The sequence below is a fragment of the Onychostoma macrolepis genome, chromosome 15 (genome assembly GCF_012432095.1).
Source record: "Onychostoma macrolepis isolate SWU-2019 chromosome 15, ASM1243209v1, whole genome shotgun sequence".
Taxonomy (NCBI): domain Eukaryota; kingdom Metazoa; phylum Chordata; class Actinopteri; order Cypriniformes; family Cyprinidae; genus Onychostoma; species Onychostoma macrolepis.
The window spans coordinates 6,968,937-7,070,925 of NC_081169.1; the positions used below are offsets into that span (position 1 = coordinate 6,968,937).

General features: G+C 39.7%; 1 protein-coding gene across 1 annotated transcript; it reads right to left on the bottom strand.

Annotated features, from left to right (window-relative positions):
• Positions 1–12,254: 12,254 nt before the first annotated feature.
• On the bottom strand, positions 12,255–83,071 carry LOC131520877 (E3 ubiquitin-protein ligase RNF14-like). Its single transcript, XM_058745391.1, has 5 exons — positions 82,999–83,071; positions 78,952–79,104; positions 78,031–78,161; positions 12,755–13,258; positions 12,255–12,641 (listed from the first exon to the last, which is right to left on the bottom strand). The coding sequence occupies exons 2-5, from the start codon at positions 79,100–79,102 to the stop codon at positions 12,255–12,257; spliced, it is 1,173 nt and encodes a 390-aa protein (XP_058601374.1). The 5' UTR covers positions 79,103–79,104; positions 82,999–83,071.
• Between the last annotated feature and the right edge of the window lie 18,918 nt (positions 83,072–101,989).

The window sequence follows — 101,989 nt, forward strand, 5'->3', positions numbered from 1 at the left end:
ACTCTAGATGCGGTTGCTCCTTTACGCTTAAGGAAGATTAAGGATAAGAGTCCAACACCGTGGTATAATGAGCACACCCGCGCCCTAAAGAGAGCAGCCTGGAAAATGGAGCGCAGCTGAAGGAAAACTAAATTAGAGGTATTTCGTTTAGCTTGGCGGGAAAGTACCCTATCCTACAGAAAAGCATTAAAAACTGCTAGATCTGATTACTTTTCGTCTCTTCTAGAAGAAAACAAACATAACCCTCGGTATTTATTCAATACAGTAACTAAATTAACGAAAAATCAAGCATCAACAGGTGTTGGCATTTCCCAAGAGCATAGCAGTAATGACTTTATGAACTACTTCACTTCCAAGATCAATACTATCAGAGATAAAATTGTATCCTTGCAGCCGTCAGCTACAGTATCGCATCAGATAGCGCACTATAGATCCCCTGAGGAACAATTTCATTCATTCTCTACTGTGGAGAGGAAGAATTGTATAAACTTGTTAAATCATCTAAACCAACAACATGTATGTTAGACCCGATTCCATCTAAACTACTAAAAGAGCTGCTTCGAGAAGTCATAGATCCTCTTTGGCTATTATTAATTCATCATTGTCATTAGGATATGTCCCCAAAACCTTCAAATTGGCTGTTATTAAGCCTCTCATTAAAAACCACAACTTGACCCCAAAGATCTAGTTAATTACAGACCGATCTCAAATCTCCCTTTTCTGTCAAAGATACTAGAAAAGGTAGTATCCTCACAATTATATTCCTTCCTAGAGAAAATGATACCTGTGAGGAATTCCAGTCAGGATTTAGATCGTATCATAGTACTGAGACTGCTCTCATTAGAGATACAAATGACCTGCTTCTATCATCTGATCGTGGTTGTATCTCTTTATTAGTTCTACTGGATCTTAGCGCTGCGTTCGACACTATCGACCACAACATTCTTTTGAATAGACTAGAAAACTTTGTTGGCATTAGTGGAAGTGCCTTAGCATGGTTCAAATCGTACTTATCTGACCGCCATCAGTTCGTAGCAGTGAATGAAGAGGTATCATATCGATCACAAGTGCAGTATGGAGTACCTCAAGGCTCAGTACTAGGGCCGTTACTTTTCACGCTTTATATGTTACCCTTGGTAGATATTATCAGGAGACATGGTGTTAGCTTTCACTGTTATGCTGATGATACTCAGCTCTATATTTCTTTGCGGCCCAGTGAAACACACCAAATTGAGAAACTAACGGAATGCATAGTCGATATAAAAAACTGGATGACGAGTAATTTTTTACTGCTAAATTCCGAAAAAAACCCACATGTAATAACCTAGAACATTATCTAACACTTGACGGCTGCTCTGTCAATTCTTCTTCATCAGTCAGGAACCTAGGTGTGCTGTTCGATAGCAATCTGTCATTTGAAAGCCATGTTTCTAGCATCTGTAAAACTGCATTTTTTCATCTCAAAAGCATATCTAAATTGCGACCAATGCTCTCAACGTCAAATGCAGAAATGTTAATTCATGCGTTTATGACCTCAAGGTTAGACTATTGTAATGCTTTATTAAGTGGTTGTTCTGCACGCTTGATCAACAAACTACAGTTGGTCCAAAATGCAGCAGCTAGAGTCCTTACTAGAACCAGGAAATATGACCATATTAGCCCGGTTCTGTCAACACTGCACTGGCTCCGTATCAAGCATCGGATAGATTTTAAAATCTTGTTAATTACTTATAAAGCCCTGAATGGTTTAGCTCCTCAGTACTTGAGCGAGCTCTTATCGCATTATAGTCCTCCACGTCCGCTGCGTTCTCAAAACTCTGGCCATTTGATAATACCTAGAATATCAAAATCGACTGCGGGCGGCAGATCAAATTCCTATTTAGCCCCCAAACTCTGGAACAGTCTACCTAACACTGTTCGGGAGGCAGACACACTCTGTCAGTTTAAATCTAGATTAAAGACCCATCTCTTTAGCCTGGCTTACACATAACACATTAATACGCTTCTATTATTCAAATCCGTTAAAGGATTGTTAGGCTGCATTAATTAGATCAACCGGAACCGGGAACACTCCCCATAACACACGATGTACTCGTGTTGAATGGCATCTACGCTAATATTTGTCTGTTTCTTTCCTAGTCTGTTTCTCAGTCCGTATCCGATCAGATGGTGGATCAGCACCAAGAGATGATGTCTACAGCCCTGATAGTCAGCGGAGACCAGGACACCCAGATGGCCCCCAGAGATATATCCCCAGATATATCAACCAAAAATAACAAAATAACTAAAATATAATAAAATACCTAACTACATAATACTACTATTGTTAGAAATTGTAACAAAATTAAAATAGAAATATAAACTTTTGAACTGCGGGTTTCGTCTGGTCAGAGGAGAACTGGCCCCCCGACTGAGCCTGGTTTCTCCCAAGGTTTTTTTTTTCTCCATTCTGTCACAGAGGGAGTTTTGGTTCCTTGCCGCTGTCTCCTCTGGCTTGCTCAGTTGGGGACACTTAATTTCTAGCGATTATCACTGATTTGATTGCACAGATACTATTTAAACTAAACTGAGCTAGACAATGACATCTCTGAATTCAATAATGAAATGCCTTTAACTGAAAATTGAAAATTGAGTGTTTAATCTTATCATTATACATTACTGACACACTATCCTCCAATTTGATACTGTTAAGTGCTTTGACACAATCTGTATTGTAAAAGCGCTATATAAATAAAGGTGACTTGACTTGACTAATACGAATAACGAGTGGTAACTTGACTAATATGATAAGGAAACATACAAACAACACATGCATATACCAGATACATTTGTAACTGATTAATTATGGTCTAAATAAGGAAAATGCCTCTATGTGTGTGTTATGTATCTTGTAATCGTGGGGGTAGTCCACAGGCCTGGTACCGAGGGTCATTTAGTTCTCTTGGAATGTGTTTGAAGTCCGATGGAGAGACAAGATAGTCGATCTGTTTAGCATCTTTTTGACAGTGGGGGGGACAACCCTTGGCAATTAGCACCCATATAACGGTAGAATGTGGGGCCAGGCTGTGAATTATATGCAAATGTCAAAAGGCTAAAAGGGTCTCTTAAGACATAAAGTCCCAACGACCGTCAAGGATCATAAGCAGATGTTACAGAATCCCCCCTTTTGGCTGAAAATGTTCACCTGGAGACATCTTCAGACAACAGTGGATCTTGATGGTCAGATGGCAGGTGGATCATGAAGGTCAGATGGCAGGTGGATCACAAATGACTGATGACAGGTGGTTTCTACTTTTCCTCAGCTTGGGTGTTAACCTTGGTCAGATTCAGCAGTGTCTCCGCATGGGGTCCCTCTTCTCCAGTGGTTCCGTTTGAAGGTCTGAGGCCGTGCAGCTGTGCACCTGCTCATGCACCAGGTTGACTCTCAGGACTGGATGTGGGTCTGAGGAGGTGTAACCTGTCTCTGTCAGTCGCGTGAGCTTCCACTTCTGGATATCTTGGCCTTCTGTAGTGTTTGGTCAAACTGGGTGACGTTTTAGCCAGTTTGTCAAGGTCTTTGGGAGTCGTCTCGTGCAGTTTCGGGCTCTTCATGGAGAGGCTTTCTTCTTTTGCTAGAAGGGAAGAGTTCTGTGGTGAGGGCTGGCGATGCTTTGGTTTGCGGCCATTCGCGGGGACTCCGTTCTGCTCAGCGGTGGTGATGCTGATGAGGGCTCCGCTTTTCTTGGCTCTAATTCCTTTTCAGGTGGTCTTCCACAGCATTTATTTTAGAGTCTTTGTTTTTTTTAAGGTCAGTTTTGGCTTCCTCTAGTAGCTGTTCTGCAGACTGTAGATGTCTTCTCATGTCTTTCTGGGAAGTCTTTAGTTCTTGTCGGTCACGTTCAGCAACCGCAAGGGCTTCTTGGAGCTGTTCAACTTTTTCCTTTGTTTCCTGTTTCACTCCACCTGGTACCTTGAGTTTATCCTGAGTCTTCACTTCGAGCTTGTCTGTGAAGCGTGAGATGTGCAACTGCTCTCTCAGGAACTCAGTGGTCTGATGCCTGAAACCATCCTGGACTTTCACTGCCAGTTTGTCTATGCGGTTTTTGGCCATGTGTCAGTTCTTTTTGCAGATGGGTGCTGTGCTTGTCGCGTAGTGTAAGCTGGGCTTTGAGGGCGTAGCTTAAGGAACTGATGGCCTTGTTTAGCTCCCCGTGGTGGTGATTCTGGCTTGAGTCGTGTGTCAGGAGTCTCTTCCGGATCGTGACTCAGAATATTAAAAGTTCAATGGTCTTTAGGGTGAGGCTATCTGTAATGCTTCTTAGTCAGGTGTTCACATCTCCTCCTTGGGCAGTGGGGTTTGCAGTCTGTGACATGCTGGCAGACTGGAAAGTGAGGACTGACACAGATCTGTATGGTGTTATCGGCCCATATGTGGTGAAACAGCTAAGTGTCATTTCAGTGATTGCAAACCCAAAGTGGAGTGCGTTGTAGTGGGGCTTTGTGGTTCAGGCTTGCTGTTTCGGAATTGACAGCAACCTGACATGCTCTGATATATTCCGCCACATCTTGCTTTATGCCAGCCCCGTATGCCACTTGTTTTAGTGTCTTATAAGTGTCTCTGGTACTGTGGTGTCCAGCACATGGGGCGTTGTGGGTATACATTAACCTGACCCCCCTTTGTCACTGTGTCTCCACAAGCTTTGGCGCAGAGTGGGCATCAGGGACATATTATGGAATGTTGCTCCGCGCATGTAGCATGTGTGTGACGTCATGCCGCAGTTTGAGGGCTGGAGCAGCAGCAAGTTGAGTAGATGTGATAGGGTGGTTGGAGGGGTCTTGGTTGAGGCCATAGCTCACCATGCAATGCACTTGTGATTGTTGTTGCATGCCTGGGACAGGTGTTGGTGCTTGACTGGCTTCTTGTTCATTGTGGCAAATTCATCTTTTTCCTAGCCAAGGAGTTGGCGTATGAAGAAGAGTTGATGTTATAAGGCTCGTTCAGTGAATCGCTGCCGACTCAGTGATCAGCCGCAGAACAGTGATTCTGTTCAAATTACCTATAAAATCATAAATGATTCCCTTTGAGCTAAATTCAAATTATATTTATGTATCAAACCCTACATCTCCCTCATACCCCTCCAGACCTCTTTCGCCTTATTCCTCTTCAATTTATCCTCAAGTTCCTGCCTATAGGAGTCTTTGCCCTTCCTCAGCTTCCTCTTTAATTCCCTTGTTGTACACGCTTCACCTCTTCCTTATCCCCTCCTCTGAAAGCTCTCTTCTTTTTATTTAACAAAGCCTTCAGGTCTCTGGTAATCCAGGGCATATTATTAGGGAAGCATCGTACCTCAGTAGTGGGAATGGTTGTGTCAACACAAAAGTTAATGTATTCAGTAACACAGTCCACCATACTGTCAATATCGTCCCCATGTTCACACAGTACATCCCAGTCAGTAATTTCCAGTGCACTGCACAGATCATCAGCTCCCTTCCGGGTCCATTTCCTTACCATCCTAGTTGTAATAGGTTGCCGCTGAACAACAGACTTGTAGAGTGGAGTAAGTAAAAAAAGGTTGTGATCTGATCGTCCTAGTGGGGGGAGGGCAGTAGACTTGTAAGCTTCCTTGACATTGGCATACAGTAGGTCCAGTGTTTTATTCTCTCTTGTTGAACATTCTATAAACTGATAGAAAGTAGGTAAAGTTAAGGCAAGAGTTACATGGTTAAAATCTCCCGATATGGCAATGAAGGCATTAGTTTGCTGTGTTTGTAGCTTCGCTATAACCATATGAATAATGTCACTCGCTATCTCTGCACTTGCCGTAGGTGGAACATAAACAACAACAAAAATAGCGGAAGTAAACTCCAGAGGCAAATATAACAGCCTCAGACCAATGGCAATCAGTTCAATATCAGGATTACAGATGTGCTCTTTAACATAAATGTTCTTTGAATTGCACCATCTGTTATTAATCAACACAGCGAGTCCCCCTCCTTTCTTCTTCCCGCTCGCTGTGCAGTCTCTATCCATATATAATAGGATATATATCTATCTATATATAACAGATCGACTATCTTGTCTCTCCATCGGACTTCAAACACATTCCAAGAGAACTAAATGACCCTCGGTACCAGACCTGTGGACTACCCCACACACATAGATACATAACACACACATAGAGGCATTTTCTTTATTTAGACCATAATTAATCAGTTACAAATGTATCTGGTATATGCATGTGTTGTTTGTATGTTTCCTTATCATATTAGCCTAGTTACCACTCGTTATTCGTATTAGTAAGCTCTAAACACTCATATTCAGGTGTATGAATGTATCTCTGGTTTAATACCTTTTAGATGTCTCTTTCTTGATATCAAAATGATCTGCTCTTTATTCCTCACACAATGATGTACACTATGTGATCGTGAAATGCATCACACTATTTTTACTGTACTGTGGGGAAAATTACACCAGTCTCCAGATCAGTCGTAAAACATGCAAATGAGGTGTCAAGTGGGACAAAGAAACACTTTCCCGCTGAAACTATGAGCCTTGTTATTGGTCAAACTAACCAAAATGGGTGTTACAGGGAAAACATATAAAACTTCTCCCACACCGAAAAGGCAGGGCTTCTCTTTACTTTCGGTGCCCTGGAGACACACTTATCACCTTGGAAACCTCACGACTCCCCTTCCGGGGGGAGTCCGATCTTCTGGCAGTTTTAAGTTCAGTAACTTTGTCGATTCACTTCGGACTAATCAACCCATGGCTGGAATGACAAAGCTTTCACTCCTAAAGGAATTCACCAGGAATCTATGCATTATACATGCACCAGGATGCTTTACTCAGCACCCACAAAACCCACGCAAGTAACTGCTTGTTAACTATCTAGATGCGCTTCTAGGCTTCGACCCCTTTTAATTAAGGTGATGTGATTATCTGATGGTTCTTAACAGGTTGTAGTTAGCTGATGTGTAAATCCTGCCATACTCTCTCTTGCGCGCGAGCGCTCCCTCTCTCTCTCCATGCCTTCCTTGCGTTGGCATCTATGTTTAATGTGTGTATGTCTGTGTCTAGTTCGATGTTGCATGTTCCCCTGTAGTGTAGTTTAATAAACATCCATATGTATTCACACTTGGTTGTCTGTGTCTGCTGCTTTCAGAACGAGGTCACTTTAACGTCCGGTCTTGTTACATGCTCGGGGAGCAATGTTTCAGTAAGGAAATTATTTGTCGTGGCCAGAGAAATAATTTTCCTTAGAGTCAATAGAAGGGTCCGTACTGCGGACGAACTAATCATTTTATTGTACTATTAATGCTACAGCTAATTCCTGAAGATGGATATAATTGATAACAACCCGTTATGATTCATTATGTTCATCTCACTTAGAACAATTTGCTACAGTTGGTGGAGAATTTAGAGCAACGTTTTAAACCTAGTTCTGTGAGCAGACTCAGTAACAATTGTGTGTTTCTTATGTGTGTTTATTCAAACTATCCAACTGCGTCTTTTTGTGAATGAATGTAGGCTACACGCCCACTTTCCGTGCCTTAACAGTTCTCGGGTTTCTCGCTGAGAAACCAGCCGCTGTTAATGGCTTAAGTTAACTGTAGTTTATAAATTTGACCCTATAAAACGATGAAACCTTTTATAGTGTGTCTTAATGCTATTTTCAACCGCCCTAAATTGAGCGAAGAAACCCTCTTTTAGCGCGAAGAAGATGGCTTAAGATACCTGGCCAGAGGAGAACTGGCCCCCCGACTGAGCCTGTTTTCTCCCAAGGTTTTTTTCTCCATTTTGTCACAGAGGGAGTTTTGGTTCCTTGCCGCTGTCGCCTCTGGCTTGCTCAGTTGGGGACTCTTAATTTCTAGCGATTATCGCCGATTTGATTGCACAGATACTATTTAAACTAAACTGAGCTAGATAATGACATCTCTGAATTCAATAATGAAATGCCTTTAACTGAAAATTGAGTGTTTAATCTTATCATTATACATTACTGACACTCTGTCCTTCAGTTTGATACTGTTAAGTGCTTTAACACAATCTGTTTTGTTAAAAGCGCTATATAAATAAAGGTGACTTGACTTGACCTGTTAGTCAAATTATTCACAGCTCCTGTGGTTTGGACGCAAATGAATAAAACAACCATACTACGACAGGCTTCTAAACCAAAATTTTCACTTCTTCGCAAACAGCCACACTCTGTCGGGCCTTACACTTCACTACACTAAACCATTAAAAATGCAATACTGTCACAGTATGTCGGACAAAACCACACTACTTTGTTTTTTATGTTATATTTTTAAAACAGTTTACTTAGCCACAGAACGTCGGGCAAATTAACAAGGCTCGAATTTGCGACCATTTTGGTCATATAGTGCATGTAGTGCGACCTGTTTTCTCTAAAAACGTTCACAGTTATGTGCCTTCTGTGTGCTGATACGGTGACTGGTCTGCCGTTCTATCAAACGTTACATAACTTCATCTTTACGTTCTTAAATTTAATGCAGATTTCAGATTGGTTAATATTAGCTGTCAATCACTCAGTCACTGCTTTCCGCTGTAAGGTGACAGGGAGCTATAACTACCGCGGGAAATGCAAAGGGCTGAAGAAGAGAGAAAATGAAAGGAAACACTGACAGATGTCTTTTGTAAACCACCTAAAGTTACAAATAATGGTGCTGGTGATAGCAATCATGTGGTGACTGTTGACCCACCAGCCGAAAAGAAGGCGTACAGAGAGAATGGTTGAAAGACTTCGAGTGGCTCCGCTATGAAAATGCACTGTGCTCTATGCACTGCATTCACTTTAAAGCCTGTGGGACAGAGTTTGCAGGGAACACTAACAGCATTCACCACCGAATCTACACATTTTAAGCTCAAGAGCTTGGTTAAATACAGAGAGAGTGCCAAACACAAGAAACGCAGGGACAAGTGTGTGGCAAAATGTTAAGGCCTTTAATTGTCAGGATGCTTACTTAAGCGGCTGCGATAATATCGTAATTGTTGTTTTAATGATGTGCGATTTGACATTATCGAGTATATTGCAAAAACCAAACACCTACAGAGTGTGCACGCATACATGACGTGATGAAGACTAGTGCGCGTGCACGTTTACAGTGCATTTCACTGCATGATTCAGTCTATTAAAATGCATAACAAAATTCAAGATATGGGGGTTTTATATCATTTCATATAGTTAATATCACACGAACAGTGCCGTTTTTTTCCTCCAAAAATCAGCATGATTACAAATGTGATATTGATTTTATACAACAGCTCAATAAACAAGAAGTTAATATTAAGAGACTTACGTTGTAGACACCATATTTCCTGTTTTTGCTCTATTTCGACAACAACAATAATTCCAAACAAAGCCACAGCACTGTTTCGCATCTCTGAGCAACATGACGGTGATTCGTTTCATTCCTGAATGAATCAGCCCTTTAAATGATTCAGTTCAATCGCAGTGACTCACTTATTAACAGTGATTTGATGCCACCTACTGGCGATTGTAATTTCACATTTAAAGTGTCTTTTAATTTTTTTAAATAATTTCAAATATCAGTATTCAACGTTTTATGTTTACAGTATTAAAACATTATATATGCATGTGTAACTGCAGGTTAAATGCAGTCATGTCCTGCATTAAGCAGGGTGTAAGTGCATCTAAATGCCACTTCAGAAATTCAAAATTCAAATTCAAAGATGAATTGTGTTGATACTGATTTAATTTGCTTGATAACAGCCCAAATGTCTTATTATCCTAATTGACATTTGACTCAAATAATGATGCACACTTTTAGAAAAAATGGCTTAATTGTGAAAATGACTATAAAAGGTAAAAATCAATTTAAACTTATTGGAAAAGATGAATTTCTATCACTGCTGTGAACTGACCACCACACAGAATATGAAGAATATCAAAATCAGCTGTCCACGGTAGTCCTTAAGACTACCAGCACAATAACACAAGATCAGCACAATAACACAAGCAAAATATCGTATAATTCTCATTATCGATAAAATCATAGAAAATAGGATATCATTTTTTTGTCAATATTGCACACGCCTAGCTGCCAGCCGTTCTGCGCAACTGGCAGAGCTGAATGTAAAACTTAACATGGCATACACCATCCTAAACCTCACCAAAGAGGAGTTCTCTGTTTAACCAAACTCAGATTAACTTTAGGTGGTTTACGAAAGAAATCTGTCAGTGTTTCTTTTCATTTTCTCTCTTCTTCAGCCCTTTGCATTTCCCGCAGTAGTTATAGCTCCCTGGCACCTGACAGCGGAAAGCAGTGACTAAGTGATTGACAGCTAATATATTAACCAATCTGCATTAAAGTTAAGAATGTTAAGATGAAATCTGTTATAATTTGTAGTTGTGGTGCTCATTAATTTTTGGTGGGTGCTCCTAAATTTTTGCTGGTGCTCCTAACTTTTTAAAGTTGGGAGCACCAGTGCTACCAAGTAAAAAAGTTAATTTCGAGCCCTGAATTAACACTGCTTTTGGGCTTTAAACTTCACCGAGTCACGGTGCGTTGGACTCACTACACAATGACACACAACAGTTATGAAATAATTATGTGACCACACTGTGTCGGGTCAATTCATTTACTTTAGAATTTCATCAGAATTATCACAACTTTACAGTCAATTTCAATTATGTAAGAAACGTACAACTTTAGACACAATAGATCTAATACAACTCTGCCACCACACTGCATTGGGTTGATTCAATTACTTTAGAATCTTAACAGAATTATAAGAGACCAACAACAAGTTTCAGTTACTTTAGAAACTTTGACTTAAGCACTTTGCTTCAGTTACTTTAGAAACAACAATTCCAATACAACTCTGCCACCACAGTGCGTCGGGCTGATTCAGTTCCGTTTGAATCTTAAACAGAATTTGTGCAGAATAGGCTTAAGAACTCCTCCTGCTAATACTGACTAAACCAAATTCTCTTCTGTCCTTAATTTTCTTTTCTAGATTTTTTTAAACGAGGGGGTTCCCTGACAATACCAGCAAAAAGAAAGAGACCACTTTTCTTACATTTTCCCGCTTTTTGGAAAACCCTCCTAGCTGGCTCGCCAATGTAAGAAAAAGTGATGAGGACGTTGAAGATCTTGATGAAGATGTTTATTGCAGCATAGCAGTGACAAAGCACATGTAGTACCTTGGGTTCAGCAGAGTCGGAATGAACCCAGAACATCCTAAGTTCAAACCTTTTATACATTTTTCGTTTATTATCCTTCATGTAAATTAAGTTTCTCCTGTTGTAACAGCTGTAGTCTGTACGTTAAATATGTTCTGACACCCCTTTGTCTGAGGTGGTTCTCAGTGTCCCACACCTGTCCCATTCTACAATTGGTCACCATTTGCTCAGGATGTGATCATCCCAAATGGTCTACAAACAACATAACTGTTGACTTTCTTCTTCTCTATAATAATTAATATTGTGATGGTGATGTTCTCTGCTTTCATGGCATGTTTGTGGCTGCCAAGTTTCACCTACAGAAGCACACAACACACAACTCGTGATAGCGATTAGAGCGAGCAAGCGTCACCTGCTTGCTCGCTCTAATCGCTATCACGAGTATCACGTCAGAGGCAGCCCGATCAAGAGTCGTAAATATCAAACATGTTTGATATTTATGATTTAAGTTCGGCGACGCTCCGTCTCGATCGGGAGCAGTTAAATAATCGTAATGACACCACACAATGGAGGATTTTTGGACAAAAAAAATTGCTTGCGACAAGCCGCGAATTGTACGGGGGTGCAAATCGGGCTTAAAATCCTCTAGTGTGCAGCCAGCCTAAGGTTGTGACTGGAAGTCAGTTGTATTGTTGTGTTTCTCTGGTAACACTTTATTTTAGGGTATCTTAACTAGTTGCTTATTAGCATGCATATTACTAGACTATTTGCCATTTATTAGTAGTAATTAAGCATATATTAATGCCTTATCCTACATTACCTTATTCTACATCCATAATCCTACCCAATACCTAAACTTAACAACTACCTTACTAACTATTAATAAGCAGAAATTAGGAATTTATTGAGGGAAAAGTCGTAGTTAATAGTGAATAAGTGTTCCCTATTCTAAAGTGTTACCGTTTCTCTTTGTTCTGTTCTTGTTGTTTCTCTTCAGTGATTGTGCTTGTTAACAGCTGGTGTTCATCACTAATGCTCAATCATCACTTAATTAATAACTTAATCATCTCATTCACTTCAACACTGCTTCAGTGTTACTTTTGACACTCTCTAGTGTGGACACATATAGACACCCAGCAGTGTTAATGTGACACCAGGGATTTTGCTATGTAGAGGCGTCTGATAAATGCATAAATGTAAATTCCCACACAAATGAAATTGACTTGATTCAACTGTACTTGTGTGTATAAAAGGATACTCCACTGTGATCTTACCTTCTTTGCAGACAGAGAGGCCATGGTATGTTCGCTTGCAGAGGGTGCAGAACACATATTGGCATGAGGGGCAGATGCCCATGGTAGTGTCAGGCTCAATAATCACAGCCATGCAGCAGCTCATGCGTGGACAATAAACAACATCTGCCATTAGATTCAGACTCCACTGCAGAAGGAGGCGGTCATAGCGGGCAAATTCATCTTGACTCACAAGAAGTTTCACCTATAGAAGTATAGTGGTAGTTCTTAAACTTCTGTTCAAACAGCTAAAATGCTTAAAAATCAAAACCTATTTATAGCTCATAGTATGGTACAAACACACAAGATAAAAAATACCTGTGCAGGAGTGGCCATGGACATACACTCTGTCTCAGGGCAGGTAAGGCACTGGACTTTACCATCTCTAATTTGGAACTGAAAGTATTCCTTCATGCAGGCCTTGCAGTAGACATGCTGACACTCTTTGAAAAGCAAAGACTTGGAACCCAAATTCTCAGAGATGCAGATTCCACAGCTAAAAATCTTTCCATCAAACACCTTCTGCTTCTGAGCTTCATTAAAGTCCAACAGTTGGGTTAGTATATCTGTGTTAGGGTCAACTTCTTGAACTGCTCGTTTGTCCAACTCTTGCACTTCACTTTTTTCAACAGCAGTCTCTACTGCTGGGTTATGACCAAATTTACATTGAGGCTGGCCACCAATATTTTGGATCTCAAGCGGAGACTGGATGTTCAAAAATTCCAGAGTTTCTTCCTTCAGGAACTGGATCCAGATGAAAAGAACCACGTTGCCCCTGTTCTCTTCCCAAAGTTCGTCCAGTCTCTTGCAAAGAGCAGTGATCTAGAAATAAAATTTTTAAGGGTTATCACACCAATTTGTGAATGATTTAATATGAAAGGACCAATAATACAATTTAAAGTCAGGCAGTGCCAGACCACCAGACAATTTCATCTGCTGAAGAGTACTGAGACGGATACAGGGATTTTTACCATCCCAAATAAAATTAGAGATCCGAGATTACAGCTCCTCAAAATAATTTACAGGTAGAGGTAAAGGAATCATAGAAAAAAGAAAATTCAACAAACCAAGAACATTTTTATTATTAAAATTGTACCTTACAGTGACATTTTGAGATTAGACCATCTCTGCATATGTGCAAAGATTTAAAGTTTAAGTTTGTCATAAGTTATACGTGATATATTAGAATGTTTTTTTTTATTTTTAAACCTAAATATGTAAATGCTGTGTCATGCCATTGAATATGTGGTAATGTAAGACATTTTGCAGAGGCATTCAAAGGAACAAGAAGGGATTTGTCCCAGTTTATTTTATAGCCAGTTTATTTTATAGCTAGATTAAACTGGGTGAATACTTTTATTATTTGGGGTAAGGAGACATGTATATTAGTAAAATGTAGTAGTAGTATGTCGTCTGCATAAAGAGAAATTTTATGCTGTGTTCTTTGTATAACTATGGGTGATATAAAATAATCTAATCTAATCTAATCGACTGCGCTAATGGTTCTACTGTCAGTGCAAAAAGTAAGGGGGAAAGTGGGCAGCCCTGACGGGTACCACGGTGCAGAGGAAATGACTTTGACAGAATGTTACCTGTTAACACAACTGCATAAGGAAAGTGTTTTGACCATAGATATAAATGTTTTTCTGAAGCCAAATTCCTCCAGAACTATCCAAAGATACTCCCAACTTACCGATCAAAGGCCTTTTGTGCATCTAAAGTAAAGACAGCTGCAGGTAGAGTATCAATTTCAGATGCATGGATGATGTGCAAAAGATGTCTAACATTATCAGATGCAAGTCTCCCTCTTAAAAATCCAGATTGATCTAAATGAATTAGTTTACTTGCAGTTAATTCAAACCTTTTAACTAAAAGCTTTGAATTAGTTTACTTGCAGTTAATTCAAACCTTTTAACTAAAAGCTTAGCAAAAAGCTTTAACTCTGTTGTAATTAAGATATTGGCCTGTAACTACCGCAATTCAGAGGAGACTTGCCTTTCTTAAGCAACACAAAAATAAGTGATGTATTTTGTTCACAATGAAAAGAATGTGGAATATTCACTATGGAATAGTTCCAGGAATAGCTCCGGAGGAAAACCATCTAGTCCTGGAGATTTGCCTCTTTTCATTGAGGACAGTTCAACTTTTAACTCTGTAAAAGTGGGAGGTGTATCAAGAAATTCTGCTTCTTCTCTGGACAGGGAGAGTAAATTAAGCTTTGACCCGACTGTCCTTAAATCATATCTTTCAAAGAACGATTCGGCTTCATAAAGATTAGTATTGAAAAGTCTAAAAGTATCATTCATTTCTTCTGTATCGTAGGCAACAGATCCTAATGGGGTTTCAATTGCATTATTAATGGAAAATGATTCATTTTGCTTTATTTTTGCAGCTAGAAGTCTGCTTGAGCTTTCGCTTTGACTATAATTAGTCACTCTTGTGCGGTGGATTGAGAATTCTGCTTTAGATTTCAATAGGTTATTTCATTAAAATTTTTAATTTTTAAGTTTTTGGTCAGAGAACTGGCGCTTTTGATCTGATTCAGTACCTGAATTTCCTTTTCTAATTGTGCAATTCTGTAATTTCTGGACGTATTTTCTGTAATCCAGTTCTCAAAAGTCTTGTGAACAAATGTTCTGTATGTGTTTTATGGCCTTATTTCAGTTACTTAAAAATTTTAGTTTTTTTTCTAATCACGCATAAACGTTGTTTTCTGCTCACATATTATTGTAGCCCAGTTTGTGCTGAATACAGTGTTTTTAGACTTTAGCCATTAAAATGTTTATAAGCAACTGAAAAAAGCACAAATGTCAGGGCATGTCAAAACTTCTCCGGGCCCCAAAACACCCTCAGACCCCAGAGGGTTAAGGGCTATATTCACACATGGGTTTTTAACATCAGGTGTTTAGGATATAGATGGGCCTCCACAAAATTAAAACATGAACACAAAAACAGTAAAATGATGAACAGTGCACATAACTTAAAAACAAAAACTGCAAGGCTTTGGCGATAAACCACTTAACAAAAGAAAATAGAACATTACCATCCGCAAGAGACAAGACCTAAAATTCTCTCTCTTTGAATGGAGAAAAATAAACAAAACGTACTTGGTTACTTACGTAACCTCGGTTCCCTGAGATATGGGAATGAGTACTGCGTCACTAAACGCTTATGGGGAATAAAAAGTTTGTGCAGTGAATAAAAAACGAACCAATGGCTCGGCAGTGGTGCTGCACGAGCCTATGGCTGAGTCATGCAGCGTCTTGGTACGGAAAGGAACGCAGTACTCGTTTCCGCATCTCAGGGAACCGAGGTTACGTAAGTAACCGAGTATGTTCCATTTTGATATTTCACTCATACTGAATTGCTAGACGCTTATGGGGAACAAATACAATCCTGCCGTGCCATGAAGAGAAACGACTGATATGAACTGGCCTTGAGCAATAAAGGCTCAGAGGGACCAATTATGCGCAGGATGAGCCCTGCAGGAGGCAAGAGGGCTGAAGGCCACACCTTGAGTGGAATGGGCTCTCACTCCAATGGGGCTCTGAAGCCCCAGGGAGGAGTATGCTAGTGCGATAGCGTAAACTAACCATCGAGATATCCTCTGCTTTGTGGCCAGGGACCTAATCCCATAGTCACACCCTGCTCGAACCACTGTAGGTCCTTCCAGTGGGCCAGGGCTGTCATGCAGGCCTTGTCCACCCTGATAAGGATGCATCCATGGCGCCACACATGGGGCAGAATTAGAGGTTTCACCCAGTACTTCTTCTCACTAGAAATATGGCACATAGTCTTAGTGTTCGTACTTGACTAACTGGAGCCCAGATCAGGAAGCAGACAGACTGGCTAAACCGACCGTCTGCTAGCCGCCTCACATCACAGAAGTCAGTTCATTTTCAGCACATAGAGACTCTTTCACCTTGATATCACACTATAGAGACTGTGTCTGTTCCCCGAACTAGAAAATACAAAAAACGTCCAAACCAATTTAAGAGTAACAATTTAATTGACGTTCAACAAATAAAAAAATTGGGTAACACTTTATTTTAAGGTCTCTTAACTAGTTGCTAATTAACATGCATATTAATAGAATATTAGCCATTAATATTAGTAATTAAGCACATATTAATGCCTTATTCTAAATGACCTTATTCTACATCCCTAATCCTACCCAATACCTAAACATAACAACTACCTTACAAACTTGTAACCTCTGATCAGACTCCCATCCTTCAGAGGGAGCCCTCACCTGAATATTGAACTCTGTCCACTTCCTGTTCCTGAAACATCATTTCCTGTCTTGTCATTTAAGCCATGTGTTTCCACTACCATTTTGCGAAGTATTGCCAGTTCCACTGCCTTACTAAGCATTCTTTCATGCAATTACTGTCGTTTATTGTTATGACCATTGCTTTGTTCTCCTGACTTCCGCTCCTGGATTACTGTTTTGGATTTGTCTGCCTGGATTGTTTTCTCTGTATTTCGACTCAAGCCTGTGACCTGACTAAGAGCTGTGATTATTGTTTGACCTTGGATTGCAGATCATTGAATAAAGACCCGCATATGGAATCCACTAGGCCTACCTCTTCCTTACAGAATACTTCGCCTGGCACGGATCCAGCAGAGGTCTCTCAACTCCTGTCAACCATTGAGTATCAAAATGATTTGCTCAAGGGTTTTCAAACCCAGTTGTTCACACTGCAAGCTGCCAACGAACACTTGACACAGTACATTCGTTCCCTTCCAGTCCCACAACCTGCTCCGGTAAGATTTGCTCTACCTGAAAAATTTGATGGTTCTCCTCACAACTGTACTGTTTTTTTGCGATAGTGCTCTATCTATTTTTCAAATCAACCTCAAGTTTTTAGTCAAGACCACACAAAATGTTCTTTTATTATGACTTTGCTGACCGGGAAGGCACTAGAGTGGGCTACAGCAGTTTGGGATCATGACACACGGGTTCAACAGTCATACAATTATTTCACTCAACTGATTCGCGATGTCTTTCAATATCCTGCTGGCGGTATGGATGCAGCAACTCAGTTAACTCAGTTACGCCAAGGCAACAGACCAGCTTCTGATTATGCTATCCAGTTTCGCACTCTTGCTGCACAAAGTGGGTTTAATGATGTTGCTTTGAAGCACATTTTTCGTTCTAGTCTGTGTGATAAGTTACAAGCAGAATTAGTATGCAAATATGACTCTCTTGACTTCTCGCAGTTTGTTACCCTTGCGATCACAGCCTGGTCCCAAGACTAACCTAGCCTACTACTGCGGCTCAAGTACCAAGTCAGCCTGGTCCTACGGAAGCCATGCAAATAGGACAAACTCATATACCACCTGATGAACGAAGGAGACGACTGCTCAATCAGCTTTGCTTCTACTGTGGTGAATCAGGTCATCGCTGTTCCCACTGTCCTGCTAAACCTGCTGCCAACTCCTCTCCAAGTTATCGAGTAAGCCACTTTCTTAATACTTTACAAATTGGTCTATGCATATCACTTCCCATTATTTTGTCTGTCACTAACCAAGACCACCAATTTTCAGCGTTAATAGATTCTGGAGCTGCTGCTAATGTGATTCATCACGATTTAGTGAAAAAGCTGAACATTCCCACGACCAAATGTGAACCACCAATTACTGTTACCGCCGTAGATGATGCTCCCATTGGAAAAGGTTGTATCACCCATCAAACTCTTCCCATACAACTCAGAGTTGGTCTTTTTCACATTGAAGAAGTCACTTTCTATGTCATCTCATCACCTCAAAACCCAGTTATCCTAGGATATCCTTGGTTGTCTACTCACAATCCACAGTTTTCATGGAAGTAGAAGGAATTGATCCGTTGGTCTCCTCATTGTCATACCCACTGCCTGGACCTGCCGACTAAAGTTAAAGTCTGCACTACCCAACTCATCAAGAATCTCTTTCCTTTGCCAGATAACATCCCCAATGAGTATGCAGACCTAGCCGAGGTATTTAGTAAAGAGAAGGCCACCAAATTGCCACCACATCGCCCCTGGGACTGTGTCATTGATCTTCTACCTAACACTTTTACCCCTAAAGGCCGTGTTTATCCCCTTTCAATTCCTGAAACCAAGGCCATGGAAAAATATATTGAAGAAGCATTGTCATATGTATTTATTAGACCATCCACCTCTCCTGCAGCATCTGGGTTTTTCTTTGTTGAAAAGAAAGATGGAGGCCTACGACCCTGTATTGACTATCGATCACTCAACGCAATCACTGTTAAGAAATGCTATCCTTTGCCTCTTATCCCATCTTCTCTTGAACAGTTGCGGGAGGCCCAGTATTTCACCAAGTTGGACCTACAATCTCATAAGAATCCGGGAAGGTGATGAATGGAAGACAGCTTTTTTCACCACCAGGGGGCACTACGAGTACTTGGTTATGCCATATGGGCTGGCCAATGCACCTTCAGTTTTCCAGTCCTTTGTTAATGAAGTTTTCAAAGACCTCCTGAATCAGTATGTGATTGTCTACATAGATGACATCCTTGTCTACTCACACTCCATTGAAGAACATATCATTCATGTCAGAACTGTCTTGACCCGCCTTCACCAGAATAACCTTTTTGTTAAGGCCGAAAAATGTAAATTTCATGTTACTTCTACCAAATTCCTGGGTTACAATATTAGCCATACAGGAGTTCAGATGGATAATGCTAAGGTGAACTCTGTCCTTGATTGGCCCACACCCAAAACAGTGAAGGAGTTACAACGGTTTCTAAGCTCTGCTAACTTCTACCGAAGGTTCATCCGTGACTTCAGTACCGTAGCTGCACCCATTACCGCACTTCGTAAAGGAAAGCCAAAGAAATTAGTATGGACCGAGGCAGCTACATCAGCGTTCAATTGGCTCAAGTCCAGGTTCACCTCAGCTCCAATTCTTAAGCATCCTGACCCTAAGCTTCCTTTTATTGTGGAGGTTGATGCCTCTGACTGTGGAATTGGTGCTGTCCTCTCTCAATGCCATGGAACGCCAGGCAAGTTACACCCTTGTGCATTCTTTTCACAAAAAGCTATCCTCAGCTGAAAGCAATTACGATATTGGGAACAAGGAATTACTATCTATCAAGGCTGCTCTCGAAGAATGGAGACATTGGTTAGAAGGTGCACTCAATCCATTTCAAGTTATTACAGACCACAAGAACCTAGAATATATCAAGGATGCCAAGCGGTTGAATCCTCGCCAGGCAAGATGGGCACTCTTTTTCACTCATTTCAATTTCACAGTCACCTACCGTCCAGGAAGTAAAAACAGTAAGACAAATGCACTATCACGTATCCATGACTCAACTGATTCACAGACAAAACCAGAAACTATTTTACCATCCTCCATCATCATTGCCCCCATCCGTTGGGATATTATGGAAGAAATTCAGCAAGCCCAACAAGAGGAGCCATCCCCTCCAGAATGCCCGACTGGCAAAGTCTATGTTCCATCCAGTCTTCGACCCAGAATCATTCAATGGGTCCACACATCTCTCGCTTCTGGACATCCTGGAATTAATCGTACCACAGCTTTGGTCAGAAATTCATTCTGGTGGCCCACATTGTCTGTTGACGTCAACAATTATGTGACTACATGTCATATCTGTGCTCAGTCACGAACACCGTGGCAACTACCTGCAGGAATTTTGGAACCACTACCTATTCCCCAACGACCCTGGTCACACCTGTCCGTTGACTTTATCACTGATCTGCCTGGCTCTCAAGGATTCCTCACTATCGTGGTCACCATCGACCGCTTCTCTAAGTCTTGCCGTCTAATTCCATTGAAAGGTCTGCCCACGGCAATGGAAACTGCTCAAGTTCTGTTCAACCAAGTGTTCAGAATTTATGGAATACCTGATGATATTGTTACTGATCGAGGATCACAGCTTACATCACGGGTTTGGAGAGCCTTTTGCAAACAGTTAAACATCAATGTCAGTCTCACATCAGGCTATCACCCTCAAGCTAATGGACAAGTTGAGCGTCTCAATCAAGAAATTGGTAGATATTTAAGATCATACTGTAGCCAAGAACAGGAGAAGTGGAGTATATTCCTTCCCTGGGCAGAGTATGCCCAAAATTCCCTCACACACTCTTCTACTGGTTTGACCCCCTTTCAGTGTGTTCTAGGATACCAACCTCCTTTATTCCCATGGTCGGGGGAGCCATCTGAGGTGCCTGCTGTGGATGATTGGATTAGAAGAAGTGAACAGGTATGGGACAATGCTCATGTCCGCCTTCAGCGAGCTATTCGATCTCAAAAGATCCAAGCTGATCGACACAGATGTCATCATCCTGAGTATCAGCCAGGTCAAATGGTGTGGCTTTCTACTCGTGACCTACGCCTGAAACTCCCGAGTAAGAAGTTAAGTCCAAAGTATGTTGGTCCTTTTAAAATTTTACGACAAATTAATCCTGTCACATACCGTTTAGAATTGCCGGCTAATTACCGCATCTCTCCTTCCTTTCATGTGTCCCTCCTGAAACCGGCCCACTTGGCACCGAGCTCTGAAGCTCTTGACACTGATCCTCCTCCACCACTTGAGATCGATGGAGCTCCTGCCTGCCTAGTTCGGGATATCTTGGATTCTCGTAGGAGGGGGGGTCAACTGCAATACCTTGTAGATTGGGAGGGATATGGCCCGGAGGAGAGATCGTGGGTAGCAACTAAGGACATCTTGGACCCATCACTTATTAGAGACTTTCACCTAGTTCACCCCAGATCGTCCGGCACCCAGACCCAGGGGTCGTCCTAGGAGAAGAACACCTGGAGGTGTTCCTGGAGGGGGGGAAACTGTAACATCTGATCAGGCTCCCATCCTTCAGAGGGAGCCCTCACCTGAATATTGAACTCTGTCCACTTCCTGTTCCTGCCACAACTGTTCCTGTCTTGTAATTTCCTGTCACCATGTATTTAAGCCATGTGTTTCCACTACCATTTTGCAAAGTATTGCCAGTTCCACTGCCTTACTAAGCGTTCTTTCATGCAATTACTGTCGTTTATTGTTATGACCATTGCTTTGTTCTCCTGACTTCCGCTCCTGGATTATTGTTTTGGATTTGTCTGCCTGGATTGTTTTCTCTGTATTTCGACTCAAGCCTGTGACCTGACTAAGAGCTGTGATTATTGTTTGACCTTGGATTGCAGATCATTGAATAAAGACATGGAATCCATATATGATATGGAATCCACTAGGCCTACCTCTTCCTTACAAAACTATTAATAAGCAGCAAATTAGGAATTTATTGAGGGAAAAGTCGTAGTTAATAGTTAATAAGTGTTCCCTATTCTAAAGTGTTACCAAAATTTGGTTACACTTTATTTCGATAGTCCACTTTAGACATTCTACTAACTATAAACAACTTTTTTTAATACATGTCAACTAATTCTCATTAATTAGCAACTACATGTCTACTAACTCTCAGAGTAGACTGTTAGGGTAGGTTTAGAGTTAGTAGAATAAGTTGACATATACTGACTATGCTAAACGTTATGGACCCATCAAAATAAAGTGTTAGAAGATATTAAACAGACAGTCTACTAATACTCTAATGACTGCTAGTTGACATGTAGTTACAAAGTTACTTACAGTTAGCAGAATGTCTAAAGTGGACTATCGAAATAAAGTGTTACCAAAAATGTATATAATACAGAGAAACAAATGATAAAGCTTGGCTTACTGAATATCAGGTCCCTTTCTACGAAGGCGCTATGATCTTGGTTATGATATGATCACTGATCATAACCTAGATGTGCTTTGTTTGACAGAAACCTGGCTAAAACCAGAAGAATATATTATTTTAAACGAGTCTACCCCCCAAGATTACTGTTATAAAAATGAACTGCGTCCAAGAGGCAAAGGGGGAGGTGTTGCTACAATTTATAGCAATATTCTCAGTATTTCTCAGAGGGCAGGCTTTAAGTATAACTCCTTTGAAGTAATGGTGCTTCATATAACATTATCTACAGAAACAAGTGTTAATGATAAATCCCCTGTGATATTTGTACTGGCTACTGTATACAGGCCACCAGGGCACCATACAGACTTTATTAAAGAATTTGCTGATTTTCTATCAGAGTTAGTGCTGGCTGCAGATAAAGTCTTAATCGTTGGTGATTTTAATATCCACGTTGATAATGAAAAAGATGCATTAGGATCAGCATTCATAGACATTCTGAACTCTATTGGGGTTAGACAACATGTCTCAGGACCTACTCATTGTCGAAATCATACTCTAGATTTAATATTGTCACATGGAATTGATGTTAATGGTATTGAAATTCTGCAGCAAAGTGATGATATCTCAGATCATTATCTAGTCTTGTGTAAACTCCATATAGCTAAAACTGTAAATTCTACCCTTTGCTACAAGTATGGTAGAACCATCACTTCTACCACAAAATACTGTTTTGTAAATAATCTTCCTGATTTATCTCAATTCCTCAGCATATCCAACAGCACAGAAAAACTTGATGATGTAACAGAAACTATGGACTCTCTCTTTTCTAGCACTTTAGATACGGTTGCTCCTTTACGCTTAACCCTCTGGGGTCTGAGGTCATTTTGGGGCCCTTGAGATGTTTTGACATGCCCTGATATTTGTGCTTATTTCAGCTACTTAAAACATACTATTGACCAACATGTAATTTTTTTTGTATTCAGCACAAACTGTGCTACAATAATATGTGACCAAGATGGATGTACATGTTTGCATTTTTTAGAAAAAAAATATTATGCGTGGTTAGTAAGTTTTGGGAAAAAAAATGTAGCTGAAATAAGGCCTTAAAACCCATACTAAATAGTCCTGACCAAGACTTTTGAGTAATCAGTCTTGTAGCCTAGACTATTTACTTCAAAATTATGTGAAAATCATTCTGCTTACTCATTCACAGAAAACAATATATTGATTTAAAATTTTCAAGACATGTTTTGTGATCGAGGGTCTATATGCGAGGGAGTGGCAATGGCCATGAATATTAAGTGATTTTCACCTGAGAGACAAAGGGCCCTCCCCTATGGGCCCCTAATGGCCCATCAGTGTGACTGTGACTTTGAGGCAGGTAAGAGAGAATGTGAGGAGATTGAAAAAAAGTTTTTTTTTTAATTATTTGTATTTTATTTACAACACAGTATAATCAAAACATACATAATGAAGGTCAAAGACACATTATTGTGCACACTGATCTAACCACAGAGATGTGAACAGACTTTGAGTCATTCCTGCAACAGATTCTGTTCAACAAGTGAAACAAGGAAATCATACCTGATATTTACGTGTGTTATTTAAGTGTTTCTACTTCTTTCCATGGATTCAAGAAGAAAAAAACATAATCAGTAGAGAAGGAGCTTGTTTTGACATAGAATATCAGTGTAGTTGAACATCTGATGTTGGTACAGCGCTCTCAGAGGAAAACAGTTTGAAGAGACATCAGGATTCATCTGGTGCTGGTATCTGATTCAATAAAATACAAACAAAAAACATTTGTGAGCATGTTAATATCAGGAACATCTGTATATATATCATAAATATCATATATATCACTATCATAAAAAGAAAGAAATCTTATATCTGAGAAACTAATTATTATTGTTTAGCACGTTATTAAAATCTATTTCTGAACAGAGTAGGCTATTAATAATAAACATGTACTAAACATACTTAGACTCGTAGCATTCATCATGTTACAGTGTACACTCATATTACTTTTATTGTTTTATATAGAGCATGAAAACATCATAGCGCTGTAAGAAATTTAAATACAATGAATTGCCTATCATATTCAAAATGTTTTACACGATTTCAAACATTGTAGTCAGGAATTATAGTTTGGGAAAAACCCAACTATGATTTTGTAGTCATATAGTCTAGTATGTATGATTTTATAGTAGCCTATGATATGATTCTGTAGCCACAGACTCAAGCATGCTTTGTACAATAAAAGGATGTACTTTGTACTATAAAAAATGATATTTTATATCTGAGAAACTAATTATTATTGTTTAGCACGCTATTAAAATATATTTGTGAACAGAGTATTAATAATAAACATGGTCTAAACATTCTTAGACGCGTAGCATTCATCATGTTGTCGTTTGGGGGAAAACCCAGCTAACTGTTAGTAAATCTGTTCAGGTTTATGTCACAATAAAACGTTAACTAATGTAAAAAAGAAACATTACTTACTCATCTCCTCTGCTGGATGAAATCGTGTTCTTCTTTCGAGGGAAATCCTGCTTTTACTCAGCGCATCTTCCAGAAACGAACAGTAGCGCGATGAAGGACCTCCTCTTTGTTTGTGTTGGGCGTTTGCACGCCAAGACTTACCACGTGGCTATTTACATATGAACAGCGCGAGCTGGGCGGGTCACATTAGCGATAATGAGTCAGACGGGAAAGATTGAATATCGTGTTGGTTTCATACGGATTACTTCATCACAGAATGTTTGTTTTTATAAGACTTGCTTCATTTCAAAGTAGACACTCCAAGCTTTCTATAGATATAACTCCCATGTCTCTGTGTTGAGTATTTGCTGAGTTACAGTTCATTTTAGTGATGCGTTTCTAAAACAGTTCATGGAGACAGAGAGCACACCCTGTTTGTTTTCTTTATTCTTCAAAAGCACAAAGTTTAGTTGTTATTATGAGTGTATACAAATAAAAGTAGACCCCTTGCAGATTCGAATGGTGTATTGCTCTTATCTGTACGATCAAAAATGGCAGAGTAATTCAAGCTCATTTCGGCCTTATCAGGAAAATCTGCCTCAAAACGCATATATGCGTTTGTCGACCCCAGAGGGTTAAGGAAGATTAAGGAAAAGAGTCCAACACCGTGGTATAATGAGTACACTCGTGCCCTAAAGAGAGCACCTTGGAAAATGGAGCGCAGCTGGAGGAAAACAAAACTACAGGTATTTTACATTGCTTGGCGGGAAAGTACCCTATCCTACAGAAAAGCATTAAAAACTACCAAATCTGATTACTTTTCGTCTCTTTTAGAAGAAAACAAACATAACCCCAGGTATTTATTCAATACAGTGGATAAATTAACAAAAAATAAAGTATCAGCAGGTGTTGACATTTCCCAACAGCCCAGCAGTAATGACTTTATGAACTATTTTACTTCCAAGATCGATACTATCAGAGATAAAATTGTAACTATGCAGCCTTCAGCTACAGTATCGCATCAGATAGCACACTACAGATCCCCTGAGGAACATTTCCACACATTCTCTACTATAGGAGAGAAAGAATTGTATAAACTTGTTAAATCATCTAAACCAACAACATGCATGTTAGACCCTATTCCATCTAAACTACTAAAAGAGGTGCTTCCAGAAGTCATAGATCCTCTTTTTGCTATTATTAATTCATCATTGTCATTGTCATTAGGATATGTTCCCAAAACCTTCAAATTGGCTGTCATTAAGCCTCTCATTAAAAAACCACAACTTGACCCCAAAGATCTAGTTAATTACAGACCGATCTCGAATCTCCCTTTTCTGTCAAAGATACTAGAAAAGGTAGTATCCTCACAATTATATTCCTTCTTAGAGAAAAATGGTATCTGTGAGGATTTCCAGTCAGGATTTAGACCATTTCATAGTACTGAGACTGCTCTCATTAGAGTTACAAATTAGAGGCTGACATTTTTTCGGGAATCCCACGGGTCATGGGAAACAAACCGCTACGAATCACGTGATTGGGACGGGACAGAAAAAATGTCATCGGGAGTGGGCGGGACCTGGAATAGTAATGATACCCAACTTTATACACAAATATACCTTTTATATAAATAAACTATAAACTGTATATTTTAATTCTGAACTCAATTCTAGTTACCCTGTCTCGCTCTCCTCTTGTTTGCTTTGGTGTGGCTGGTTAAGTGAATGACGCAGTCCGTGACAGACAGATCGTTAACGGCTGGTCTATGTGGTAACACACACTATCATTCATCGACCTCAAATATGGCTTTTCATCTGAAAGATGTATGTAGTAGCAACTTTACATGGCCGCTCAATATGATGTTAACCTAGAGAAATGTGCGCTATTGAAGTGTTTGTGTGGAAAGTGGAAGCTGAATAGCGCACTTGTTGCAGGACAGGCGCCGGTATGCTCACTTGCTCTTAAAATCTCCGTAATACACCTTTCGAATCTGTAAAGACTCTACGTTTATTTGTGTACACTCAGAATAACAACGAAATGTTGTTCTTTAAAGCGAACAGGGTGCGCTTTAGGTCTCTGAGCGAGAAACTTTGAAACTCCATCTTTTAAAAATATATCTATAAAGAGTGAAATGTCTACTTTCAAATGAACACTTTATTTCGATAGTCACTTTCGTAACACTTTATTTCGATAGTCCACTTTAGACATTCTACTAACAGTAAGTAACTTTGCAACTACCTGTCAACTAGCAGTCATTAGAGTATTAGTAAACTATTTGCTTAATATCTTCTAACACTTTATTTTGATGGGTCCACAACATACAACATACTGACTATCAGAAACTTTGCAAGTATATGTCAACTTATTCTACTAACCCTAACCCTACCCTACTGAGAGTTAGTAGATGTGTAGTTGCAAATTAATGAGAATTAGTTGACATGTAGTTGACATGTAATTACAAAGTTACTTATAGTTAGTAGAATGTCTAAAGTGGACTATTGAAATAAAGTGTAACCCAAAATTCAAATAGAAAATGTGTGTTAGCATGGATGATTTACATAAAATTTAATGTGTGCAATGTAGCCTACACTGTGCATATAATATAATAACAAAAAAACTACATTTTGGGTTTTTATTCAACTAAAGTGGGCACGCTGTGATCTGTACTATATTTTTACTGTGACTGACAGATTTCGGCCAAAAAAAAAAATTAATAAAAAAAAAAAAAAAATGCGAGTGGGAGGGAATGGGAGTAATTCTTCCGGGAGTGGAACGGGACGGGATTTTCCCCCAGTTTTTTAGTGGGATTGGGACAGGACGAGTTTTTGTTTTTGTGGGAGTGGGACGGGAGAGGTTTGAAAATGCACTCCCGTGTCACCCTCTATTACAAATGACCTGCTCTTATCATCTGATCGTGGTTGTATCTCTCTATTAGTACTACTGGATCTTAGCGCTGCGTTCAACACTATCAACCATAACATTCTTTTGAATAGACTAGAAAACTTTGTTGGCATTAGTGGAAGTGCATTATCATGGTTCAAATCATACTTATTTGACCGCCATCAATTTGTAGCAGTGAATGAAGAGGTATCATATCGATCACAAGTGCAGTATGGAGTACCTCAAGGCTCAGTACTAGGGCCGTTACTTTTCACGCTTTACTTGTTACCCTTAGGAAACATCATCAGGAAACACGGTGTTAGCTTTCACTGTTATGCTGATGATACTCAGATCTATATTTCTTCGCAGCCCAGCGAAACACACCAAATTGAGAAACTAACGGAATGCAGAGTCGATATAAAAAAACTGGATGACGAGTAATTTCTTACCGCTAAATTCTGAAAAAACAGAGGTGTTAATTATCGGACCTAAAACCCCCACATGTAATAACTTAGACACTGTCTAACACTTGATGGCTGTCGATTCTTCGTCATCAGTTAGGAACCTAGGCGTGCTATTTGATAGCAATCTTTCCTTTGACAGCCACGTTTCTAGCATTTGTAAAACTGCATTTTTTCATCTTAAAAATACATCTAAATTGAGACCTATGCTCTCAAAGTCAAATGCAGAAATGTTAATTCATGCATTTATGACCTCAAGGTTAGATTATTGGGTAACACTTTAGAATAGGGAACACTTATTCACTATTAACTACAACTTTTCCCTCAATAAATTCCTAATTTGCTGCTTATTAATAGTTAGTAAGGTAGTTGTTAAGTTTAGGTATTGGGTAGGATTAGGGATGTAGAATATGGTCATGTAGAATAAGGCATTAATATGTGCTTGATTACTACTAATAAATGGCTAATATTCTAGTAATATGAATGCTAATAAGCAACTAGTTAAGAGACCCTAAAATAAAGTGTTACCTATTATTGTAATGCTTTATTGGGTGGTTGTTCTGCATGCTTAATAAACAAACTCCAGTTGGTCCAAAATGCAGCAGCTAGAGTTCTTTACTAGAACCAGGAAGTATGACCACATTAGCCTGGTTCTGTAAACACTGTACTGGCTCCCTATTAAACATAGGCTATTAATAATAAACATGTACTAAACATACTTAGATTCATAGCATTCATCATGTTGCAGTGTACACTCATATTATTTTATTGTTTTATGTAGAGCATGAAAACATCATTGCGCCGTAAGAAATTTAAATACAATGAATTGCCTATCATATTCAAAATGTTTTACAAGATTTCAAACATTGTAGTCAGGAATTATAGTTTGGGAAAAACCCAACTATGATTTTATAGTCATATAGTGTAGTATGTATGATTTTATTGTAGCCTATGATATGATTCTGTAGCCACATTTACATTTACATTTAGTCATTTTGCAGACACTTTTATCCAAAGCGACTTACAATTGGGGAATACATAAAGCCATTCATCTTGAAGAGGCAATCCGACAAACGAAGTGCTTGTAACACCAAGTCTCAGGCATTGTTTAAATCAGTACAAGCTAGCAAGGGAAGGAATAAATAAAGAGAAAGAGATTTTTTTTTTTTTAAGTGTAGGGTGAAGTCAAGTAGTGTCGAAAGAGATGAGTTTTCAGCTGTTGCTTGAAGATTGACAGGGATTCAGCACTCCGAATAGGGGTGGGAAGATCATTCCACCAGCCAGGAATGGTGAACGAGAATGTTCTGGAGAGTGATTTTGAGCCTCTTTGTGATGGTACCACGAGGCGTCGCTCACTAGCAGATCTCAGACTTCTGGAGGGGATGTAGATTCTTAATAGTGAGTGCAGGTAGGCGGGTGCTGAGCCTGTGGTTGTTCTATAAGCAAGCATCAGTGTCTTGAACTTGATGCGAGCTGCGACTGGTAGCCAATGCAATGAGATAAAGAGAGGTGTAACATGGGCTCTTTTGGGTTCGTTGAAGACCAGTCGTGCAGCCACATTCTGAATCATTTGTAGAGGCTTGACTGTGTTTGATGGAAGTCCAGCCAGAAGAGCATTGCCGTAGTCCAGCCTAGAAATGACAAGGGCCTGGACAAGAAGTTGTGCAGCATGCTCCGTCAGAAAGGGCCTGATCTTTCTGATGTTGTGTGGTGCAAACCTGCAAGATCGAGCAGTCTTTGCAATGTGGTCTTTGAAGGTCGGCTGGTCATCAAAGATTACACCAAGATTTCTGACCGAAGTTGATGGGGTAATTGTTGATGAACCTAACTGGATCGTGAAGTCATGCTGTAGAGTCTTTGCCACACTGGTAAAACTGATGTGTTAGATTTACTTAAAATATATATGCACCATTTTTGCATCACACTTTTTAAGTAAACCCAACTTGGAACAATTTTACTTAAAATAAACAAGATAATCTTTGTTATATGAACTTAAATATTTGAGTTCACTCAACATTCTTTACTTTAAAACATGCAATATGATATAATCTACTAAGTAATTTCAAGTTGTGTTAACTTAACATTTAAACTCATTTATATTAAAAATTTAATTAATTGAGTTGAATCTAAATAACATTTTAACTTATTTTAGATCTTCAACTGTTGGTCTGCTTACTGCACTGTTACATTTCACTCAGTCACGGTTTATAACTTAAACTTATCTACTTAAACAATGTAGCACTGGGGGGAAAAAAACATGCTATGAAATCATGTGGTTCACTTTCAAACGTGTAAGTAAACAAGTAGATAGCTATCCTTTTAAACTATGTCACCCAAAACAATTACTACTGAAATTAACAGAGACCTCAATACCTGGTACACCATACACAATGACGGTAACAATTAGTGAATAGTGTATGAGTATGAATGGGTCATTTTTGAGTAGAAAATTAACTCCAGATGTCACAAAACAGTAAGTTACTAAACCTAACAATAAAAGCAACCATAAAGTAGTGTAAATACAACTCAAAAACATTGAAAAATGTTACCTTTTTAATTATTCATGCCCTAGTGCATGATGGGAAAAACGGGATCATAACTTAAAGAATCCTTGTAAACATAACAAACAATTTTAAGTAAAATAGACTTATAAGTTCAAACGTTAATTTCTACAAGCTTAAATTAAGTAATAATATAGAATTTACTTAATTTTTTTAATTATTGCCTGAACTACATTATTTAATGTAGAAATTATATATGTTTTTATGTAGTATTTACTTCACCACAAAATCATTTTTCTAAAAAGTGATCCACTATATTTACTCAAACAAAGTGAGTGCAAATTGTTAGCTCAATTTTATTGAGTAAATATAGTGGATTACTCAATTTTATTGAGTAGATTCTATCCTATATATTGAGTAAAGAGTACCTACATTTTACAGCTATGACAAACTAAAAGAAATTAGGTAATGTCTACCTAATATTTTTCATTAAATTACATAACTAATTACTTATAAAAATTGAGTAACATTAACTCTATTGTTAGTAGGCAACAGTTCATCACTGTAAAACCCAACAAGTTAGGGTAACAAACCGTTTGAGTAAACCGATTGCCTTAAAACATTTAAGTTTTTAAAACTAACAATTATGAGTGCTCTGAACTTATTTCAGTCAGACATCTACAAAAGATCTTATTGAGAATTAACTAAGGTTTAGATGTTGATTTATTGTTTCAATTGAAGTAACCATGTTAGAGATCAGTGTCTGCTTTAGTTGGGCTCTTGACTCCTCTGCGTTAGAGGAGTTTTTTTTTTCTCTGGTTGTTGTAACCATGTGTTCTTCGAACATATTTGTTGAGGTTCACAAGCTGATTCTTGATGTCTGTGTGAGTCCAATTGCTGCCATAGATTAAAACTTTTTGTGGACAAACTGTTTAGAAACTCCTTTGTTAACCGCCTGTCACAGAAACACTTTTACTATAATCAATGCAACATTCACTTAACCAGAGATTAGACACACAACGAGTCTGCGCTCACTCTCAATGAGATCAGTTCACTTACAGATGATTGTCATTATAAATACATGACAACCAACTACCGATCACTTTCTCTGGGCTTTGCGCTATAACAAATATGTTCGAGGAACACATGGTTACAACAACCAAAGGGGAAAAAACCCCCCATCTAACACAGAAGTCAAGGGTCAAGAGCCCAACTAAAGCAGACACTGATCTCTAACATGGTTACTTCAATTGAAACAATAAATCAACATCTAAACCTTAGTTAATTCTCAATAAGATCTTCTATAGATGACTGACTGAAATAAGTTCAGAGCACTCATAATTGTTAGTTTTAAAAACTTAAATGTTTTAAGGCAATCGGTTTACTCAAACGGTTTGTTACCCTAACTTGTTGGGTTTTACAGTGATGAACTGTTACCTACTAACAATAGAGTTAATGTTACTCAATTTTTATAAGTAATTAGTTATGTAATTTAATGAAAAATATTAGGTAGACATTACCTAATTTCTTTTAGTTTGTCATAGCTGTAAAATGTAGGTACTCTTTACTCAATATATAGGATAGAATCTACTCAAACAAAGTGAGTGCAAATTGTTAGCTCAATTTTATTGAGTAAATATAGTGGATCACTTTTTAGAAAAATGATTTTGTGGTGAAGTAAATACTACATAAAAACATATGTAATTTCTACATTAAATAATTTAGTTCAGGCAATAATTAAAAAAAAAAGTAAATTCTATATTATTACTTAATTTAAGCTTGTAGAAATTAACGTTTGAACTTGTAAGTCTATATTACTTAGAATTGTTTGTTATGTTTACAAGGATTCTTTAAGTTATGATCCCGTTTTTCCCATCATGCACTGGGGCATGAATAATTAAAAAGGTAACATTTTTCACTGTTTTTGAGTTGTATTTACACTACTTTATGGTTGCTTTTGTTGTTAGGTTTAGTAACTTACTGTTTTGTGACATCTGGAGTTCATTTTCTACTCAAAAATGACCCATTCATACTCATACACTATTCACTAACTGTTACCGTCATTGTGTATGGTGTACCAGGTATTGAGGTCTCTGTTACTTTCAAGAGCAATTGTTTCGGGTGGACATAGTTTAAAAGGATAACAAGCGGTCTACTTGTTTACTTACATGTTTGTAAATAAACCACATGATTTCATTGCATGTTTTTTCCCCCCAGTGCTACATTAAGTAAATTTTATAAACTGTGACTGAGTGAAATGTAACAGTGCAGTAAGCAGACCAATAGTTGAAGATCTAAAATAAGTTAAAATGTTATTTAGATTCAACTCAATTAATTAAATTTTTAATATAAATGAGTTTAAATGTTAAGTTAACACAACTTGAAATTACTTAGTAGATTATATCATATTGCATGTTTTAAAGTAAAGAATGTTGAGTGAACTCAAATATTTAAGTTCATATAACAAAGATTATCTTGTTTATTTTAAGTAAAATTGTTCCAAGTTGGGTTACTTCACAGAATGTTTGTTTTCGATAAGATTTGCTTCAAAGTAGACACTTCAAGCTTTCCATAGATATAACTCCCATGTCTGTGTGCCGAGTATTTGCTGAGTTACAGTTCATTTTAGTGACGCGTTTCTAAAAGCAGTTCGCGGAGATGGAGAAGACAGAGAGCGCACCCTGTTTGTTTTCTTATTTTTCCAAAAGCGCAAAGTTGTGTTGTTATTGTGAGTGTACACAAATAAAAGTAGACACTTAACAGTTTCGATTGATGTATAACACTTATTTGTGTGACCAAAATCAACGGAGTATTTTTAGTGTCTTTCGCACTGATAAGAAAAAAAATGAGCTTGTCTCGCCGGCGAGACAGCCGACCCCAGAGAGTTAACCTGGCTTACACATAATACAGTAACATAATATTCAAATTTGTTAAAGGATTTTAATTAGGTCTGCATTAATTAGGTCAACCAGAACCGGGAACACTTCCCATAACACCCGATGTACTTGTTACATCGTAAGAAGAATGGCATCTATGCTAATATTAGTCTGTTTTTTTCTTATTCCGAGATCACCGTAGCCACCCGATCCAGTCTGTATCCAGATCAGATGATCACTGCAGTCACCCGGATCCAGTCCGTATCCAGATCAGATGGTGGATCAGTTCCTAGAGATGACCTCTACAGCCCTGAACGTCAGCAGAGATCAGGACACCTAGATGAGCCCCAGAGACAGATCCCCAGTGAGGACCTCGTCACCTAGACAGCCATCGAGACAAGACCATGGGAACCAAATGAGTCCTTTACACAATCTGACTTTGCTGCAGTTGGAATTGAACTGCTGGTTCGTCTGGCCAGAGGAGAACTGGCCCCCCGACTGAGCCTGGTTTCTCCCAAGGTTTTTTTCTCCATTCTGTCACCGATGGAGTTTTGGTTCCTTGCCGCTATCGCCTCTGGATTGCTTAGTTGGGGACACTTAATTTCCAGCGATATCGTCGACTTCATTGCACAGATACTATTTAAACTGAACTGAGCTGGACGATGACATCATTGAATTCAATAATGAAATGCCTCTGAAAATTGAGTGTTTAATCTTGTAATTTTACATTATTGACACTATTTTCCTATTTTGATACTGGAAAGTTGCTTTGACACAATCTGTATTGTTAAAAGCGTTATATAAATAAAGGTGACTTGACTTGACTACTGAAGGGGTCTCATTCGGAGGAGGTTTTAAGAGGGTAAGAGGCTCCAATTCCGAAGGAAGCCGCGAGCTGCTGTATAGCCAGTGCACAATCTGGCGCGACTACAGCCCTCATGTGGACTGAGTCGAAAACTGCTCCCAAGAAGTTTGTTGGGTGGGGGACAGAGAGCTCTTGGCAAAATTGACCCTCAGGCATTCCAAGTGGCTGAGGAGGAAGGATCTGTAAGATAGTATCTCGTCCTCCGATGCGTTTTCCCATCTGTTTCAGCGGGGAAAGAGCACTTCATAAAGTGTGAAAAGCTAGGGACAGTCCAAAGGAAAGGACCGTATATTGATAAGCCACTCCATCGAAGGCAGATCTCAAGATTCGCCTGTGGTGGAGGGCTATCTGGATATGAAAGTAGATCCAGCGAAATGTAGTCATCCTGAACAGCCGTTTCATGAGGGCGCGATTCAGTTGTCTGAAATCAAGGGTGGGACTCAGGCCAACAACCTTTTTGGAGACGAGAAAGTTTTGGCTGTATAAGCCTGATTCGCTCTGGGCCAGTGGAACCGTTTATACAGCTCCTTTCACCAGCAAATTGATGACAGACCAAAGAGCTGCATGGAGAGTGAAACGTGGGGGCTGTACTGGTGTAAATTCACTCAGACTTGAATGCTCAAACCCGCGAGTCCGCTGTTTCTTCTCCGAGGTAACTGGGAGAGGATAAATGCGAGAGTAAGGGAGGTGTGGCCAGCTCTGAGGAAGCCAGCTGCACCGGAGCCCTCTGCCCCCTCCGGCAACCCCACCAGTCGCACGTCACCTCTCCTGCTATCATCCTCAATGTCCGTAAGTTGCTCCAGCTGATTTCTTAAGTTTATGACTGTCCTCCTATCCTCATGTGCAGCTGCTTAAACGGAATTGACCCGGTCACGTGTCTGTTTCGCCACGATGGCTAGCTTTTCAACTTTTGCTTTTAGCTCTTTTACAGAATCGTTGGTAGTTTGTATATCCAAATGTAGATCACGGAGTGCTGGGGTCAGTACAGGGTCTATCGCTTCTCTTACAGTCAAAGCCACTACCGAATTGAGAGTACTTTGTTGCTCTTTAAGCGCTAGCTTGATACCGTTAGCTATAGCAGCGTCGAGATCCTCTCTGGAGATGGTGGAATCTTTGAATTTTTTCTTTACTGGCGATTTTTCACTCTCTCTTTTCCAGCTGTCCTTGACAGCTGGGCTACTCATAGTGAGCTAAATAAAGAGTGGTTCAAAATTTACTGACAGGATATATACAGTTTCTGACAAAGTGAGCAGAGAGAAGGACTATGCGTGCATTGCCGCCGAAGGGTCACGTCATCCTCTCACAGTTTTATTTTTAAATAAAAGATTTGATGATGCATATTATATACCAGCAAGCAGATGCGATCAGAATATGAACCCAATAAGCTATTAAAAGTATTTTCCCATAAAGAAAATACACACAGATAAGGAGTGCCCAGCTGCCACTAGCCAATACTGTATATACGCACACACGCGCATGCACACACAAACATTTTTTTTATGTATTTAATGTAACATTTTAGTTATTAACTAGTTACTTGCATATTACTACATTAACTGTTTATTAGTACTCATAAAGCACATACTAATGTTTTATTATGCGTGATCATATTCTACATCTTACCCTATCTGAACAGTAATTAGGAGTTTATTGAGGCAAAAGTCAATAGTTAGTTAATAGTGAACTGTATACAGTGAACTGTTGGATCCTGAAGGATGAAAAATTCTTACTCAAATATGGCGACAGTTGCCCACTTGTTTTTATCCACAAGTTCTGTGCAGAACATCTCACAGTCCTATCTTCTCACAAACAGGAAAGAAGTGAACATTTCCGCTGGAGAATTTTCTGCCCACACAGCTTTGTGTAGGGATTTAATTTGGCGCTCATCTGCTTGTTGGTATGTAGTATGCATCATCAATTTTTTTATAAAAATAAAAATCCATTTCAATTTCTGTTACCACACCAGTCAGCTGCAGTCTTGGTGTCTCTAAAAAAAAAATTTCCTGCTGTGAAAGAATAATTGGAGTATAATAATGTTACAATTAATGCCTCAAACTTGTAGGCCTAGAGCATTTACAGTACATGACATAAATTATCTTTTCTAACAATGAATACTTTCTATAAATATTATAAATATATTACTACTGTTTTTCAATATAAAATAACAGTAAAAATTGTTTTCAACAAAACTTATAAAAATTACAAATGGTTTTGCAACAAATAAAAAAAAGGTTATTACAGATAAAACATTTTACTACACTCACCATAGTTTAAGCATGTTATTTGTAGTAAAACCATGGCTATACAAATTGTAATAAAAAACAAAAACATTTCATTTCACGGTGATCCCACATTTGCCCATTTTCATTTTTGTAGCTATTACAAAAATTCTATACTTAATTGAACTGCCCAATTTCCATTCATCACTTGCCAAAATTTACATAACCTCAAAGCCGCAAGGATCATAATTGAAGATTACTGAATTTCTGATGTTTGTGTGTTGTACGGCTTCTGCCATCAGTCAAGGCAAGGGAGGCAGTCTTTTTAGAGGAAAAAAAAAAAAAAACTGTATGAGAAAATTTTTGATATTACAAAAATAAATCAACGCAAGTGTTCCAAAATGCGACATTATAAAAACTAGTGACTTTTACACTTTTTAAAGTAATTCTGTCCTACAGAGACACCCACTGGTAAAGTTGAAAAGAACAGCTGAATATCAGTTGATAAATAAAATATGTTTGTATTGTTACTGCCTTTTGTTATTATTTTGGAATAAATATAAAAATATGTAAAAACACTAACTTGATGAGATTTATTGGTTTTGATAAATAGAATATTACATATTACAGCATAATATATATATATATATACTCAAACATGAAGCCGGAGGGCGCAGAAAGTGCAAGACAGACTCATATAGAATCAATAACTTACAACTTACCAGGAAATCCCTAATATGGACAAAAACTAATATGAACCAGCTATCACTGTGTTATCTGAATAAAAGGCAGAAACCTTTGTAAACTTGAAGACATTAAACACTCGATTGCGTCAATATATGGTAAACCATTGTGCTTTTTTCAATCATCTCCAGGTAATAAATAAAGTATATGAACAATTCAGTGCTACTTGACATAGCATTTATTCCAGTACAGAAACTATTCTGCCTTATGTGATAAAAATGAAGTACATTAAGTTTGTAATACATTAACAAATCATGTATTGGTTATTGTCCCACAGGGTATCTGATTTCTAAGGCAATTAAAAGAAAGAAATAAGAGAAAAAAATTAAGTTTCCTATATTCTTGTTACGTGTCTGGTGTGTAAAACACAATGCACGACAAAGGAGTATAATCAAAGAATTCTTTTAATAATCCACAGAAGAAGACGGGCACGTCCAAACACAAATCCAAAACGATAGCAGACAAAGTAAGAATGATGAACACAGACTATAAATACTGAACACAATAAGGAATAATTGAAAACAGGTGTGGAACTAATTAATCAAAAACCATGGAAACAAACTAGGCAGGAAGACGGAGACAGAAACTAAACTAAAACAGATAATGACCCTGACAATTCTCATATACAGTATGTACAGTGTATATACTGTATATATATATATATATATATATATATATATATACGAAGTGGTATGAATACCTTAGCAAGGCACTGTGTGTATGCATATACAGGTGCATCTCAATAAATTAGAATGTTGTGGAAAAGTTCATTTATTCCAGTAATTCAACTCAAATTGTGAAACTCGTGTATTAAATAAATTCAGTGCACACAGACTGAAGTAGTTTAAGTCTTTGGTTCTTTTAATTGTGATGATTTTGGCTCACATTTCACAAAAACCCACCAATTCACTATCTCAACAAATTAGAATATGGTGATATACCAATCAGCTAATCAACTCAAAACACCTGCAAAGGTTTCCTGAGCCTTCAAAATGGTCTCTCAGTTTGGTTCACTAGGCTACACAATCGTGGGGAAGACTGCTGATCTGACAGTTGTCCAGAAGACAATCATTGACACCCTTCACAAGGAGGGTAAGCCACAAACATTCATTGCCAAAGAAGCTGGCTGTTCACAGAGTGCTGTATCCAAGCATGTTAACAGAAAGTTGAGTGGAAGGAAAAAGTGTGGAAGAAAAAGATGCACAACCAACCGAGAGAACCACAGCCTTATGAGGATTGTCAAGCAAAATCGACTCAAGAATTTGGGTGAACTTCACAAGGAATGGACTGAGGCTGGGGTCAAGGCATCAAGAGCCACCACACACAGACGTGTCAAGGAATTTGGCTACAGTTGTCGTATTCCTCTTGTTAAGCCAACGTCAGAGGTGTCTTACCTGGGCTAAGGAGAAGAAGAAACTAGACTGTTGCCCAGTGGTTCAAAGTCCTCTTTTCAGATGAGAGCAAGTTTTGTATTTCATTTGGAAACCAAGGTCCTAGAGTCTGGAGGAAGGGTGGAGAAGCTCATAGCCCAAGTTGCTTGAAGTCCAGTGTTAAGTTTCCACAGTCTGTGATGATTTGGGGTGCAATGTCATCTGCTGGTGTTGGTCCATTGTGTTTTTTGAAAACCAAAGTCACTGCACCCGTTTACCAAGAAATTTTGGAGCACTTCATGCTTCCTTCTGCTGACCAGCTTTTTAAAGATGCTGATTTCATTTTCCAGCAGGATTTGGCACCTGCCCACACTGCCAAAAGCACCAAAAGTTGGTTAAATGATCATGGTATTGGTGTGCTTGACTGGCCAGCAAACTCACCAGACCTTATATGGGGTATTGTCAAGAGGAAAATGAGAAACAAGAGACCAAAAAATGCAGATGAGCTGAAGGCCACTGTCAAAGAAACCTGGGCTTCCATACCACTTCAGCAGTGCCACAAACTGATCACCTCCATGCCACGCCAAATTGAGGCAGTAATTAAAGCAAAAGGAGCCCCTACCAAGTATTGAGTACATATACAGTAAATGAACATACTTTCCAGAAGGTCAACAATTCACTAAAAATGTTTTTTTTTTATTGGTCTTATGAAGTATTCTAATTTGTTGAGATAGTGAATTGGTGGCTTTTTGTTAAATGTGAGCCAAAATCATCACAATTAAAAGAGCCAAAGACTTAAACTACTTCAGTCTGTGTGCATTGAATTTATTTAATACACGAGTTTCACAATTTGAGTTGAATTACTGAAATAAATTAACTTTTCCACGACATTCTAATTTATTGAGATGCACCTGTATACACTTTGGGTGGCCGCGGTACTTTATAAAAGGAGCCCAAAAAACCGCAACCCACAGCTCTGTAATTTTTTCCCGCGACTGTATTTTCAAAATAGCCCACTTGTGCTGTTACCCTGGCAACACTGGCTCGCTGTACCCTCATCACACAATGATAGATAACCTTCCGCGCTGCGATGACGGGAAGAAGTTGGGGTCAAACCTTATCCAATGATTAATTTGCGTAAAAAAAATATTAATGCGTTAAAAATTTTTATTAATCGCACGCGTTAACGTTGACACCCCTAATATATATATACTGTATATACAGTGTCCTCCAAAAGTATTGGAACAGTAAAAACAAAATTGCTCTGTTGGCTGTGGATTCAAGACATTTACAAATATGATTAAAAGATTAATATGAGACAAAACTACAGAATGTCACATTTTATTATTGGGTGATTCAACACATAGATGTTTTGCCAGGTAAGAAGTTCAGCACTTTTAGAGTTTCATCCCCCTACCTGATGTGAGCATAGGTATTGGAACAGTTGCCTCACAGGTCTTTCTAAGTGATCAGCTGTGTCCTGTTGCATTAATTCTTCAGATATTAAAACAGGGAATGTGTTGTATCAGTTATATCCATTACCTCTGCATTCTGAATCTTGCATTCGATGATGACACACACAAACCAGGATGAAGATGAGGGAGCTGACTTTGAGAGAAAAGCAAGCAATTTGGATGCTAAAAGAAAAGAGGAAGTCAATTAGAGCTATAGCAAAAATAAAGGGCATGGAGAAATCAAGAGTTTGGAAACCACCAGTGATACCAGCAACCAACAACTACCTGATCGGCTGAGAAAACAACAGTAGTTGATGACAGACAAATAATAAAAGCTGTGAAAATGAACCCTAAAAGATCTGCCTGTAAAATCGCCAACAACTTCCAGAAAGCTGGGGTGATGCTCTGACAATCTACTGTCCTCAGGAGACTTTGACATAGAATAACAGAGGCTACACAGCAAGATACAAACATCTGATCAGCTCCAAAAATAAAAAGGCAAGATTAGAGTTTGCAAAAAAGCACAAAGGTGAGCCAGAAGAGTTTTGGAACTGTGTTTATGGACCGATGAGACAAAGATTGACCTTTATCTAGGTGATGGGAAAGCAAAAATGTGGAGAATAAAACGGAACTGCAAATGATCCTAAACATACAGCCTCATCTGTAAAGCATTGTGGAAGTGGTGTCATGGCATGGGCATGCATGGCTGCCTCTGGAACAGGCCCTCTCAACTTTACTGATGACTTAATGTACAATGACAGTAGCAGAATGAATTTGGAAGAGTACAAAACCATCTTGCCTACCAATATTCAAGAAAATGCCACCAGATTCATTGGGAAGTGCTTCATATTTGTAGCATTTGGACCAATCAGACACACAATTTTGCATTTGATTTAACAAATCAATTAGTTATTAGATTAACAAATAGTCACAGACCCCTCACCCAATACATATACTCGTTGCCAGTAGGTCTGTCAATGACTTCAGGCCCCCGGTTCCATGGCAACCCATCAGATAACACTAGTTTTATTGAACATGGGTATGCAAACAGAGCAACTCTTACTACCTTTTTCCTATAGTAAAGACATTATGCCATAAAAATGGACTCTTCTCTAATTAATTCATAGAAAAACCTTTCTTTGAACGAACACACATATCATTCAGGTCATTGTATATATTATTACTGCTCTTGTATATGTTTTTGTGTATTGTACTGTATACTGTTTTATGCATGCTTATGATAGATCACTTGTTAATATCACTTTAACTCATACCATGTCTGCTCTCTATCAAGTCTTCGGATGATCTAACTGAGAGTGAAGATTACATGTTGATACCTATGCAACATATTAGTTAAGTTAAGTTAAGTTAAGTCGTGACGTATTGTCAAGTATGGTGACCCATACTTGAAATGGTGCTCTGCATTTAACCCATCCAAGTACACACACACAGCAGTGAGTAGTGAACAAGTGCACACACACACACACACACAGTGAACACACACCCGGAGCAGTGGGCAGCCTTGCTCCAGCGCCCGGGGAGCAATTAGGGGTTTGGTGCCTTGCTCAAGGGCAACTTAGTCATGGTATCGAAGGTGGAGAGAGTGCTGTTCATCACAATTCCCACCTTCAATTCCTGCCGGTGCGAAAATCGAACCAGCAACCTTCAGGTTACAAGCCCGACTCCCTAACCATTAGGCCACGACTACCCCTAGTGTCCTAAGAATCTTTAATAGTTTGTATATCAGCTTCCAATCCAACCCCTTTGCAAATTACCATGCTCTCAGACAAAGGGTCATAAACCCCCCCCAGTATTTCCAAACTCCCGCTTGGAAATTCAGCCTTTCTCATTGGTCAAGCCCATCCTGAGAGGCGTCACTCTTCGCAGACCTTAAAGGGCTCACGCACAGTTCCGCCTAATCTCTTCTACAAAAGCTCTTCTAAATCTCCGGATTGCTGCCCGTGTGGAGAGCCTGAGCCGGTACCGACGTGCCCGTTGGGCTCCAACATATCTCAGTCTGCAGTTCTGTTAGATCCTAGAAGGATGTGAGCTAGAATTCTTCTGCACCCTTAAGTTTTGCGCCAGGCCTTGCAGCCTTGACTTTCCATTCAACCAAAGCTCCTCGGACCTCAGCAGATCTGTTTCTTAGCTATTTTTTTTCACTTTCTACCTGGAAAGAACATCTTTTGGAATTCATCACTCTTCAACCTGGAAGAACGTGTTCGCGAGTCCAAAACCTTGAAACCATCAAGACTTTTCATCCGAGACTGCATTCCGGACACTCACCAACAGCCAAGGATGTGCAAGTATGGTACATCTAACTAAACAGAGGTTTAGTATAAGTTATAGACCCCGTTATAAACGGTGCTGATGGTTTTACTCAGGTGGTTAACTGACTCTTTCCATAACTGCATTCTGTTTTCTCTAATGGCTTCATTCATCCACTTTAGCTCCCCTTTTGTACTGTATATATGCGTGACTGTATGTATGTTTGTTTGTTTGTTTAGATTAGCTATGTGTGTTAGTGTTTAGTTAATAAAAGTTGTGTGCACAAATTACATGAGTTTCTGGTTCTGCCTTGCAAATTAATGTCCCTTTATGATTTTCGATCCTTACTACATGCTCTAATGCATTAATACTTAGGAAAGTATTTTCTGTGGCCACGAAAATATCCTTTCTTAGAGTTGATATGAACTTACACTGAATGGTCACTAGATGAACAGATCAGTTTATGGCAATTTAATTCTGCTACAGTTATTACTGTCAGCCGATATAAATAATTGTAATTAATCATAATTAATTGTAATTATTTATATACAATTCCCTTTTAAGCTAATTTGCTACATATTGCATCAGGACAATGACCCAAAACACCCTGCCAGTTCAGTCAAGGAATTTATAAGGGCAAAGAAATGGAAAGTCTTAGATTGCCCAAGTCAATCTCCAGATTTAAATCCGATTGAACTCCCCAAACAAGCAAAAATTGGAATTGGCTGCATTAAAGGCTGGGAAAAGTATTTCAAAGGATGAGACCAAGAGTCTGGTGATGTCTATGTGTCACAGACTGGCTGCTGTGCTTGTGCGCAAGGGATCTGCAACTAAATAATAGCTTTTAATCTTTTATATCTGCCTTATGTTCAACTGTCCCAATACTTATGCTCACATCAATGAGTGGGATGAACTCTAAAAGTGCTGTTCTTTTTATTTGGTAAAACATGTATGTGTTGGAAGTTGAAACGACTAATAATAAAATGTGACATTCTGTAGTTTTGTCTCATATTCATCTTTTCATCATATTTACAAATGTCTTGACTCCACAGCCAACAGAAAAATTTTGTCTTCATTGTTCCAATACTTTTGGAGGGCACTGTATATATATATATATATATATATATATATATATATATATATATATATATACATCGTGGTCAGAATTGTTGGTATTGGTAAATATGATCAAAGTAAATAAACTCTGAAAATAAACCTGCATTATTAATCCTTTTGATCTTTTATTTAAAAACAAAATCACAAAAATCTAACCTTTCATTGAACTTAAACAATTGAAAATGGAAATTTCATTATGAAATAAATGTTTTCTCAAATACATGTTGGACACAATTATTGGTACCCCAAGAACTTCTTATAAGTAAAATATCTCTGAAGTATATTCCCATTCATATTTACAATTTTGAGCACTCCAGGGGGATTATGAACATGAAATTATCCAGCCATGGCTTCCTGTTTCACAGAAATATAAATAGGAGGAAAACAAAGTCCAAATTCCTTAATCATCCATCACAATGAGAAAACCAAAGAATATATTTCTGACGTGCAGCAAAGATAATTGAGCTTCACAAATTAGTGAAGTGGCTTTAAGAAAAGAGCTAGAGCAGTAAAAATTCCCATTTCAGTGTTTCCCATACATTGATTTATTTGTGGCGCCCCGCCACAATATCAGAACTGACCGCCACAAATAGATTTTCCAAAAGGCTTTGACTTCGTTGAATAAACATGAGCACTGCACGTTTCAAAATCGAAACCCGGTGTGGGTGTTTATTTATCACTGTATTTCCGAACGAATCCGACTGTCTTCAGAAAATTTTGGATATCATTTTCATTTCATCTTGCATGTAATGCCTGATAAAGCAGCGTTTGTGAGCGGAGCACTGCTTTGTATACAGCCGTTACCGGGGAAACTGCTATCTCTCCCGCGTTACAAGCGCCTCCTACTGGCAGAGAATGAATTTGCATATATGCCGCCACAAATAGAGTCTAAGTCTGTGGGAAACACTGCATTTCCATCATCAGCGCAATAATTAAGAATTTCCAATCAACAGAAAATGTTATGAATCTGCCTGGAAGATGACGTGTGTCTTTATCGTCCTAATGCATGGTGAGAAGGAGATTTTGAGTGGCTAAAGACTTTCCAAGGACCACAGATGGAGAATTGCAGAAAATAGTTGACTCTCGGGGTCAGAAAACCTTAAAAAAAAAAATTGTCAAACAGCCCCTACATCACCACGTTTTTCGGGAGGGTTTCAAGAAAAAATATCCTAGCTCATCCAAAAACAAACTCCAGCATATTCAGTTATCAGACATGACTGGAACTTCAAATGGGACTGGCTTCTATGGTCAGATGAAACTAAAAAATGAGCTTTTTAGCAGCAAATACTCAAGATGGGTTTGGTGCACACAGGGATAAAAAAGTACCCCATGTGTACAATGAAATATACTGCTGTATTTTTAATGTTGTGGTCCTATATTTCTGCTGGAGGTCCTGGACATCTTATTTAGACACATGGGTCACTGAGCACAAAACCAAGCTTCTGCTATGGCCATTCCAGTCTTCTGTCCTGAACCCTATAGAAAATGAGTGGTGTGAACTGAAGAGAAGAAGCACCAAAATGGAGCTGGGAATCTAATAGGGCTGGGTTTTGACACAAATTTCACGATTAAATTTGAATCTCATTCACAAGCTTGCGATTCAATTTGATTCGATTACCGATTCGATTCGATATAGATTATTTTGGATATATATCAGGTACAGTACTGTCACAGAGTCACAACCATCACAGACTAATTGCCACCCATCGTCACCAGATCGACACACTCCATCCACTCGGTCACTTTCCCCAGAGTTCTGATTCAAGGCACCTGCACCTCATCAGCACAGTCACTATAAAGAACCACCTCTCCTGCAAACCCTTGTCTGGTCTCGTCTATACGTAATCAACAGACTCCTTACCTGATACCTACCATTGCCTTGGAATTCTTCCCATCTTCTGTCATCTACCCTTCATCTGCATCGTGTCCACTCCTCTACAAAGGAGAGACTTTCCCACTACCATCAGCTAAGTCAGCCTGGGATCCTCTAGTCATTTCCTACTCCATTCTGTGCCTCTGCTCAATGAACTCTGTTTCTTATACTCACCTGTCTGCCTCCTTCTGTTGTGTGACAGAAGACCAGACCATAAGATGCAGAGCTCCACGGAGACTCCCGCTGATCGACCATCCGATCCTTTCGCTGAACTGGTTAACGCCGTTCGTCTGTCTCTCCAGCCCTCCACGTCTGCTACACGATCAGACATTCCTGCCGGCCTCGTTCATGCAGCACGTCAATCCCTCCTGCTTACTGCACCCGCGACCTCCCCTGCTGCCTCTGCCAGTCCCATGGCTCGACCCACGACATTTGAGGGTGAGGATTGCAGCGGGTTCATCTTGCAGGTATCACTCTATTTTGAAATGCAGTCTCACCAGTTCACCAACGATCGCGCCCGAGTGGCGTTTATCATCTCTCTACTGTCGGGTCGCGCTCTGCAGTGGGCTCAATCCCTATGGAAAGCTAACGCTTCCATAACCACATCACTCTCAGCCTTCATCGTTTACTTTAAGGAGGTTTTTGGCCAAACCGCCTCAGAGCTTTCAGTGCACGATCAGCTGTTCAATCTACGCCAAGGCAGTAGTTCTGTCAGTGTCTACGCTCTCCAGTTTCGCACCCTGGTGGCCGCTAGTGGCTGGAATGAGACTGCATTACTCACCGCATTCCGGCAAGGCCTAAACGCCGATGTAAGACAGCTAATGGTGATCTATGTTGATGCTGTGGAACTAGAGAACTTAATTCAAAAAACCATCAGAATGTCTCAACGTCTCACAGCATGCACCCTCTTTAAACCCGCATTGCACCCGCCTTATCATCAGTCGCCCTTCCAGCACCTGAACCCATGCAGGTAGACTCCTACCATCTGACACAGGTGGAGCGTCAAAGGAGAATTCTTCATCGCCTATGCCTGTACTGTGGAGGAGAGGGTCATGTCATCACAACCTGCCCAGTTCGACCACCTCGCCCAGTGGTGAGTTCTGTTCAACTTCCACCTCAAATAGCTCCTTTAGTTCGGACAACTGTACAGCTCATAACTCCATGAATTTGTGTTTCAGCGCAAGGTTCAGCTGGGAACTTCATTTTCCCCCCAAATTCTCCAGAAACTAAATGTCCACAAGAAACGCTGCTCCCAGGACTTGAGAATTCACACCATCCAAGGAAAGCCGCTGGGCCGTGGTCACATCAGACACCTATCTTCCACACTGAAGCTCCGCATAGGATGCCTAAACACTGAGGAGATCGTGTTCATGGTGCTGGAGGGGTCCACTGCGGATATCATCCTGGGACGCCCGTGGATGTCACAACACAATCCTAGTATCAACTGGAACACCGGTGAAATACTGCAATGGAGTGAGTCTTGCTTTCACCAATGCCTGTCATCTGTCCAAAGATCACCCCTGTGTCGTTCTCGACCCTCCAAATTGAAACCTCCCACTCTCTCGATCAATTCAACCACCGTCGAAAGCCCTGAAGTGGAGCACCAGGGTGAGATTCCTCTGGAGTACCGGGTGTTCCAGGAGGTTTTCAGCAAGCGGTTGGCAACCCAACTTCCTCCTCATCGGCCATGGGACTGTGCAATCGACCTGCTACCTGGGGCTATTCTGCCAAAAGGCAGAGTTTACCCATTGTCCATCCCGGAGCAGAAGGCCATGGAGGAGTACATTCAGGAGGCACTCCAACAGCACTTCATTCAACCATCTACCTCCCCTGCCGTTTCTTCTTCGTGGCCAAGAAGGACGGAGGCTTGCAGCCGTGCATTGACTACCATCATCTCAACTCTCAAACGGTGAAGTATCGGTACCCACTTCCTCTGGTCCCGGCAGCTCTGGAACAGCTACGGGGAGCTCGCATCTTCTCCAAGCTGGACCTGCGAAGCACATACAACCTTATTCGTATACGCCAAGGAGATGAGTGGAAGACCGTCTTCGTTACACCATCTGGACACTATGAATATCAGGTTATGCCGTATGGCCTATCCAACTCTCCCTCTGTCTTCCAAGGCTATATGAATGAGGTGTTCCGGGAATTCCTTCAACGATTCGTCATCGTCTACATCGACGATATCCTCATCTACTCCCGGAACCGGGCCAAACATCGCCTCCACGTTAAGCAGGTCCTCGAGAAGCTCCGCCATCACCATCTCTATCTCAAGCTAGAGAAGTGCGAGTTCCACACCACCTCCGTGCACTTTCTGGGTTATGTCATTGACCAACATGGAATCCAGATGGATCAGAGGAAGATGGAAGCGATCCGGAACTGGCCTCAACCAGCTACCGTCAAGGAACTACAACGATTCCTAGGATTTGCCAATTTCTACCGGAGGTTTATCCACAACTACAGCCTGCTCAGTTCACCTCTCACATCCCCACTCAAGGGCTGGCCCAAGTCTCTGTCCTGGAGCACACCTGCCCTCGAAGCCTTCCATCAACTCCAAGAAGCCTTCCAGACCGCTCTGATCTTGGTTCATCCCAACCCGGATCTCCCGTTCATCGTCGAGGTGGACGCCTCTTCCACCGGGGTCGGAGCGGTCCTTTTGCAGCGGCAGGGTGATCCTATACGACTCCATCCATGTGCCTTCTATTCTAAGAAACTGTCCCCGGCGGAGCAGAACTACCATATTGGGAATCGTGAGCTCCTAGCTATCAAGCTTGCTCTAGAGGAATGGAGACACTGGCTGGAGGGGGCCAAACACTGTTTTGAAGTCATCACCGATCACCAAAATCTTGAATATCTGCGAGATGCGAAGAGGCTGAATCCACGCCAAGCCCGGTGGGCGTTATTCTTCACCAGATTTGATTTCACGGTCTCGTATCGACCTGGAGACAAGAATTGCAGGGCCGATGCCCTGTCATGCCTCCATCAACCTGAGCCTGATAACAATTCTCCCGAACCTATCCTCCCTCCAGCCATGATTGTCAGTCCGATTCTATGGTCCATCGATGAGCTACTTACCCAAGTTAACCTTTCCGAACCTTCTCCGCCGGGAGGTCCAGAGGGGCTTCTCTATATACCACCAACCTATCGTCTACCCCTCATGGAGTCTGTGCATACGTCTCCGGGCTCTGGACACCCAGGTAGCCTCCGTACCCTCTCGCTCTTACGTCAGCGCTACTGGTGGCCCACCATGGCTCAGGATATCTCTCGATACATCAAGGGCTGCTCGGTCTGTGCCATCACAAACACTCCCCGGAGACTTCCGGAAGGAAAACTGGTTCCTCTGCCCATTCCCAACCGTCCGTGGTCCCATCTGGGCATTGACTTCATGACCGACCTCCCATGCTCTGACAACCATACCTGTGTGTTTGTCATCGTAGATCAGTTTTCAAAGGCATGCAAACTCATACCCCTCAAGGGATTACCTACTGCATTCGAACCTCCATTATTCCCCTGGTCGGGTGAGCCTTCGGAAGTTCCAGCTGTCAACCACTGGTTCCAACAGAGCGAGAGAGTATGGGGCTCGGCTCATGTGCATCTCCAACAGGCAGTGCGGAGACACAAGAGGCAAGCTAACACCCGAAGAACACCAACCCCTCGCTACCAACCTGGTCAGAAGGTATGGCTCTCAACACGGGACATCCGTCTCCGCCTGCCTTGCCGTAAGCTGAGTCCTAGGTACATAGGTCCATTCACGGTTCAGAGGCAGCTCAACGAGGTCACCTACAGGCTAAACCTTCCACCTCACTATCGTATCTCACCATCTTTCCATGTGTCTCTCCTCAAACCTCACTCTGAACCTTTGTTGTCTTCCCCCACAGAATCTGGTGGCGATGAGGTACCTCCTCCTCCTGAGATCGCAGATGAGGAGACCATCTATCGGGTCCAGGCCATCCTCGACTCGTGGTGACGGGGTCCCAGACTAGAATACCTCATAGATTGGGAGGACTATGGTCCTGAAGAACGTTCCTGGGTCGCTCGTCATGACATCCTCGACCCCGCGCTCCTCACACAATACCACGCTGAACATCCAGATCGCCCAGCTCCAAGGGGTCGAGGTAGACCCCATCGTCAGCGCACCATCCGGTCGTCAGGAGCCGACCATGGAGGGGGGGGGGGTACTGTCACAGAGTCACAACCATCACAGACTAATTGCCACCCATCGTCACCAGATCGACACGCTCCACCAACTCACTTTCCGCAGAGTTCTGATTCAAGGCACCTGCACCTCATCAGCACAGTCACTATAAAGAACCACCTTTAGAGAGTTTAAAAATATATATATAAACATAATGGTGGCTGTCATAAAAACTTTTTAACTTTTTAATTTATTCAAGCATAAATTAAACATTGCAGAACAGTAACATTTATAATGAACGTGTTATATGGTGCATATATTTAGCAAAATGCCCCTCTCTACAGTTTATGATCACCGAATATGTTTTTCTGAGGTAAATGTGTCATTACATGACATTGTTTACAAGCTGTTATATTGACGTCTTTGCGCGGCTGAAACACTGATTAAGCGATTACATGAGACAGGATGCGGATTGTAAAGTTGTACTATTTCTTTTAACTTAACTTCGGAAGTTTAGTCATGTTTATTTTGTGCTGAAACTGGTATGAGGAGGAGGAGATGATCAGTTCATGCGCCTCGCACTGCCACGTCTGTTGAACTGAGGCGCTCCAACGATCTGTCACTCCACATTAAACAGCGCCAAAACAGTATTTATTTTTTTAATACTGCAATATAATGGACATAATTTGAACTCTGAGACTTTGTTTCATATTACAGTTTTTTACAATTGCTATGACAATTTTTTCAATACTTTTAACAATTTTCCTAAACTCTTAACACAGTTAGCGCAACATCTGTATGTGTAGGCTATACAATTAACACATTTCTTGTTGCTTTGACACAAAATGCTTACAGTTAACACAAATTTAAAATGCTTGAACTTCTTTTGCACACAAGCTCAACCAAGACCAAAACAATGTAATTTTACTGTCAAATTTTCAAATGCTTTCACACTGTATGTCAGAACAGATAACATTATGTTCTAATACTAACTTGTAGGATAAAGTCAAAGTGAACAGCTGTATATATATAGTGAACTGAAACACAAATATGTCCCCTGTATTTTATTCCATTGCTAATGAGAAACAGCTGGTTGAAGTTATGCAAATATATAAATTACAAGTAATAATAATAATAATAAATTAAGCTCTTGTTCTGTCCAGACTGGACTATTGCAATGCTCTCTTGGCAGGTATTCCAGCCAGTTCCATCAAACCTCTACAATTAATCCAGAACGCAGCAGCAAGATTAATTTTTAATGAGCCAAAAAGAATGCACGTCACACCTCTGTTTATCAATTTGCACTCTCTACCAATAGCTGCTCGCATAAAATTCAAGGCATTACTGTAATGTTTGCCTACAAAACCACCACTGGCTCTCTGCACCCCTTTACCTAAATTCATTTGGCAAGTGAACGTCTCTTTATTGTTCATCCCAAAGAGGCACAAAATCACTTTCACTGACTTTTACATTAACTGTTCCCTCCTGGTGGAATGACTGACCAACTCAATCCCAGCAGCTGAATCCTTAGCCATATTCAAGAAACGGCTAAAAACACATCTCTTCCATCTTTATTTGACCTCTCTATTCAGATTTTTTTTCTGTCTGTCTTCTTTGTATCTATTCTTTGTATCACAAAGTTTTCTTTTTTTTTCTATTCTACTTGTTTTCTTTCATTAAAAATACAGTTTTTTACAATCGTTAGGACACATTTCTCAATACTAAAGTCACTTTTTCAAAACTCTTCACACACTTCTCCTAACCAACTTTCAGCTTGGCACAGCAGTTCATTCCACATTCAAAATGCACAACAACTATCAAAACACTTCATACATGTCTCAGACCAGCTCATTCTTTCATAACACTAGCAAGGGTTGTCAGTTAACAAACACACTCGGTCATCTATAAAAGTAAGACCTAAAAAACACTAACAACAGGTGACATTAAACAATGTTTTCTTCTGTTAAAGAAGGACACCTATAGGATTACTGTTTACAGCAACATATATGTTACAGGAATGAATTAGACATGATGCTATATGTTTCAATATATATATTTTTTTACTTTTCAAAGTTATTCCAAAATGCAAGAATTTGTATATACATTTGTATATATTGTATTGTAAGAATCCTAATCAACTCTACGTACTGCATTTGGCCACAAATTCTCATCCACATCACATCGTATGTAATCTAGGGCATAGGAAAGAATCTTTTGGCATGCCTGATCCATCCCTGGCAATCTTCTGCTGATACACTATATTACCAAAAGTATTGGGTCACCCCCTTCTAATGAACAGGTTTGACTACTTTAGTAATTTCCATGAGTACAAATCATAATGTTTAAGCATATAATGATATTCTAGGGAATTGTGTGCTTCTAATTTTAAAGCAACAGTTTGGACAGGACCCTTTTCTATTCTAACATGACAATGTCTCTGTGTATAAGGCAAGGTTCAAAAAGAAATGATTGATTGAGTCAGTGTGGAAGAACTTGACTAGTCTGCAGAAAGCCAAGTCCTAATCCAAGCTGAACACCTCTGGTGTGACTTTAAATGCAGTTCCCCTATCAAAAGCTACTCTCGATGCTGCGCTGAAAGCGCTATGGGAACATTCTTTGTTCGACCGGTTGTTGAATCACGTGTGTCAAACACGCCAAGAATTGGCTTAAATAACCTCGGTTAGGTGACGTCACTCGATTACGAACACCTGGAGGTTATAAATAGATGTGACGCGGAAACATCCTCAGGTCTTTTGTCTTCAAGGACCGCATTGTTGTGTGTGTGTGTGAAAGAGAAAGCACGATTAAAAAAAAAAAAAAAAGGCAAAGCAGGAAGCGAGCAGTTAGATATAGATATATATAGATATATATATAAAGATAGCTGCTCAGTATGGCAGATCAGCAGAGGAGATGTTTACCTCCTTGTCAGAGGCGATGCTGACGATGATCTCCATGCTTTCTGCTTTGAGTGTTTGGGGGAAGAGCACGCGATCCTCGGGCTCGAGGGCGAGTGCGAGCACTGCAATCTCCTCTCGATCAAAGTGCTTCGCGCGCGGCTCGCCTTCTTTAAAAGCTCGTGGGGATCGCGTGCCGATCTGGCCGAGGCGCGTGAGACGGACTTGCCCCTTTCTCTCGGCGCTCGCCAGATCATGAAGCTCGCGTCCGTTTCTCAAGCGGCGCTTGGCGCTTCTTCTGAACGGGCCGAGGAGACTTCATCTCTTGCTTCTGGGGAGGTGGAGAGTGCCACCTCAGAGCACTCCTCTCGTGATGAGAAAGCATATGAGGAGTTACTCGAGGTGGTTACTCGGGCAGTCGATCGGTTACACCTAGACTGGCCGCAGGAGCAAGAGTTCCCCAAGCGCTCAAAGTTAGACGACAGATATCTGTCGGGTGGTCGGGGGGAGGGGCCTCAGCGACGGTCTCTCCCCTTTTTCGGTGACCTCCATGACGAGTTAACTCGTTCATGGAACAAGCCATATTTGTCCCGTGTTTTTGTGCCTTCGACGTCGATCTACTCAACTATCGTTGATGCAAAGGCACGGGGCTATATGATGATGCCCCAGATTGAAGAGACGCTCGCGGGCTATCTCTCTCCTGGGACCTCATCATCACTGAAGAAAGCAACTCTCCCCACCAAGCCATGCAGAGTAACATCTTCATTGGTGGGGAAAGCCTTTCAGGCAGCGGGTCAGGCTGGTACTGCTTTGCACACTATGGCAGTTTTGCAGGCATACCAGGCTGACCTGCTGAAAGACTTGAGCACTGGCGGGTCAATTGAAGAGAAGGCGTTTTTAGAACTTCGCCGGGCCACAGATTTGTCTCTTCGTGCGACCAAGCAGACGGCCCGTGCTATCGGCCGTTCTATGGCTGCAATGGTTTCCACGGAGAGACATCTGTGGCTCAACCTCACGGGCATCAAGGACAAAGACCGCGCTTTCCTTCTTGATACCCCCGTCTTGCCTTCCGGCCTATTTGGCGACGCCGTCAACACCGTCGTCACTAGGTTTCAGGAGGCGAAGCGCTATGAGGAAGCGTTTGTGAGGTTTCTTCCCCGCCGTGCTCAAGAGTCGACCAGGTCCGGTTCCTTTGAGGCGTGAAGCGCAGAAAGAGAGTGTGGCGAGCCGAGCACCCCCTCGTAGAGACTGGGGTGCGGCTCGCCGCGCATCACAGCCCGCCTCAAGGAGACCGGACCTGCGGAGCATCATCTCCGCCAAAAAGAAGTCCTGAGGCTGGTGCGCCCAGGACCGTGGGGGTGTGTCCCCCCAGGGAGGGGCGCGTACAATTCCAACAGAGAATAGAGGCTCCTTCCTGGCACCCTCAGGGGGCCGCTGTACAATCTCCGCCGCCACTGGCGTTTCGTGGACCAGCGGTCTCCAGCGAAATGTTAGGTGTTCGGTTTCCTCCTGCCACGATTCAGGATGCCAGACATCTAACATCCCCCCCATCAAAGCGAAGTGTCAAAACTAGTGCCCCTTTCAGAGAAGCTGGCAGCGTGGAAGCTACTGCCAAATATCTCTCCGTGGGTAGAAAGGACTGTAGAGAGAGGCTACAGGGTTCAGTTTACATATCGTCCTCCGGCGTTTCAACGGCGTGGTCTCCACTTCCGTGAAACCGAACGAGCGCATTGTTGACACAGGAGTTGCAAACTCTGCTGGACAAAGGGGCCATAGAACGTGTTCCCCTGCCAGACAGACAGTCAGGCTATTGCAGCCGGTATTTTCTTGTTCCCAAGAAAGATGGGGGGTTGCGTCCGATTTTAGATCTTCGCGGGTTGAACCGCTACCTCAGAACATACAAGTTCAAAATGCTGACAATCAAGATGATTGTTTCTCACATCCAATCAGAGGATTAGTTTGTGACTATCGATCTAAAGGACGCTTATTTTCATATAGAAATATTGCCACAACACAGGAAGTTCCTGAGGTTCGCTTTCGGGGGCGAGGCCTAGCCTTGTCACCCCGCACTTACACCAAATGCATGGATGCAGCTCTGGCTCCTCTACGACTCCAGGGCATCCGCATTTTAAACTACATAGACGACTGGCTGATTCTGGCTCAGTCTCAGGAGCTAGCGCTTCGACATCGGGATGTCGTCCTAGCTCATCTCGAATCTCTGGGGTTGAGACTCAACGCCAGGAAAAGCGTTCTCTCTCCTGCTCAGAGGACAACGTATTTGGGGGTCGTATGGGATTCGATCACGATGCGGGCACAGCTGTCTCCTGCACGCGTCGAATCCATTCTAAACGCCCTAAAGAACATCAAGCTAGGCCAAAAGATTACTGTTCATTACCTTCAGAGGGTTCTAGGTCTCATGGCAGCTGCATCCACGGTGATACCCTTGGGTCTCCTGCACATGAGATCGTTTCAGTTGTGGCTCAGAGCCAGGGGATTTCATCCAAGGGCCAATCCCCAGAGGCAAATAAGGGTTACGCGCCAGGGCTTCGTACCCTTTCTATGTGGTTCATACCCGGTTTCTGACTTTGGGTCCCACTCTAGGTCCGTGCTGTCGTCGCAAGATGCTAACGACAGACGCATCCCTCACGGGCTGGGGAGCGGTCTTAGATGGCCGTCCAGCCCAAGGGATCTGGAGAGGTCATCTTCTCGAATGGCACATCAATTGCCTCGAAATGAAGGCTGTATTTCTGGCCCTGAAATACTTCCTCCAGCAGTTAAGAGGCTACCATGTCCTAGTGCGGGTGGACAACACGGCGGCAGTCTCTTACATAAATCGTCAGGGTGGACTGCGGTCGCGCCGCTTGAACGAGCTAGCGCACCAGGTTCTGCTTTGGGCACAGGACAAGTTCCTGTCCCTCAGGGCGATTTACATCCCCGGACATATGAATGTGGGAGCAGACTTGCTGTCCAGACAAGCTGTGATACACGGGAATGGAAACTCCACCCAGTAGTCAGTCAAATCTGGGAAAGATTTTACGAAGCAGAGGTGGACCTCTTTGCTTCACAGGAGACAGCACAATGTCCCCTCTACTTCTCTCTGACTCATCCAGCTCCCCTGGGTCTGGACGCGATGGCCCATGTGTGGCCCAGACTGCGTCTTCGCATTTCCTGGTCGCTCTGCTCCCAGGAGTCCTGGCCAAGGTCCGTCAAGAGGGTCTCGCCTCTTACTGATAGCGCCCCGTTGGCCGACCAGGATATGGTTCTCAGATCTAATATCTCTCCTCGACGGCTCGCCGTTGGCGATTCCGGTGAGGAGGGACCTTCTCTCTCAGGCACAGGGGACAATATTTCATCCCCGGCCCGAGCTCTGGAACCTTCATGTCTGGCCCCTGAGGGGGACCAACTGAGACATGCTAGCCTTCCAGCCGATGTAATAGAGACTATTCTGAGCGCTAGGGCTCCCTCCACTAGAAGAACTTATGCCAGTAAATGGCGCGTTTTCGAAAGTTGGTGTACGACACACCATGCAGACCCAGCTCACTGCCAGATTGTTTCAGTACTGGAGTTTCTGCAAGAGAAACTGTCCTCAGGAACATGTCCTAATACTCTCAGAACTTATGTGGCCGCCATCTCGGCTTGCCATGCTCTGATTGATGGGGTTTCGGTGGGGAAACACCCTCTAGTTGCCCGCTTCATTCGATGAGCTAAGCGGTCGAGGCCGCCCGCTAGAGCGACAGTTCCTTCATGGGACCTAGCTATAGTGCTTGAGGGCTTAGTGACACCCCTTTCGAACCACTAGAGTCAGCGCCTGTCAGGCTTCTGACCCTAAAGATGGTTTTTCTGACAGCTATTACTTCTCTGAAGAGAATTGGGGATTTGCAGGCTCTGTCAGTCTCGTCATCCTGCCTAGATTTTGGCCCGGGGCTGGTCAAAGCTATTTTGCATCCTCACCCTAGTTATCTTCCGAAGGTTCCATTCTCGACCATAAATCCGGTCGTTCTCGAAGCCTTCTGCCCTCCGCCGTTCACGACACCGGAGCAGGAGAAACTTCACTTACTGTGCCCAGTACGTGCTCTCCAGATTTACGTCCACCGCACTAGCCAGTGGCGTAAGTCGGAGCAGCTTTTCGTATGTTTTGGAGGCCGCAACCGGGGGGGCGGCTGCCACTCGACAGACTATGTCACATTGGGTGAGGGATGCTATTACCCTAGCCTATGAGGCACGTGGTCAAGCTTCGCCTCTAGGTGTTAGGGCCCATTCAACCAGGGGGATTGCGTCTTCCATGGCTTTGGCAAGAGGTGTCCCCTTGCAGCAAGTTTGTGATGCGGCAGGTTGGTCCTCTCCGCACACATTTGTTAGATTCTATAGTTTGGATGTTCATGTTACTCCGGGCTCGCATGTCCTTGAGTCGACATCCCAGAGTCATGTCTGAGACCTCTTTCATGTTTGTGCGCACACACTACACAACATTGGGGGTCCAGAGACTTCCAGTCTTGGCGGCGTTGGTATTCTCGTTCCCATAGCGCTTTCAGCGCAGCATCGAGAGTAGCTTTTGATAGGGGAACGTCCGGGTTACTTGACTGTAACCCTGTTCCCAGCGGAACGAGATGCTGCGCCTCAATGCCGCACTGTAAGCGTGACTGGACGTCCTTTCAGACAAAATTTTGACCTGAGGATGTTTCCGCGTCACATCTATTTATAACCTCCAGGTGTTCGTAATCGAGTGACGTCACCTAACCGAGGTTATTTAAGCCAATTCTTGGCGTGTTTGACACACGTGCTTCAACAACCGGTCGAACAAAGAATGTTCCCATAGCGCTTTCAGCGCAGCATCTCGTTCCCGCTTTTTCGGGGAACAGGGTTACAGTCAAGTAACCCGGGACGATCTTGTGCCAAAAACTCATCACTAAACACCAATGACTTGTACATACCAGTGTTAATTTTGGCAGGCATTTTTGATTTAGTCTTAGTCTTAGTCTATGCTTAATAGTCTTAGTCACATTTTAGTCATTTGAGTATTTCATAGTTTTAGTCTAGTTTTAGTCGACGAAAAGTCATTGTATTTTTGTCAACTTTTAGTCTTTACTTTTAGTCAAAGTGCAGTTAACAACATTTATTTTGGTAGCTATTTTATATGTAGTATTCAAACAAAAATAGGCATCAATTCTTCTCTCTTTAGACCAAATCAATTAAGCTTATGAGAAATTTGAATCAAGGATTGAATTTGGAAAAACTGGAATACATTTTCATTTTTTGGTAGAGATACAAATTAAACTAATTTTTCAGATACAGTAGCTTTACTTAAGTATACATTTATTTGACATCTTTTGTTGGTTAACATTTATGACACGGATAATTAGGAATGCTGTCCCTTTAAGACGGAAGGCATGCATGTAATACTGACACACATTCAGTTTTCATCCACCTGTTTACGCTCACTTAAGCCATAACTGACTGTATTTATGTGAGATACTCTGACTCTACTACACGATAGACACGGGACTGCTGTGTGTGTATTTGAGCGCTGAGAACTGAGAACTGATCGCGCTGTATGAGACTGAAGAAGTGGAGCTTGCGCGAGAGAGCGCTTCTATCAGCGCGACTCCGCCTATCCCGCCGTCACTAACTTTAAATTAATCGACAACGAATTGTGACTCCGGGAAAAACTGGACGTCTGGTCACCCTATCCCTAACCCTTCGGTGCTGAGGCTATTGTTTCAGATCGTTAGTTTGCGTTTTGATAGCCTATCCGTCCGCTGCGGCTGCCATACTGAGACTAGATACGCCTCATCTGATTGTAATCCAATGACAGAGACGCACATTTTGAAAGACAAGACACTTCATTTAGCATACAGGATGTATTTTGAATGTCCGGTAGTCCTCAAATAACATTTTAGTCCCGTCTCGTCTTGTTAATGAAGACGCGGCATAAATTTCGTCATAGTTTTTATCATCAGACATTAATTTTAGCTCGTCAACGTCTAGTCTTAGGTCACAGAAAAAAGGTTCGTTGACGAATATTTTTCGTCTTCGTCTTCGTCGACGAAATTAACACTGGTACATACACTATATGGACAAAAATATTGGGACACCCCCTTCTTTAGAACAGAAAAAGGCACTTCCAAAACTGTGGCAACGAAGATGGAAACATAATTCATTTATTTATAAATTGTATTTCCATCTCTGTTGCAACAGTTTTGGAAGTGTCTAAAATGATTGTACCCATATGTACAAGTCATTGGTGTTTAGTGATGAATTGGCTGCACTCGCAGACCTGCCTCTCTCATTGAAAGACCATGATTTATTACACGATCAATTATAGTTTCCCTGATCTCATCTGAGACTACAGCTCTTGATCTTCCTCTTATTCTTCTTCCACCACGCATACGTCTCCCTCTTGCTCTTTCAGCCACTTCTCTATGTCCGGCTTGGTCCATGTTTACATCACAATGCAAATTATTCAATGCAAATACTTTTTATAGATGATAATGAAATTATGTAAAGGGGTAACACATGTAGGTCTTCAGCTACAAAAGGAAGGTCCAACGGTTTTGATAGCATTTCATTTTCTTTTTCTAAATATATTTTACTGTAATAAAATATTATTGTAGAAATGCAGAAAATTGCTGTTTTATTCGGTTTTGTATTATGTTATTGTTTTGAACTCAAGTTTAACAATTTTGAAAAGAGTATGTAAACATGTGAAACCTGGGCTGTATGTACACAGAGTTTTGACAGTTGTTGTGTTGAAATGAGAAAAGAATTCATGGAATTTGAAAGAAGTAGTCAATGAATGCATGTTGTGCCACAGCAATGAAAAATTATCCACAGTTTAGCTCACAAAGACTGCTGTTGTGCTCACTGTGTGAAGAGTTTTGAAAAAGTGACTTTAGTATTGAGAGATGTGTCCTAACGATTGTAAAAAACTGTAAATAAACAAATAAATAAATAAACCTTGCTATGTGTACTGCGTTAGAGAGACTTGTCATAGCGCTTGCATCTTGTTGTTCTTTTGTTGGTTTTGATTGCTTCTATTGTCCTAATTTGTAAGTCGCTTTGGATAAAAGCGTCTGCTAAATATAAATGTAATGTAAATGTAAATTACAGCTGATTCCCATCTAGGAAACACACTCAGGTGTTGGGGTTCTTTCAATTGCATGACCATATGATATACTGTAAAAGAATATACTGTGGAAAAGTGCACTCCTGCATAAATGTGAGATTTAAGAAGATCTGCACCAAAGACTGGTGCCAGAGAAAAGGGACGGGTAGGAGACAACTTGCCAATATATGCGATCACATGGAACAATGTTACATTCCACCATTCCCAGTGCAGTCAGAGCCTGGTTTGACACCCATTCGAGAATGATGTCTCCTGTCCTTGCCCCTTACTCCCCTTTCCTCAACCCCATTGAGGAGTTTTTCTGAGCCTGGAGATGGAAGGTTTTTGACCATCATCTACAGGACCAAATGTCCCTCCAGGATGCAATGGATGCTGCATACCAAGACATTACAGCTGAACACTGCAGGGGTGGATAAGGCATACCAAAAGATTCTTCCCAAGATGCCTTGCCAGAGAAGATATCAGGTGTGATGTGGATGAGAACATGTGGCCAAACACAGAAGGCCGGGCAGATGAGATTACATTTATTTATAATTCTTCTGTGGATTTGTATATTTTGTACTTTCACATAATAAATGACAGAATATTGCATATCTTTTGTTTTCATGCATTCTTGTTTTCTTTCTTGTTTTTCTAATGTCCTGTTGCAAATAAAGCCTTTACTGCAGCAATTCTGTCTCAGTCTCGTTTTCTCCCATAAACCGTTCATTCTATAAAGCTACTCTGAGATGGGTCATTCAAATTTTGTATTGAATTTCTGCTGCAATAAGACAAAATACATGCATTTACTAAACCCAAAAAGAAAAGGACACTGTAGTGTAAAACACAATCTATGATCAATGCAATATACTGTCTATTAAGGTCAGACCTGACACCTAAAATAATGCAGTTTCTGTAATTCCATTTGATGTTAGTGTTTTTATGATATTGTGCTATGATCGACTAAATGTTCCTGTTGGAAGAGAACATGTGTTAGAGTTTTGGAATAATAATTTGATTTTGAGACATGTTTCCAGTGTTTAGGTAGATGTAGTGTATTGTGTTAATATATTATTGTAATTTGAAAATTCGTGTTACAGTTTAGTTTGCAATGTGTGATTTTGAACATGAAATTAACTGTTTTGTTCATTGTGTGTTGTAGGTGTGTTGGTGCGTTAAGAGTTTAGGAAAATTGTTAGAAGTATTGGAAAAAATGTCATAGCGATTGTAAAAAACTGTAAAAGTAGCCTACCAAAGCTCAATGCTTATTGCGGTAAATTGGATGGGAGGCGCTCTTCAATGTTCAGTCCATTAACTGTAAACAGGCTAGATTTTAGAATCGATACCATTCCGTAAAATTAATATGGAGATATCAGTATTTTTTACCTAGCCCTAGAATCTAAAGGGTCTGGAGTGATTCTAGATGAAAAAAACTGGTCTCTGATCTCTTGTCAGGTGTTCTCTAACCTCATCAGGCATTATAGGAGAAAACTTGTTGTTAAATTGGCAAATGGAGGTTTCAAAAAATATTGAATAAAAGGGTACCGTTAATTGTGGCCAATATGTATTAGAGAAAAACATTTATTTCATAATGATATTTCCCCCCCATTTTAAATTTTTATTCTCCAATGAAAGGTTAGATTTTTATGATTTATTTTATTTATTTATTTTTTAAATAAAAGATCAAAGGATTAACAATGCAGATTCGTTTTCACAGCCTTTGATCATATTTACCAAGGGTACCAACAATTCTGACCACGCGTGTGTCAGACTTTGTCTCTGTGTCTTGTGTTTCCCCTCCTCTCGTGCCCTTATTTGGTCTTCCTGTTCCTGTCCTTGGTTAATGACATCATTAGTTGATTAGTCCCCAGCCGTTTGCCATTAGTTATCTAGTTCTCCCCAGTGTTTATAAGCCCTGCGTTTCCCTGCCTCAGTGGCCAGTCTTATAAGTCATAATTGTCAGTAAATGTCAGAATTGTCATTCAACGTCTTAACGTCAGTCTGATTGTCTACCCCTGAGTTCCATGTTCCTGGTGTTGTTGTCATCAATAAAAGGATTGTTGAATATTCTCATCGTCTCCTTGCCCAAGCCGAAGTGTGACAGTGTGTGTATATATACAGGTGCTGGTCATATAATTAGAATATCATCAAAAAGTTGATTTATTTCACTAATTCCATTCAAAAAGTGAAACTTGTATATTATATTCATTCATTACACACAGACTGATATATTTCAAATGTTTATTTCTTTTAATTTTGATGATTAGAGCTTACAGCTCATAAAAGTCAAAAAATCAATATCTCAAAATATTAGAATATTTACATTTGAGTTTGAATAAATGACCATCCCTACAGTATAAATTCTGGGTATCTCTTGTTCTTTGAAACCACAATAATGGGGAAGACTGCTGACTTGGCAATGATGCAGAAGACGAACATTGACACCCTCCACAAAGAGGGTAAGTCACAGAAGGTCATTACTGAAAGGTGTGGCTGTTTACAGAGTGCTGTATCAAAGCATATTAAATGCAAAGTTGACTGGAAGGAAGAATTTGGGTAGGAAAAGGTGCACAAGCAACAGGGATGACCGCAAGCTTGAGAATACAGTCAAGCAAAGCCGATTCAAACACTTGGGAGAGCTTCACAAGGAGAGAACTGAAGTTGGAGTCGGTGCATCAAGAGTCACCACGCTCAGACGTCTTCAGGAAAAGGGCTACCAAGCCACTTCTGAACCAGAGACAACGTCAGAAGCATCTTAACTGGGCTGTGGAGAAAAAGAACTGGACTGTTGCTCAGTGGTCCAAAGTCCTCTTTTCAGATGAAAGTAAATTTTACATTTCATTTGGAAATCAAGGTCCCAGAGTCTGGAGGAAGAGTGGAGAGGCACAGAATCCATGTTGCTTGAAGTCCAGTGTGAAGTTTCCACAGTCTGTGATGATTTGGGCTGCCACGTCATCTGCTGGTGTTGGTCCACTGTGTTTTCTGATGTCCACAGTCAACGCAGCCATCTACCAGGAAGTTTTAGAGCACTTCATGCTTCCTTCTGTTGACAAGCTTTATGGAGATGCTGATTTCATTTTCCAGCAGGACTTGGCACCTGCCCACACTGCCAAAGGTACCAAAAGCTGGTTCAATGACCATAGTGTTACTGTGCTTGATTGGCCAGCAAACTCGCCTGTCCTGAACCCCATAGAGAATCTATGGGGTATTGTCAAGAGGAAGATGAGAGACACCAGACCCAATAATGCAGAAGAGCTGAAGGCCACTATCAGAGCAACCTGGGCTCTCATAACACCTGAGCAGTGCCACAGACTGATCGACTCCATGCCACGCCACATTGCTGCAGTAATTCAGGCAAAAGGAGCCCCAACTAAGTATTGAGTGCTGTACATGCTCATACTTTTCATTTTCATACTTTTCAGTTGGCCAAGATTTCTAAAAATCCTTTCTTTGTATTGGTCTTAAGTAATATTCTAATATTTTGAGATACTGATTTTTGACTTTCATGAGCTGTAAGCTCTAATCATCAAAATTAAAAGAAATAAACATTTGAAATATATCAGTCTGTGTGTAATGAATGAATATAATATATAAGTTTCACTTTTTGAATGGAATTAGTGAAATAAATCAACTTTTTGATGATATTCTAATTATATGACCAGCACCTGTATATATTCTGTCCCCCTCACTTCTGAAATGATGGCTACGCACCTGTATATAGTATACACGTGCGTATATATTGTCTATACAGCTAAGCACTCCTTATGTGTATGTTCTTTATGGGAAAATGCTTATGCAATTTAGCTTATTGGGTTAATATTCTGATTGCATCTGCTTGCTGGTATATAATATGCATCATCAAATATTTTATTTAAAAATAAAACTGTGTAGTTTACGGCAGAAACGGAAACAAACGATCGTGACTCCTGGCACGAACTCTGGCAGCTGATACATAAAAATGTATTATAATAATAATAACAACAATAATAATAATAAATAACACACCTGTGGGAACTTTGCCTTAATATTTTAAAACACCATGGCTCGCTACTGAGAACAGTGTAGTTTTTACAGAGCGAACAGCAGAAATGGCGAGAAAAACCGTGGCAGCTGCCAGAAATGACCGGGGGGGTACCACAGGAGCCAGGGAGCCTGTGGAATGGTACACAGATGTCATGGTTCGGTACTTACCTCGGTTCAGGGGTCACGGTTCGATACAATTACGGTACAACAGGAAAAAAACTAAACAAATCTACTATGCTCAGTTTCTTTTCATTTATTTTGAACAGACAGTAGTGCAAATTACAATTTTTTCCATCTAGATGTGAAAGTACTAAATATTATTACATTATGTTTTGTTTTGTTTTCATTGTGAGTGTACAGAAATAAAAGCAGACCTTTATACAGTGATGCATTATTAATAAAACAATAAGTGTTTAAAGTTGATTCTGCTGGTATAAGGAAACAGTTGAAGTGATCGCGTGCACACACGCACACACAAAACACATCAGTTCCAGCATTGCTAACTTGACAGCACAGTTGGTACTTTATCAAAATAAAATGCAGTGAACTAAACATCAGCAGCGTGCCTCTGTGTCACCGTTGGAATGTGACTGAAGTACAAAGCCTATAATTTACATAATAAATAATAGTTTAGCATTCAGATACGTTACATTGCAAATATGGAAATATTATGGAATATTTGGATTTGTGCCCGGATGAGAGAGGTAGGATACACGAGCACAAAGCTCCATTTCGCAAAGAGTTGAGTGCGCAAGCCTTTAAAATATACTCCTTTGTCTGTCTATGTGAGAGACGCGTTCAGAATCAGCACATGGTCACTGTCAAGTGGGCTTTGTTTTCAAGTGCGCACTCGTGGCATATATATATAAATATACACACACACACACATATATATATATACCCCTAGTGTTTCTTTAGTTCTTTGTGAGTTGTTGAATGTAATGGTTGTCTGTTTGCCTGCCATTCTGTTCTTTGTTCCCTTTGGTTTTTGGCTTATTGTTTGTTCTAGTTTTTCCATGAAATGTCTGCATATAGGTCCTTGCCTCTGCCTGTTTTCCCCAGCTTTTCCACAACGTTACAGTTTTTGACTGGCATGTCTTTTTGACTAGTGCATCTTTGAGCCTATATTTAGTATAAGTAAAATACTTAAAATCAGATACAGATAAGACTTTTACTCTAGTTGTTTTGGAATTGGTGACTTGTAACTTGTAGTGGAGTAATGTTCACTGTAAGGTATCTGTACTTTTACTCAAGTATGGTTTTCTGGTACTCTTTACACCCCTGCTTAGATGAACCATGAATTATTTCGGACTGGGGTGCTCTGGCTCCATTAAGAATTCTCTCCCTCTGAGGAGCCGAAAGATGAGTGTTCGAGGAAGGTTTGTCTTGTCACGACTGCCATAAATACGGTGAGCCCGCTGGATTTCTATATTTTCACCGCCTTGGAGGGAAGGGATCCACTTCGGTAGATGCTCCTGTAGAAACTGAACGGCATTCTCACCCTCCGCTAACTCAAGTAGGCCCATGAGTCTAACATTACATCTTCACAATCGATCCTTCATTTCAACCATTTTGTCATGGAGATTCATTATCTCTTTCTGATACGTATTAACCTCCTATTTAACTACACGCATATTTGCATTCATAGAATCCGTCCGCCCTTATTATGATTCATCAAGTTCAGCTTGGCGGGTGATATCCTGTCGCAGTTTGTTAACTGCTGAGTTTGAAATCATGTTCTTTAAAGTTTGGATTTCTCCAGAGAGTACCTCCTCCATACCTCTCTTACTGCCAATTTGACCTTTTTTTGGCAAACCTCTCCTCTTGATCTTGCAAAGCCATTAAAATGGCAGAGTTCGGTGAGTCTTTATTCGGCCCGTCTTTGCCTTTCTTTTTTGTTGCTGTCTCATCTTGAGACGGCTTATTCTTAGTGGATTTTGGTCCAGACATTTTCGGGGATACTTCAGAGTAAACTAATCTAGATTAATTTATGAATGTAAAGATATCTTGAAATTTCAGACTTTTGAGACGTAGCTCAGTTCTAGGCGTGCATCCCTCGTGCCCAGCCACTGGAAGTCCCCCACCCCCCCAGCACAGTCGGTGGAGAGCAACTGCACAGCCACCTCGTCGTCGCAAGAGTTTTTTGGCCCATGTCAGCATGACATCGGAGCAAGATGGACGTAACTCCATCTTTTCTAACTGGCATACATCTCGCGGTGATCGGTTCTGCGCAGAATTTGCTCATCTCAAACAAGCCTAAAAACAAACAGCACACCAACTGGGCAAAGTTACTTCCAAAGGACGTCTTTTAGATGTCTTTGTACACATTGAAAAGACGTCCACTGAGGAGCCCGAATGAAAGTTATGACGTCTTTTTTTGACGTGTTCTGGGCGTCTGATATAGATGTTCATGGACAACACATTTTCATATATATATATATATATATATTAGGGGTGGCACGGTACACAGATGTCACGGTTCGGTATGTACCTCGGTTCGGGAGTCACGGTTCGGTACGATTTCGGTACAACGGGGGGGGGTATACTTTATACAGTGATTAATAATCACTGTATAAAGCAGACCTTTATACAGTGATTATTAATAAGACAATATGTGTTTAAAGTTGATTCTGCTGGTATAAGGAAACAGTTGAAGTGATCGCGCCGGAGCGCGGGCACGCACGCACGCACGCACGCACACACACACACACACACACACACAAACACACACAAACACAAACACACCAGTTCCAGCATTGCTAACTTCACAACGCAGTTGGTGCTTTATCAAAATAAAATTCATTGAGCCAAACATCAGCGCGCGCGCCTCTGTGTCACCGTTGGAACGCGACTGAAGTACAAAGCCTATCATTTGCATAATAAATTATAGTTTCGCATTCAGATACGTTACATCGCAAATATGGAAATATTATGCAATATTTGGATTTGTGCCGAATGAGAGAGGTAACGTTAGGATACTCGAGCACAAAGCTCCATTTCGCAAACAGTTTAAAGTTTTCACAAGCCTTTAAAGTATACTCCCTTGTCAGTCAACGTGAGAGACGCGTTCAGAATCAGCACATGGTCACTGTCTAGTGGGCTTTGTTTTCAAGTGCGCAGCTCATGGCATTCGCTGTTCTTCTGCTGGCGGTTATCAAACAGCGCTGCATTACTGCGGGCGCCCCCTTCTGGATTGGGGGTGAATTGCCTGTATTCGTCGTAAGACCTCATGCACCGAACCGAGACGCCCGTACCGTGACGGAACAGGTCCAATTCTTCTTCATAATGCATTTTGTCATAATACTTCACGTAAGGTCGCAAGAAAATGTTTTGTTGTATTTATTATTTAGAAATACTTTTGATAATAGTTGGGAAAATGTATATTGGGATTGAAGCGATGTGGCTTGGTAAACGTTTTATTGCCCGTTTAAAGGCTGATAATGGCTGAATAAAAACAAAAGAATAATAAGGATTATGTCTCATACCTGGCAGAAGTGTGAAAGGTTCTGTTTCCTTCAACTAGTTTGTCATGCATTTCTTTTTCAAAATATTTACAGGTAAATCCTAGAATTTTAAATTTGCGATTAATCATGATTAATCACAGTCCATGATTGTGATTAACGCGATTAAATATTTTAATTGATTGACAGCCCTAGTATATGTGTATATATATATATATATATATATATATATATATATATATATATTAGTGCTGTCAATCGATTAAAAAATTTAATCGCAATAAATTGCATGATTGTCATGAGTTAACTTGTGATTAATTGCAACTTAATCGCACATTATTATCTATTCTAAGTGTGCCTTGAATGCTTTTCAGGTTTTTAATATTCTAATCAACATTGGCAGGGACAAATATGGATGTGTTATGCAAATGTATGTTTATTATTATTGAAACCATAGTCAACATAGAGCATGAAGACTAGACATGTTTCAAAGGTCATAGATGTTTTTCAAAGAACTTGCTCATGTCTATTAGACACATGAAAAAATAACAGAAATACCAGGTTCTCATTACTTCTCTTTATTTGCACTGAGCAAATTACTAACACAAGCCTGTTTACATTTTCGCAGGACAGGGCAGCTCACTTCTTCTGAACATGCAAAAGGTACATTTATTATTTATTAGTACATTTGTTTGCCTCTCTGTGCCCACATACTGTATTTTGATGCAGCTAAATGCAAAAACTGTTTTCATTTATATATTTTACTGTTTCTGTTGTCAGACAACGGAATGAATATGAAATAGAGACTGAAACATGACCCATTAAGACTACATAACCAGCTCTCCCTTCCAAGATGTTAATCTGCACAAAAATCCTGATAATCGAGCTGTCATCTGATGACATCAAATACACATATGATAAAGACAATAGCTGTGCTGTGACTTCGGCTATACTTGCATGTAAAATTAGAGAAGCAACATAATATCTGTTTTAACTGAAAGTGCTGCTCCTCTCCGCCGCTCCCTGAACAATGCAGACACAGAGAGAGAGACAGAGAGGTGTGTGTGTGTTGGGCAGTGATGGGAATAACGGCGCTATAAATAAACGGCGTTACTAACGGTGTTATTTTTTTCAGTAACGAGTAATCAAACGAATTACTGTTTCCCCCGTTACAACGACGTTACCGTTACCGACAATAAAATGTGGCGTTACTATATTATATTATTAGAATAATTTTTCAGTTCATCTGAATGGATGCGCAGTGTAGCTGTATTTGATGTACCATAAACTCTAAGTGTGAAGGCGCACGACTCCGTCGCTTTCTCTCACATACACGCACGCAAAGAAAGATACAGAGCAAGAGAGTCTTTCATAACATGTAGAATTGACGCACTACATGTAAACGATATTCTTTGTTGTATTTTCCTGTCAAAATAACGGAGGTCCTCTGGAATTCTTCAGCTTTTAAGAACTGCCGGTTTCTCTGGTAGTGGGCGGAGCTAATACGCAAACGACAATCTCATTGGCTGGTGCTCACCTATTATCATCCCTGTTTTGATTTCAGCAAATCAATTCGTGCAAACGCAGACAACGTGATTTAATATTCATGAACCCAGCAGCTCATTAATCCTTAGTGCGTTTCATATTGATGACAAATATGCATTCATACTTGGTTATTCTAATTACTACATTTACATTTACATTTAGTCATTTTGCAGACGCTTTTATCCAAAGCGACTTACAATTGGGGAATACATAAAGCAATTCATCTTGAAGAGGCAATCCGACAAATGAAGTGCCTGTAACACCAAGTCTCAGGCATTGCTTAAATAAGTACAAGCTAGCAAGGGAAGGAATAAATAAGGAGAAAGAGTTTTTTTATTTTTTTATGTGTAGGGTGAAGTCAAGTAGTGTCGAAAGAGATGAGTTTTCAGCTGTTGCTTGAAGATTGACAGGGATCCAGCACTCCGAATATGGGTGGGAAGATCATTCCACCAGCCAGGAATGGTGAACGAGAATGTTCTGGAGAGTGATTTTGAGCCTCTTTGTGATGGTACCACGAGGCGTCGCTCACTAGCAGATCTCAGACTTCTGGAGGGGATGTAGATTCTTAATAGTGAGTGCATGTAGGCAGGTGCTGAGCCTGTGGTTGTTCTATAAGCAAGCATCAGTGTCTTGAACTTGATGCGAGCTGCGATTGGTAGCCAATGCAATGAGATAAAGAGAGGTGTGACATGGGCTCTTTTGGGTTCCTTGAAGACCAGTCGTGCCGCATTCTGAATCATTTGTAGAGGTTTGACTGTGTTTGATGGAAGTCCAGCCAGAAGAGCATTGCAGTAGTCCAGCCTAGAAATGACAAGGGCCTGGACAAGAAGTTGTGCAGCATGCTCCGTCAGAAAGGGCCTGATCTTTCTGATGTTGTGTAGTGCAAACCTGCAAGATCGAGCAGTCTTTGCAATGTGGTCTTTGAAGGTCAGCTGGTCATCAAAGATTACACCAAGATTTCTGACCGAAGTTGATGGGGTAATTGTTGATGAACCTAACTGGATCGTGATGTCATGCTGTGAAGTCGGAGCGGCGGGAAAGACAAGAAGCTCAGTCTTTGCCAGGTTGAGCTGAAGGTGATGTTCTTTCATCCATGCCGAGATGTCCGCCAGGCAACCTGAGATCCTTGCAGCTACCGTTGGATCATCTGGTTGAAAGGAGAGATAGAGCAGTGTGTCATCAGCATAGCAGTGGTAGGAGAATCCATGTGCCCCAGTGATGTAGTGTATGTGGAGAAGAAGAGGGGTCCAAGAACCGATCCCTGAGGAACCCCAGTGACCAGTGTATGTGCTTTGGATACCTCCCCTCCCCAGGCCACCCTGAAAGACCTACCAGTGAGATAGGATTCAAACCAGCGAAGTGGAATTCCAGCGATGCCCTAAATTACTAAAGTTCTATCATCATATAATATTAAATTATCATAATATTATATTATAATGCTTGACTGACTGATACTAAGTGTCAGTAGATAAATAGTGTAGATTAATGTACAATGTTTTATAATAATAATTTATTATTTTTAGTGTCCATTTTATCAATTTAACATATTTAATATTGGGGGCATCCAAAGTTATTTGACATTTGAACATTTTTTAAAAAGTAACGCAATAGTTACTTTCCCTGGTAATTAGTTACTTTTATAATGATGTAACTATTTGTGAGAAGTAACTAGTAACTATAACTAATTACTTTTTTAAAGTAACGTGCCCAACACTGGTGTTGGGAAAGAAAGACCTTGCGCAACAGTACCAACGAGTCTCAGAAACTAAATAAGGTTTGGGCAAACCCTAAAGATTCGTCGCTGGGTACTTTTTTGAAGGAGAAAAAAAAGTCGCTAAAGGGGTCTGCAAAGTCGCTAAGTAGGACACAATGTGCATCTCCATTTCTCCAACTACGGGCTAGGCCACGGGTCAAATAGAAAATGCGCGCTGTGTTAATCGTGCGTTAATAAAATCAGTGCCGTTAAAATGAATTTGCGTTAATGCGTTATTAACACGTTAATTTTGACAGCCCTAATATATACATATCTATGATTCTCACTCCCAAATCATCACATATTGACACTTGGTCAGGATCCTTTGGCATCAGTTTTTGACGGACAGGGTACCCCTTTAGCATCATTTTTTGACGTGCAGGATCCTCCATTTCTTTAAATAAGAAATCGTTGGCATCAATATGCCGACGTGAAAGGCACTGGGAATTTATTGTCATGATTAAGTTATACATTGGGTAATAATATTGCCATTATTGCATATATGTTGGGGTGTGATTTTTCAATGTAAACAGTCACAACATTTTTATTTATATTACACTATTTACACAATTATGAGCACATAACCCAACCCCTGCCCCTAAACCTATCATTTGATAAAGACAGTGTTGTAATGCTTTTGTACTGTTTTTTACAGTCAGTTTTTGCAATAAATACCTGTGACTGTATTCATATTTACCTGCTACGTGTTTTATATTACAAAGTTAACAATAGTTAAGCTGTGTTAACAAGTGTACCCTCTGTTGATCAGAGAAGTTTTAGTGTTTTTGATTGTGTGGTAACAAAGAAACTCACAAGATGGTTAGAAGGAATGCTAGGCTGATTCAAACAACAGAAAAGGATGGTCTTGCGACTCCATTGTGGTCAGATAGTGAATTCAAAACACTGTTAGGGGAACAAATGAACCTAATAATCACTGAGAAAGTTAGACAAGAACTAACGCAGAAATATGAGATCCATCCAGACAAGACTTGGTCTGTAGATGAGTGTAAAAAGGTGTTAGGAGCATGTATTCGCAAGAACAATGTTAAAGGCATTATCTGCTGCCACAGAGAATTTGGTTTAGCGCTAGCTACACAACAATCTCAGCGTAACTCAGAGCTAGAGAAACAGAACAAAGAGCTCCATGCTAGAGTATCCTATTTTACTAAGAAATTGAACCACAACAAAGCTTCAGCAAAAACTGATGTGGAAGAAGTTAGTCAACCGAATGACAATTATCCTGACTTACAAGCTTTCTTTGAAAGAGATGTAATCATCCAATCAGTAATTGATGTGCCTGTAGATTCAGTGAAGGTATGTGGCGCTAAGAGACGATCTCAAGGAATTGAGGGAATTGAAAGTGTTGCTCCCAACTCTTCTGTTGTGCAAGTACAAACTGTTGCCAAAACACTAGGACCTAAAGATATAGAGAGACTGTCCCAGAGCTTACCCTCAGCACGCACAGATTTTTCTGAATTTAGAAGAGCATCGATCAACAAAATGCGTCTCTACGACATGTCGTTAGCAGAAGTCACACAGCTGATGTCACAAATTCTAACTGAATCTGAATTCAACAGTTTTGAGTCTGCTGTTAATTCTGAACTACAACATGCCAGTAGAGACGATTTGAGAGAAGGTGTTTTGAAAATTCTAAAGAATATCATAGGACCCAAGATAGACTGGTCCAGAATCACTAACTGTGTGCAAAGGAAAGAAGAAACTGTGAGTGAATACACTGAAAGGTTTTGTCAGTCAGCTGTAACTTACAGTGGAATAGTGGATGATCCTGAAAGTGTGCTTGATGACAAAGGACCACTAGTTCGAACATGGTTTGATGGCCTTTTATCAGAGTACAGATCAGCTTTGCCGTTCTTAGACCTAACATGGTCCACTGGAAGCTTGCAAAACAGCTTGGACAGCTTAGCTACTTGGGAAAGAGACTCTGATGTTAAAGCCAGAGTAAAGATTGCAGCAGCGTCCTTTAAGGTCAACACAGAGAACCGACAGAAACGTAAGTGTCCTAAGAAGGAGGGCAGTTGTTATTACTGTGGTAAACCTGGACACTGGATGAAAGAGTGTAGGAAAAGCAAAAGACATTAGGAGAAATTAACTGCTTTACTCAGCTTCTACTCAGTCTACTTGGTACTCTGAAGCAGCCCCTCCCGCTTCACCGAACTGTTGGAGCAGTTTGCTCAGGTGTTAACTGTTAGGGCTGTGAGTGCTTAATTCCCCAGTAATGTACAACAAAGCTGAAAGATTCTTTGTAAATAAAACTACAGGAAGGTTACTGTTACTTCCTTCCACTGAGAGAATGCTAGTTAAGTACACTCACAGCCTTCAAAGCTATACTACAGCACACCACAGTCACTCACCTATCCTCTTTGGGTTATGATGTTTGTTATGACTGATGTTCCATTAGAGGATGGAGATGTCACACACTAAAGTTTGCACACCACCTACAGGGATAGGATAGGACACATGGACCAGTGAGGAACCCAGGGAAGAACCGGATGCAACAGGCTTCGGGGGCCAACCCTGTGGTGAACACACCCTCATAGGCCTTTCCCCATCCACTAGTCCACCCTCACCTCACTGTTCTTTAGGTGTCTCGTGAATTAAGAAATAGGGAAAGAAGGAACAACAATAGCAGACTCAGATTGAACAGAGGATACAACCCTAATGTTTGCAGTCTTTAGAACAAATACTGCTCTGTCTTTTGTTTTCTTTCTTCCTCTGTGCAGATACCACTTGATGGCTGTTCCAAGACCCATGCGCACCGAACTCCTCACCTGCGTATGAAGCCACAACCTCTAAAAGACAACGAGACCCACTGCCGAGCCAACTGTCACGAAAGACAGAACAAAGAAAAAAAAATACACAACGCAGAGAATCACATACGGAACTTCAGTCATCATCAACATGAACAAGATTGTCGTATTATTAACCATCATGGACATCACGCTAAGTGTAGACCCCAGAAACAACATATTCTTAGAGCTGATGAATATGTCAAGAAATGCCTTGTTTGCTGGAAAGAACGTTTGCATGCCACACACACCTTCAGTAGGAGCAGGAATCCCATGGGTGGCACACCCTATCTCCAAATGTGATACGTGTACCTTATTCGATCATCATACCAGTGGATTATACAACAAGGATACATGTCACAACGTAACAATTCCTCCACCTTCTACGTGTTGCATTCCTGGACTACCATCCTGCAACCTAACTTCAGCTACTCCCATCATGACAGATCTACTCATGCCAATGATGTTCTATTGGTGCATGGAAAATTATGCTCCAGCATCGACTACACTGGGTGAAATTCCTCGTGAACGTTGCAGCTTTGTGATTAAAGAGGAACCAAATTCAATGTATGCGTTACTACATCAGTTACGAAGAGGAGAATGACTTAAAAGAGTGTCTCTACGGGAACCCATCCCTACCGAAATTTTTGCTATAAATCAGTTGTGTATGATTCCTCCACCGACTGGCACTTTGTGGTTATGTGGAACTTCTGTCTACAGCATCCTACCCAGCCAATTCAACGGCAGGTGCACCCTGGTTTATGTTCTACCAGCTATCAGAGAAAACACACACTCCACCTCAAATTCTCCACATCTACAAAATTCAGCTTCTACCAACAAAGAGGGCTGCATTCCAGGACTCACTTGTGTACAAACGTGGTGGTCAAGAACTCTTGGAGCATTAATCCCATCGTATGGCGTCATGCAGGCTCGATCAAGTCAGAAGCCTGTCGGATTCTGTACAGAAATTGGCCAATGATACGGTTTTGGCCCTGGGCAATATCACGGACACTCTCGCTTCACACAAGATGATGATTTTACAGAACAGAGTGGCCTTGGATTACATTCTTGCAACACAAGGGGAGCCTGTACCATTAGCGGCCCTGAATGCTGCACGGTTTAATGGATCCAACCAAGAACTTGAACAATATCCAACAAGACATCCTTGATCTTTCAGTAAAATTACACCAGATGACTGAAGATAATTCTTCATGGTTCGGAAACTTGTTAGGTAAACCCTGGCTGTGGATCAAGGACATAGCAATTCTGCTGTTGTTTCTCATACTGGTGTACTATCTATGCATCCACAGTATCAAGTGTTTCGTTCAGCAATGACTTCCGCCTCTCACGAGGAAATGACAGTTCCAACCAGAAAAGATTATTACCCGTAAGAACTTCACGGACCATAACTGTATGTTTTGTTTCTGTGTCAGCATGCAGTTCGTCCCTACAGACAATCAACACAGAACAAGTGCTATGTGCCTGTAACGATCACAAGTTACAAGAATAAACTTTTAAGTGTCTAAATTTGTATTTTGTGAGAGTTATTAGAACTCTCAAAGGGGGAATTGTGGGATTACAAATTTATTTAAATGTTTAATTTAGATCCCTATGTAATAGTGTACAAACTGAAGAAGTTATATACATTGTATTTAGCATTTATGGTGAAGATGATGACATCAGATGAACGATTCAAGAGGTCCCTGCCAGTTCCTGTTCTCTTATTGTAAGTGAAATGAGCCAGACGACGGAGACTCTTGCCTTTTGTTTGTAATTGCTCTTGCTGCCCCTGCCCCCGTCTTTGGGCAGTTAGGCTGATTAGATTAGGAGTCGTTAAATGGGGCAGTATGCTATACCTGAATACTTCATTTGCATGTCTTAAGGTTGTCACCCAGGTGCTTGGGTTCCATTCCTAAGCACTGCCCCCTAAATGTATATAAACTACAATGTATCACTGCTTTAAGTTTAGATTTTCGATGACTACAGCTACCGACAGCTTGTGTTCTCAATAAAAGAATCCTGCTGAAGATACAACCCGAAGTCTCCTGGTCTTCACTTCTGAGTTGCCTAAACTTTAGAAGATATAGGTTTACAACACACTAAACTTTAAAAAAAGACATAAGCCCGGAACACACCAAGCCGACGATCGGCCGTCGGGCAGTTTTTGTTCGTCGGCCGACTAAATTTTCTCAGTGTGTTCCACACCTTCTGCTGAAGTTGGTCCTCATCTGCTTCTTTTCGGGCGATTCAACATGTTGAATCGGCATCGGAGCTCGTCAGTCAGTTGGGCCGTCTGATCATTCTGATTGGCTGTTCAGATGGCGAACCAGTGCACGAGAAAGGTGCTACTTGGCCGTCGGGTGTCGAGCGTCTTGATGTGTCAGGGAAACTTTGGACCCAGACGCTGCCGACGTGAGCCGACCCCGCAGTCTGCTTTCGTCACCACTAGTTCGTCAGCATCAGTGTGTTCCGGGCTATAGATATAGTAGATGTTTGTGAAAGATGTTTTCTCTGTTTTGGAGGGATGAACACTTGTAAAATTATACCATTGGCTATTTATTGCATCAAAATTTGTTAATACTTTAGGCCTACTTAGGGTAGAATAATTTTATCAGTTGTTTATTATTCAAGAAACAATAGGCTACATATTACTGTTATAGTTTTCATTAATAACCATTACTAGATGATAACTTTGTCTAGTGCTCTTATGAATGTTTTAGCATGACTTTTAGAAAATGTAATGATTATACTGAATGAAATGGCATAGATTTATTCTATGTTTGCATATTTAATTTCATTCTGTACCGTTTTTGATTGTGTTGATAAAGTTTCTAATAGATAATATCATGATGTTTTTTTGTGTCGTACCGAATGTGCTATCCTGTCAGCAATAGCCTCTCCGTGGGCTCTTTTGATTATTGTCAGTTTAAGTGCCGGCAATACAGTGTTGCCAGATATTGCTATAAGAAAACCGACAAATACATAAAAAAAAAATATATAGAAATTATTTCAAATATTTTGCAAATAAGGATATCTCTAGTAAGCCTAAACTGCAACTTCCCACTGTATTAACTTTCTAAAGTGTCAAATTAAAGGTGCATTTTTTGTTATGCTGGTTAAAAGTCTGTTCACATCCTGATTAAGTTAAGTGGTCTAAATCTATTTATCTGTAGTGTATTTATATATTCTGTGGGAAGGCGTAGGACCAAGAAATGTTCGTCCAATCAAAATGCTCGTTCCGAGCATTTTGATTGGCTTTCCTACCTGCCTGTCAGCATATGTATTTGCATACCTCTGCGCACCCAGGTCGTGCAGATAAGATACGTAATCAGCGCGTTCACGTACGCTGTGCAGACAGCGCGAGAATGGCAGACAAATATCAACAACCTGGTATTGTAGTACTGTTACTAACTGTACTATAAAGTTCTCTCACCGGTGAATGACACATGATGTATTGTAGTAATGTTGTCTCTGGTTGTCTGGTCTGTGCGCGTTCATGCATTCAGGGGGCGTGGCTTTGGACAGCGATTTGCAGGGAGGGTGGGATGTTCGCTTTCAGTGCTATCAGGCTAAAGTTAGCAAGATCTCCTACTGCACCTTTAAGTGGAAAAGACAAGTCCAAAAACGTATATCTGGATCTGGCAACATGGCGGAGGCTGCGGCCACGCACTCAAGCCTCATTCACTCTGAGTGAATAGTCTTGCAGCAACCATTTTCATACCAAAATTTACAGAGGTTCAGACCTCTGTGATCTCATCGGTGGCTCTGGGCATGCTCACAGGATGCATTAAATTTAAACTCACATTTATTTCAATGTAATTTCCATTTGTTAATGCAAAGCAACTCACAGACACTGTGTTTGTCCAAAAATTTTCAAAATAAAATAATTTTCAATGAAACAGCATTGAAGTTTATGGGATAATTAAACGATCAAATAACTGATGATTGAGCATTTGGTAAAATCAACTGCAAATCAAATACATTAAATCTCTCAAGATCTCAGCAGAGGAGGATCAAAAAACTCCACAAACAGCATCACCAGCTTCACTCATTACTAACCAGACTGTCTTTATCTATGTCAGATATCTATAGCTTTTGTTGATAATTGCCAGAGGTTTAGATGTTGATATTTGTTTCATTTGAAGTCACCATTGTGGTGGACAGTGTTTGCTTTATTTGGGATCTTGGTCCTCGTACTTCTTGTGTTAGTTTTTTTTTTGTTTGCTGTAACTATGTGTTTGTAAAAGACCAAACAATATTATGCAAGTGCTATAAAGGTTTTACCACAAACTCAACTTTATACTGATATCGCGACACTGCTTTTCACCTCAAGGACAATCATTGTCACGTTTAATGTCATACCTTGGTCACTAGAATGGGAGGGGCAGAGACAAAAAAAAAAAAAAAAACTCACACTCTTACAGATTCTCTCTCTCTCTCACACACACACACACACACACACACACACACACACACACACAGACACACGCACACATACACATACGTACATAAACACACATACTAATAGCAGGCCCAGACAATAGAAGGACAGAGTGAAGGTACACAGGATCTAAAATTTCCACACTTTTATTACCCCCGGGTCCAGTGGACCCGAACATGCTGTATGTAATATAAGTGAGTAGGGCCGGGGGGTTGTACAGGGAGTGGTCATTGAAAATTTGTTCTGATATAAGTTCTTCACAGAAAATGAGCCAAGGCCAATGAGTTTGACTTTGAAAAAATAATTAATAGTATCATTTTTCTTTTTACAAAAAAGTGAAAACGGGTCCCACAGACCCAAACACCATACAAGAGTTAAAGGTGAGTGGGGAGCAGCTGTTCATTTGCATTTAAATAGATACACATGAAAACAGCATGCTTTTGATTCCACCTAAAAGGGGAATTTACAGTGTGGGATAATAAATTATCTGTGGTATATTTTAGCTGAAACTTCACACACATTCTGGGGATACCTGGGACTTATATTACATGTTGTAAAAAGAGGCATAATAGGTCCCCTTTAATTAAAAAAGCTCAGATAATAAAAAAAAAAAAGACAAACCTGGACTCTTGAAAGCCATTTGGAGCTTAGAGTAAAACCTGGAGCCGATGATGAAGGGTAGTCTGTAGGTAGTTCAAAACTCAGAACCAAGGGGGGTAGAAAGGATATACCACACTCTATGCATGCCTGTCCTGTGAAAAATATGCATAAAACACAATTACAGGATAAAGATTATGGGAGTGCATGAAATAGAGCTCTAAAGTTTACTTAATTAAAATCAAATCTGTGCTATGGCTTATTATTTGCAATTATTAATTCAAGAAGTCTGTGATTTAATCAAATAAATATACTGAAAGTGTACTTTAAAGTGTAGGGGTACCACTTTGTTCTGTCTGATGTCTATGGAAGATTTTTTCCGCCATTCAATAAAAAGAAATAAAAAAGTGATTTGCAACTGTTTAGCTCACAATTCAGGCTTTTTTCGCTCAGTTCTAAGTTAATATCTTACAATTCAGAGAAACATGTCTGAATTGTGAGATATAAAATGTCAGAAAAGAGGTCAGAATTGTGAGATAAAAGTCAAAATTACGTTTTTATAATTTAAGCTTTCATAGTATTACAATATGCATAACTCAAGTGCAAAGGACTCATGATACTTTGTATTCATACTTGATTTGTTTTAGTGCCTTCATGGTTCACAGAATACCCATGCTGCAAATAAACTCATGGAAAGTAAGTCTGATTCATTTTCTGGGCCCAAAAAATTAGATCAGAGTCCACTTATAAGTTCAGATACAGTTCCTCAACCTGAACCTTTTTACTTTCTTGACTTTTAAAAAAAAAAGAAAAAAAATTTTTTGGTAAAAGGTATTGGTATTATATAATTTATCATAGATTTTGTACCACAGTTTACAGTACAATATTCATAGTTTCTAATTCAAATATACAATATAATGACAAAAGCAATCTTTAAAATCTCACCCTTGAGTAGCAGTCTGAAGTTAGGTGGAAGCTCAAGGCACAGACGGATTTCACCTTTCTGCATTGATTCTCTCTTGCGAAACTCCTCTTCATCATATATACTTGCTAGAGCCAGCAGTTCATCTAATTGTGCTTCCTGATTGGCTGACATTCCTGAAGATCAGTACAAAACCAAGTATTGTAAAATTTCCAGGCCGATCTCACAACAATTCTTACATATTTTACGAGGTGGCTAATTCGTACAAATTCGTACGACCTCACTCATACAAATTCATATGATTTTTGCTAAATCGTACGTATTTTACAAGTTGCCAATTCGTATGAATTTGTACGAATTACCTACACCTAACCCCACTCATAAACCTACCCGTCACTGGGGTTTAGACTAATCATATAAAATCGTACGATTTCACACTTAACTCATGTAAGTTAAACAATATTCAATAAGAAAACATGTAGCGCAGGATTTTATTTTATCTATTGAAAACAGACTGAATGACAAGTGGTTTTCTACATGATAGGTAATAGAAAAAAAGAAGAAAAGAAAATATTTTCTTTCTTTTGAATAATGTTCTCTGATGATTTGTTAACAAATTAGACCAGGAACATGGACATTTTTTTTTTTTTTTTGGATAAATTACAATCGTGCCATTGAAATGTTTCCTCACTTAATGTATTTATGTTTTAACAATTTATTAGTTGTTGATTTTGTTAAGAAAATACTTACAGAAATTTGAAAGCCTACAACTGGCGCTAATTTTGCTTTGCAATATACCTTACACACAACACAAGTAATTTTGATTTCAAACTCTAAATTGAATAGATTCTAACTAAAAGACAAGTAAAAAGTCAGTAATACAATAAGAACAAATAAAAAAAATTACAAGCAAAAGCACAAATACATGCAGTTGAATAAAGGTACAAAATAAATGAACAGTTTTTCAGGTAGGTCTAACAGTCGTATTCAGGTACTGAAATAGTACAGGCACTGAATGAAGTAATCAAATGTAAAATAGCAGTATTTACTGTATAAATAAATACAGGAAAACCCTTACAATTAAAGTTACAAAAGTTATTCAATCAAGAACAGTAAGTGATTTTCTCTGTCTTTTGTTGTTTGATTACATTAATGACACAGACAGCAGGTTTGCCGTCTTTTACCTCATGCACGGATCAAAGATATAAACTGTTTTCATGTGAATACTCGCCAAGATGAGTTTTGACATGATTTTGAGTGTATCAGAATATTTGCACACAATAAGCCGCAAAAAAGAACTTAATCTAGTATACATGCTGTCTAAAAAGCAGCTTTATGTGTACTCACAGAACAACTGTCTCTCAGAGAGCGCCTGAGTACTGAACTGAGTACTCTTTATTTACACATTTTGCACATTTAATACTTCGCACTTTACAGTAAACTTATACATTTCTGTTCAGTCCCAATGTATGTCACATTTTTATTAAGGTGATAAAAGCAGCTGCAAACATTTTACAAAATACATACTCACCTCTGAACCAATACAGTATGTGCAACACTTTACATTTTACACACATTGTTACATCTAATTAAATTAACTTGCACTACAAAGTTTTCTTTGACATATTGAGGATTTAGGCATTTTTCAGATCTTGGAAAGTCTTACACACTTTATAGCGCATACATGTGTCCAAGTCTGCAAGTGTGGGTATTGGGACATGCCCAATTATTTTAGGGGGAACAAAATAATACTTTCCAGTTGCTGAAGGTTCTAGTGACCAAGCTTTCTTACTACAGGTGAGATTGGAAATACCACTCTTTATATACGTATACTTTACTCAGTTATTTCTAAAAACAAATCACTGTAATTCACTCACACTGACATTTTGACAATATGCGTACAGTGCTCAATAATTTTAGATTTAGAATTATTTTAGTGCCTTTTATTTTCACATTCTAATATTGTAGTGAGTTTCTTGTGCCAATATTTCATATAAAGAGTGTCTACTAGAAACCTACTACAACAATTGCAATGTTAAAACATTTATGTCATTTATAGAGAATTTTATTTTTTAAAACAGAGTAAATATATGGAAAACATTTTCCCCCATAGAGATCGTGACTGGAAAAAGTGTCCCAATTTATTTGTATTTACTCTAAAGAGTAAAAACAAAGTTAAAGATCACATTGTGCCCCTTCTACAACCTGTGAAAATGTTTTAATGATATGTGTATGTTAACACTGACAGCTCATTGATATATAGTTTAAAATAAAACGTGCCGACGTTTTAATGTGGAATTTTCAGATGACCCCTTATATATCTCTTGTTTTATAGCGCATCCGAACATTCAGCCACCGGTAAATATGCAGCTATTTAGGTGGAAATTAATGGATAGTTCAGAAGAGCATACATCTAGGCAAATATACAAAAAAACAACATGTTGTCCAACAAGATGTAGGTTACTTACCTAAACGGTTGGTCAGGTGCTACATACTGTAACATCAGTCTAAAGTAGACATAGCCTACAGTAACTATAGACAAATTAAAAAAGCCTAAAAGCCTAACCTTATAACTACACATTTTTGATTGTCAAAAACTGTTTTACTGCTGGACTGATTGGTCAGTTCACTCTTTTTATTATTCTAAATGGTCGCGCAAGAAAATTAAAAGATTCTTAAGTGCTTAGTAGGCTATGTTTAGCTTATTCTTACCTTTAGCTTATCCGTAGCTTATTGTAACCTTATAACTACACTTCTGATTACATCAACAACTGTTTTAACACCGGACTGATTGGTCTCTTCCCTCTTTTTATTATTCTGAACGATATCAACTAAGAAAATTTATATCTGTGCTAACTATAAGTGCTTAATCTCTTCTTCTTCTTCTAAGGGTGTCAGAGAAGCTCGTGGTGCATTTCCGCCACAACTAAATCAATGACGTAAGGGAAAACTAATAAAAGAAAAACATTATCATGATCCTATTATCATAAATCCTATCATAAAACTTAGATAAGTAAAAAAGTTGTGAAAGCTTTGTGTTGATACATTAGGCTATTTATTATGGTTGTGGTATATGTAACTAGCAAACCATTAGGCTTACCACTCCTTCACTATAGGCCTACTGAATACATAAAATAAACTTAAATTAAAAACTAAATAAACTAAACTGTTAAAAATAAATAAAATTACATTTAAATGTTTTTTTTTCTTCTTCAAAATATGTATTGTAATTTTGGAATTGTGATAAAACAACAACAACAACAACTAAATATTTTAAAAATACAAGTTCTTTGTCAGTGGTAAAATTAACACAGACCAAATACAATACACAACTGTTCATTGTTACCTATGAAAAGTTCACCAAGATCTTTTTGTTTGTACTTCCCCAAGCATCACACAAGTCAGGCATCTTTTCTGCAGTCCAGGGACCAGTTGTTTAAGTGAATTATATTAAATTTGTTTCTAAAATAAATGAGTAGTGTATTCCTATAAAGAGGGGTGTTGACAAACATTTCATCTGTAGTTTGTCTGTGTGGCCACATGAAATCTACTACAACATTTGGAATGTGAAAATTGGATTTATGTAATTTATAGTAGCCTAAACTTTTATTCTAAAATGGTGTAATTATGCATAAATTGGGGAAAGTTTTTTGTCTTTGAGATGAATGGGAAAGTGTCCAGTATTTGTATTCATTTGAAATGAGCTGCTATACCGCATGTGGAAAAACGTACAGGCTATTAGCAAAATATAAACTGAATAGGTCACGTAATCACAATGGGCTCTATCTGCAAACTTTATAGATGTTTATTTTATTTTATTTTATTATTATTTCTGTATGTTAACAGTTTATTTAAATAAAGCTTTCACCGTGTCGGCGTTTTAACGCAGTGGGCAGAATTCCTATCATGAGCTTCCGCATCCGAACATTTGATGAGCAGATCTACAAAGGCTTCATCCAAGTTCGTCAACAACTGTTTAAACTATGGGCTGATGGATCAGTTAAATGTTTTTATTATTCTGAATGATCGGCCAAGAAAATTAAAGCTTCTGAACTAGTTAGTACGCTTACCTTATTCTTTTCTAGCCTACTTCTGCCTCTTCTTTTTGTTTTATGGCAAACCAGCAGGTGGTGCATTTCCGCCACTACTGGGTGTGCGAAGCAATGACGTAATGGCAAACAAGAAAAAAAAAAAAAAACCCATCAAGAACACGTTGTACAGAGGAATTGTTTTGCAAATTATGAATTTTCATACATTTATTACCTTAAAAAAGTAATAATCTATCATAAAATAAATATTTTTCTTTTCACAAACTGATCCAAACTTGATAGTCTCCCAAATGGTGGGTAAAACATGCGTCTGAACTTTTTTTTTAATTGCAGTTTTTAGAACAAAGAACATACACGGGCAATAACATATAAATTACATAAAAACAAATATAAAAAGCAATAAGAAAATCACATGTCCAAAATCACAAGTACAAATAATTAAATTTTATTCAAAGAGTAGATTTGAGGCTTTAAAATAATTTACAGGTTTTTTTTCCACTTTGTTATTTTTTTGTTTCTTTTACCATATAGCATATTACATATAACCTATTTCTATTTTAAAATGAATAAAATTATTTTTGAAGTTTAATCTTCCATATGATGTTTTTGGGTTATTGATTAATTTATTAATTAAACAATAAATAAAAAAATAAGATATGATTTTATAATACATCCATGTGTGGCATTGCAACCTCAAAACACCTCAAACAATGACAAATACTGATTTTAATGACTTTTATGATGTTGAAATATCGCCTGTATATTTAGAAATTTAACACAAAAGTTGTAATAGAAGGTGAAGATAAAGGTGGTCATTATTCACACATGAATTCATATTAGTCATGTCTTAGTTATGATTTGTTCTGGATTAGCACATGCCTTAACTCATCATTAGTTCATATTAAAGTATTTAATTTTGGTATTAGTACATGATTATCCATGTACTATTATTTTAAGTATTACCTTCGGGACAAATGATCGTTTGTCCTGCTATTTCACCACTAGATGGCAGTATATAACATGCAAACACTTGAATCAGTTTGGGAAAATTTGAAAAAAGGATGTGTAGTTCTCAAATCCAAAGAACAAAGTCTATGCCTGCGTCTCAATGTGCATAGGCCTACTATCCACCCTATCTGCCCTAAATAGTATTGACCATTACTACTTTCACATAGAATTTAGAATGGATAGTATGCACATTGGGATGCAGGGTAAGTTTAAGTGTAAGAATTTCACTTCACTAGCGCCTTTAAACAATAATTAGCTTCTTGTACATTTCTCTTATTATGCAATTTAGAGAAAATTGTAGGGAGGTCAGCAGGGCACAGATAAAACACACTGTATCAACTGTACCCACAATGGAATCCTATTGTCTCGGATGCAGTTTAGGCAACATTATGGAGGCAACAATTGCATTTGGCAGCACAATTAGTTACTGAATAAGCTGATTCCCAATTTTTAAATACAATCCATGTGCTAAGATAAGAATTACAAAAGTGCTCATGTAGTATACTATTTGTAAGATATTTCTAGTTTGTAGATACTTTTAGTGCATAATATAAGTATGAAAATTTTAATCACACAGCAATGTTTTGTTGCCTATATTAATATGTTCATCATTTCCTATTAAATTCAAAGGACAGACTGCTTGTCAAATGTCGCAAGTACATGGCTGACTCACAGAACTGAAAGGAACCATAAAAATTAGCAAGCATTATTATGCATTATTATATCTTAGGTTTCAGGATTTCAATAATTCAACATCTGACCTACTCTTATCTACACACTATTACATGTGAATAAGTGAGCTATTCACTTATTTACTGACTTGCACAGTTGTACATGTGAGCTGTTTTTTATTTGGTCAGTATTTTTGTAATTTAAAATTGTTCAAGTTCAAAGATAATCTATTCCTAATTTGAACTCAATATTAATTGTCTGTAATTTACTGATGAACTGTAGGTTATTTTAATGTTTACTTGTTTGTCTTCTGAATAGCAAGTTATCAGTTATTAGTTGTAAAAAAAAAAAAAAAAAAAGGAACAGGAACAGGAACAGGAATAAAATGAAGAGCTGAAATAATTAATTTTTGTAGAATGGTATCTTTGAAGACAATATAGTTTTAAATTAGTTAGGGTACTTTAGAGCCTTAGAGATTAATGTTTGAACTGTACCTGACATGGGTACAACTGGACCAAAGGTACTTCTTGTCTTTATGAACTAACTGTGAGAAAAACATCTCCAAGACTTTCTGTAAATCTGTATGACCTCACAATAAAAAATGCATTTGAATTAGACTAAAATACTTACTTTCAAAACAACAAGAACAAGGGGGTTTATAAAGCTCCAGATTTATAGTTTTACATCGAATTGTGTTGTATTTTAAGTGTGGGTAGACCTATATTTACCATGACCAAATCTGTAGGTGTCTGGAAACCTTGACATTGTCTTATCTGTTTAATCGCTTGGTTTTCCTGTTTGTCAAGCTTTGTCCTTTTAACTAGCACGCCGTGTTTTCCCCATTCATGTATTGTGTGCCAAAAATGTACCATCCTATATTTGAAATAATGAAAGTTATCATTTCTTCACAGGAAGTGGTCTCCAAAAAGATATTAGATATTTGTACACTGCCTTAACAACTAGAATTAGCCCAAAGATTTACTGTAAGCTAACACAGTCCAATCCTGTCTTTTAAATTGTTCATGTACCAGTTCTTAGTTTGGTTCCCACTATAATTGTTAGGAACTGAAGAAGGGGAGAGAGTGGGGCACAACATAACATTTTTTGACTTTCTCAGTTTGTTGAAATTCACTTTTGTGGATCGAGCGGTCGAGCCGGTTCACAAATCAAACTGAATCGAACTTTAATTCCGGTTTGATGACGCAGGGCGCACAGCCAAAGTAGCACATCCAACTCAAAAGAACCGAACAAGCCGGTTCAACCAAATGTCGAAGTTTGCCGAGGATTACTGAGGACTCAACAGGAACCGAATGTGCCGTGGCGAAGTTTGCCGAGGATTACCGAAGATTCTGATGAGTGAGTTGCTGATACTGTGCAAGCCTGAGGCGTGTACTGGAAATATGCTTATGACTGTTATTAATTTACATTTTATTAAAACCTGCAAAATCCTTTCTGTCGAGTGATGTAAATAAATTTTACTATAATTTATTCTGCATGCATATTATATTTAAAGTTGTTTAAGCGAAATCAAAGAGTTTATAAGACTGGTTTAGTATTTCTTTATACTGTAGACATGTAGAACATATCCCCGTTTGTGCATCAATGTCTGTAATGAGTGCTGTAGGTATGAAACTTTTAGGAATCTTATCCAAGTTGTAGGCTAGCTATATTGGTCAGTCAGTCGTATCTGACATAAAAGATCCTCTAATATGGCAATAATCAGCAATATGCTTTCACACAAATAACTTTATTTTTTAAATATTTCAGTGTTGACACAAATGACCTATTTGAAAATAAGAACAAACACAGGCAATTAATCATGAACAAACAAGGTAGGAAACACAGGCAACAGGGGGTAATCCAAGAAATTGGTTTAAAAACCAATGTACATGATAACGCTCAGAGATGCAGAGTAACACTTACAAAAGCTCACAATGAACAACAGCGTGAACCAGGCTTTTATACACAGAGCTAACTAGACTAATGAGTAACACCTGTGGACAATCAGTGATGACACATGGCAGATGATTATGGGTGTAGGCCTTGATGGAACGGCAAAAGTCTGGGGTGGAGTGCCCTTTGGTAGCCTTCAAGAGAAGGCTATACTCTATACATACATACATACATATACAGGTGCTGGTCATATAATTAGAATATCATCAAAAAGTTGATTTATTTCACTAATTCCATTCAAAAAGTGAAACTTGTATATTATATTCATTCATTACACACAGACTGATATATTTCAAATGTTTATTTCTTTTAATTTTGATGATTAGAGCTTACAACTCATGAAAGTCAAAAATCAATATCTCAAAATATTAGAATATTACTTAAGACCAATACAAAGAAAGGATTTTTAGAAATCTTGGCCAACTGAAAAGTATGAAAATGAAAAGTATGAGCATGTACAGCACTCAATACTTAGTTGGGACTCCTTTTGCCTGAATTACTGCAGCAATGCGGCGTGGCATGGAGTCGATCAGTCTGTGGCACTGCTCAGGTGTTATGAGAGCCCAGGTTGCTCTGATAGTGGCCTTCAGCTCATCTGCATTGTTGGGTCTGGTGTCTCTCATCTTCCTCTTGACACCTGGTTCAGGTCAGGCGAGTTTGCTGGCCAATCAAGCACAGTAACACTATGGTCATTGAACCAGCTTTTGGTACCTTTGGCAGTGTGGGCAGGTGCCAAGTCCTGCTGGAAAATGAAATCAGCATCTCCATAAAGCTTGTCAACAGAAGGAAGCATGAAGTGCTCTAAAATTTCCTGGTAGATGGCTGCGTTGACTGTGGACATCAGAAAACACAGTGGACCAACACCAGCAGATGACATGGCAGCCCAAATCATCACTGACTGTGGAAACTTCACACTGGACTTCAAGCAACATGGATTCTGTACCTCTCCACTCTTCCTTCAGACTCTGGGACCTTGATTTCCAAATGAAATGTAAAATGTACTTTCATCTGAAAAGAGGACTTTAGACCACTGAGCAACAGTCCAGTTCTTTTTCTCCACAGCCCAGTTAAGATGCTTCTGACGTTGTCTCTGGTTCAGAAGTAGCTTGGTAGCCCTTTTCCTGAAGACGTCTGAGCGTGGTGACTCTTGATGCACTGACTCCAGCTTCAGTTCTCTCCTTGTGAAGCTCTCCCAAGTGTTTGAATCGGCTTTGCTTGACTGTATTCTCAAGCTTGTGGTCATCCCTGTTGCTTGTGCACCTTTTCCTACCCAAATTCTTCCTTCCAGTCAACTTTGCATTTAATATGCTTTGATACAGCACTCTGTAAACAGCCACACCTTTCAGTAATGACCCTCTGTGACTTACCCTCTTTGTGGAGGGCGTCAATGTTCGTCTTCTGGATCACTGCTAAGTCAGCAGTCTTCCCCATTATTGTGGTTTCAAAGAACAAGAGATACCCAGAATTTATACTGTAGGGATGGTCATTTATTCAACCTCAAATATAAATATTCTAATATTTTGAGATACTGATTTTTGACTTTCATGAGCTGTAAGCTCTAATCATCAAAATTAAAAGAAATAAACATTTGAAATATATCAGTCTGTGTGTAATGAATGAATATAATATACAAGTTTCACTTTTTGAATGGAATTAGTGAAATAAATCAACTTTTTGATGATATTCTAATTATATGACCAGCACCTGTATATATACACACATACACACACACACACACACACACATATATATATATATATATACTAGAGATGCACCGATACTAAATTTCTCTGCCGATAGCTGATTATTCAGAATGATATTGGCCAATGCCGATACCGATAGTTATGTGGCAGTTAAAATTTGATGTGGTAACATTTGTGCCAGTGCATTGTCTGCGCTGCTCCAAAACGTCTGCTCTGCTCCAAAACGTCTGCTCTGCTCCATGCATAAAGAGGCGCAAAGGCACCGCACAGTGCAGCAGGAGTAAGATTTCTGAACAGGTGAAGAGAGTGAGAGAGGCGCTTTCAATGCGAGCTCTTTGGGAGCAGAGCCTGGTTTATACTCGCCGCGTCAGCACGAGAGGCAAAAATGACACGAATACTGAGGAAACAACGGCGGACGGGACAGAGGATTTGGTTTTAATGCGAAAGTAAAATAAAAGACTGCTTCTTAAACCAGAGAAGGTGAACATGTTGGTTTGTCTTTGCTGTTTATCTCACGTTACGCTATGGAGACTTTCTTTAAATGTTCTTTAAATCATTATCTAGTCTCCTGTATATTCCATATAGCTAAAGCTGTAAAGCCAACTTCTTGTTACAAATATGGTAGAACCATTACCTCTACCACAAAAGACTGCTTTATAAATAATCTTCCTGACTTATCTCAGTTCCTCAGCATATCCAATAGCTCAGAACAACTTGATGATGTAACAGGAACTATGGACTCTCTCTTTTCTAGCACTTTAGATGCGGTTGCTCCTTTACGCTTAAGGAAGATTAAGGATAAGAGTCCAACACCGTGGTATAATGAGCACACTCGCGCCCTAAAGAGAGCAGCCCGGAAAATGGAGCGCAGCTGGAGGAAAACTAAATTAGAGGTATTTCGCTTAGCTTGGCGGAAAGTACCCTATCCTACAGAAAAGCATTAAAACTGCTAGATCTGATTACTTTTCGTCTCTTCTAGAAGAAAACAAACATAACCCCCGATATTTATTCAATACAGTAACTAAATTAACGAAAAATCAAGCATCAACAGGTGTTGGCATTTCCCAAGAGCATAGCAGTAATGACCTTATGAACTTCTTCACTTCCAAGATCGATACTATCAGAGATAAAATTGTATCCCTGCAGCCGTCAGCTACAGTATCGCATCAGATAGCGCACTATAGACCCCCTGAGTAACAATTCCACTCATTCTCTACTGTGGGAGAGGAAGAATTGTATAAACTTGTTAAATCATCTAAACCAACAACATGTATGTTAGACCCGATTCCATCTAAACTACTAAAAGAGCTGCTTCCAGAAGTCATAGATCCTCTTTTGGCTATTATTAATTCATCATTGTCATTAGGATATGTCCCCAAAACCTTCAAATTGGCTGTTATTAAGCCTCTCATTAAAAACCACAACTTGACCCCAAAGATCTAGTTAATTACAGACCGATCTCAAATCTCCCTTTTCTGTCAAAGATACTAGAAAGGTAGTATCCTCACAATTATATTCCTTCCTAGAGAAAAATGATATCTGTGAGGAATTCCAGTCAGGATTTAGATCGTATCATAGTACTGAGACTGCTCTCATTAGAGTTACAAATGACCTGCTTCTATCATCTGATCGTGGTTGTATCTCTTTATTAGTTCTACTGGATCTTAGCGCTGCGTTCGACACTATCGACCACAACATTCTTTTGAATAGACTACAAAACTTTGTTGGCATTAGTGGAAGTGCCTTAGCATGGTTCAAATCGTACTTATCTGACCGCCATCAGTTCGTAGCAGTGAATGAAGAGGTATCATATCGATCACAAGTGCAGTATGGAGTACCTCAAGGCTCAGTACTAGGGCCGTTACTTTTCACGCTCTATATGTTACCCTTGGGAGATATTATCAGGAGACATGGTGTTAGCTTTCACTGTTATGCTGATGATACTCAGCTCTATATTTCTTCGCCCGGTGAAACACACCAAATTGAGAAACTAACGGAATGCATAGTCGATATAAAAACTGGATGACGAGTAATTTTTACTGCTAAATTCTGAAAAACAGAGGTGTTAATTATCGGACCTAAAACCCCACATGTAACCTAGAACATTATCTAACACTTGACGGCTGCTCTGTCAATTCTTCTTCATCAGTCAGGAACCTAGGTGTGCTGTTCGATAGCAATCTGTCATTTGAAAGCCATGTTTCTAGCATCTGTGAAACTGCATTTTTTCATCTCAAAAGCATATCTAAATTGCGACCAATGCTCTCAACGTCAAATGCAGAAATGTTAATTCATGCGTTTATGACCTCAAGGTTAGACTATTGTAATGCTTTATTGGGTGGTTGTTCTGCACGCTTGATCAACAAACTACAGTTAGTCCAAAATGCAGCAGCTAGAGTCCTTACTAGAACCAGGAAATATAACCATATTAGCCCGGTTCTGTCAACACTGCACTGGCTCCCTATCAAGCATCGGATAGATTTTAAAATCTTGTTAATTACTTATAAAGCCCTGAATGGTTTAGCTCCTCAGTACTTGAGCGAGCTCTTATCGCATTATAGTCCTCCACGTCCGCTGCGTTCTCAAAACTCCGGCCGTTTGATAATACCTAGAATATCAAAATCGACTGCGGGCGGCAGATCCTTTTCCTATTTAGCACCCAAACTCTGGAACAGTCTACCTAACACTGTTCGGGAGGCAGACACACTCTGTCAGTTTAAATCTAGATTAAAGACCCATCTCTTTAGCCTGGCTTACACATAACACATTAATACGCTTCTATTATTCAAATCTGTTAAAGGATTGTTAGGCTGCATTAATTAGATCAACCGGAACCGGGAACACTCCCCATAACACACGATGTACTCGTTACATCGTAAGTTGAATGGCATCTGCGCTAATGTTTGTCTGTTTCTTTCCTAGTCTGTTTCTCGGTCCGTGTCCGATCAGATGGTGGGTCGGCGCCGGGAGGTGATTTCTGTGGCCCTGATCGTCGGCGGAGACCAGGACGCCCGGATGACCCCCAGAGATATATCCCCAGATATATCAACCAAAAATAACAAAATAACTAAAATATAATAAAATACCTAACTACATAATACTACTATTGTTAGAAATTGCAACAAAATTAAAATAGAAATATAAACTTTTGAACTGCAGGTTTCGTCTGGTCAGAGGAGAACTGGCCCCCTGACTGAGCCTGGTTTCTCCTAAGGTTTTTTTTTTCTCCATTCTGTCACAGAGGGAGTTTTGGTTCCTTGCCACTGTCGCCTCTGGCTTGCTCAGTTGGGGACACGTAATTTCTAGCGATTATCGTCGATTTGATTGCACAGATACTATTTAAACTAAACTGAGCTAGACAATGACATCTCTGAATTCAATAATGAAATGCCTTTAACTGAAAATTGAGTGTTTAATCTTATCATTATACATTACTGACACTCTATCCTCCAATTTGATACTGTTAAGTGCTTTGACACAATCTGTATTGTAAAAGCGCTATATAAATAATGGTGACTTGACTTCATTTATTTGATTCCTCAGTGTTTGCTAAACGTTCTGGTGTAGCCTATGCCATGCCTAGTCTTATTCGTTTATGTTAATTGCATTATATAAGTTAGTGTGTAGCCTACTGTTTTATTGTTGTTGTGCTTTTCAATTAAGAATAACGATGAATCCATCTTTCAATTATTTGTTTTAGTTTTAAACAGTGAGTAGATGTAAGCAAAACAGACAATTATCTTTTCTTGTAAAAAGTGACAAGGTCGTAAATTCGAATTCGAAAGTGAAAGCGTCAGAAGCCCGGCTTATAGCACAGCAAAAGAGGAACTCCCATTCACAAAATTAAAATCACAAATAATACTGATGAAAAAGAACAGGTTGAATGTTAACCACTTTTGTTACCATAAACTTAAACTTAAATTTTTTCTTCATAAATACCTTATTGCCAGATTTATTCAAACATACATATATAATTATAAGTAAAAAAAGCTCCTCTTCAGTGTTGTTTTATAGCTAACTAATGAACTGTGAACAGAGGAATAACCTTACTGAGGTAAATGTCACGTTAAGTGACATACTGTTCACAATCTGTTTTATCTTTCCGCAGTTGAAACACTGATTGAGCGATTGCATTAGACAGACATGATACATTTTGGTAAGCCATACTATATCTTTCAACATGATGTACATTTGGGTGTATTTTGCGCTATAACTTATTAAACTGGAAGAGACTTGAACTTGAACTGAGGTGCAATAGCGATCTGTCACGTCACATTTAAAAGCGTCAAAACGGCATTCATTGATTGTATTACATGATAGAATGTACAAGATTTGAAAGCTGAGAGTTTGTTCCTTATCAGAAGTAAGAAAGCACAGAGCTCTTTGTGATTATTGGATGCGAGGCAAGCTACTATTGTTTGGTGTAGAGAAAAACTGCGGATCTGGCAATGCTGGCTTGAACTACAGGTGATTCATCTGGTCAAAAAGAGCCTGCTTTAATGCCGTGTTTTTTTGTTTTGTTTTTTTGTTTTTTTTGTTTTTTACTGTTAATGCCTCATTGTCACATTAATTTTGAAAGCCCTAAATTCAACCGAGATTTTCTTTTCTCAGTTGCAGTCTGACAAGTTTTCCCGCCGCCTTGACAGGATATAATCGGCCCTGACCATCGGCTGATTTTGAACAATTGGCCGATGGATGATAGTGAAATAGATTGCTTTTATCGGCCGATACCGATTGTTGGCCGATACATCGGTGCATCTCTAATATACACACACACACACACACACACACACATTTATGTTATACATACATACATACATACATACTAGGGGTTGCACGGTACATGTATATATGGAATGAATATATGGAATAAAAGTTTGAATATATGGAATGAAATTTTAATATGTGGAATGAAACAAACTTGAATATACTGAATGAATGTTTGAATATATGGAATGGAATTTGAATATATGGAATGAAACTTGAATATATTGAATGGAAGTTTGAATATATGGAATGAAAGTCTGAATATATGGAATGAAATTTGAATACATGGAATGAAACTTGAATATATTGAATGAAAGTTTGAATATATTGAATTAAACTTGAATATATGGAATGAAAGTCTGAATATATAGAATGAAATTTGCAGTGTATGGAATTAAAATGCAAATTTGACAGTATTTAATGAATAATAATATACTGTAGCTAGTTATATCCTTGTTATCAGAACAATAGTTTTCTAAATTGAATTACTTTAAAAATATAATTTCCTCACATTTTCCAATACTTTGTTGAACTAAAAATGTTGGCAACAGCCGATCATATTCCAAACAAACAATTAAAACAGTTTGGAGTGTACATCCCATCATCTTGATATCCCATTGTGATGGCTAAGGCCACACTTAGTACATATTTTATTTCAATTGGTTTATTTTTATTGTTTGTCTGTTTGTTTATATATTTGTGTATTTATTTTAGTTTTTTCTTTTATTTACCCAAAATATTTTGTGCTAGAGGTGTATGTTGACTCTTTATGCGAGCATTAAAGATCCAAGAGCGACCAGTTCATTACTAGAGTGGCACGCTAGTGATTGAATAAAACCACAACTAGACAGAAATGGGTTTAAATTTATTTAATTATTTGAATTGTGTATCTTACCCGTGGTTACGCCGGGATCCATGACTGCAGCATGGAATAAAGGCCTGTTATTAAAAGAGCGCGGCATTTCCTGATGTCCTTTATATCTTTTGCTAGGAATTATTTGAAATGTAGTTTTGGGGGACCATCTGGGTTTGGGTTGTTTGTTTGGATGTTATGTACAAAGTCTATTTTTGTGTTTTAGTTTATTTCTGTTATTGCTTTGTTGAATGTAATTTCATAAGTTTATAAAATGTATTTGTACATATTACATTACTTTTGTTTATGATGTACTAAATTTGAAAAGAGGTATGATGTACTAAATTTTTGAATTAAGATCTTGTGAGACCCCCTGTAATTATAAAATGGTTTGGTCTGATTTGTTAAAAGGGTTAAATTTTCAATGAGTTAGTTCTGGTGAGGGATCCCTGGAGAAACATCTGAGACCCAGAACGCAGTAATGTGCTGATTGTCCATTCGTTAGTTGTTCTGTATGAGTGAGTTCCCATTTTTTCTGCACCTTTGTGGGCAGAACATGTGGCAGTGAATAAAAATGGAAATTTTGAAAACTCTATAATTGTCTCCTGGAAATTTATGGAAGAACCCTGACAAGATGGTGGCAGCGGTGGGATTCTGTCCAGAAGGAGGTTGCTTATAGAGAGTCTAGTGCTGAAGGAATGGCGCCCAAGAAAGTAGTGCACGTTGTTGTTCCCGCTGACGTCGAGATCGTACCCGATGATGGAGAAATGCTGACGGAGGATGCGACAGGTGCATCGGGGCCTATGTCTGATGAAGAGTCGGAGGGTGACTTGCTGGAACTTAAAGGGATGCTTCAATGGTTGATGCGAGATCAGCAAGAGAGAGATGCACGTCAAGTACAAGAGGCAGCTCGACAAGAGACGAGATGGAAATCCCTTCAGCATCAACGTGCAAACGTGGATCAAAGAACACAGCCCGTCTACTGCTGAGGAGGCGGCACAGCTAGCTGATGTTTTCATGGCAGCAGGACGTAGAGCGGAGCCCTGCAGCCTCTCTCGCTGGAAGATGGCGTGAGATAGATCTTCTCGACGACCGAGTTTGGCATCTCAAGGAAGTAGGCCTACAAACGATACAAGTGAAAAACGAACTGAGAACTTCAGGGTCTCTGTTTCCAAGACTATCAAGTGCTATAAATGTGGTCAATTAATTCATAAAAAGCCAATGTGTCCGCAGTTGACAAAAACACTTACTAATGTGTGTTACGTGCCTCGAGAGACTGTAGCTGAACCTGCTAATCTTTCTGTTCCAAAGCAGGTGATAAGAACTGCTAAGTTGACTGGGAAAAAAGTCACTGCCTTAATAGATACAGGTTGCACGCAAACCCTAGTAGAATTAGAGCTGGTACCCGAATTATATGCTAGTAGGGATGCTCCGGTAATAGTGAGATGTGTTCACAGTGAGGAGCGGCAGTATTCTGTTACTGATGTGTATATGGGTATAGTGGGGCAAACCTATTTGATGAAGGTAGGACTTGCACAGAATTTACCATTTCCCGTGATTTTAGGTCATCCCTGCTCTAATGGATCTGTTACCTCCTCAGGATACCTGTAACGTAGTTCTGACACGGTCTCAAAGCAAACAGAATGAATGTGAGGAAGAGGAAAACCCCTTGTTGTCTTTGCCTTTTTTTGATTCTGAATTGTCTGTGAATCAGGGTAAAATGAAGAAGTCTAGGAGGGAAAGAAAACAGGAAAAATTTAAAGAAACCATAGTGCAGGTTAGAGAACTAACAGTACCTGAGAAACTGTTGAACGCTGATCAGGTTCCAATTCCTGAAAATTTGAGGTAGCTGCAGAAAGAAGATGCGGAAATTTCAAAATTGTATTTCCAGGTGGTAGAGGCAGCGGGAAAATCCCGGACGAGCCCCCAATTATGTTACGTCTCCCTAATTATTTGGCGTCTAGGGATTTTAGGAGGTAACACAAAACCATTAATGAATAAATTATATTAAGCTAAAACACTTTTCCCTGCTATGGAAGTGCGGTGTGTGCAATTAAAAAAAACAGAAAGAGGCAACCCGGAATTAAAGTTCTGCATTTTAGTAGAAAAATCCATTCAATATTCCAAAGCTCCCAACAACAATAATAATAATAATAATATAAACTAATAACCCAACATACCTTCCAAAACCAACAAATATCTATTTACAAATTATGTACAAATAATGAATTAAAGACAACCAAAGTGAAGGGCAAGAGCGATGCTAAAGAAAAGAAAATAACAAGACATAATCACTCTAACTAACACCGATCAAAACTAAGCTAAACCATAGGAATTAAAGAAAATAACATCTTCAGCGCAGAACGCCACTAACTACGCTGACTCACAAACATAAATACAGAATTTGGCATCCGCTCATAAACTAGTGTGTTTAGACAACTTTTTACCCTGCGTGTAATAAGATGTAAGTCACGTGACATGCTGAGCTGGTCCCATCACTATGTGTCGAAACAGGACGTAAATAAACTCGGACAACACCGAGAGTCGAGTCACAGCGTAAACGCAGTTAAATAACCGATGAACAGTAACGTTCCACAAGAGAAAACTCAAACACACAATAACTCAATTTCAGAAAACAACAACAAAACAGGGAGCAAACACAAAAGTAATCGTAGGAGAGCAACCAAATGAAAAGCAAACGCCCCTTTCGAACTCGCGTCACATCCGGGTCTTTATAAGCGCCCACTGACGTCTGATTGGTCCTCAAAGAGTGACGTAGAATTGATGACTGACGGAAGCATGGTCCAATCACAGGTCCTATGAGGTAAGAGGGAAACGAGAGAAAGACAAAGGAAAAAACACCCCTCCCAGAACAATACAGGACGTAACAGGTTCGAATGTAATCATGTTTCAGGGGAGATCTTTTTGTGTAATGAATGACTTGCTGTATCATAAAACTGGGGATAAATTACAAGTGGTATTACCCGTTAGTGTACGAAATACATTGATGACGTTGGGACATTCCATTCCGTGGGCAGGACATTTGGGGAGGCGGAAGACCCACTCTAGAATTAGTAAGCACTTTTACTGGTTGGGTATGTCTAAAGACGTCGCACAGTTTTGTAAAGCTTGCCCGGAATGCCAATACAGCGAAATTCGCAAACCCCGCAAAGTACCGTTAATTCCCTTGCCAGTCATTGATGTTCCTTTCCAGCGGCTGGGAATGGACATTTTAGGCCCCTTAGAACGAAGTAAGACTGGCTATATGTATATATTGGTCATTTGTGATTATGCGATGTGGTTTCCAGAGGTGTTTCCGTTAAAAAATATTAAAGCTAAGGCCATCGTTTCCTGTCTGGTCCAATTCTTCTCAAGAGTAGGTATTCCAAAAGAAATACTGACCGATAGAGGAACGAATTTCACGTCCCAACTCCTGCAACAGGTGTATCAGCTGATGGGAATAAAAGGGTTAAAAACAACTCCCTATCATCCTGAGACGGACGGGCTCGTAGAGAGGTTTAATCAGACTCTAGTGCAAATGCTTCGCAAGTTCGTGAATGAGGTGGGGACCGACTGGGATCAGTGGTTACCATACCTCATGTTCGCTTATAGGGAAGTTCCGCAGGCGTCAACCGGGTTTTCGTCTTTCCAGTTGATGTATGGTCATGAAGTGCAGGGACCATTGTCCCTTGTGAGAGAACTGTGGGAGGGGAATTCGGGGACATCAACCAAAATAAATGTAATCGATTATGTGTTAGCCATGAGACAAAAATTGCAACAAATGAACAAATTTGTTTCTGCACATTTGAGAGAAATGCAGAAAAAACAAAAGACGTAGTATGATAGGAAGACACAGTCGCGATATTTTGAGCTGGGTCAGAACGTTCTCGTGATGATTCCAACTGAAAATAAACTTCTGGGTAAATGGCAAGGGCCGTTTGAAGTAACTAAAAAGATAGGAACAACTACCTATGAGATTGCAACTCCAGGACAGGCACGTTCACATCGAGTGTTGCACATTAATCTTTTGAAGAAATGGTATCCACAGAGTGAGAGTGCAGTTGTTAATTTAATTAGACTGGTTGAGGATGAGGAAGAGGCGGAAGAACAATATTTACCTAGTAGTCAACAGTCGCCGCCCGTTGATCTTAACCATCTTCCTATAGAAAGGCAAGCTCAAATTCAGCAGTTGTGTGATCCAGAGTTGTTTAAAAATCAGCCAGGCTATACCACACTTATAAAGCATAGTATCGTGCTTAAAGAAAATGCTCCAAAACGAATGAGTTATCGCATACCTGAACGATCGCTGACGGCTTTTGAGGATGAGGTAATATTGATGCAGCAAATGGGTGTAGTGGAATTGTCGAAGAGTGAATGGTGTAATCCGGTGGTATTAGTGCCAAAAAAAGATAATACCCTTAGGTCTTGTATTGATTTCCGCTATCTAAATTCAGTCTCTAAATTTGATTCATATCCAATGCCTCATATTGAGGAGTTAATTGAAAAACTCGGCAAGGCTAAATTTATCAGTACCATCGATTTAAATAAGGGATACTGGCAGGTGCCTCTGGATTTGGAGTCGCGAGAGTTAACTGCTTCCCGGACACCAAGGGGGCTAATGCATTTTCGGGTTTTACCGTTCGGGTTGCACAGAGCACCCCCGACTTTTCAAAGTTTGATGGATACTGTATTGGATGATTCAGGAGAATTTGCTGCAGCTTACTTAGACGATGTTGTGATATTTAGCACCTCGTGGGAGAATCATCTTCAACATCTTCAAGCAGTTTTTCAACGAATTAAAGATGCCGGTCTAACTATTAAACCCGTAAAATGTTCCCTAGTTGAAACAGAGACAGAGTATTTGGGGTATGTATTGGGAAACGGAATAATTAAGCCGCAAGTGCAAAAAGTAAAGGCTATTCAATCTTGTCCACTTCCAGCCACAAAGAAACAAATTCGCTCATTTCTTGGTTTGATTGGCTGGTATCGGAAGTGCATTCTCCATTTTTCGACCATCGCGGCACCGTTAACGGATTTAATTAAAAAGATGAATCCCAATAAAGTGCAGTGGACAGTATCCGCGGAAAAAGCATTCCTTGAATTAAAAGTGTTGCTGAGCGATAAACCTATTTTGCGTAGTCCTGATTTTGAAAAATCATTTGTACTTCAAACCGATGTGTCTGAATTGGGATTAGGAGCGGTCCTGATGCAGGAAGAAAATGGAGGCAGGCATCCTGTAGTGTATTTGAGCCGGAAATTATTTCCCCGAGAGACTAGGTATTCGGTAGTGGAGAAAGAATGTTTAGCTATGAAATGGGCTCTTGATTCGTTGAAATATTATTTGCTCTGTCGAGATTTCGTTATTGAAATGGATCATAAAGCCCTGAAATGGTTAAAAAGAATGAAGGATGCAAATTCTCATTTGACACGATGCTTTTTGTCTATACAACCCTACCGCTTTACAGTGAAGCATCGTCCGGGGGCCGAAAATATAGCAGCCAATTTTCTTTCTCGCTCACCTTGCGAGAATGTATAGGTGGGGGGAAATGTGATGGCTAAGGCCACACTTAGTACATATTTTATTTCAATTGGTTTATTTTTATTGTTTGTCTGTTTGTTCATAAATGTGTGTATTTATTTTAGCTTTTTCTTTTATTTATTTACCTAAAATATTTTGTGTTAGGTGTATGTTGACTCTTTATGCGAGCATTAAAGATCCAAGAGCGACCCAGTTCATTACTAGAGTGCACGCTAGTGATTGAATAAAACCACAACTAGCGGGATCCATGACTGCATCATGGAACAAAGGCCTGTTATTAAAAGAGCGCGCATTTCCTGATGTCCTTTATATCTTTTGCTAGGAATTATTTGAAATGTAGTTTTGGGGGACCGTCTGGGTTTGGGTTGTTTGTTTGGATGTTATGTACAAAGTCTATTTTTGTGTTTTAGTTTATTTCTGTTATTGCTTTGTTGAATGTAATTTCATAAGTTTATAGAGTTTATTTGTACACATTACATTACTTTTGTTTATGATGTACTAATTTTTTTAATTAAGATCTTGTGAGACCCCCTGTAATTATAAAATGGTTTGGTCTGATTTGTTAAAAGGGTTTAATTTTCGATGGCTGAGTTAGTTCTGGTGAGGGATCCCTGGAGAAACATCTGAGGCCCAGAACTCAGTAATGTGCTGATAGTTCATTCATTAGTTGTTCTGTGTATGAGTGAGTTCCCATTTTTTCTGCACCTTTGTGGGCAGAACTTGTGGCAGTGAATAAAAATGGAAATTTTGAAAACTCTATGATCTGGAAATTTATGGAAGAACCCTGACACCCATCATCTCAGACATTTCACACAGTGTTAATTCTGACAGCATTTTGATTTAGTTTTAGTCTTTTGACTAAAAGCCATATAGTTTTAGTCATATTTTAGTCATTTGAATTGTTTTAATTTTAGTCGACTAAAAATACAGTAGATTTATTCGACTAAAATCTACTGAGTTTGGTTAAACTGTAATGCATTAATTAAGCATTTACTGTAAGTATCACACAACTGTTACTTGAATACATGACTAAACTGACAGTGTGACAATTGCGTGTGTTTTTTGACAATTCAAGTGCAAAAAGACAAAATAGAGCTCAATTCTTTGCTCATCAGGGCCTAACACATACTTTTTATGGCTCTAGTTAACTATAATAATCCTGATAGTAAAATCTATTTATTGAATAATATCTCAAATAATGTCCTTAGTCTTTCCTTCCTGTGATTGGAATCCCCGAAACAAGACCGAAATACACCGGAATTCTTATTTGCAGGCTGTTCATTCAAGTTCATGAGGGAGATAAAATATGCGTTCTTACAACCGTCTAAAACACATTACCATATAAACATTGTAAAGTAAACATCGCTATAATTAATCAGCATTAGTTCATAAGCAGTTGGCTGTCATACATGTGTGCTATTCATTTATTGCAAACAGCTCTGAATCAGTTTGAAGCACTGTTGTTCGAGCCTGTAGAACATGCAACAGCGCAGAGTTTTCCCGCGGTTAGATCAGAACGTTACAATTCATATGTGCACATTTATCACAGTTCTGACTGGGAATTTTTGTCTCATTTTTATTTGTCGACAAAAACAGCATCGATGTAGATTACTACAGAATGTCTCAGGTTACATATGTAACCATGGTTCCCTGAGTAGGTAACGAGACACTGCGTCCTCTAGGGGTCGCTATGGGGAACGCCATCAGCGTGACCCGTGTCTGAAGCATATATACAAATACACCACATGTTGGCCGGCGACAGTCTATGACGTCACTACCAGCACGACCACAGTATAAAGGGGCGCCAGGAAAATACGTCATTCACTTCTTCTTCTGCAGCTTGCGTCCGAAGCATGGCACCGAGCCTAGAGGATGCAGTGTCTCATATGTAACCTGAGACGTTCCCTTTCGAATGAACTTCGAACTGCGTCCTCTAGGGGTCGCTATGGGGAACGGAATACCCACGCCACCATGCTGAGGGGAGTGCAAAGCCAGGCACAAAAGGCGAGCACTAAGTACCAACTCTACCCAGCTAAGGGAGTTGCCCCTGGGACGGTTCGACGTTGCTGTCAGTGACATTATCCCCTTCGGCCAAAAAACCTGAGCTGCATACCCCAGAGCTTACCTGTTAGTGGCCGGGCCTCCTGGACCCAGGGTAGAGCTCAAAGGCTTGGAATCAGAAGCAGAGATTCCTTTAAGGGGATACGACCAAGCACCTAGAATAGTAAATAGGTCTTGGCCTGTCACCCAGGGGCTACTGCTTGCTCTGCATGAGCTCGCTGAAGGAACGGTCTCAACAGATCCTTGGTAGCAACACCCTGTTCAAGTCAGTATCACTGGGGATACATAAGTAGAGTGGGGCACAAAGCCACAGCACGTGACCCATACCGTACAGGATTTTAGAAAGACCACAAAACACTTGGTGTGCGATCTTACCACAACGTGGCTTTCAGAAAGTGCACAGAGACTAGTGTGCGCACTTACCATAACATGGATTGTAAACACCATTCTAGGGTT

Coding starts and splice junctions, on each gene's coding strand:
- LOC131520877 (XM_058745391.1), bottom strand. CDS start 79,102: ATGTCAGCCAATCAGGAAGCACAATTAGATGAACTGCTGGCTCTAGCA. Junction 13,259..78,030: donor AATGGCTTTCAAGAGTCCAG/GTTTGTCTTTTT, acceptor TTTTATTTCTAG/ATCACTGCTCTTTGCAAGAG. Junction 12,642..12,754: donor CCATGGCCACTCCTGCACAG/GTATTTTTTATC, acceptor ATACTTCTATAG/GTGAAACTTCTTGTGAGTCA.